Source organism: Camelus bactrianus, chromosome 1 (assembly GCF_048773025.1).
Source record: "Camelus bactrianus isolate YW-2024 breed Bactrian camel chromosome 1, ASM4877302v1, whole genome shotgun sequence".
Lineage (NCBI taxonomy): Eukaryota > Metazoa > Chordata > Mammalia > Artiodactyla > Camelidae > Camelus > Camelus bactrianus.
In genome coordinates, this window is record NC_133539.1 from 109,652,274 (window position 1) to 109,791,371 (window position 139,098).

The 139,098-nt window shown below is 39.9% G+C and overlaps 1 protein-coding gene across 2 annotated transcripts; it reads left to right on the top strand.

Moving 5' to 3' along the window:
• Window positions 1–21,321: 21,321 nt before the first annotated feature.
• On the top strand, window positions 21,322–116,777 carry RYK (receptor like tyrosine kinase). Of its 2 annotated transcripts, none has more exons than XM_074371054.1 (15): window positions 21,322–21,699; window positions 53,583–53,704; window positions 64,545–64,644; window positions 66,789–66,923; window positions 69,821–69,874; window positions 73,618–73,762; window positions 79,457–79,557; window positions 82,619–82,753; window positions 84,010–84,096; window positions 88,982–89,051; window positions 95,800–95,932; window positions 97,201–97,310; window positions 97,473–97,632; window positions 114,368–114,504; window positions 115,649–116,777. In XM_074371054.1, the coding sequence occupies exons 1-15, from the start codon at window positions 21,471–21,473 to the stop codon at window positions 115,758–115,760; spliced, it is 1,830 nt and encodes a 609-aa protein (XP_074227155.1). In that variant the 5' UTR covers window positions 21,322–21,470; the 3' UTR covers window positions 115,761–116,777. The 2 variants fall into 2 exon arrangements, with proteins under 2 accessions (XP_074227155.1, XP_074227161.1); XM_074371060.1 differs by having other exon boundaries at window positions 82,628–82,753.
• The last annotated feature ends 22,321 nt before the right edge of the window (window positions 116,778–139,098 follow it).

A 139,098-nucleotide genomic window follows, 5' to 3' on the forward strand; every position in this document is an offset into this window, starting at 1 on the left:
TTATTGTTAAAAAAAAAATTGAACCTAAATTTATCAGGTAGTTTCTGGTGACCAAGTTTCCATTGAGTAGGGAGATGGAAGCCAGACTGGAATGAATTAGCAAGGAAATGAAGGCAGTGAACTTGACAGTGCATCTGAAAAATTCTTCAGGGATGAAAAACAGAAACGGCTTAGAATAATACAGTTGGGGCATAATCCACAACCCACACCTTTACTATCTACCCACATGATTTTGTATGGAGTACAGCTCTGGTTCAGGAAGCTGTGGAGAGCTCATGAGTATGGATTACTTTGTGTCACGATTATAAAGAGGAAGGAAAACAAATGGAAATTGTTTTCACTGTGCATACATTAAAAATATATATACTATCTTTTAACCAGCTACGACAGTGGCAAAGGAAGACATTAGCTAAAAATGTTAAGTCTAATTCAGGGGTTAAGTTTTTTTTTGAAGCAAGACTCATCTCTCAAGGCAGGGGACGGAGAGAGTAGGTAAGTGAGAATGGGGGAAATGGGGCTGCATCCCTGGGCAGAGCGTCTGACAGGAGAGACCAGGAGGTCTTCTCAGCACCATCACATGTGAGGACCAACCCTTGGAGCAGACTGCCCCGAGACGGAGCAGCCTGGGGAAATTTTCCACCTCATAACTTTGTGAGCACTGCCCCACTGTCCCCTCACTTTCCCACAAGAGCAAAGCTAGAACTGATCCTGAGACTCCAGTTAATCATTGCAGGGCCTTCCCTCCTGAACAGAACAGGAAACCCGAGAAGCCACGGAGACAGCATCTCCTCTCTCCCGCCCCCGGCCCTGACCCGCTGCCCCTGTTCTCCATAACAGACAGGTAAGAAAAAAAGGAAGAGTGATCATCCATTTGAAAAGCCACCGACCTCATCTTTCTTCTCCACGTATTTTGAACTAGCCTTCGAGGAGGGGGCATTGCTGCTCTGAGAGGTAAGAAAACTTACTCTGGGTTTTGAATTCTAAACCTGCCGCACCAGGTATGCCATTCTCCTTGGCATTCGTCAGTTTGAAGGATTAGAGATAACTTTGCTCCTCGATTCAAGCAACTGACCTATAAACATGGCCACTTCAAGCCCTGCTTGTTCTGCCACTTTGGCTTTGTAAATTTCCTCCTCATACCTGGGCCAGGACTGCCAGACAGGCCTGTCTTTAGACAAGGAAATGAGACATCCATTTAATCAGCAGCTCTGGCTGCTCTGTGGCCACACTTCGCCCAGAGGTGCATCCACAACATACACAATCCACCTCCAAAAGTTTGCAGGGGAAGACTGACTGTTTTTCCGAAAAGGGGTAACACAGGGGAAATCATGCCACCCACCATGGCAGCCACTCCTGGCTCCTATTCTTGGAAAGAAGGGAAGTCGTCTGTCATAAAATGCCCTCTACCCATCCTCTGGCAGCTTGTTTCGCATCCCCTCCCCTCTTCCAGGCTTCTCGGCCAGAGCAGCCTGCTACGCTCAGCTTCTGCCCCTTCCCTCACCACCCCTCACCTCAGCAGTCCTGACTGGTCCTGACAAGGGTTTCCTGCTGTTGAATGTTATTAGTCAAAAGAGGTATAGGGGTGGGGGGCCCTGTCCCCAGTGACAAGACTCCTGTTTTATTTCATTTCTTATTTTTTTTATTGTTTAATTGAAGTATAGTCAGTTACAATATGTCAGTTTCTGGTGTGCAGCAATGTCTGGTGTGCACAATGTCCCAGTCATGCATATACATATATTTGTTTTCATGTTCTTCTCATTAAAGATTATTACAAGGTATTGAATATAGTTCCCCGTGCTATACAGAAGAAATTTGTTTTTTACCTATTTTTATGTATAGTAGTTAACCTTTGCAAATCTCAAACTCCCAAATTTATCCCTTCCCACACCCTTTCCCCCAGCAATCATTAAATTATTTGCTATGTCTGTGAGTCTGTTTCTGTTTTGTAGATGAGTTCATTAGTGTCCTCTTTTTTCTTTTCTTTTCTTTTTTTTTTTTTTTAGATTCTACATATGAGTGATATCATATGGTATTTTTACTTCTCTTTCTGGCTTATTTTTATTTATTATTTTTTAAAATAAATTTTATTTCATCAGGTCTTTTGGAGGGGATAATTAAGTTTATTTATTTGTTAGTGGAAGTACCAGGGATTGAACCCAGGACCTGTGCATGCTAAGCACCTACTCTACCACCAAGCTATACCCTCCCCCAAGGGACACCCATTTTAATCACTGAGGTCCTTTGGGTTTCCTACTGCTGCTGTAACAACTTGCTCCAGACTTAGTGGCTTTAAACAACATGGACTTACTGTCTTACAGTTCCATAGTTCAGAAGTTATAAATGGGTCTCAGTGGGCTGAAATCAAGGTGTCCACCAGGCTGTGTCCCTTCCTGGAGGCTCCCATGCCTTGATTCATGGCCCTTGTCACCTTCAAAGCCAGCAGTCGCATTACGCTGACCTCTGCTTTCATCGCCACATCTCCTTATCTGACTCTGCCTCCCTCTTCCACGTTTAAGGAACCTGTAGATTACACTGGGCCTGCCTGATAACCCAGGAGAGTCTCCTCATCTTAAAGTCAGCTGACTCGCAGCCTTGATGCCATCGGCAAGCTGAATCCCCCTTTGCCACATAACAGCATAGTCATAGCTTCTAGGGAGTAGGATATGGACGCCGTGCGGGGAGGGCATTATTCAGTTAAGACAGAGTTCAGAGGTCCATGTGGCTGATGGTGGGTTGTGGGGAATGGTCCCCTCCTCCTTTAGCCAAAGGCCTAAACTCGACTCAAACGGGTGGGTAAGGGGCTGAGCCCCTTAGGATAAGAAAAAACCTTCCTCCAAGTTTAACCTCACACAGCCCTTCCCAGTTTTAGCTCTGCTCCAGTCCTTGTCCTTAACCCCCATGTTAGTGGGCAAGGGTGGGTGATGAGTGACTTTCAGAAGAAACACAGATGAACAGACACTTTATCCCTGATTCCCCAGGGACATTTGCTCTCCATGATTTCTTCCATTTTCTCCTGGCAACCTCTCAGCTCACAGCACTGAGCCATCCAGATTTTGTGGGCGGCTTGGCATTTGAAAGTCTCTCCCATTTCCAGGTTAATGCCAGAATCACACGGACTCCTTCTCATTGACTCAGAGGGGAGGGGAAGCACCATCTCCCTGAGGCTCTGAACTGTAAATGAAGAAATGCAGGATGGTCACTTGTTTTGACTGGGGAGCGACCATCACTCGGATCCCATGCTTACAAGGTGTGAGATAGTCTCCAAAGATGGCTGTCATTAATTCCTGCTGCACCTGCTGCTCCTCACATCAAGATGTGGAGTCTAATTCCCCTGCCTGGTCTGGCTTGAGTGACTTGCTTGACCAAAATAATGTGGTGGAAGTGATACTCTGGGTCTTTTGAGGCTAAGTCACAAGGCTCTTGCACGATCCTCTTGGGTATTCGTTCTTGGAATCCAGCTATAATTATGAGAGAGCCCAAGTCACATGGAGAGGCCAAATGTAGGCTCTCTGCTTACCAGGACCTGCTGAGCTCCCAGCTGACAGTAGCATCAACTCCTAGTTACAGAAGTGAACCATCCTGAACAACACACACCAAGTCAAGCCTTCAGCTGACTTTAGCCCTGGTTGTTATCTGAATGCAACAGCATTCAAGGTCCTAAGTGAGAACCATCCAGCTGAGCCCAGCCAAACCCCAGAACTGTGAAAAATAAAAATAAATTGTTATTTTAATACACTAAGTTTTTAGGCAAATGTGTTACAAAAGCAATTGACCTGTAGGGTATACTGAGACCCTTAGGGAACCCAGAACAAGTCTAGGCAGTGTGCCAGGTGGTGGGGAGGCTACCAAAAAGGGCTAGATGCAGGTAGAGATAGACATAATTATTAAAGACCAAATGTCATAGGACTTTGGAGGACGGAGATATCGCTCCTGGGGAACAGGTCAAGAAAGTCTTCCTCGGAGAAAATGAGATTGAATGTGAGTCTTGAAACCTGGGTGGAGAATAGGGATGAGAGAGACTATATCTGAAAGAAGTAACCTGGACAAAAACAGCAAAGCAGAAGAACAAAGAGTAGATGAGACATGTGAGTCGACTTTTCTGAGAACACTCATCTTTCAGGAGGCAGTGCAAGGGCGCCCTCTACTGGGCAGCCTCCTTCTCTTTCCTCCATTTTCCTACTCTCTACCCGACCCGAACTGACGTTCACACCTTTTTCGTAGCACCAGGAATAGTTTGGGCTACTCTTAAAAAAAAAAAAAAAAAAAAAAAAAAAAAAAAAATTCTTGTTATGGTTAGAGTAAAGGTAAATGTCTATTTAAAAAAACCTCCCAAAATATGGTGGCTTAAATTATGTGGATGTTTATTTTTCTCTCCTATGTAACAGTTATAAGGTGAGACCTGTTCCTTATGATCATTCAAGGACCCAAGTCCTAAGTCATTGCTCTGCTATCCCCCCAGTCAATGTCATTAATTGTACGCTGGCAACTTGGTCACCACCAGACCCAGCCAGTCTGAAAGAGGGAAGAGAAGTGGAGGGGGCGAGCCTGATGCCCTGGACCTGGAAGAGGCACACATCACTTCCCTCATGTACCTTTGTCAAGAACTCGGTCATATGGCCTCACCTAAGCCCCAGGGAGGTGGGGAAATGTAGCCCAGCTGGACAGCCTAGTAGTTCTATTACTAGTGCGAAAGGGGGGCCTGGGAGCTCCTTGAGGACAGAGACCACATTTTTTTTTTCTGGAACAACTGATTATATAAGAAATATATTTATTATTTTATTTTATTTTTCTGTTTCCTTTTTTTTTTTTAAACAGAGGTACTGGAGATTGAACCCAGGACCTTGTGCATGCTAATCATGTTTTCTACCACTGAGCTATAGCCACCCTCCTATTTTATTTTTTTGATTTACAATGTTGTGTTAATTTCTCGTGTACAGCACAGTGATTCAGTTATACATATAAATACTTCTTTTCATATTCTTTTTCATTATGGGCTATTACAAGGTATTGAATGTAGTTCCCTGTGCTCTACAGTGGGACCTTGTTGTTTATCGATTCTGCACATAGTACTTTAGGAACCACATTTTCTCCATCTCTGGTCCCCAGCACTGAGCCTGCTGCCTGACCCGGGGCAATGTTCAGTCCACGCCTGCTGAATGGATGAAGCTATTGCGGGAGCGTGGGCTGGACGTGATGAAGGTGTAAGCCACTGCGGGGACCCGACCTGAGAAAGAGAGAGGAGAGATGTGGAAAAATTTAATAGGGAAATGCAGAGGGCTTGATGAATCTTGCCAGAACAGAGAGCTTTGAATGTTACGATCTTTTCGTGATCCAAGTTGACAGCTCTTTGGCTCAAGTTGAAAGAAAGTGAACTGAACACCTCACCTCACAGAAATGTACTGAGTGCATTCCAAAGTTAGGAAATTCCTCAATTATTTCAAAATCACTTTAGGCAAGAGCAGAACTCGAGCTTGAAGACTTTCAGGGTTCTTGTTCTGTACTTGCCTCTGCTACTATTAACAGGCTGGAGCACCAAACCTCACATCAGGGCTTCCACCTGGCGGCCCTTCCACACCACGGGCCATCATTCGTGCCCCATCAACACTTTTCCGGAGGGCTGGCAGACCCCCAGAAGTGGACGTGTCTGCTCCCTCACTGATGTCCAGACACAGGCTGCTCTCTAGAAACCAGGCTCTGTGGCTAAGCCCAGTTGGGACACGTCATTCTTCAGCATCAGCTCTAGCTTTGGAATCAGCACAGACAGAGCCTGAATTCGAGCTTTGCCATTTACCGCCGGCTTTGGTCAAGTTACACCACCTGTTTAAATCCCAGCTTCTCTCCCTGCAAAAAGGGGGGCTACATCACTTGGATCTATGAGGATTAAATGAGGTTTGGGGGTAAAGCACTTGGCCCTTAATATGCTCGTAATAAACAACAGCTCTTAAACTGTTAGGACAGCTAGGAGTTCGGGCCTCTGTGGCCTCTCGAGTCAAAGGATATTAACAGCATAATGAAAATAATAGCCAGTTATGGCCATTCACAAAACTCAGTTGTGTAAAATAGAACCTTATTAATTCCTTGAACTGTTCTTATTTTTTTTTCTTCATTTTTTAATTGAAATATAGTCAGTTTACAATGTGTCAATTTCTGGTGTTCAGCATAATGTTTCAATCATACATATACATACATATGTTCTTTTTCATATTCTTTTTCATTATAAGTTACTACAAGATATTAAATATAATTCCCTGTGCTATACAGAGAAAATTTGTTGTTTATTTATTTTATATATAGTAGCTGGTAATCGCAAATCTCGAATTCCCAATTTATCCCTTCCTATCCCCTTTCCCCCTGGTAACCATAAGTTTGTTTTCTATGTCTGTGAGTCTGTTCCTGTTTTGTAAATAAGTTCATTAAGTTCATTTTTTTTTTTTAGATTCCACATATGAGTGATATTATACGGTATTTTTCTTTCTCTTTCTGGCTTACTTCACTTACAATGACGATCTCCAGGTCCATCTATGTTGATGCAAATGGTGGTATTTTGTTCTTTTTTATGCAAACTGGCCTTATTTTGATGCTGTGACTCTGGCCTGGCCTCTGAGGGACAAGCTGATCCTGGTGGATGCGTCCTAGTCCAGGACTGCTCAGCCAAATTTGGGATGATTATCCAGTTGGAGCTCAGAGATTATTTTCTCTTCCTCTTCACTGCTGCCTGGTCCAGCATAATCTGAGACCTTCTCTCATCACTCACCATGCAGAGGGAGAAACATCCCTTTTTTGGTCTCCTATGTTTCCGGGACCCAGGCTGTTGTCAGCTACTAATGTCCTGTGGTCTCTGGTGTTCTCTCAGAAATGATGGTGTGACAGCTGTGGTCAGTGGCACATCCTGTCCCATCCCACGAAGCCCCACCTCACCCTTCCATCAGTGCTAAGGGTCAGGCCTGTCTCTCTACCTCCTGGGACCGGCCAAGCTCATCCCAGCCAGGCCAGCTTGTATCTCACTACGAGCTCACAGAAGCCTCCACGCCACTCTTGGGCCTGCAAAACACTGGGGTCCATTCACATCTAAATGTGCTGCCATTCCTCTGGCTTCCCTCAGTGCAAGAACCATCTGGGCAACTGCACCTTGGACACTGAGCCCACAAGCCTTTCCTTCTCTGTGGTCCCCAGGGCAATGCTTCTTCCCCCCTCCCACCCTCCCCACATCAGAATCCCGCTGTGAGGAAAACAGTTCCATCGCTTATCTCCCTTGCTCTTCCTCCATAGCTCTGTCTCCCGTCTCCTTCCTCCTCCAGCACAAAGCTCTTTTTATGGAGGTGGAAGAAATATGTACACACACACACACACACACACACACACACACACACACACACGGCGGGGAAAACCAGTTCTCCGAGTTTATACAAACTTTCCAGACTGTTTTGTCTCCATCCACTAGAGAATAGTACCTCTTTGAAATGATAAGCTAAGGCGTCTGCCATGCTCGTTGCTCGCAGGCTTGTTGTGGTGGTTACAGGGCGTGAACCTGCTATTTGATGTCTCAGCCGTTAGTCTGCCACAAATGAAGACTTCATGTTTTAGCCTGTCTCGTGAGCTACGTGGGTTTTTCCTGAGTTAACGTAGTTGGAATGAGGTCTACCAGGCTGCTCAGTCCACGGGGCGGGCAGAATCCTCTTCCTCATGTTCCAAATGATGGTATCCCCTTTCAATCTTTTAACTTAATTTTTTAAAATCAAAGTTATATATACATATTATTGTAAAAGTCAAATAATTCCCTACAACATTAGAAAAACAGTCTTCTGGTCCCCAGTCCTGCCCCTACTCCCATTCTCACTTGACTCCTTTAACATGTTTTAAAATATTTTCCTCCATAGTGCTAAGAATGCAATTTTATTGCTGCTTCTTGATTTTTAGGCATTATTTACTGATTGCCAAGTATGGGAGGTAAAAGATTTAGCTTTTTTAAAAGACTCTCACACATACTAACTCCCTCTCCTGCCATCAGTATTTAGGATTTATGCTATTTTGATAGTATAAATACTAGTCACAGGTGAGCCCCAAAGTATACTTTAATTGCCTTTGCTTTCTTGAACAACTTTTCATTTTCCTTGGATTTAATAATTGTCCTTTTCCTGCTGTGCTTGATTTTCTAGGTACTTATCTCTAAGTCCGTGTCCTCTTCTTGGAGACTGTTCCCAGGTCCTTCCGTCTCACACCCTCTAGCCCCCTTGGTTGACAGATGCGTCGGGCATCCCTCAGATCTTGGCTCCCCTGGCAGTGTTTCGCAGATGTGACACACAGCTTTTACTGGACTACACTCAGCTGCTTCTCCTCACTCTCTGCTCAGTCCTTTTCTGTAGCTTCTCTTCCCCTCTGGTCCCTTATGGTGATGCGCTCAGCATCATCTCACCTCTCTTTTCCCCTCGCTCTACACATGCTTCCCTGATTCATTCCAGACTAACCACCCTGGCCTCTCCTGGATGGATGGCCATATCTCTAGCTCAGTTTTTCAGCTGAGCTCAGACCGACATTTCCATCTGCTGGTGGGACATTTCTGCCAGGACGTTCCACAGGAACCTCTAACTCGGCGTGTCCCAAACCAAAATCACTATGTCACAACCTGAAATTGTTCCAAGTGCTTTTTGCTGTCTGTGAAACTTTGGGAAAGTTACTGCATTCTCATGGGATGCTACTGAATAATAAAATGGGATGATAATGGATTCCTTATAAGATTAAATGATCTCATGAATCACGATGTGTGTCAAGCACGCATCAGAGTGCCTTGCCATGCTGTCTGTGCTCAATAAATGGCCCTGATCATTAGTGGGAGCAGGAGGAAAGGATGGTAAGGGAGGTTAGCATTAATATTATCCTCTGTCCACAGTGGCATCACCATCACCTGTTCCCAAATGCAAACCCTTGGGATTCATCCTTGGCCTCTGCTTCCTCCCCACAACCTTACTCACTATCATCAAGCCTACAGATCTTATTCCATAAATATCTCTCGCATCAGGCCCCCTGGTCCCATCCTCACTGTCCTGCTCTGTTCAGGCCCAGCCCTCTCTCACTTAGTGTATGTGGAAGGCCTGCTGCCTGGTTCCCCAGCCTCTGATCTTACATTTCACTTCTAGCCCATCCTCTAAATTTTCACCAGAATGAACCACATGACATGCTTGTCTGACTGTCCTGTCTCTCTAGGCGTATTTCAGTAATAATGATAATTGTGGCACAGAGGGCAGAAAGCTAATATTTAAGATCATAACAGACTGCAGCTGCATCTCCCCCCCAGGGCGTGCATTCCTCCTGAGCACAAGGCTCTTTGTTTGACAAAACACCTGGGTGGATGCATAAGGTGAACAACTGAGAATCTAAAACAGAGAGACAGTTAAACTCCTCTACAAAGGAAATAAGCCAAAATCTGGGGAAGTTAGAGGACATCTCGAACGGGAAAGCCTTGGAGGGGGTACCATCTAGCCAGTGGGTGACTGGTGAGAATTGGGCCACGGTGGGAGAGAGACTCACATAAAGATCAGAGGTGTCTCAAGACTTGGACCATTCTGTGCTGGTCTAAAACCCCTCTCATTCTGCCCTCAACCCCACTGCCTTTTACCCCATATCTTTAATAAAGTTTATTACGTAAACACTGCCCTCCACGATCCTGCAAATGGAGGAAAGGGCTTGGTTCTGTCTAGATCTGCTCGGACAACTGAGAGCAGGGGTGGAGTGTGCCCCTGGTGACACTGGGGATTCTGAGTAGGACGAAATCAGAGCCTGCAGATCCTAGGAACACAAGGGCAATCTTTGTAGGGGTGTGTGAACCTGAGTAGAAGCAAAGGTGGGGTTCCAATCAATTATGTTTAAATCTCGAAGAGTGTCGCCAGCTTCCCTTCAGTGGGATCATCACTAGGACGATGATTTCACAGCCATGTTTCCTATGGACCAGGCAACCGGTTGGGTGCTTTGCATGCACAGCCTCGTGTGCTCCTCTCCTAATCCCTGCTGCAGAACAGGTGTTACTGCGAGGAAGGTATAGCTCAGCAGTAGAGCGCGTGCTTAGCCTACCTGAGGTGCTGGGTTCAATCCCCAGTATCTCCATTAATAAATAAATCTAATCACACACACCCCCAAGTAAATATATTAGAATTGGTGTTATTGACTCCATTTATAAAGGACCTATAACTTGCCTGGGGTCACAGAGCTGGAGAGGGTCAGGGAGTTGGGGTCAGAGCCCAGATCTATCTCATTGTTATTCAGTGTTTTCTCCTTACTGTTGGATAAACTCTCAGACCCTCCCATGGGTCCCAATCTTCTAACTGTGGTCAAATAAAAAGGCAGATTCAATTTCAGTTCTGAATAAAAAAATCAAGTCTGCGCATATCATTTTGCAAATTGCAAGAGGTTGCTCCAAGGAAGCACAGTGACCCCATCAAGGGGACCCAGTGGATTAGAACAAAGTTTCTTTCAATCTAAGCCCAGTGCGTCTTCCACTATACCAGTTTCCCAAACGTGGTCTACAGAATTGGTGATGCCACTAGGTGCACCGTGAGAAAGCATCATGCAGTTAATCAGTACGGAAGTTATTGAGTAAAGTTTACCAGGACTTCTCCGAGCAAAGCAATGTACCTTTGCTTCTCCAAAAGCAGGCATTGGCATGCCATGTTTCCTAAACTTATAAAGTTTGGTGGAGCAACTGTAAGCCTCTTATCAAGCCATTGTATCATAGAACAGAGTTTGGAACTCTGACTTTCCTCGGACAAGCACTTACCTGGAGGAAATGCAGACATTGCGTTAAGCACGGGTTTTAAGTAGTGCAAACTGACCACCGACAAAGATGATATTTTCTCCAGGGAGAATGAGGAACCCCAGTCCTGCAGGGTCTCATGTATTTCCCGATAGAATTGGGTGGTGACAGACACTGAAGAGAAGGGATCCTACTGAGTAAGGGAAGGAACTCCATGGGCTTTGGAGAAAGGACAGAATCTGTGTAGAATGAGACCAGGTCTAAAAAACTCACACCTATCAGGTAAGGACTACTCCGCAGGACTCAAACTGCAAGGATGACATACAGCTTTATTTTTCTCAGTCAAACCTTGCTCTGAGACCCACTCATAATGGTCAGCAAAAAGTCCTGTACCAGTCACTTTTGGTGACTCTTACCCCTTTCCTCAGGTCATACCAGAAGCCCAAGCTTGTCTAGTCCAGAACAATGGGGAAAGATGAGCTTCTGGTCATAGAAGACCCGTGGGAGGGTTTTCAGTGTTACTCCTGCCATGCAGATTTGGACCAGCACTGATGCTCCAGGGAGAACTCTGAAATGGCCCTCCCAGGGCCATCGTCACAGACAGGGCTCAGTTACGGGGACCCTGTGGCAACTAGAGCCACCAGGCAGTGTCCACAGACAACCAGCCTCCTCACAAAACCTGAGACTCTCCCCATTTCCAGCCACAGTGAGGTTTTCTCAGCAACTGGTTACATCCCTCATTCCCTGGAAGTCCTAACCCAGCCCCCACCTCCACTCCCAATTCATCCAATTTAGCTTCTGTAACCAAGCTCCTGATAACACAGGGCTGGTATCTCTTCTGGGGTTCAGATGAGCCAGGCTGACCTTAGGCATTAAAAATACCAGGAACTTAAAGATCCTCTCAAAAAGGGAGGGGAAAAAATGACTTTTCTTTCTTTGGCTGATGAATCCATAGCAGGTACACCTAACAGCATCATTCAAAGAAGGAGAGGGAGGAGGAGGTGGGAGGGGCGGGGAGAGGAGGAGGAGAGGCAGGAGAAGAAGAAATTTTTCAAGAATGCATTATTGGGAAGCATAGGGCTTAGTGGTAGAGTGCATGTTTAGCATGCACGGGGCCCTGGGTTAATTCCCCAGTACCTCCATTTAAATAAATAAACAAATAAACAAACCTAATAACCTACCCACCTCCAGAAAAAAAATGTTTAAAAAATCTTTTAAAAAAGGGGGAAGGGTGGAGCTCAGTGGGGAAGGTTTAGCTTAGTGGTAGAGTGCATGCTTAGCATGTGCAAAGTCCTAGGTTCAATCCCCAGTACCTCCATCACGTACATACATACATACATACATACACCTGCATCCTCAAGGACCAACACGGGTTCAGGAGCCCATGGAGGAGGAGGCAGTCAAGAGTCAGGAAGTATCTGAGGAAAACCAATACCTAAGAGAGAGCAGCAAACTTGACAAGAAAGACTGATGACTGAGGAAAGAATGAGAACAAAGACCAGAGTTTAAATGCACGTGAGCAGTTGCTTCAGAATGCACTTGGGCTCCTGATCAAACTACCTGAAATCGATTCCCAGCTCTACCACCTTCTAGATGTATGGATGGAATTGGGCCAAGAATGTGCCTCGATTTCCTAATCTATAAAGTGTGGATTTAAATAATCCCAATATGGTAGGATTATTGTGCAGATTAAATAAAATAATCCATGTATAAACACTTACCTTGATTAAGTAGCCAATAATAAGTGCTCAGTGAATGTTAGATACTTTATTATTATTATTAAAAAAAAAAAACAAGAACTGGCTGTGGTAGAAAAGTGACCATTTGAGAATTTGTAAATTAAAATCAAATCTATAGCATTTTTTTAAAATGAAAAGGATGAAATGAACAGTATGACAGACACAGATAAAAAGGGAATTAGGACTGACATCTGGCCAGTGTACCTCAGAGGGGCCCAGCCTTTAACTGGCCTTCCCTTCTTCCCCTCCAGGGAGGCAGAGCTCTGGCTGGCATGCCTGGGAGTGGGGAATCGGGGTGGAGATTGGTGAGTCTGGGGCTAACTTTTGGCAAGCAGGACCAAGAGTGTGCTTACCTGTGGAAGGACTGAACAGATAAGCAGATATACCGAGGGTGGTGGGAGCCAGGTTTCTGTCTGTCGGAGGAAGGAGTCACAAACAGGGAATGAGGAAGAAATGGTGTGAGAATGAAATCAGAGGTGTTGACGAAAAGTCATAGATTTCATAGATCCGCGTGGGGGGGGCACATATACACACAGGAATGTACATACATAAATATGTACATTTCCTTGCTCTGTCTCCTCAGAGGGCCTAGACCCAATTATACCCCAGTAGCAATAAGTATACTTGAGCTCCCAAATCTTGATCTCTGAATACCACTCTCTCCTAAAAGGAACTGGGGCTCCTAAGAGAAATGGGCTGATTTCAGAGCTGGGACAGAAAAGTACAAGAGGAGACAAGAATATTTTGTTGTCCCATAAAGTAAGAAAATGCTCAACCAATGCTAGAGACGTACCAAAAGACATAGGGACCAAGTGAAGGGGCTCCCACTGGCCAAATCTCAAATATCCCCAAATATATTTTGAGGCTGAAAATATATGATAGTATGAGATTATAATCATTGAATAAAATAAGAATTCATGAATCCATACAGATATAAATAAATTATAAAAATAAATAGGAGAAAAAGGAAAGGTCTCCCTTTTGGTTGAATGCCAACTGAATATGGAATGAATAATAAAGTTAGAAAATCATCAACGGGTGATCAAACTAGTGGATAAAAGTTTGATGAAGAACCGGAGATTTACATCATCTCAAAGTATCTCTACCCAAATTTCTTACTAATTGCAAGGGGAAAAACAGCAATTTTACAAAAAGAAATGCATCAGATAGCACAGTAATCAGGTGATCAAGATTAATAACATCAGTTTGGGCCAAACCAACATCATTTGCCTTCTGATATAATGCATTGAGAAAAATATATGGTTTCTGTGATGTTCTCGCCCAAAATGTGTAAACCTGAATCTAATCATGAGGAAACATCAGGCAACACCAGTTGGGTAACATTCTACAAAATACAAGAACAGACAAAAGAAAGGTTGAGGAACTTTTCAGATTAAGGAAACTAAAAGGACATGAGAGAAAAATGCAATGTGTGAATCTGGATTGGATCCCAGAGCAGGAAAAAACAGTTACAAAGACTTTGAGACACTTGATGAAATTTGAATATGGACCATGGATTAGAAAATAGTATTGTAATCAGAGTTAAATTCTGTATTTTGAAAATTGTACTATGTTTATGAAAGAGAATGTCCTTGTTAGGAAATGCACCACGAAGTGCTTAGGGGTAAAGGGGTATAATGTCTCCAACCTATTCTCAAAGGGTTCAGAAAAAAAAGATGGGTATTTATCTATCGAACTGTCTAGGGATGATAAGGGAAATGGAGCTGAGAATTTCCTGGAATTTTTAAAAGACACCAGATCCAGGAATCTCAATAAATTTCAAGCAAAGTAAATGCAAAGATAGCCACATTTACATACACCCTAGTGAAACTGTGGAACACCACTGGAAGAGATCTCTTTAAATAGCCATAAAGGAAAGACAGATAATGAGTCAAAGTGGCAGTTAAGAGTTACAACTGACTTTTCAAAAGCAACGATGGAAACCAGAAGACAAGTAACGAAGAGTATGTTCAGAATACAGGAGATCTCTTAGGATGTCCCTTAGTTTACTATGTTCTGTGATTAGGGTCAATGACAATGACTATGACAATCCAATCTGTTGTTGGAGAAGAGGTTTTTGCCTCGCTCAGGAAAGAATTCAAGAGCAAGGCATGGTAAAGGGAAAGCAAGACTATTTAGAGAGAAACACACTCCATAGACAGAGTGGAGTCTGTCTCACTCAGAAGGGAAAACAGCTTAGGAGATACATATTCCATAAACAGAATGTGGGCCGTCTCAAAAGGTGAGAGGGAGAGAAGCCGAGAGGTGTTGGGTGTTCGGTTAAAAGTAAAAGTAGTAGATTTAGGTTTTATGGGCTGGGTAATTTTTATATGCTAGTGAGTAGGAGGATTATTCCAACCACTTTGGGGAAGGGGCAGGGATTTACAGGAATCGGGCCCTGCCCACTTTTGGACCTTTATGGTCAGCCTAGGAATTATCATGGCTCTGTGGCTGTGCCATGAGGCTCATGGTCTACTGGAAGTTGAATCTTCCGCCCTCTTGGTTCTAATCAGTTTGTCCTGTCCTCAGTTGCTGTGTCACTCCTTCAGTGGTTGTGCTCAGCCCCCTTTCATCCTGTCTCAAATCCAGGCAAGATTAGTAATGGCCAGACCGTTTAGGAATGCAGGTTTGGGTCATCCTACCAGATGAAGAACCAAAAACCAGCTGAGGTGCTCACTGAAGGCAAATGGAATACAGAATGGGTAGGAGAAAAAGGTAGTTATAACTACCAGCTACAATCATGTAACCAGCTATAGCAATAAGGAGTGTAATTTTAATAAATTTTGTCATATTTATTTCTTCCATTTGGGAACTATTTGTCCCAAACACACTTTATTATGAATAAAAATTTATTTTGTTATGAATGTTTGAGTATACACATATATTAAGCAAATATCTTTGATTTCTTTCCATTCTTATTCCTTTGTCATGTAACATAAGATGTATTGACTTTATATCAGTTTATTAATTTCACATCAGAGTATGTAAGTTGCATGATATCAGGAGAAGAATAAACATCACTCAAGGATTTTCCCTCCTCTTCTGGGGAAGAAATTAGCGTGTTTTCAGGTGCACACAGGATAGTTGTATCATGCTGGCAGAGTTATGATCTTATTATTGTTTTACTTAGAGATTAAGTATAGTTTCAGGAGATGAGAATGGGTGCCAAGTTTACAAGAGGTGGACTTGTGATGGTCAATTTTATGTGTCCACTTGACTGGGATACAGGATGCTCAGATAGCTGGCAACATATTATTTCTGGATATATCTGTGAGGGTGTCTCTGGAAGAGATTAGCATTTGAATCAGTGGACTGAGTAGAGATCACCTTCACCAATGAGGGTGGGCCTCATCTGATCCAAGGACGACTTGAAAAGAACAAAAATGTAGAAGAGAACTCGAATTCCTTCTCTGCTTGAACTGAGACATCTATCTTCTGCCCTCTGAATTCAGCACTCCTGGTTGTCAGGCCTTTGGCTAGGATTTAAATTACACCATTGCCCCCAACCCCTTCTGCACCCTTTGGATTCAGACTGAATTACACTGCAGGCTTTTCTGGTTCTCCAGCTTGCAGACAGCAAATCCTGGGACTTCTTGACCTCCATAATCATGTGAGCCAAGTCCCATAGTAAATCTCTTATCTCCCCTCTCTCCCTCTTTATATATAGATAGATAGGTTATTATATATGTCTATATAATAATATAGTATGTTATTATATACCATATAATAATTCTATATAATAATATATTTTCTAAATAGTATAACATATAATACATATAATAAATAAGTAAAATATGTATATTTATTTACTTACTAAATATATATATTTACTTATTTATTTATGTTTATATCCTATTGACTGTTTCTCTGGAGAACCCTGACTAATACCTGAATAATACAATTGGTTACAACAACTAAGAGTGGAATAGTCAATAAATGCAATAAATAGTGTTTGAGAGAAATGGCTCCCCATATGAAAAAATAAAATAAAATAGTGTCCTATGCTATATAAACATAAATTCCAGACGAATTAGGGAGCTATTTTTTTAAGGTACAAAGGTATTAGGAAAACACAAAAACTATTAATTGTGGAGTTTTTCTTAAGCAAGACCCAAAACGCAGAAGCCATAAAGGAATCGACTGTCAGATTTATCTAAAGTAAAAATCCAAAATTTAAATTAAGTAAAGGACATCACAAGTAAGGTTAAATGACAAGCATTACAGCAAAAGAAAATAACTGCAAATCAAGAAAAAGGACAAACCACCCACTAGAAAAACAGGCAAAAGCTGTAAATTAAGTGGGCAGTTAATACCCACCAGAAGATGCTCAATCTCCCTCGTGTCGACTAAAATAAATGCGCAGCCTAAAAGTTGAGAGATATGTTTTATTTGGCGAAAGAACTTGAGCCGGGATGACAGCCTCTCAGATGGCTCTGAGGGACTGCTCCAAAGAGATAGGGGAGGAGCTAGGATATATAGGAGCTTTACAACAAAGACCAGGTAGTTGGAACAATAAAAGATTGCTTGTTATCTAAAGAAAATCAGGCATCTCAAGTTTAAGAATTTAGTGCTTTTCTATGTATGGGAGGCAGCAAACACTTGGGCTCACTGAATTCATTCCTTTGACAAGCACCTAGCTATCTAGGGCCAGTATCCTGTCCTTTTTTATTCTGAGTCCCCTCAGAGTGCACCACTGTGAGTGGCTGCAGAGGCCGGGCTGCAGGCTTGTCTTCACTGGGGGGTGGGCGTAGCGGCTGATGACTTGATAGTTTCAGCATTCTTTGTTTACTGATATGGTTTGCAGTATTTTTCGTTCACACTAGTAATCAGAGAAATGCAGATTAAACAAGTTATTTTTCTTTCCCCAGACTGTCAAAAGCAAAATGAAAACCAGTGATACATTACCTTGTCTTTCATACATACCACTGGTGGAAGCCTACATTGGTAAAAATCTTTCAGAGGGCAATTCAGTGGAATCTACCAACATTAAAGGATAACTCCCTTCGACTCTTCTGAGAATCTACCCTTCTCAATATCTACATATGTGCACAGAGATGCAGGGGCAAGGATGTATGGCCCATCACTAGAACCATGAAATGCAAGCATCCTCGAGACCTCAACTTATTTTGTTCAGGGAAAAAAGCAAGTCATGTCAACTATTACCTTTGGTACGATCCCATTTCTGAAAAACTGAAAGAAACCACATACACATATAGAGTTGCCTGTCTAAGTACATATATATGTAGGTAAATTTTCAGACAAAGGGCTCTAAAAACACACACCAAACTGGGAGGTGGTGGAGACAGATGACGGCTTATGTCAAGAGGGATATTCATGTTTTCCTCTGTGTACTTCCGAGCCACTGGACTCTTTCACAACACAATGGGTTAATATACTTATTACTTGTGGAGGGAGAAGGTTTAAAAAGTAAACTGCTCACAGAAGCGTTCCCAACTGCTGCTTGCAAAGGAAGGAGCTGTTTTCAGAACTTAGAGCCAGTCCCCTTGTTTTAGATCCCTGCCCCAGCTGAGTGAGCGCAGTCCAGGTGGGGGAGCTGTTCTCAGGGCTCCGTGTGTTGGCGTCTATCCTTGTGGACACGAGCTGGGACTCTAAGTGGACATCAGTCTACGCATGATCACCCCAGTCATTTCCGTTAACCCGGAGGCCCCACCGCTTCCCGCCCGACCCGGGCTGGCTCAGCGCTGCCACCCATCCACCCTGCTGCATCTCAAGCCTACGGCTGGCCTTTTTCAGGAGCAGTGAAACAAGTCTTGGGCAGATAGTATTTTCTGGGGCTTCTGAAACTTGTCTCCCAGAGGAGAATAAGGTTGACCACAGTGACAAGCAAAATCAAGAGCGGGGCAGTGGGTAGAGTAGGACCATATCTGTTGCCTTGGTTTCCTCCAGGCAAAGAAACCTCAGGAGGCTGGAGTCAGGGCTTCCCAGCATTTTCACACTGAGGCTTACTCTGAAATTTCAAAAATTACTACCCATACCCTGATAAGGGAGGGAGAGGGGACTCCTTCAGAGATGGGTTAGGGGTTGTAGGAAGACTTTTGTGTGAGACCAAGTACCCCACAGAGACAAGAGAGACTGGGAACTGGTTCCTCCTCTGGGGAGTTAAAGTGTTGGGAAGTCACAATTTTAATCTTATTCAGAAGTTAATGTTTGAGTATAGATTTGAAGAAGGGAAAGATGAAGCCATGTGGATGACATGAGGAAGAGCATTCCAGCACGAGGAAGAGTACAGGGAAAGGCCCTGAGGTAGGATTGTGTCTGATGTGCAAGGAAGCCATCGTGACTGGAGCTAAGTGAGTAGGGGGAGAGTAGAAGGAGGTAAGATCAGAAAGGTAGGGAGGAAGGCAGAGTGAGAACTGCCTTGACAACTTGCAAGGACTTGGCCTTTTGTTCTAGATGAATTAGGGAGCCATTGGCAGTCTAAGAGCCAGGGAGTGACATAATCTGGCTAAGGTTTATCAGGATGGCTCTGGCTCCTGTGTTGAGAACAAGCTAAAGGAATAAAGGGAAAGCAGAGAGGCAGTGGGGCGGCAACTAAAGTAGTCCAGAAGAGAGTGTTAAGAGCTGAGATTTTCTTGACAGAGTGGTCAGCATCACCTGGAGGGCCTGTGATACACTTTGGGGGACAGGGACTCCTTAGAACAAGTGATGAAATGTACATGTCACTACTCTGTGTGTTGCAGTCCACTTCGCAGAGTCTGGGGTGGAGCCTAGGAACTTGCATTTCCACACGTTCCCAGGTGATACTACTACTGGTCTGGGAACCACACTTTCACAGCCACTAACTTTTTCTTCATAGCACTGATGAAAATGTGCAATAAATATTTGTCGTACCTCCTCAAGGAAGCTCCTTATTCACCCCTGTGTCCCAGTGACAAGTGTGATGTCTGGCATTAATGTCTCGAGCTTGACTCTGGGCCAGGCATGATGCTAAACTGAATGAATTTCTTGAGGATCCCTGGTTTGAACGGTTTAGAAGTAACTGGCGAGGAAACTTTCCAGGAAGTGGTCATTAGAGGGAAGGGATTAACTATAATAATAATAACAATGGGTGTGACAGCCACCCACTCCAGTGTCTGCCTAGGTGTTTTACTCACATCTTCTCCAGTTAAATCCTGTAAAAGCCCTGTGGGTCTGGCATTATCACCCCTGTTTTATGAATGAGGAAACCAGAGGCTCAGAGAGTTTAAGTAATTTTCCCAAGGTCACACCACTAAAAAGTACCAGAACCCAGCCAGGCCTGACTGACAAACAGCTCTGAGCTGTTTATATCACAGACTACCTCAAGAAGTCACTGATAAGAGGAGATTGCCTTGAAGACAGGAGCTTCCTTACTTGGTGACTGTGAGTCATTTTCAAACATGCAGGGATATGCCATCCTTTAAACAAACAAACAAACAAACCACTTCCTGTCTGAATTGAGAGCCTGTTCACACAGCTTCCCAGCCCCAAGCCCTTCTTGACAGAATTCTGGTCCCCCAATAGGTAGCAGTGTTTGCCCCCAAAGAAGTATTTTTGCTGATCTTTGTGATTTTATCATTCTCTGGTGGAGCACTCTTCCTCAGCCCTCATCCTCTTCCCAGCTTCCTTTTGTAGAATCATGGGCACAGTATTCTGTGCTGGGGAGCTGAGGCTTTAAGTTTGAGGCCGGTTTATCTCTAAATGGAATCCATCCCTTGCTAAAGAAGGAGAGAAATCAAGTTCCAGGACTTCCCGTCTCATGAGCCCCTCTCTTTTCCACGACTCTCCCCACAGGATAAAAATAGCAGCCTCCCAGGGCCTCACTGCTGGTGCAGCAATTGTGCACTGAAGCTGGGCCTGGCCGGGGGCAGCTGCTCCCAGAGGCGCGGGCCTGATGCGAGGTATAGGGGCAGAGCAGGGTCCTGCCCACAGGGGCTAGGTGACCCGGGCCTGGCCGGACGCTTGGGAGCCTGCGCAGAGAGAAAGGGACCCTGGAGCAGGCTTAACCGCGGCAGTGGGTTGCTCACATAAATACATCACGAGGTGAACGGGCTCTCTGAGTTGCCTTTAAAACAGACGAGGTGTATTCGTGATTCTTAACCTCTTTGAGGGACAGGGACTCCTAGAACAAATAATAAGTACATACCACTTCTCTGTGTGTGCTCAAGCCTGCACACAGCACAGGCTGCGAGACACACACTTTTGTACACAGTTTCATACGGGGTAGGGGGAACTGTCAAAGCCTGCATGGACCACGGGGTAACAACTTCAAATACAGGTTGATTATACAGACGCCGAACGATTATTAAAAATAAAAATGTGTAACGTGTAAGAATAAGATTACTAAAGTTTGCTGAGTAAGATCTTCTTGGAAGATAAATGTATATAGTATGTATAAGTGCGAAAACAGACAGAGAAATGTTAATGTTGACCTCTGTTGGCAGGATAGAAGGTGATTTCTATTTTTCTCTATTTTCTCTCCAAACAAAAAGCATGTTTCTCTTTGCAATCAGAGCAGCCGTATCCAGGCATTTCCCTGGGTCTGCTCAGCTGTAGGAGGGGCGCGGTCGTGCATGGACCCTCCGTCCCGGGAGTGTGTGTATGTGTTACAGACAATAGACGAGCAAATATCAGGCTAGTGACAACGTGGGGTGGGGACACTATCCTTAAGAGGGTGACCTGAGACCCCCTCGCCCGCGGAGGAACTGGAAAATCAAAGCGCCGGAGCGGAGCGGGCGGTGCGTGCGCGCGCGCTCTCGGGGCGGCAGCGGCGCGCACGGGCGCGCCTCCGCGGCCCGCCCCCCGCAGCGGACGATGCCGCCGAGGAGGCGGCGGCGGCGGCGGCGCGCTCCGGTGGTGTGAAGCGGCGGCCGGCTGCCACGGGCCGGCGGCGCGATGAGCTGGGCGGCCGCCCCCGGCTCGGGGCTGTGAGGGGCTCGGGGCCGGGGGTGGGCGGCGGCGGCGCGGCGGGCGGCCCACGCTCCTCCTCCTCGGCGGCGGCGGTGGCCATGCGCGGGACGGCGCCGCCGGGGCCGCCGGGCCGGAGCCGCCTCCCGGGGGCCCGCGGCCTGAGGGCCCCGCCGCCGCCGCTGCTGCTGCTGCTTCTGCTCGCGCTGCTGCCCGCGCCCGGCGCCGCCGCCGCCGCCCCGGCCCCGCAGCCCCCGGCGCTGCCGCCCACGGCCGCGGGGCCCAGCGTGAGCCTCTACCTGAGCGAGGACGAGGTGCGCCGGCTCATCGGTGAGTGGGGCCCCTCCGCCTGGGCGGGCAGGTCGGGCCGGGCCCCGGTGCTTCCGGCCGCCGACGGCCCAGTCCTCGTGCGTTGGGCCGCGGGCGGGTCGGCTCCCGGTGCGCGGGGTCGCCTCCGGGCCCCGGCCTCTGCCTGCCTTGCTGGCCGGGAGGTGTGGTCCCTGCCCGGCCCCCACCCAGGCCAGCCTTCTGGCCTCCCCCCGCCCCCTCCTCCGCCCCGCGCCGCGAAAAGACCCGGGGACCCCTCGGCCGCGGTGGATCCAACCCCATTCCATCCTCCTTACAGCCTCTTCAGCCTTTCGCCTTATTCCCTCTTCCTTCCTGCCGCTCCGAGTTTCTTTGACCATTTCTGTGCGTGTCACTCTAGAGCCCTGGATTTTCGGTATCTCGAAATCCACGTTTTATTTTGGTTAAACCCGCAAACCCCGGGCTGTGGTTTTGATGCCCTAGTAGAGGCCACACTACTGTGCTCATACTTTCCAGTTATCATAGTTGTTTTTTTTTTTTTTTTAAACTGAGAGAGATTGGTTATAAGAGCACTACATTTTTCTGGCAGTCTCCAAATCTTGGGACCAATAAGCATATTTTACAATCGTAAATGAATCTCCAGGGAGCAGACCTTTTAGCTTCTTCAGTACCTTTTTGGTTTTTGTCTTGGATATGTTGGAGTTCGGACTGATCCTGTATTTCTGGGCCACTCTCCTACTTTGAATACCTTGTGGGGGAAGGAGAACTTGGCTTTGGGTCAGTTGGTGGTTCTGTAGTACCTAATTAGCTTTGTCATTTGGGTAATTAATTTGAAAAATAATAGTGTTCCCGTTTGGACTTTGGATTCTGAAAATGACTCCTAAGAGGAAGGTCTAATAGAAATGGCACCAAATGGAAGGCTTTGGTAGTTGCAGATAGCTAGACATTCAGTTTCTTTTGTGTTATTATGGGCCCAAAAAACCACATTTTTTTCATCTTTATTTCTCCTCCGATTTGTGATACATCTGAGTGTTTGAAGGAAAAAAATTATTCTTTTAAGCATCCATTATCTGTTACTTCATTTTATGTTTTTAACTTATAAGACTTTCTTGAGGTCTCTTGATGTCAACTCAGTGCTGAAATGTAATTGCTTTTAGCAGACTGTTCAGACATTGTTACATGGATTTGTAGTCTTTAACCAAAGAAGGATGCTGTGTTTTTGTTAATGTCCTGCCTTTCTAAATCCTCTTTTAGTCTAGCTGAATTAGCTGAATTAAGTTTTGCTGAATTAAAATTGCAAATTGGATTAGTACTTGTAAAAAGACTGAGTTTAGGAAAAATAATGAATGCTTATAGACATATCACATAAGTTAAAAAAAACTAATGTATTATGCGTGGTTTTGTAAATGTTTTTTGGTTAAAAGCCTGCATATAATTTGTGACTTTGTTTACATGTAAGAAACCAACTGGGTAGGGGTAGGGGACAGGGGACACCCAGAGGTTGACATTGATTGAATGCCTGCCATATACCTGCCCCTACATGTTTTATATACATCACTGCCTCTGATTTTCTTTTGTCCCAATGAAGTAGACATCATTATTCCTGTTTTAGAGACGAGAAAAGCAAGACTTTAAGTCACTTGCTCAAGGTCACAAAGTTTATAATCTTAAAAAAAAAAATCAAACATAGTGTTGACATAGGCCATAAAATTTTATTAAATGAAATGAAAATTGTTTATATAGAAGTTTGATTATGGCATGATGAAAAAGGAATCATAGTTAATTAGTACTTGAAATGATGTATTTATTTGTTTCCTGATTGATGAGCATCCAGTTTATGCCCAGAAATGAGCTATTGGGAAGAGAGGTGGGAGGGTTGCCTTGCTGCTCAACCTCTGTCTACCTCTGGGGCTGGAGGGACCAACAACAATTATTTTCTCTAATGCATGTAGAGTTGATCTGTTACAGTGGGTCTCTTGACTCTCCACCCTGCTAGATTCAAGTCTTTCCTTCCATCCTTTTCCATTTGCCTCAGGTGTTCTAACTTTGTAGTATTTATTCCTTAGCCACTCCTGACTGGGGAAGAGCAAGTGGGTAGAGCTGAGATGTATTCCAGGCATATTGAGTTCTTAGAATGCAGTTTCCCACAGAAACTCTTACGGTGTTTAAGACTACTTGAAATACTTTATACCATGTTTTTGTATCCTTATGAATTAAATGCCTTCTGAACTTGGGAAAATTTATAATATTTCTAAGACAATGAATTTGGAATTCCAAGTAAGCAACTTACAAATGAAGTTGTTGGTGACAACTTTATAAATCGAACTAATTGTTCTTGACTTGAGAATAAGTGGTTGTTTTAATCCAGTTGATACATGCATATAGGTTTTTAAAAAAAAAGTGCAAAAAGACTTAAAAAACAGCGGTCTCCTGTCTTTGGCCTTTTTATCCTCCAGGCCCTGCTTTCCAGTGGAAGCTACTATCTCAAACAGTTCCCCCCCGCCCCCGTCTGTTTTCATATTTGAAATCAATGTAGAATAAGCATTTGACTTCTTAGTATCATAACTGTGTACTTGCCCTCTTCTCACCTTCAGGCCCCTCAATACAGATACATAATTTTTGGTAAAACCAGCAGTCCATATTTACATTATTGTGTGTGTGTGTGTGTGTGTGTGTGTGTATTACATTTTATTACGTCTTACGTTTATATACATATACATGCACTTACATACATAAACTCACTTCTGAGTTAAATAGTGACCCATGGTAGTGTTTTCTTTTCGTATACGGTTTTGTTTTTCCTGGAGCAAATAATTGCCTTTTAAACTTTTTGATTACTTTTTATGTTTCTGTGGCTATGTTCTCTTGAATACTCCAAGAAATATGTTAAATGCCTTTTGATTTGTTTTTTCCAGGTAACACATCACATCATCTATCAGTTGACTTTATTTCCTCTTAGAGACTCCCTGCTTTGAAGCCTTCCATCCTCTTCCAATCTGGACAGTAGGATTGTTTTTCCTGCATCTCCTGTTCCCTTCTGTCCTGTTTTAGAGCCTCTGTTTCCTCCATCTCCTGTCTTCCTTTTTCTTGGTTTGCCTCGTACTGCTAAAGTGTATCCTCAGTAGCTTCCCTTAAAGGGTTGCGTGGAGGTCAGTTATTTGAGGCCTTGCATGTCTGAAGGTGTCTGTCCTGTCCTCATGCTTTATAGGTGACATGGCTGAAATTAGAATATTAGATTGAAAATAATTTTTTTTTGCAATTTTGATGGCATTTTTATATTCTTTTCTGGCATTTAGGATTTTTAATGAAAAATCCAAAGCCACTCTGATCCCTTTTTCTTTTCTTTTCTTTTTTTTAAAAGCTCAGAGTCTTTTTCTTAAAAAAAATTCTGTAATTTCGTAAGCTTTTGTGTGGGTCCTTCCTTCTGTCTGTGTGTCGTTCCTCTTTTGGTGAGCCCTATCAGTCTAGAGACTCATATCCTTCAGTTTTCAAAAATGTCTCTTACTTTTTTGATAATTTCCTACCCTTCATTTTTTGTTTTTTCTACCTGAGATGTCTATTGGTTTGGTTATTGAATCTCCTGAAATTGCTCTTCAGATATTCTTCACTTATGTTACCTCTTGTATCTCTGTATTTGGAGGTGGAAAGAGGGGGAGAATTCCTCAATTTTGCCTTCCAGGCTTTTACTTTTAAAATTTTAATGATGATGATTTAAAATTTTAGAACTCTTTTTGTTCTCTGTTTCCGTTTCCGTTTTCATTTCATTTCATTTTTTTCTTTCCATTTTATTTTAATTTTATGGATGTATTATCTTATCTTTGAGGCATGCATATGTTGTTTTTAACTTTTTCTATATGTTTACTATTTTTAAAACATTTCTGCTTCCTCCAGTGTGCCTTTTCATTTCAGGGTTCTTTTTATGTTTATTCATATTGCAAATATCTGTTGATCCTTGGCTGTCTGTAATTAAGAGCCAGGTACTGAAAAGTTGATTAGCAGAGAGGGAGCATGTGCATGTGTGTGCAGTCCAGTGACTTAACTTGGAGTGTGGGTGGATTTTTCATTGGGACCCCCGCCACGCACACACACACACACACATACACATCAGCACCTTCACATCTTCTTGGGGACTGGTCAGTGTCTGCAGAGAAGACACCTCCAGCCTGCTGCCTCTGATGTGCTTGGTGATACACCAGCTGTCTGGATTTGGGTTACGTGGTTGGGGAGGGATGGAGGGTGCTGCTGTTCAGGCTGTAGACTTTGACTTTTCCTGTTTACAGCTCTCCTGCCTCTGTGGTTCAGTTTCTTCAGAAAAAACTTTGGGTCCCCAGCTGGACCTGGTGGTCTGACAGCTTTGAATACCCCCATCAGAGGCTCCTCATTTGACAGGTCTGAGTCTCAGGCTGGCCTTTGGTGGCCCTTGGTGCACCCAGGGGTCCTGAGAAGTGGTGACCATTCCTTCAGCTGCTTCCCATCTTGTAAAAGTTTGTTGAAATGTATGAAGTATTGTTATCTTCTTTCCCTTTCTGTTTGTCTTTGTGGTTTAATGTTTTTGTGATTTCATTACTATCATTTTAGAGGCGTTTTGGGAGGAAATGAGGATAAAGGCTAGTGGTCATTCCACAAAGTGTAAATGGCAGTTAGGGTTGGGCTTTGACTATTGAGTGGGTGACGTGTAGCAATTTTTGGTGATTATATTAGAAAAAGTAGTGGCAGTTGCAGTAGTGGTTGACACTTTTTAGAGTGCTGCTGATAAGTGGCAATCTTCTGCCTGTGTCAGGCACAAGGGTATCCCTGTTTTAGGTGTGTATGTTCCATTTTGCAGATGCGGACACAGATTTGGAGGAGGTATATAACCAGCTTATTCCTTGGTAGTAGGGCAGGCAGTCCCAGTGGAAGTCCCTTGGTACAGAGAGTCCAAAAGCCTGAGGAGCTGTTAATCTGTAGGTGGCATCTCTGTGTCCCCAGGCCCGGCTTCATTGCTCTTGTTTACTCCTCTTGCCAGGCTGCAGTATAGGCATCCATTTGCTCATTTTGCTGATGAGGACTCTGATTTGGGGCCCTTTGGGCCGTGAGTAGAGGGCCAGGTCTTGACTCAATCTGGAATCCATATGCCTCTTTGTTAGCTCAAGAGGGGCTGGGAGTAACCAAAATGCTCAAGTCGAAGAATCTGCAGGTCTGCTGCTGCGTGTGCTCCTCTGTGGTCTTAACTATTATCTGCATCCTCTCCTGTCTCTATGATTGATAATTCTGGGAGTACTGGGTTTCTGGAAGTCCAGAGCTGGTGAAAGTGGTCTGTTGCTGCGTCAGTGTTAGGGGTTTGGGAGCAAAATGCTGATGGGTGGGAGGTATAGTACAAAGTGGTCATGGTGGCAGTGGTGGTGGTGATGCGGAATCCGTAGGGGTCAGAGGGACCTCTGAGAATAGACTCTGCCTCCCACCAATTAGAAATTCACCTTGGATAACTTGCTTCTTGTTTAAAATAAATGCCCTCTAGAAGAGTTAAGCATTGTTCACATCTTATTTGTAATCAGTTCATTACTAGTTGAGATCTTTGCTCCCCAAATCAGTCCAGTAAAAATTTTTGAAGCCCAACCAAGTACCATTGTGGTAGAAAATGGCAATTCAGAATTACTAAATTCCTTTTCTTGGGTAACTCAGAATTTCTTAGGGAAGACTAACAGTTGTATCTATAACTGTAACACTGAGGTAAGAGTTACATTGCTGGTTATTGTGAGAGTGATTACTTTTGACTTTAGAAGGGCGGAGAAGGGAGAGCCTTAGGGGGTTTAAAGAGGGTGTTCCAGGAAAGAATGTATAATGTACAAGTGTGTAAGATGTACGTTTGAGCCTCATCTTGAAGAATGAGCTTGAAAGGCAGAAAAGAGGAGCATTTCATGTCAGAGAAAATAGTGTGAACAAAGCCATAGATGTGTGGAAGCAAATGTGTGTGAAATTAAGCAGTAGGAAGTCTAATTTGGTTAAGATGAGAAAACCTGGCAAAGCCTCAAAGTGTCAGGGTGTAAAGCTGGGAAGTAGGTTGAAGCTGGATTAGGAATTTGAAATTTATGTTATAGGTAATGAGGAACTATTGAAGAATTTAGGGAAGGAGAGTGCACGGATAGGACTGGGTTATAGAAAAGATAATCTTGGCCCCAGTGAAAAGGGTGTCTTGGAGACTGAAAAGCTAGGTCTGGGAAATGGGACAGAGTCAGCCTTGTGCTAATAAGAGGGACCAACTATGGCAGTTGAAGAGGTGGGATGGGTTTGTGAGGAATTTGCATGGAGTTTGGGGAAGACTTAGTAGAGGAGACCTGAGGGCTAAAGAAAAGGGACGAGTCACAGAGGAATCTAGTTTCAGATTTGGGCAGCAGAACTGAATGACTCTCTAGGAAATGGTTGAGGGAAAGAAAAATGAGATGAGCCATGTGCTCCTCTCCTCCCAGCACCTCTGGTTCTTGTGAACCTCAGGCCCAGTGTTTGGCGGGGGAGGGCAGTGAGGGTGTCCTCTCTGCTGAGGTGTCTGGCTTATCCTGCCGCTGCCCAGACTCTGAGAAGGTGGGGCGCTGGTGGAGGACGGGTTAGGGCCCTGCACAAGCTCTTCACCCTGGGCCTTTGGGTGGGGTTGGCGGCACTGACGCAGCGTTAACTTGAATCCATGTGTTGTTCATCAGAAGAGCAAGGCTGAGACATTGTGCAATTGTGGGTTTTGAGTTTTTTCCTTCTTCGTGCTACACACGTGGGAGACCGCTATCAAATTATGTCTAAACCTGTCCCCTATGAGTCACATCCTGAATTGACTAGTCAGTTCTGAAGGTGCTGCCTAAAATACTGTTTGGATTTTGAGGATAACTTGAGAAACAAATGAAACATGGGTATTTTTTTGAATATCCTGAATTGACGAGTTCCACAGCTTTTCTCTTGGGGTTTTAATGCAGTCATGCCCATATTCTGAAAAAACTTACCAGCTGTACATACTAAAACAAAACAAAAACTTGACATGAGATAGAGCCGTTAGCTACTCTGAAATTGTATCATACTCAGAAGTATGCTTTTTTATGTTATTTTTGTTGATGTATGTCAAGTACAATCTTTTCTAATCAAAATGTTATTAAACAGCTTTTATCTGAAAATGTGATGTGCCGAAACAAGTGTGTATGTTTTGCTAAATTACACAGTAAACACTTATTGAAGGATTCTTTTCTTTCAATTGAAGTATAGTCATTTTACAATGTTGTGTCAATTTCTGCTGTACAGCATAATGTTTCAGTCATCCATATACATACATATATTCCTTTTCATATTTTCCATTATAGGTTACTACAAGATATTGAATATAGTTCCCTGTGCTATGCAGAAAAAACCTGTTGTTTATCTATTTTATATATAGTAGTTAGTATCTGCAAAGTTAAAACTCCCAATTTATCCCTTCCCACTCCCTTTACCCACTGGTAACCATTTGTTCTCTATGTCTGTGAGTCTGTTTCTGTTTTGTAAATAAGTTCATTTGTGTCTATTTTTTTTTTAAGACTCCACATGAGTGATACATGGTATTTTTCTTTCTCTTTCTGGCTTACTTCACTTAGAATGACGATCTCCAGGTCTATCCATGTTGCTGTAAGTGGCATTATTTATTGTTTTTTAGGGCTGAGTAGTATTCCATTGTATAAATATACCATATCTTATCCTGTCATCTGTTGATGGACATTTAGGTTGTTTCCATGTCTTGGCTCTTGTAAACAGTGCTGCTGTGAACATTGGGGTGCATGTGTCTTTGTGAATTATATTTTTCTCCAGATATAGGCCCAGGAGTGGGATTGCTGGATCACAGGGTAAGTTTATTTTTAGTTTTTTAAGGAACCTCCATACTGTCCTCCATAGTGGATGTACCGATTTACATTCCCACCAACAGTGTAGGAGGATTCCTTTTTCTCCACATACTCTCCAGCATTTATTATTTGTATAGTTCTTAATGATAGCCATTCTGACTGGTGTGAGGTGATACCTTATTGTAGTTGTGATTTACATTTCTCTAACAATTAGTGATGTTGGGCATGAATGATTCTTTTTAACTGTGCCCAGCAAGTGACAGTGCTGAATAGTAGAATATTTCTGAGAAGTAATTTCATAGGTCCAATTCTTGTTCATAAGACATAAAATGTTGTGTCTTGTTCATAAATAATGAACATGTTCTTATATGAATATGTGTCTTGTTATGCATCAAGTATTTTCCATGTTCTCTTTTGTTTTATCAACCATTAGAAGTAGACGGCATTGGCTTTTTTTTTTTTTTTTTTTTTTTAATAGATAAAGCTGAGGCTCTGGAAAATTACAGAACTCTCTGGAGGTCACAGAGATGTCTGGGGCTGTGCGACTCCACAAAGTGCATGTTTTCTTTACTGTGCTGCCCCTGGAAGTTAGCAGTTTACTTAGTCTTTTATCTAACCAGAATCATTTGAGGAGCTTAAACAGAATACAGATTCCCAGACCTACTCTGAGCAATTTGTGTAGGAGATCTGAGATGGGGCCCAGCTAATGAGCCTTTTTTTTTTTTTTAATCAAAATATAGTTGATGTACAATATTACTTGCTACAGGTATACAAAATGGTGATTCACAGTTTTTAAAGGTTATGCTCCATTTATAGTTATTATAAAACATTGGCTATATTGCCCATATTGTACAGTACATCTTTTTAAAAAATTAATTAATTAAAAAATTTTTTTTCGTGAGGGGAGGTAATTGGGTTTACTTACTTGTTTTATTTTTAGAGGAGGTGCTGGGGATTGAACCCAGGACCTTGTGTATGCTAAACATGCACTCTGCCACTTGAGCTATACCCTTCCCACCTTAATAATAAGCCTTTTGAATTCCATGTTTCATAGATTATCAGATGTACAGTTTTTCCACATTTGAACATCTCTGAAATTGGAACCATTGTACAATCAATGGTGAGTCATCAGTTAATTGACAGCTTTTTTTCTTTATTAGTAGCACAGAAAATAATGATGTACTTTAGACTGAACGATAGTACTGTAAAAAGGTGGTATTGTACAGGAGACTCTTAGACATAGTTTGCCACCTTTTTGCGGGGGGGGTACTTGTCACAACTTTCTGTCAGAGTTGTAAAGTTCACTGGTGGTATTTATTATTTATTTGTGGTAATGTCCTTGCAGGGAAGGCAAATGATGGCAGTGAGATATTACCCTTAGATGTAAGAGCAGTAGCGACTCACTTTTCACTTAGAAAGTTGCTGGCAAGAGAAATATCTCAACCTTGTTTTGTGAAAGCCTCAGGGCCTTTTCCTAGACAAGGGTGTGGATACCTATACAAATTAAGTTTTACATACTGTGTCAGGGATTAGACTTCGAGGGCCTTGCGGGGCCCCTGATGAAAGCTTACGGGTGCATCTGAATCCCACGAAAGCTGATTCTGGAAGGGGGCATCTGTTATATTCTGTATTTCATCCTAGGATTCCCTGACCTCCTAGATGATTTTTTCCTTACAGTTTTATTGAGATATAATTGACATACAGCACTGTATAAGTTTAAGGCGTACAGCATAATGATTTGACTTACATCCATCATGAAATGATGACCACAAATGGTTTACTGAACATCATCATCTCCTATTGATACAACATAAAAGAAGTAGAAAAACAGTTTTTCCTTGTGAGAACTCCTAGATTTACTCTCTTTAACAACTTTTGTATGTATCATACAGCATTGTTAATTATATTTATCATGTTGTACATGACATCTCTAGTACTTACTTAGCTTGTAACTGGAAGTTTGTACTTTTTGACTACCTTCATTTTGTTCCCCCTTCCCCTGAATTAAAAAAAAAAAAAGCATACATTAAGGTTTACTCAGTTGTAGTATATGGATTTTATAAATGCATCCACTATAGTATCATATAGAATAGTTTTACCACCTAAAGAATCCCCTGTGATGGAGGCATTTATATTTAATACCTCCCCTTATATTTTAAGTAAATTTGCTTTTAAAATACATTTATTATGGAAAATGTCAAACATTCAAAAGTAGACAGAATATTATAATGAAGCTCTATGTATCCATCATCCAGCTTCAACAACTGTCATCTCATGGCCTGTTTTGTTTGGTCTATACCACTCCACTCCCCAGTCTACTCCCTTGTCGTCACTCCCCTCCTCCTCTGCTTGGATTATTCTGAAGCAAAGTCAGACATAAAATTTTGTAAACAACTTTTTGGTATGTATCTAAAAGATAATCACTCTTTACAGTTTTGTAATAACCATTATCATACCTAAGAAATTAACAGTAATTCAGAAATATCAAATATCTAGGCTTAGATCTCCCTGATTTAGAAATGAATGTTATGTAGAGATTCTTGCCTGCCACCTGTTTCCTCTCTTGTCCCTGCCCCAAGACCACACCACTTGTAGTTCCTTTGATCCCAAGCTCTTCTCACCCCAGTGTCTGTATTTGATGGTTGCTCTGCCTTACATACTTTCCCCAGATCTTTACATGGCTGGAGCCTTCTAGATCTCAACTTAAAATTACTTCCTCAGACAGCCTTGCCTTTCTAGGATTGACTCCTAGTGTCACTCTGTTCTGTCACTGTGGTTTATTTTATGCACCTGACACTTTTGTTGTTTCCATCTCCCCCTGTAGGAAAAGTTAATTCTGTTTAAGTAGAGACCTTTTATATTGTTGTACTCTATATCCCCACACCTAAAACAGTACCTGGCATATAGTAGATGTTCAGTAAATGTTCACTGAATAAATAAATGAATGACTCATATTTTTTTTTATTGGATTCACTATCTGATGCCTTACGGGGGTCATCATTCTCTTGATCATTTCCTGTTGCCCGCTAAGCTGTTACGCATAAGGTGATTGGACCGAACTTGTACTTATGAGTGGAAGTTTAAATAAATCAGTTCTGATAACTTATTTCTTCTGAAGTTGCCTAATTTCCCCAAGTCTTTGTCCCTTGAACCCCCTGTCCCCCAGGGAAGGTGCCCTGCATCTTGGCTTCCATAGCTCTATACTTTGTACAAACACATCTGTATCACTGTACCCATCACATTCTGTCTTTTCCCTATTTTGCTAAGGCCACCTCATGGTTTGGCACATAGTAGTCTCTCAGCTGATTGGTGTTCCACACTACAGTTAAAAGATGTAAAGTATTCAAGAGAGATTCTGCAAAAGCCTCTTCAGTAATTAAAAGCTGGCTGGGAAGTAGAATTTCTCACTTTTTATTCTGAAATGCTAACATGCTGTTAATCTTAGCCAGTGTATTTTTTCATCTCATACATTGTAGCTTTCACCTCTGGAAATTTGATTTGCGTCTTTTTGTATCTTTTGTGTCTCTACTTAACTTTTTGACCATATGGGGTATAGTTATGATAGTTGTTTCGATGTCTGATAACTCTAACATTTGTGCTAGTTCTGGGTTGGTTTCAGTTGATCGATCTGTCTGTCTGTCTGTCTATCTATCTATCTGTCTATCTATCTTGCTTTCTTTGCATGCCTGATAGTTTTTAACTGGGTGGCAGGCATTATGAATTTTACCCTCCTGGGTGCTGGATATTTTTGTATTCCTATAAATATTCTTGGATTCTGTTCTGGGACTCAGTTAAGTTACCTGGAAACAGTTTGATCCTTTCAAGTCTTACTTTTAAGACTGATAGGACAGGAGCAGTGATCAGTGTAGGTCTCATTATTCCTGATTACTGAATCAGGACCCTTCTGTATACTTTCTCCAGTGACCTGTGACTCATGAGGTTTTTTCAGTCTGGCTGGTGTCAAAGATGATATTCCAAAACCTGTGTAAGTGCTAGGCACTGTTAACGTTTTATCTTTCTCTGTCATTGCGCAGCTTCCTTATACATGCGTTGATTAGTACTCAGCTGAAGACCAGAAGGGCAGCCCCCTGCAGATCTTGGACATTCTCTGTCTGTGCAGCTCTTTCCTCTCTGGCGCTTTGTCATGCTTACTCTACCTGTCTTTGTCTTTCTGAACTCTGACATAGTTTTTCTGTTTTTTAGTTATTTCAGATAAGAGGGTTAATCGGGTCTTGTTATTCTTTCTTGTCCAGAAGTGGGAATAGCCAAAGATTATCTTTTTGATTGTTTGCTTCTTTTCTAAGGTTGTTTAACACCTTAGTTTATTTGTTAAATGAGACAGTTTAGTCCCATTTCAAGAAAAAAGTTCTAAGGTTTGTATATGTGTGCATGCACATGTCCAGGTATGTTGGTTTATAGTAGAAAACATGGTGTGGGACAATACTGGATTTGAAATCTGTGTGAGTTTTAATTTCCATCTCTTCCATCTGCCGTAGATAGGCAGGTAATTCGTGTTTCTGAGTGTTGGTTCCCTCGTGTATGAGATGCTTTTCAATGTATAACAGGATGTCTGTTATCCCAGTTGCTATAATGTATGTGAAAATGTTACACAATCCTCAAAATAATTTTAGTTATTGGTCAGGGATTTGCATGTTTTTGGATGAAAACCAAAATCATAGAATGTTGGAAAGAGAAGTCATTTAGATGCCATCTAGTGGTTGATTGCCTTGATTAGCAACATTCATTACTCGCTGAAAAATTATTTGAGCATACACTAGGCCTTATTTTAGGGGCTTGACATATTTTGGTGAATAAAGCAGATAAAGATCCCAGCCTTCATGAAACTAGCTTCTAGCAGAGAGCTAAGTGACTTGCCTGAGAAAAGAATTGAGGTAGCTTTGGAATATGACTCCAAGTTGGCACTGGATTTGCTGGCAGGGAGGAGTGATGCTTATGAGTTCTCCATTGTGCTTTGAGCTCCTGGTCATGACAGCTAGCGCTGAGTTACTGAGGCCTCCACAGCTGACTGAGAGAACGTGCTCCTATTCAGAGTTGGCTATGAAAGAAGTTGAATGATGGTTATGTCAGACTGTGAATAAATTAGTCCATCTCTACTGTAGAGCTGTACCTGCAGTGCATGTATGAGCTGGTGAGATCATTTTCTTCCTGAAATAAAGCAGGAACCAATGATAAATTATTTTCCAGAGGACCATTTTACCAGATACTGGAAGATTCTGGCTCTATGGCAGGGCACGCTTCATGTTTTATGTTACGGTGCTGAAGATTATGGGCTATGTTTTTGTTACTTACTATTCTTGGATAGGAATTGGGAAGCATCTTTAACATCTCTGCAGTTGTGGTATATATCACACCTTTGGGGAAATTCTTTTATGGGTTTTTTTTTTTAATGACAAATATATTAATTGGATGTGAAAGCTTGTTTTCTGATCCTGTGTTTTAGTGTCCAACTCTCTTGGTAATTTCTTACCCATTTGCTATATTATTTTTGGATAGGGAAGATGACTGAATTATGAGTCATCCATTTGAAATCAAAAGTGGCAATACTCTTGAAGAGAAAAAAAAAGTGACCATACTCTCCCTTTGATTCCACGCAACTTCTCCCAAAGCTGATGTTGTCACAGGTTCTAGAGAGGTAGTCGTGAGCAAAGCATTTGTGATGCATAGCTTTGGGTTTCCATTTTCAGGGATCACAGAATTACAGTGGAAGCTGTGTACTGAAATGGAGGATGGGGAGGGGGGAATGCTGAGTAAGAGAACAGTCGCACCCTGTGGCCTGGTCTGTTAAGGCAGTGGCAACTAACAGCCACTCCAGTGGATTGTTTGTAAGTGAGCTGTTGATTTTGATCATATCATGTATTCTTCCTAAAGTGACAAAGTAAGGAAGGTGCTAAGTGATCGCAGGTGCCCAGCTTTTCCTTGAGGGGATCAGGAGACTCCTTTCCGTGCCTGGTGTTTCTTCGGGAGGATCAGGAGATTCCCTTCTTTGACCTTGACTCCCTAGCTACCTCTCAGGGACCAAAGAGTGGGTCCGCTTGCCTTTCCTTCGAAGAGGCCAATTTTAGGCTGGAGATGAGGAGGCAGCCTGTAAGAAGCGGGTGGAAGGAAGGGCATATTTACTTTGTCTGTTATTGATCATGCATGTCTTATTTCTCATAAACGCTCACTTTAATTCTTTTTATACTCTCTGTGTGTACATGTATACACTCTCGACTGGTTTTATCCAGACATGGTTGCAGGAGAAATATAGGAGGAAAATGCTGAAATGGGCAAAGATTGCATGAAAAATCTTAATCTACAAGATAATTGTTTAAACAGCTGTGGGGGATTCAAGATTTATGTGCTTTTTATTTTTTTAACTGTGAAGAAAGAATACCCCTTTCCTACAGTCTAACACTTGTAAATTCCCTGTCTTATGTAGTTAAATATTAGGTCTCACCAAATTTTCTACATATAATTTGACTATAGCTAGATTTATGAGATTCTGATGGGCAAATTGCTACTTTATTGTATCTATTTCAGCTTTTTAGTCTCCATTAACTAGGAAAATTTGAAATAAGAGCTCCATGTTTATTTCCTTTTAGCATTGGTTAAAATATTTAGTGGTTTCACTATAGACATGTGGAGGCTAAACAATATGCTACTGAACAACCAGAGGATCACTGAAGAAATCAAAGAGGAAATAAGAAAATGCTTAGAGACAAATGCAAATGTCCCCCAAATCTCTGGAACACAGCAAAAGCTGTTCGAAGAGGGAAGTTTATAGAGATACAAGCCTACCTCAGGAAATAAGAACAATCTCAAGCAAACAACCTAGCTTTACACCTAAAGCAACTAGAGAAAGAAGAACAAACAAAACCCAAGGTTAGTAGAAGGAAAGAAATCATAAACATTAAAGCAGAAATAAATGAAAGAGAGACTAAAAACCAGTAGGAAAGATCAATGAAACTAAAAGCTGGTTCTTTGAAAATATAAACAAAATTGATAAATATTTAAGCCAGACTCATCAAGAAAAAAAGGGAGAGGGCACAAATGAATAAAATCAGAAATGAAAAAGGAGAAGTCACAACTGACACCACTGAAATACAAAGGATCATAAGAGGCTACTATGAGCAACTGTGTACCAAAAAAAAGGAAAACCTAGAAGAAAAACCTTCTTAGAAAGGTACAGCTGCCAAGACTGAACCAGGAAGAAGTAGAAAATATGAAAAGACCAATTACCACTACTGAAAATGAATCGGTAATTTAAAAACTCCCAACAAACAAAAGTCCAGGACCAGATGGCTTCACAGGTGAATTCTACCAAACATTTAGAGAAGAGTTAACACCTATCCTGAAACTGTTCCCAAAAATTGCAGAGGAAGGAACACTTCTGACCTCATTCTATGAGGCCACCATCACCCTGATACCAAAACCAGACAAAGATATCACAAAAAAAGAAAATTATAGGTCAATATCACTTACGAATATAGCTGTAAAAATCCTCAATAAAATGCTAGCAAATTGACTCCAGCAATTCATGAAAAGGATCATGTACCATGATCAAGTGGGATTTTTCCCAGGGATGCAAGGATTTTTCAATAGCTGCAAATCAGTCAGTGTTCTACACCACATTAACAAATTGAAAAATAAAAACCATAAAACCATATGATCATCTTAATTAATGCAGAAAAAGCTTTTGGTAAAATCCAACATCCATTTATGACAGAAACACTATAGAAAGTGCATATAAAGGGAATATACCTCAACATAATAAAGGCCGTATATGACAAACCCATAGCTAATGTCATACTTAATGGTGAAAGGCTGAAAGCATTTCCTCTGAGATCAGGAACAAGGAAGGATGCCCACTCTAACCACTTTTTTTCAACATAGTTTTAGAAGTCCTAGCCACAGCAATCAGAGAAGGAAGAGAAATAAAAGGAATCCAAATTGGAAAAGAAGTAAAACTGTCACTGTTTGCAGATGACATGATACTATGCATAGAAAATCCTAAAGACGCTACCAGGAAACTACTGGAGATCATCAATGAATTTGGTAAAGTTTCAGGATACAAAATTAATATACAGAATCAGTCGCATTTCTATATACTAACAATGAAGTGGCAGAAAAAGAAATTAAGGAAACAATCCCATTTACCGTCACATCAAAAAATAAAATATTTAGGAATAAATCTACCTAAGGAGGCAAAAGACCTGTACTCCAAAAACTATAAGACATTGATGAAAGAAATTGAAGAGACACAAACAGATGGAAAGATGTATCATGTTCTTAGTCTGGAAGAATCAATACTGTTAAAATTGCCACACTACCCAAGGCAGTATGCAGATTCAGTGCAATCCCTATCAAATTACTGATGACATTTTTCACAGAACTGGAACAAAAAATGTTACAATTTCATGGAAACACAAAAGACCTCAAGTAGCCAAAAGAATCTTGAGAAAGAAGAATGGAGCTGTGGGAATCATGCTCCCTGACTTCAGACTATACTACAAAGTTACAGTAATCAAAACAGTATGGTACTGGCACAAAAACCACATAGATCAATGGAATAGAATAGGAAATCTTGAAATAAACCCATGTACTTATGGTCAATTAATCTATGAGAAAGGAGGAAAGAATATACAATGGAGAAAAGACAGTCTCTTTAATAAGTGGTGCTTGGGAAACTGGACAGCTACCTGTAAAAGAATGAAATGAGAACATTCTCTAACACTGTATACAAAAGTAAACTCAAAATGGATTAAAGACTTAAATATAAGACTGGATATTATAAAACTCCTAGGAAAACATAGGCAGAACACTGACATAAATTGCAGCAATATTTTTTTTTCAAACCAGCTCCTAGAGTAATGGAAATAAAAGCAAAAATAAACAAATTGGACCTAATTAAACTTAAAAGCTTTTGCACAGCTAAGGATACCGTCAAAAAAAAACAAAAAACCTACAGAATGGGAGAAGATATTTGCAAATGATGAGACCGACAAGGGACTAATTTCCAAAATATACAAACAACTCATACAGCTTAGTATAAAAAAAACAAGCAATCCTATCAAAAAATGGGCAGAAGAAGATATCCAGTTGCCCAACAAGCACATGAAAAGATGCTCCACTTGCTAATTGTTAGAGAAATGCAAATCAAAACTACAATGAGGTATCACCTCACACCAGTCAAAATGGCCATCATTAAAAAGTATATTACTATTAAAATAATAAAAGCCGGATAGGGTGTGAAGAAAAAAGAATCCTTCTACGCTGTTGGTGGGAGTGTAAATTGGTGCAGCCACTATGGAGGACAGTATGGAGGTTCCTTAAAAAACTAAAAATAAACTTACCCTATGATCCAGTAGTCCCACTCCCGAGCATATATCCTGAGAAAAATATAATTCACAAAGACACCTGCACCTCAGTGTTTACAGCAGCATTATTTACAGTAGACGAGACATGGGAACAACCTAACTGTCCATCGACAGATGACTGGATAAAGAAGATGTGGTCTTTAGAGGGTAAGGAGGCTTCTGAGGAGGAAGAGGAGGAAACCACAAGCCACAAGGAAAGAAGATGAAGTTTGAATAGTTTCTTCTATCCCTGTCTTTCTCTATTTGAAAGAAAGGACTCTTGGGTTTTTATTCTGTTACTTTATCAATGACAGAGCCTTCTGAGGACATTCCAAGAAAGTATACAGCCTTGTGATCTACTTGGAAATTTGTGTATATAACATTTCAAGAGAGAGAACCCTGTTGGTTTTGACTAGATATTCATATAAACTTTTTAAAGATATGAGTGCTACAGCTAACCCTTTAAAAAAAAAAAAGATATGGTACACACAGTGCGCGCACACACACACACACACACACACACACACCACAGACTAATGGACTATTACCCAGCCATAAAAAATGAATGGAATAATGCCATTTGCAGCAACATGGATGGACCTAGAGATTATCATATTAAATGAAGTAAGTCAGACAGAATCTTGTAATGTCACTTATATGTGGAATCTAAGAAAAAAAAGACACTAATTTTATTTACAAACCAGAAATAGACTTAAGAACATAGAGAACAAACTGGTTACCAGGGAGGAAGGGGTGGGGAGGAATAATTTAGGAATTTGGGATTAATAGATACACATTACTGTATGTAAAATAGATAAACAACAAGGACCTACTTACAGCACAGGGAACTATATTCAGTTTTTTGTAATGAGCTGTAATGGAAAAGAATCTGGAGAAAAGAAAAGAAATGGAAAAGAGTATGTATATAAGTATAACTGAATTTCTTTGCTGTACACATGAAACTAACATTGTAAATCAACTACATGTCAATAAAATAAGAATTAAAAAATATTAAGTGGTTTCATACATCGTAAGTGGTTTTGGCTTTTTTCCTCTGGCTCATGTACCACACTGTCCTCAGAACCTTGAAGATTATCTTGACTAAATAAATGTTTAAGTTTTGACTAGCATTTGGAAACTGTAGATGATGTCATAGAATAATAGAGTTTTGGCTGACATTTGGAAACCATGGATGATATCATAGAATAATAGAATTTTGTGGCTGAGGAGGGACTTTAATATCATCTGGTTTAACTCCCTTGTTTTGAGAAAATTGATGCCTGGAGAAGGTGGTTAAATAATTGATTGCCAAAGGTCACTCAGCTACTTATTAGGAAAACCTCTGCTTTAGTTCTATTTCCACGACATCACTTTTGTTTTTCTGCTTTAACTGATTCCTGATGTTTTTTAAAAAATATCATTTCCCTTAAAATCCATCTTTAATGTAGTTGATTTCTATCAACAGCAGCCATTAGTGCATCTAACATTTGAGTAGCTGCACATATACTAAACCCAGCCTTGTTGTGAGATGTGCAGGGTAGTCGGGGAGACGGACATGTGAACAGCTCCCTGAAATGTATTCTGTTAAGTGCTGTCAGGGTGACTCTTTTTTAATGGGAGGTGGTTTGGTCATTGGCACTAATTGACCTTTGGAAACTAATAGTTAACTTTTAAAAATTATTTGGAAAAAATTTTGAACTAATGAATTATTTGAACTTGAGCTACAGAGGCCAGGTCATGTAGAATACAGGCCAATATGAACTTAATATTGTCTAGCAGAAAATGAATTTTTCTTGATGGATATTGAGAGTTTTGTAGAAATAACTAATGGTTTTCAGTTTGGAATTTGGGTTGTTTAAAAATAAATTTATAACAAATTTCATATTTTCTAACAAGAGAGCAACATTCCCACTTTGCTGGGATTGGCAGTGAGAAAATTTAAGTCTGGTTACTGTAGTCGAACAACTGAAATGTTTTTCATCTTAGGTTGGAATAGAGAAATTCTATGCATTCTAATAACAAAATGCTGCTTTCCCCTTCAGTCCATGGCTGTGTGCTCTTGTTCCTGTGCGCCTTCCAGCATAGCCCCTTTCCACCCTCCATCCACTGTAGTTTGCCTGCTCTGTCCTCCTTTCTGCGGACACTTTCTCTTTTATCTTGTGGCGCTCCAGTGCTGCTTTGAGGTCTCCTCTGACTCTTTCTTTCATAGTGCTGCTTTATCTCTTCCCGTTAACTGAAACCTGATTTCCTCTTGTGGGTGAAAATTTCCTCATAACCCTTTCCATTCATTGGAAGCCAGTTTTAGTATACTCCCTCCCCATTTGTAGGGGAAGAGCCAGCTTTTTTCTTTCCTTTTTAAAAAATAATAATTTGTTGAGGTGAAATTCACATGACAAAATTAACCACTGTAAAGTGAGTAATTCAGTAACATTTAGTACATTTACTATGTTGTGCAGCCACCATTTCTGACTAGTTCTAAAACGTTTTCATTGCTCTAAAGTAAAATTCCTCACCTGTTAAGCAGTTTTTTCTCATCTCCTTCTCTCCCCAGCCCTTGACAACCACCAACCACCAACTTACATTCTATTTCTTTGGATTTTCTATCCTGAATATGTCATGTAAATGGACTCATATGATATGAGACCACTTGTATCTGGCTTCTTTTATTTAGCATAATGTTTTGGGGATTCATCCACATTGTAGCCTGTGTCAGTACTTCATTCCTTTCTAATGGCTGAATAATACTGCATTCTATGTATATAACACAGTTTATCCATTCATCTGTTGATGGACGTTTGGGCTGTTTGTATATCTTTTCTATTGTGAATAATGCTGCTATGAACATGTTTGTTAAGTACTTGATTGAGTACCTGTTTTCAATTTTGGATATATACCTAGTAGAATTGTGGGTCATATGGGAATTCTGCATTTAACTTTTTTGAGAAACCACCAAACTTTTTCACAGTGGCTGGACCATTTTGCAGTCCTGTCAGCAATGTACAGAAGTTCCAGTTTCTCCAAATCCTCACTAACACTTGCTGTTTTCTGTTTTGTTAATTAAAGCTATCCTAGTTGATGTGAAGTGATGCCTCATTGTGTGTTTGTTTTTCAATTGAAGCTATCCTAGTAGATGTGAAGTGATATTTCATTGTGGTTTTGATTTGCATTTCCCTACTGACTAATGATACGTGTTTGTTGACAATTTGTGTGTCTTTGGAGAAATGTCTATTCCAGTCCCTTGCTCTTTTTTTTTTTTTTTTTTTTAATGGAGGTACTAGGGATTGAACTCAGGACTTTGTGCACGCTAAGCATGTGCTCCAACACTGAGCTATCCCCACCCTCTGGCTCATTTTTAAATTGAGTTGTCTTATCAGATACATAATTTACAATATTTTCTCCATTCCCTAGTTTTTCTTCACCTTCATAATGTCTTTCAATGCACAGAAGTTTTTGTTTTTTATTAAGTCCAATTTATCTACTTTTTTTCTGTTGCTCTTGACTATAGTGTCATATCTAAAAACCCACTGATGAATCTGAGGTCATGAAGATTTACTCCTTTATTTTCTTCTAAGAGTTTTGTAGTTTTAGTCCTTATATTTAGGTTGTTGATCCATTTTGAATTAGTTTTTATATACGATGTGAGGTTGGGGTCTAATTTCAGTCTTCTGTGTGTGGATATCTAGTTGTCCCAGCACCGTTTGCTGAATGGTCTTGGCACTCTTGTCAAAAATCAATAGGCTGGAAATGTGTAGGTTTATTTCCAGACTCTCAATTCTATTCCATAGGTCTAGATGTCTATCATGCCAGTACCACACTGTTTTGTTTTGTGCCTTTGTGATGAGCTTTGAAATTGGAAAGTGTGAATCTTTCAACTGTGTTCTTCTTTTTCAAAATTGTTTTGGCTGTTGGGGGCCACTTTCAATTCCATATTAATTTGAGAATCTGCTTTCCATTTCTGCAAAAAAGGCAGTTAAAATTTTGATAGGGATTGCACTGACAGATCCCTTTGGATAGTATTGCCACCTTAACAGTAATAGTAGTAAGTCTTCTAATCCATGAAGATGAGATGTCTTTCCATTTATTTAGGTCTTCCTTAATTTCAGCAATGTTTCATAGTATATAAATTTTTCACCATCTTTAAATTTATTATTAGGTATTTTATTCTTCTGGATGCTATTATAAATGGAATTGTTTCTTAATTTCCTTTTTGGATTGTTCATTAAGGGACCAGCTTTTATCATACATTATATCCTTCCTTTCCTACTTTGATTGTTTTGTCCCAGGACAGTGACTCAGTATCGTCTTCTCTTTTGACATCAGTGATAGTTACTTAGATGACCTTTGACCCATTAGGGTTGTTGGAGTCACTCGGATGCAAGATGATCCTCAGTACTAATACCCTTGTTTTCATTATTTCCCTCTCTTAATTCCAAAGGATATTAAACCTTCTCAGTTGTTACTCCTTTGACCATGCTGGTGTCTCACTTCTCAGGTCTCTTTTCCAAATAAGGCACTCATTGAAATGGCCACTTCAGACTTGGTCCTCTTCTCAGTCCTTAGAACTTCCTTGTTCTGATCAGGGCACTTCAGCCTTTCTTCTCAGTCACTCACTGCTGCTGGAACCAGGCTCTGGGTCCTGATCTCCTAGAGTGTTACTTTCTGGCTTGCTGCAGAACTGGCTCAGTAAAGCATTACTGAATAAATTGTTTCCCTCACTGCCTCTCTAACCATTCCTCACTGCCCACTTCACTTCTGTGGAGCCTACCACACCACTCCCAGACAATGATAACCCCTGACATCTACTACCCCTGCTTTGAGACTTCATTTAATTATTATTTTTGTATTTGAAACACTAATAATTAGTAGCAGTTAGAAAGGTAGATTATTTAGATCCTATCTTCATTTGTCTTTTATGTTTCTCTTTCTTAAAAATTGTTTTTGAGCATATGATGGGGAAGGAAAGAAAAATATTACATACAGAAATAAAGTATGACATTCTCTACAGATTTCATCTTTTTCTAAAAGTCAATTTGTTTAAAATTCTTTTTATTTTAACTTTATTTCCTGATTATCAAAGTAAAAACATACTTATTATAGGCCATTTGAAAAGTGTACAAGACCATAAAGGGGAAGAAAAGTATACATTATTAACCATGCATTGGCAGTCTTTGGTAAATATCTTTCCAATATTTTTTCCATGTTCTCATTTGTCTATATATAGTTGAAATCTTAGAATACGGGTGACTCTTTGAGATAGATGGTACTTCAAAGTCTATAATACTAACATTTTCCCTTCCTTTCTGTCTCCTTACCAGTGGTCAGATTGTGGTCTGAACATCTTCTCCTTTATAAAACTGATTGTTGTTTTCCTTATAGCTGATCACTTTTTCTAAATCTTTTATGGATGCTTCAAGAGAATTGAATTTCCTTTAGAGTACTATCTTGGTGTGTCTATCTGTCCACTTAGCTATATTAATTATGGAGATATATATATGTATATACACACACATACATATATCCTCTGCATGTTAGTATCATAGACTGATAGTTTTGTACCATGATTATACTTACATGGGGTTCTTTTCATAGTTCTAATATTTTGGGCAGGTTGTACTTACATTGGGTTCTCTTTGCATTTCTAATATTGGGATTTTTTGGACTCTTTGCATTTTGATTTAGAGCCATAAAGATCCATGATTACACTCAAATTGTCATACAAGAAGTATACTTCTCAGTATAAAATGGTTATCTCCTGTTGAAAATAAAAGTGTTCTTCTCAGTGTGTTTTGGAGTAACTTTTTGGGAGAAAGAATACATAGTTAGTATATTTTCTGAGACCGTCTGAGAATCTGTTGTCTTTGCATATGTTGAGCATTTGAATGGGAATACAGTTCCTGGCCTAAATCTTGTTTGTTGCCTTCCCCGTCATCTTCAGGATTTCCCATGTTATCCTCATTCAGACAGTGAGCATGCGTAGTCCAAGGATTTTCTTCTCACTTCAGCCCCATCGTCAGTGGTGCATGTGGAAATTCTTTCCGAGATTTGATCTTTTCTTTTCAGTTCACAGTGCTTTGCCAAATTTCACCTTTTGGTTGAATATTTTAAAATGAAGTTGAAGGAAGTTAATATGTTTTTGAAAACCAGTTTTTATTTTTCCTAGTTTAACTTAACTTTCACAGAAAATTTAAGAGAAGAAAAAGAATAAAAACATGCAATAAGAATAATCCGTAATCCACCATTTATAATCAACAACTGTTCACACTTTTTGGTATTTCCTTTCTTATTTGAGAAGTGGAACATACACATTGTACATATACATTTAACTTTAATTTGCTAGACATTTGTTGAACACCTGTTTTATGTGCAAACTATTCTGGGTGCCAGACATTGTTAAAAATTTGCATTATGTAAGTTTGTACCTTTCCTTGTTCTTATTTGCTGTACCATTCTAAGCAAAGCTCAATTCATTAAAATTTATAACTGTCCAGTTATGGCTTCATAGTCTTTTTCAGTGTTTTTTAGTCATTAAAACTTGTCTTCAAAGGAGAAGCGCAGTATGTCACATTGATGAACAGGGAGAGATTTGACTGAAAGGGTGTAATGGCTTGGGGTTCCACCTCCTTCTCCAAAGAAAGAGAAACTGTTGAAAACTGTTGTTTTCCCTTTTATGGCTGTATTATAGTTTATTAATTGCTACTCTGTTGCTGACATTTATATTGTTTCTTCAATTTTAAATATTATTTTGATTAGTATTTTAATACATAGACATTTGTATCTATATTTGGTTTCCTTAGGATGGATTTTTAGAAGTGGACTTACTGAGTTGGAGTGTAAATATTTATAAAACATTGATGTATGTTCACAAATTGGTTGCTTGGCACACCCTGCCTCACATTCAGTATTGTATTGAAAGAATATAAGCATTTCTGTTACAACATCAAATACAGTCCTAAAAATTAAACAAACAAAAAAACCTTCAAAATCACCATGTCATTAAAAATAACAAGATTTATGGGAAAAATAAGGTTAAGGGCAGACCACTGAAGACCTCTGCAGTTTTCAAACCAAGTACTAACAAAATCATATTTGGTACCTTATGCGTTAACTTGGGCAGCCCAGTCAAACCACGTAGGTTGGCTGAGGCTGCTTCAGAGAGTTAAAGATGTTACAACGTAATAGGATGGAAATCACTGGCTTGCATGACCTTGAGATAGTGCAGATGAAAGTAGCTTTCTAAACCAGTGGGGCTGCCATAAAGGTTAGGCGTAAGAGGAAGTGCAGCTTGCTAGGTCCAGGAACCATGCAGAGACTGGCATTACTCCTCTGGGGAGGGGGCCCTGGGTGCTCATTTTTAGTTTTCTTAAAATAGGCCTGGCAGTACTTGAACTGAACAAGGGTCTTTTCGTTTTCCACTGAAAGTTGTAATTCTTTACCTGCTGTTCAGTTCCCCTTGCCTGGGGAAATTCAAATGTGAACTGACACAATTTCTGTATTACACTAGTATCATTATTTTATTTACTAACCACATGTAAGCTAATTGGTGTTACAGGAAACTGTCTTATGACAAAACAATGCATTTGCTAATTTGATAGGTGAAAATTTGTATTTCATTTTAATGGTTTCTTTGAAGAAATTCAGACCCTTTCAACCAAGGAATAACTACTGTAGTTAATAAAGAGTGGCTGTATTTCAAAACAAATGGTTTCAGAATCTAGTCAGGAAACAGCAACTCTGTTTAACGTCTGTGTTACAGTTTCAGTACCTCAGTCTAGGGTAGTGGATTTCAAATTTTCAGTTTATCTTGGTGGCCATTAAGTGTTTATAGATATGGATCATAGGGCTCCAAGGTGTCAGTAGCTTAAGAATATTAATTTATTTGTTGAGCACAGAAGTCAAGGTTTTGTAGTGACTGTCATCAATCGTTGTTCTGCAGTTAGTTGTGAGTTTGGAGTGCTTGTGAAGGAGGTGAGCTTAGGCTCCCTCTATTCTGCCATCTTGGCCACTCCTCAGATGTTGACTCTGTAGTGACATTTGTGGAAATAGCTTTATCCAGGATGTAGTACCAGAGAAAACAGGGAGTAGAGGAGCCAAGTCACTTCAAGATTGGGTGTTTAAAGGGTAGGGTATGCATATCTGACATAGGCTGTGGGGGAAAGTTGAGGGTGCTGGTGAGAAAGTCATTACAGTAGCTGGAGTTGAGGCCAATAAGAAGAAAATGAGGAAATGATTGTTACAATTGAATGGGAGAAACAAGAAGATTATGGACACTACATATTATGAGCCCAGAAAACAGCTGTTGTAACAATAAAGGGAAGGAGCTGAAGAGCTACTAACTATTGAGATACTACAGTTCAAGATTTTGAAGGTAGAACAATTTATATATTGCCACTGTCCATAGAAGTGGGTTGCTTTGGTATGGATTAAGGTTGTCGGAGTTGAGGAATAAAAGGAACATTGAAGGACAGGTTGAGAGTCGGTTGGTTTCAAGGATGTTGGGAGACTACCATAATAAGTCACAGGAGAAGATTGTACAGAAATTTTATGAACTGGTTCCAGAATGTCCAGTGAATGAGGCAGCCAAGATACTGAGAAGGAGCTTTATGGGGAGTTGAGTTTACAGAACCCCTGGGTGTTCTTGACAGTTTGAACTGTCTGGAAAACTTAAATATTTACACATTATTGTTATTATTACAAGTAATAACATTATAGCTGTTATTTATTAGTGGAAACAGAATTCTTTATTTCCCTGTGGAAGATGTTTGAAGTTTCAATTTTCTAAAACTTGTTATGTTGATGCTGGTAACAGTCTATGGTATTCAAGCTTTGTAAAAACTATTGTTGGCTCATTTTTCCCGTCTTTAAAAAAAATAAGTTTACCTATAATGAAATGTGCAGATTTTAAATGGACGGTTGGTTGAGTTTTGAAAAATGCATACACCTGTGTAACTACCACCCGTTAGATACAGAACATTTCCATCATCCTAGGAAGTTCCCTTTGCAATCAGTTCACCAGTCTCCCACCCAGTCTCCTTCCCAGGCAACCACAGTGATCTGATTCCTATCACCATAAGTTAATTCTGCCTACTCTAAAACTTTATGTAAATATAACTATGTAGGGTATCCTCTTTGTGTATGGCTCTTTCACACATATGGTGTGTGAGATTTGTCCCTTTTGTTACAGTCTCAACAGTTAGTTTATTTTCATTGCTGAAGAGTATTCCATTGTATGAATATATACCACATTTGGTTATTCATTCATCTGTTGATGGACTTTTTTGTTGTTTCCAGTTTTGGCTATTCTGAATAAAAATGCTATCAACATTCACATAGAAGTTTTTTTGTGAAATCACATGTTTTCATTTCTTTTGGATAATTAGCTAGGAGTGGAATTACTGAGTCATAGAATGGGCATATGCTTAACTTTATAAGAAACCTCCAGTTTTCCAAGGTAGTTGCATATTTTTATATTCCCAGGAATGTATGAGAGTTACACTTGTTCCTCATTCTTGCCAACATTTAGTCATTCATGTGGTGGGCGGAAATGGTATCTCATTGTTTTAATTTGTATTTTGCAGATGACTAATGATATTTAGCACCTTTTCTTATGCCTATTGTCCATTTACACATCTTTTCTTACGAAATATATGTTCATATCTTTTGCCTGTTTTATTTAATTAGGCTGTCTTTTACTTTTGACATAAGAGATCTTCATATCTTCTAGAAACAAGACATTTTAGATAGATCTGTTGTGAATCTTTTTTCCCAGTTTGTGACTTGAACTTCATTTTCTTAATGTCTTTTGTGAAACAAGTTCTAATTTTGATGATGACCAGTTTATCAGTTTTTTTCTCTTTGGGTCCATGGTTTGTGTGGCCAGTCCAAGAAATCTTTGCTTAACCCAAGTTATGAACATATTCACTTACATTTTCTTTTAGAAGCTTTATAGTGTTAGCTGTTCCATTTAGGTCTGTAAGCTATCTTGGGTCATTTTTGTGTGATATGTAAGATAGAGCTCAAGATTTTCCCCCTGTACCTTTATCCGTTTGGTTTAGCATCAGTTTAGTTGAATTGCCATTGTACCCTTGCTAAAATTCCATTTGTGGGCTTATTTTTAGATTCTCTTCTGTTCCATTGATACATCTACCCTTACACCAATACCACACTGTCTTGATTACTCTAGCTCTTCATCATGTTGTGAAATAGGTGATGTGAGTCTGCCAACATTGTCTTTTTTTTTCAAGATTGTTTTGACATTTAAATTTCATTTTAGAATTAATTTGTTTCTTCAAAACTGTTAAGATTTTGATTAGGATTACTTGAAGTCTGTAGATCAATTTGAGAAACTTCTTAATAGTGTTGAGGCTTGTCTGAGAGAGTGGTATCTCTCCACTTACGTAGGTCATCTCTCAATTTTTCTTAACTATGTCATATAGTTTTCAAGTGTAGAGGTTTCACTTTAATTAGAATTATTTCTAGATACTGACAATTTTTAATGTTATGGTATTAATTTTTTAATTTTATTTTCTAATTGTTAATATATAGAAATACAGTTGATTTCTTAATATTGGCCTTGAATTCTGAGACTTTGCTAAATTCATGAATTGGTTTTAGTAGTGCTTTAGATTTTATAGTGTTTTCTACATACATAATCCTATCATCTGAATAATGAGCTGTAGTTCATCCTCTCTAACTTCCATCGTTTTTGTCTTGTCTTACACACTGACTACGGCTTCCAGTGCAAGGTTGAATAGAACCTTGGAAGTGGACATCCTTGCCTTGTTTCTGATCTTAGAAATAAGAATTTAAATTCACCATTCAGTATGATGTTAGCTGTAGTGGGTTTTGTTTGTTTTAGTTGTAGCGTTTTTGTAGATGCTCTGTACCAGACTGAGAAGTTCTCTTCCTAGTTCGCTGACAGTGGTTTTTTTTGTTATTGTTTTGGTGGGGTTTTTTTGGGGGGGGGGGTCATTATTAGACTCTGGATTTTACCAAATGCTTTTTCTGCATCTATTGAGATGATCTGGATTTTTGTCTTTTTTCTGTTAATGTGTTTAATTATATTGATTTTTAAAAGTTTACCTTTCATAAACACTTGGTCATGATATATTATTCTTTTTTCTTCATTACTGGACTCAGTTTGTTAATGTTTTATGGAGAGCATTTGTGTCTACTTTCATGAAGGAGGTCAGTCTGTGATTTTCTTACAATGTCTTCATCAGGTTTTAATATCAGTGTAACTTAGGAGTTAGGAAATTCTTTCTTTGATTATTCTCTAAAAGAGTTTGTGCAAGGTTGGTTTTATATTGTTCTTAAATGTTTGATAGAATTCATGTGGACCTGGAGCTTTGGGGGAAGGTTTTAGTTATTTGGATTTTTAATTTCTTCTCGTCAGTTTTGGTAAATCCAAGGATTTTTCTATAAGTTATTGAATTTATTGTCATTAAGTTATTCATATTATTTTTTTTAACATCTGTAAGATTTGTAGTAATGTTCCCTCTTCATTCCTAATATTGGTAATTGTGTTTCCTTTCTTTTTTTCTTTAGTCTTGCAAAAGAGTTTAACTGTTTCATTAATCTTTTCAAATAATCATCACCTTATACTTTATTTCTTTATTGTGGTTATTTGTTCAGAGAAAGTGTTGCAGGAAAATGGGACGTGAGAGAATGGGTGTGTCCCGGGTCTCCGGTGAGTCCCTGGGATGCACCCTGCTAAGTGAGGATCCTTGATTTTGTGCAGAAAAAAATTCAAGAGCTAGCCATAGTAGAGTGAAAGTAGATTAATTCAAGGAGATACACACTTTATAGAGTGCAGGCCATGTCAGAAAGCAAGAGGCAGCTCTGGGAGATGGGGTCATCTAGGAAGGTGAAAGAGGCTTAGAAGATACACATTCCATAGGCAGAATGCAGGCCATCCCAAAGGCCAGAGGCTGCAGGATGTGAGGGTGTTTAGTTTAAAGGAGATACACACTCCATTGACAGTATGGGCTGTCTCAGAAGACGGTGAGAGAAAGGCAGCAGGATGCAGTGTTGTTAGTTTTAATGGGCTCAGTAATTTCATATGCTAACAAGTGGTAGGATTAGTCCAGCTGTTTTGTGGGGAAGGGGTTGAGATCTGCAGGAATTTGACCACCACCCACTTTTTGTCCTTTTATAGTCAGCCTCAGAAGGTCATGGTGCCTGTGGGCGTGTTATGTAGCATGCTAATGTATTATAATGAGCATATAATGAGGTTCAAGGTCCTCTAGAAGTCTGATGCTCCACCATCTTGGGCTGAGTTGGTTCTAACCAGTTATGGTCATATCCTCAATTGCTGTGTCATTCTTTTAATGGTTATACCATGCCCCCTTCCCTCCTGTCTCAGAGGTAGCCTGCATTATTTCAAGTTAGAATTCATTTTTTAAAATGTGAATGGTCTAATTCTTGATGATCTCTCGTTTCATGTCCCATAAATATATTGTTCAAATTCTATGTCTGTAATAAAATTTATCTGTTTTGACCTTTTGTTTTCTGAAGGATGTTAGTTCCCAGCTATGATTGTAGATGTTTGTTTCTTCTTGATTTTTAACTTCTGATGTACAACATGATGTTTCAGTCATATATATACATACATATATTCATTTTCATATTTTTTCATTGTTGATTACTACAAGATATTGAATATAGTTCCCTGTACTTTACAGAAGAAACTTGTTGTTTATCTATTTTATATGTGGTAGTTAGTATTTGCAAATCTCGAACTCCCAATTCCCTGTCCGTTTTTGCTTTCTATATTTGAAACTCTTTCGTCAGTTGCACTACTGTATTTTCTTATGTTTTTTATGAGTATGAACTTTTTCTTATTAAATTTCGTATTAATTAATGAATTTATTAATATAAAATCTTTTTACCTTGAGTTCTAATTTGTCTGATGTCAGTACTGCCGTACATACTTCTTTGTTTTTTCTTCCATTTCTTTTTTAACCTGGCCTATATTTTAAAAATTTGTTCTAGGTATATCTCTTGTGAACAGCATCAATCTAGGCTAGAGTAAGACTCAGACTTTTTTAAGAACAAGCAAAATTTAAGCTATTTACAGTTACTGTGTAAATTATGTAAATTGCCAATGCTTGCTTTGTACCCAGCTTTCTTGCACTTCCCTCCTACCCTTCTCCACCCTTCCTGCCTCCCCTGCCCCTTCCTCCAACACCACCAGTCCTTGCTCCCTAAATATTTGCTAGCGTTTTCTGTCCTGCCAGCAGGGAGAGCCTGTTACACACCTCTAACTTTCTCTCATTGCATCTGGTATCCTCTATAGGATAAATAAAGCAGCGTTACTTTCCCCTTTGTAAGCCTCAAATCCATTTCTGAATTAATGATTGATTGTATTTGATTCATTTCAAAAGTGAGAAAACGAATTTTACAAGAGAAATGCCTGTAGCAGTTATTTGTTTCTATATCACAGGAGGTATGGGATCCCCACCTTGACCTCATTGCATACCGCAGGGTGTTTCAGATTCATGGTATAAGGCTCAGTAAATATGAAATTTACATTCCAATTGGCCTCCCCTGTACCTTTTTCTCTCCAAAGTGTGAAATATGTCCCATGCATTACTAGAGGGACACCTGGACACAACTTTAAATAACAGTAAATCAACTGATAGACAGTTACTCTCTGCTTTTATTCTTTCAGTTCTTTTGTACTATCATGGAGAAAACCTCTGATCCTTCACCCCTCTGCTTGCTGTTATCCACCTACTCCCTTTTGTAATCAATGAGCTGGGCTCTGGCTCACTCTGCCTTGATGTAGGCAGCAGTGTTAAGCTAGCATTTAGTAACGTTGTTTTGTTTTCCTTTTAATTGAGGTTTTTTTGGTTACCTTGTATTTTTTCACAATAATTACTGGTTTCCACTCAAGAAAGTGATTAAATTTTGCCTTTAAAATTTTTATTTTAAAAGTTGAATTAATTTTAAAGAAAATGTTTAATATAGGTAGGATGAAAGGGTATCAAATAACTGAGAAACATGGTATATGTTAGAGATTGGATGTGACCTTGGCCAAGAAAGTGGTATGGGAATGAGTTGAAATTTGAAGTCTCCAGCGTTTTTCTGGCATCTCTGTTACTTCTATCTGCAGGGAATATGAGAATTACGGAGTTTTCCACCTTGTAGTCTAGGTGGGAAAGAGGATGTGCTTGTGCAGTAACTGGTATGTGTGTACCTTGGTAAAATGCTGTTGGAGCAGCTGGCATGCGGTGGTGATGCAAACAGAGGGCAGCTATGGTGGGGTCTTAGGGCCTTGGCTCATACTGATGTTTTCACTCAAGTTCCTTTCTCCCTTCCATTTCCAGTCTTTCCTCCTAAATCCTCATCAGTTTTGCAGGGTAATGGGGCTTTTGTTTCTAGGTGTTTCTCTGAGAAGGACTATGTCCAAAAGGAAGAGTGTCCCACTGGTTCTCGGAAGATCCGGTGGCTACGAGTTCTGGTTCTAGCACATGTGTTTTTAGCCAGAAAACCACTTCATTGTTTTGAGAGTCAGCTTCTTCATCTTTGTTGGTGATGATGAAACCCAGTGCCCTTCCTGCTTCGTAAGGCAGCACATTCTGAGATATGTTTGTGATGTACATTTGTAAATCAATGTTATTTTTGCCCTATTATTATTATCAGTATTTGAAATACTGATGGTTAATGCTTTTGAGAGTATTTTAGGTATTTTAATTCTTTTTTTCTCTATTTTTTCCCCTAGGTCTTGATGCAGAACTTTATTATGTGAGAAATGATCTTATTAGTCACTACGCTCTGTCCTTTAACCTGTTAGTACCCAGCGAAACAAATTTCCTGCACTTCACTTGGCATGCAAAGTCCAAGGTAAGAGAATGGTCAACCAAAGATGCCAAGACAGGACCTCCCAGGCCCAGAGGCTGAGGCAAGGGCTTTGTCTGAGGGGTGGACTGCCAGCTGCACAAGAGGGTTGTGTGGGTGGAGGGCTATAGCAGTACTGGGTCTTTTCACATTTAAATCTTGAACCTATTCCTCTAGACTTTCTCAAATCCTTGAAAATCAAGGTAGCCATTATTTATGTGACAAGCTTATGACAGAATACTTAAATCTTTTTAGGCTTTTCAATCCAGTATGTTGCCCTAGCTGGAAGAGGGGACAGTAGGACCTGCTAATGACTATGTTGTTACGATGAAGCGACGTGAGTCAGGGATGGGGGAATTGGTAAGATAGGTGTTTTGAACATGTTTGAGGTAATGGATATAGTTCTCTCATTTACGGGGAGACGGTGAAAGTAAGGGACAGCAGACACAGGCTCCCATGTGTGCTGTGGCTCAGCTTCTGTAACAGGAAGGAGCCTCTTGCCTGGTTTACTTGTTACTGAATTCTTCACCTTTCCTCTGACTGTCTGGGCCCCTCTAACATGTCTTTTAGGTCGAAGAGTGAGAGGCTGAGTGTAGCACCCACCTCCCCCAGGCAGCTTCAGTTTTTTTTATCAGTGTTGTGTATAGGCTTCTGTGTAGGATTTTATTTGGGAAATAAAAATAGTTTTTGTTACTAAAAACAAAAAAGAATACCTAATGTAGAGTTTATTTTTTAAGTTATTATAAAATGGCGTCTGTCCTGCTCTTTTTTGCAAATCATTTAAATTTGATCACTTTTTTTATCTACTTAGAAAACAATAATAATTATTGGGAAAATTCAAATATTATAGAACTATTAAGATTTTGTAGATCTGTACTGAGAAGTAACCATTGTTTATAATTTGGTATACTTCAAGGCTCATTTCTTTTTCCTTTTTAAACAAAAAAGGGATTTTATGACACATGTGTTATACAGTATTTTTCCCCTTACCTAATACTCTATCTTGGCATCTTTCTAATTTTCTACTTACAGATTTAACTCAGTCTCTTTAATGGCTTTCAGATATAGTATTGCATGAATGTATGATGTATGGTTATTTGTTAAGTGCTTCATTGACACATGGATTTTTAATAGCATTTTGCTATTTTGAACGTTTCCTTTCACTATTACAAATAGTTCCTTCATTCTGTTTGTCAGGCAAGATCCATGGTAAAGGGATGGTGAAAACAATGGGTAGCTCGTCTTTTGTATCTGTCTCTACCTTAGTTATTGATGAATGTAGATACAGAAAAAATACGTGTGTGTGAATGTGTATGTATGTTTATGTTTGTAGCTGTATATATGTGTGTATACATATAGGTATATGTGTGTGTGTATAAACATACATAAAGAACATCTTCAAGAAATTTTTGGGCATTATTGCTGGATGGTACTTTTTCACCAGGAAGTGAAATGGCTGGATTAAAGAGTGTGCATGTTTAAAATTTTGATCGATATTACCAAACTGCCTCTCCCTTCCCTTTCCCAGGATGGTACCAAAGAACCAACATTGCTTACGTAGTGAATAAGGGTGCCTATTTCTTCAATTTCTTCAATACTAAATATTTTAAGTATATTTGTTTGCCAATCAGATAAGTAAAAGTGATTAGATAAATATGCATATATCCACTTTATATATACTCACATATACATTAGAGAAGCATTGTACACACGTACACATACATGCATTAGAACATAGCTGCAGGAATGTTGTGATTTTAAAGTTGAATTAACTTGGATCCTGGGTAAAGCATATGTACCTTGCTGTCTGGAGCACCTCAGCTGTCCAATATTATTGCCTTGGGGTATTCAAATATGGGGGTGTTCTTTTAGGAGTGGGTAGATCTCTTTAGGGTGTGATCTGCAAAAATAGAAGTTGAAAATGCATGTGAAACAACTAAGAACATTTAGTAAACCGTAACTTGGGTATGCTGAAGTGCCAACATAAATGGTATAGATAATTCAGAAGAGGTTCATCTGAGACATTTTAATCTGAGATCTTGTTAATTTGAATGAGTAAGCACTTGAACTCTTCAAGCAAACTGGGCTAACACATTTTTCAGTATTCTTATATAACATTGTGCGATTTTACTATTATTTGAGGGGGGTGGTGTGACTTTTAAGTTGATACATAATTTCAATATAAAGAAAAATTACAAGAACAGTACTAAGAATTCTCATGTATCTCTTACCTAGATTCATTCATTGTTGCTGGTTTGCTCTGTTTACTTACTTTATCATTGTTATTAATTCTCTCTCCTCACCCTTGTGTGTACACACTTTTTCCCCTTGAACTGTGTGCAGGTGCTAGCATCGTGTCCCTTTACTCCCAAATACATCAGTGTATATATTCTAAGAACAGGGGCATTCTTTACCTAACCAAAGTACAGTGATCAAAATCGGGAGACTTAACATTGATGCACTACTGTTATCTGATCTACAGAACTCGATTTCATCTGTTACCCCAGTCATCTCCTTTATAGCTTTTTTTTTTCCCCATAGCTTTTTTTGTGTGTTTCTTGACCTTGACATTTTTTTGAAACATACAAGCCAGTAGGCTGTCCTTCATGTTGAGTTGTGTGAGGCTTCCTCATGATGAGATTCAGGAGTGTCTGCTTGGTGGTAACACTGCAGGAGGGCTGTCCTCCACGGCGCATGTGATGCCAGCTTGTTCCCTTGGTGTTGATGTTAACTGTGATCACTCAAGTCACCAAGTTTCTCCATTGTAAAGTTTTCTCCTTTACAATGAACAAGTAATTGTGGGGAAGTAATTTGAAATTATGCGTAAAAATCCCATTCCTCATCACCCTTGCAACCACTAGTTTTTGCATCTGTGTTTAGAGCTGGGCTTCCCTTTTAGCCAGTGTGATTGTTCCCTCTCACTGGAAGAGGTCAGATCTGCCCTGGGTAACCATTTGGTGGGAGTGTTATGGAAAGAATTTAAACATTTGTGGAGTGGCGGTCTTGAATTTTAAGTTCCCTTGCAACTCTGAGATCCAGTGTTTCTGTGAACATTTTTCAGGCAGAGAAGCTTCTTGTATTTTCCAAAAAGCCAATAATTAGTCCTTTGTTACTTTTCCTACCTTTAATGTTGGTGAGTTTAAAAACAAATAATATGGGTATTTTAAAATAGTGAAAACTCTAACAAGATAGTAGAGGTTCTGTTGTGGGTACACTGCTGAGCAGGAACAAGGTGTGACTGTTTCTGGGCCCACTTGGGAAAAAAGAATGCTGGTGTCTCACGAGCATGTTTCCTGGGCAAGTGTGTGGGCACTGACTTGTGAATAAAAAGGCAGTGTGGAAGGTGGCTGTTAGAATTGAACAGAATTAGACCTCCTCGTACTCATTTGTTTTAAAAATACACGTTCCCTGGATTTTTTTTTTTTTTTTTTAATTTGGAGTCAGTGTCACGGATCTGACTGCTGATAGTGGGTGCCAGAGGAGTTTTAGGAGCCTGCCACAAGGAAGACACTGGAGTGGAGGAGAGTAGTTAGAAGAAGGGGCTCAGATGGGTATATATGTCTGAACGGGAAGCAGTACTGACCTGGGGTACGTGCTGGGTCAGGAGGAGCCTTGGTATAGCTCTCTTGTACTTGTGTATTCATCTCATTATCTTGTAGAGCATGATCTCCAAACCACTTCTGTGGCAGGTTTTAAATACCATCATCAGTGTGCATTGGGCTGCCCTTGCTGATGTGGTAGTCCTTGTAAAGCAGGAGTTCCTGGACTTGTTGGAGAGCATCACCATTCACTTACACGCCAGAAGCCCAGACTCCTTCTCCTGTACTGTCTTGATTCTGTCTCATAATTAATTACACCTTAAATTCTTCTCCTACATCTCTCAAGACCTAGTGCCTCATCTGTAATTTGGACTTTCATTGTTTCTTAACTAGAAATGGAAATAGTCTTCTAACTGGTCTCCTTGCCTCTGGGCTGACCTCTTGCTGTGTCCCCCAACAAAGGCTCATGGTTGTCATCAGAATAAAGTTCCAGTTTCTTAGGGAGCCTTAGTGATTTCATTCCTGCCTTTCTTTTCTACCTGCCCTACAGCTAATTGTTTAGTACTTTATTTTTTTTTTCTTTCTCAGTCTGGCAGTCTTGAATATCCTTTGCTCTGGACATTGCTGCTGTGTGCTCTGCTAAAAATGCCCTGTTCCCAGTCTTTACCTCATTAACTCCTGTTTATCTCGTGAAACTCGGGCCTGCTATCACGTCTCTTTTTTTGGCTATGTCAAGTGCCCTTTTCTGTACCCACAGTGACCTTCTCTTTCCTTCATCATACTCTAAGAATGTTTTAGTAGCTGATTTTCTTTTGTCTCCCTCCAAGATGTTGAGCACTCTAAGGGTAGGAACCTCCGTTCGTCTTTCTCTGTGTCCCCTGTGCCTGGTATGGCGCCTGGTGCTGAGTTACAGGAGCTCCCTGACTACGGAGGAGAAGCCACAGGCCATAGTTCAACAAATGGGGAGCTTTTCAGAGTTAGAATGTGCTGCTTTAGGAGCGGTAGATTTCCTCTTTCTTAAAGTGTGAAGACATAGTTTGGGTGCACTTGACAAACTAGTTGACAACTAGTTGCATACGTGGGATTTTTCAGATTTTTTGCTCTGAATAAAGTTGTAAGTTTGGAAGAATGAATGGAATTCATAGTTTGAACATGCAGCTAAACTGATTTCACAGTTCATCTGTAGCAGGTGTAAGAATTTATAGGAAAGTGCTAATAATGTTATATCTTAAAACATTTTATGATAAAAAAACTAAGGAAATGTGTATGTTAATTTAATTCCAGGTTCAGCCTCTATAGCAGCTCCTAATTCCAGTTTTAGGTCATAATCTCTGGTGATTTTAGCACAGATAATTAACTGAAGTTTGTTTATTTTAAAAGTTAATCTTTTGAGTATTCCATATATGTACATGGTAAAAAACTCAAAAGGCGTAAAGAGTACACAGTAGAAAATAAATTCCTTACATCTTCCTTGACCATCCCCAAGCAGTCCTGCCACCTAGCTCACCTTCCATGGGCATCCACTGTTACCTGATTTTGGTCTCCCCTTCTAAAGATAGTCTGTGCACAGGTAAGATGTGCGTGTGTGTGTATGTATGTGTATATATGTATTTTTGAAATGGGAAAGTCATGCAAAGGGGTAGGAGAGACACAGCAGTGAGTTCTTCACCTGATCGTGTTGGCTTTGGGATGCAGTCAGGGACTTTCAGGAGCAGGCGGTGGTTCCCAGGCTGTAGCACTTCACAGTTCTTGCTTTTTAAGAATTGCCAGAAGATGAAATATTTGCTTCCAAAGATTTCTAGGCTCCTTGATATGTCACTTCACATTGTAGATATATTAGTTCTAATACATCATCAAAGTTTTTGTAGTACTTGTTCTCCAGTGTTCATGTGACTCTTCTGTCTTGCCAAACTGATTATGGTCTTCTCAGGCTGGAGCTGTGTCTTATTCTTGGCATGTGTGTCCCACTGCTTTAGTGAGTGGTGGGTGATACAGTGGGTTAATTGGATTTCCAGATGGGATGAGAACTCTGGTATTGCTTCTCTTTCACAAGACCACACACTCCCCAGAAATACCAAAAGACTGCTGGTGGTTTTAACAGATAATTGGTTTCTTCTGTATTTCTTAGCGTTCTCCAGAATCCAGAAAAAACCATGCAACTGCATCTGTTAAGTGTCAGTCGGTATTTTAGATAGCTGAAAGGCAAAAATACACCAAAATGTAGCAGAATGCTCCCTACGTGCTCCCGTCCCCTAGCTGTTCTCTGGTCTCAGGAATTCTTCATCATTGTCTGGAGAGTTTGCAGGGAACTTGTCCAGAGTTCCTACAGCAGCCCCTGGGGCCAGCCTGCCGTATTCCCTGCAGAGTGGGTTTTCTATGAGAAAGGCAGCACTTTTGGTAATTTCAGAGAAATTAGAAGGCTATTTGGCTGTAGGCAAGTGTATTCACTTTAAACTTGTACTGTGTTCCAAAAGGAAGTGGCTTTACTCATCAGCTGCCTATTTGCAATTGCCTTTTACTTCTAAGTAAGGGAAGATTACCAAAAATGTTTATTTCTTAGCTTATTCAAATATTTATATTTTCTCTGGTTTCTCTTCTCAAGTCTTTTGGCTCATTCTTTTTTTCTGATAAACAACTGCTGCTCAGATTTCCTTTGTTCCAGTAGATTATAAATGCTAGCTTTAGAGCAGATCTGTTTCTTCAAAGAATCATTGGCAGGTGAGATTCCATATAGATTGATACATGCCAAAGGAGAGAAAATTGGACTTTAATAATTGACATTTTCTTCTCTAATACCAGGAACTGCAATTTAAAATTTTATATTCTAAAGATTCTGGAGGAAGAAGACAACTGCCTTGGGAATGCCTTACATGTTGAGACAATCCCTTAAAAAGGGCGGGAGCAAGGGACAGGCATCATGCTTCCACACTTCTTAGTTTTCCAAGTTGCTGTTGGCCAAAGTGTTGGACTTCCCCAGAAATCTCACCCAGCCCCTTTGCCACCTCTCCCCATTCTCCTAACTCTACCCAGCTCCACTCACAGGCTCATTTCTCTCCCTCCTGCCCTTCCCTCCTCTTGCCACACTGAGACTCTCGGGTGCTATTCTTGTCCCCCACCCTCAGCACTGCAACTGGGGGCCTTTGACCCTGTTTGCCGCTCACTGTCTGTCTGCTGCCCCAGGAGTTCTGGTCCCTGGCTAGCTGTGCCTCTGCTTGCAGTAGCTGAGAAAAGTCTTTATTCCAGGGGAAGCGTAAGTTTGGTTTTGAATCTGTTACATTTCAGAATTGTAAGATTATTAGGTAGCTATGTCTGGTAGGTGATTGGGCATACGAGAGGAGAGAATGAAGATGCAGGAGAGTGAGAGAGATCAGTTGATAATGCAAGACCCCTTTGGTGGTGAAGTGGGCGTGAACCTAGTGTTCTGGGAGAGAAGGGCTTATCATTTGGAGAGGAGGGTAAATCTCTCCTTAGGACTGGAGTGCAGAGGTTGAGTGCTCTCACAGATGTGCCTGGTGCTGGAAAAAAGGCAAAAGAGGGGTTCCTGTGTGCCAGCCAAAGAGGACAAGGGCATTGTCTGAAAGTAGGGAAATGGGGAGGACAGCAGGAGTGAAGCGGTGGATCCTGTGAGATTTGGAGTGAGGAGACGAGGGACAGAGGCGTCGGTGAGGAAAGGTTGCTGAGCAAGATTAAGGACCTGCCCTGAGCCTGGGGGTCATCCTTGTCTAAGACCCCTTTCTCTTTCTGGGATGTGATTTCCTCCAGCAGTGCTGGGCAGCAGGAGTAGAGTGGGAGGTGGTCAGGGTCCTGATGACAATGTAACTGTGTCAGTAACATAATCTTCTTTGGGGCACAGGCTGTGGGAAAGTGAAACCAGGTCCAACCAGAAGAGGATGGAAATAGCTTTATTGATTGTTGCATCCCATCTGTGAGCACAGCACTGGGCTTATAAATGTTGGTTGAATCAGAGTGTTGGAGACAAAGAACTGTTTTTGTAGGGATCAGAGGTACTGATGGGATCTTTGGTAGAGTGGGGTTTTTGCATTTGTTTTGGTTATGGAACAATTCTTGAGTACATAGGAATACCGAATAGTTAATATTGAAGCCACCAGGCAGATGGCAGGAGACAAAACGGGCCAAGGACCAAGGCCTCTGCAAGTCCCGTGTGTCAGTGATGTTGATGGCATGAGAAGTAGTCATTATGAGTAGAAGCTGTGAGCTTCAGAGTATAGGGGAGTTTGCATGAGGAAGGGATGTGTAGAAAGGACCTAATGTAATGATCCTAAAAGAATGCTGACCCTACTGCCTAGGCACTGAGAGGCGGAGGCTGTAGGAACTGAATGACTGGAAAGCCAGGAGATGATGGGTAAGACACTTGTGAAGAGGCTGAGAGTGTGGGAGGCTGTTTAGAATATTGGGGTTCCCAAGAAGGGGGTAAAACAGAAGGGCTGCAGCATTGTTCTTAGCAGAACACAGGAAGGCTGGTGTCAGAATTCTGGGGTCAGGAGTAGGGTGGTGCTTATGGGGAAGTGCAGTGGGGCATAGGCTTCTCTGGAATGACTGCTGATGCCACTGGGGTCTGTGTTTATCAGGGGACCTGTGCCAGACTGACAGCTGTGTTGTATTAATTATCCTACTTGATCCTCATAACTTGTAGTAGCCTCATTCTATAAAAACTGAAACTTGGAGAAGTTAATAATTTACCTTATGGTCCCTCGGTCTCACGGTTCCAGTCCAGTTTTTGCTGACTGTACTTAATTTTTTTCATGCACTTGCCCTTCTTGTCCTGTTAAAAGAGATAGCAGGGATATAGGGATGTAGTCAGTGTATTCTCAATGTTAGTGAGTGCTGCAGGGAAGCCTGCTCGTTCTTGGCCCAAAGTTGCTGGGCCGTAGCTCTCTTGCACCCCCTGGTGGCAGTGACAGTATCGCGGCATACTAAGGTGATAGTGAACACTTGTAGCTAAGGTACCACTAAGTCAGTCACTGATGTGCAGCAGCAAGAGCATTTCCTTTGCTGTGAACATGGCACTTACCCAATACAGCCTTTAACAATTGTTTGTATACCTGTCTTAACTGTCAGGCAGAAGTTTAGTATTTCCATACCCTTCCAGTGTTCAGGGGCTTTAAAGTAGAGTTTGCAAGAAAATCCAGAGGGGAAGTTAATGTTCTGTGTACTGAACCCTTCTTCTTATCCATGGGTTAAACATCTTCTGACCTAGCTGATGCCTGAGTGTCCATCCTTTCTCTTATAGCCTGGGAGGTTACTCTATTCCTGTTTCCTTTCATCTTTGTTATATCCCATTTTGTTGGTTTTATTCATTAGCATATAAACACATTTGAGTATCTCCTAGTGAAAAAAAAAAGGAAAGGCTTTGAAATCTGCACCCTGCCCCTGCCCCCGCCCCCTGGTTCCATTCTTCCTAGTTAAGTTTCATAAAGAATGGTTTCTTAAATCTCTTTCATGCTGCTCTTTTCCTAACCCAACCCACAACCCTTTGGCTTCTGCCAATCCCAGCCTCCACCAAAGCTGCCCTTGTGACCTCTGAATGGGAGATGGGTACCATTCTTACTGAGACTCCCAAGGGCAGGACAGAGAGTAGCATGTCCTGAGAGTAACAACGTAAGGTCTTGTTGAAGGTGTTGAAGGTGGCAGCTGTTCTGAATTTCACCTGTTGCTTTGTAGTTTGAGCTGTTTCTTTCATGAACATTTCTAGCAGCAGAGCTGTATTTATTTATTGGTGCTGATTGGTTCTACTGAGTTACCTCTGTAGGCCAGGTGTTCCAGGATTGCCTTCCTAGTCACCTCTCTTCCTTTTCTGGATTCTGAATCAATTGAGATATAGATACAGAGGTTAGATGGGCATCCAAACATAAGCTTTCTTAATGTTGAAAGCTGAACTAGAGAATGTGGCTTGGATAGATATTCTATGAGAAACTTGTGCCTTGGACTCTGCTTGTGGGGTGAGTGGGTCTGTAGAACAGACCTTCATCCACCAGTCAGAGCTTGGCTTTTATCAGCTGCAGAAGACATTGGTGGCTAGTCATGGTCTGTAAATTATACACCTTAACTCCTTGGCTCTTCATACCTATCTGCCTCTCCAGGGCTTTTCCGTCGATGGCTTATAGTTCTCAGCAGGATTTCTGAATCCTAGATGGTAGATTTTATAGGAGAGTGGTGGTACTGCTCTGGACATGAAATAGAGGGTGGCTTACTAGATTGAATTTTTATCCAATTAAAAATTCTGAGGAACATATGAACAAACACAACAGAATAGAAACAGTCATAAATACAGAGAACAAACGTTAACAGAGGCTAGTGGGGTGAGGGGGAGGAAGAAATAGGTGGGAGAGATTAAGAGGCACAAACTTACAGTTGCAAAAAAGCAGTCAAGGGTATGAGATTTACAGTGTGGGGAGTATAGGCAATAACTAAATAATATCTTTGTGGTGACATATTGTAACTAGACTTACTGTGATCATTTTGAAATGTGTAGAAGAAAATCACTGTGTTGTGTGTAACAGGAACTAACAAAGTGTTGTTGGTCAGTTATACTTTAAAAACAAAAAATATGCAAACAAACTCATAGAAAAAGAGACCAGATTTGTGGTTACCAGAGACGGGGTGGGGATGGGGGACATTGGATGAAGGCAGTCAGAAGGCACTGCAGAGTTCCAGTTAGAAGATAAGTAAGTGCCAGTGATATAATGTACGACATGATAAACATAATTAACACTGCTGTATGTTACATATGAAGGTTGTTAAGAGTAAATCCTAAGAGTTCTCATCACAAAAAATGTTTTCTATTTCTTTAATTTTGTATCCATATGAGATAATGGATGCTTACTAAATTTACTGTGATAAGCATTTCATCATGTATGTAAGTCACATCATTTTGCTATAACCTTAAACTTAACACAGGGATGTATGCCAATTATATCTCCATAAAACCGGAAGGAAAAAAACCAAACAAACACACCCCCAAAACAGTCATCCAATGGATCATATGAGAGGCAGCACAGTCTGGGGGGGAAGTCTTAGAATCAGACTCAGCAGAGCTGGATTCCCACTCTGGCTACTTTGTGTATATTGAATTTGCCTGGATTGGTTCCTTCAGCTGTTGGGGCAAAAAAAAAAGAACATTCCTAGGACTGTTTCTGACAATTTTGACTTTTTAAAAAAATAGCTAGATTATTTGTACATGTGAAAGCTTCACGCAGTCATTAGGTAATGACTTAATCAGCGAAATCAAGCTGTTAGTGCCCTTTCTGTTACCATGGATCCAATTTGTTTATTTCTCCATGTTATAGGTTGAATATAAGCTGGGGTTCCAAGTAGACAATTTTGTGGCTATGGACATGCCCCAGGTCAACATTTCTGCTCAGGGGGAAGTTCCACGCACTTTATCAGGTGAGTCTCAATGACAGAATTTAACATACTGTTTTTATCTATGTCCCCCATACCCTCAAAGAAGAGTTTAACTACTGATACGTAGTGTATCTACACACACACATAGGTATCCGATGTGTAAGTATTTTGAAAAGTAGTTTTTATAAATAGTCATTACTTGTACTGTTTAAACCAGCCCCTCTTTTTCATCCCCTCCAGAACTATCCGCCCTCAGCTCTTTATCTCCTTTTATGCATTGCTGGCCCCTTCCTAGGTCCCCATGGCTGGTCTTACTTGTCTTCCATTAATTTCCCCACTGCAGCCCCCATGATCATTGAACACTCACTTCTGACCCCATGACATAAAGCTCATCCGTACCTCACCCCCATCAACCCATCAACATTCCAGACTCGCCAGCCCCTGTGCTGTGCTCACCCCTGCCTGCCTGTCTAGCCTAGTCGCTGCACTTGCCGCAGTGTCCGGCGGTGACATGCTACGTGCAGTTCTGAGAGCCGTGCCTTTGCACATGCTCATCTCTGTATTTGGAGCCATCTTCTCATCTTTTCTGCTTGTGAGTTTCTGTTCATACTAAATATTCTGCAAACCTCAAAATCTGCACTCTCCTTTCTCTGTCTCCTCTCCCTCCGGTTGTTAACTCTTCTGTTTTTCCTGCCCCATAGGAGTTGTATTTCACTGTTTAGAGCTATCACATTATCTTGTAATTCTTTGTCTTTGTCTCTCCCTACTAGCCTGTGGCCACTCTGAGGGCAGGAGCTGCCTTTTTCTGTTATCTACCCTCGGTGCCTAACATAGCATCTGGAGTGGGATAGACACTCAGGACAGGTCTGAGTCAATGATTTAACTGTCATATTTGCACCAATTTAACTACTTTTGAGCCAACCTTTTGAGAAAAGTTCCAGAGGTGTGAGATTTTAAACAAATGAAAATTTAAAAAACTTGAAGGTATAAGCCCCAGTGTTATGGAACTTTTTCTGGCAGTCTTATTCACTGTTATTAGGGACATACATTAATCTAAGTTTTAGGCAAGCATGGGAAGGCTGGTTAATTTTTATTATTACATGGGCCAGTAAAGAAGTTCAGAAATGCACATCGCTCATACACTGATACAGATGGTAGAATGATACATTCTAAATTTGTAGAAAAAGAATCTTAAACAGAGATACTTTTTTAAGTGCACCAAAGCAATGTTATCCCATTGCTACAATAACTGATTAAATCCAGTTTCTGTTTAGAGAAGTTTTTTTAAACACATAGTTGAAAATTTATCAGTTTTGTTTACAGATTTCTATTTAATCTCTTCATTAAGAGCAATAAATACATGATTGCATTTTGATGGTGAATTGTCTTTCCTTGTTATCCGGTAATGTTTGTTGTTATTATTGTTGATGTGACTAGTGAGGTGGCAGGGCCTGCCTTAGGATTCTGTAGCTTTACTGTATTACAATAAGGGGACTTGGGAGACAAAGGGATACGTTAAAAATCACGAGGGAGCCGAGCCCAGCTGATCGGCATGAGCGTCGCTCTTCCTGCTTGTCCTCCTCTAGTGCTGCGTGGCCGGCAGCGGTCCCGGGAAGGAAGCAGGAGTGGAAGAGGTGCTTTCTCCACCCCTGGGTTCCAGGACTTAGCCTGGGGCAGGACGGAGGGTGTGAGGGGCCTTCATACTTCGCTTCATCCCTTCTGCCCATCACAACATACAAAGCAATGACACCTGGAGTTTTCCAAACAACCTTTATTTCCTCAGAGTCTTCCTTAACCCTGTGGAACAAGGAGCTGCCACTGAGTAGGGCCTGGTAGAGGGGGTGCTTTCTTTCCTACTCCCTCCCCCAATTTAAAATATAGATTTATAAAGAAAGGAAGGAAGGAAGGAAGAAAGAAAAAAAGAATCATGAGCAGAAGTTGAAAACAACTCTCTTCCTTTGTCTTGGTTTGTTCTTTAATGCTAACTTCTGTATCTATAATGCACTTAATGTCCAAAGCTGTGTAGTCTGTAGATAAGTTCTCTGCAAGTTTCTCCTTCGTATTTTATGTAAATGTATTATTTTTAGTTTCATTGCAACAAAAATAAATTCTAAATTATTTAACAGGCATTAATGTTGATTTTTAGAAAATTAAAATATTTTTCTCTTTTCTGTTTTTTTAAACAGTGTTTCGGGTCGAGCTTTCCTGTACCGGCAAAGTAGATTCTGAGGTTATGATACTAATGCAGCTCAACTTGACAGTAAATTCTTCAAAAAACTTTACAGTCCTAAATTTCAAACGAAGGAAAATGTGCTACAAAAGTAAGGAATTTATTTACCAAAGTATGTGTTTTATATAGATGTGAGAAGGTCAAAAATAGATTTTGTCATCTTTACAGATTTGTGATCAAAGCTTGATTGTGGTTGCAAATGAGAAAAGAGAGAGCACGAACAGATGAAATTGCAAGATAATCACCAGATAGCTTGTTGCCAGGAATCTCACTCAGGTCCCACTCAGTCCCTGCTTTCTCAGAATCTTTGATCAGAATTGCTAAGGACATTTTCCATTAAGAATGTGAAGTAGCACTAAAGTGGCTGAAGAGGTAAAGAAATCAGGTAATTTTGTTAGGGTCCCTGAGTAATAGAGTGTTAACTGTGTTTCCTTTATAAATTACTGTAATGCAGAAGCATTGCCCTGGGGCCAGAAAGACCTGCATTAGAATTACAGCTCTGCTGTTGACAGAATATTGGAACAAGTGTTTTAACCTAAATCTCAGTGTTTTCATCTGTAAAATGGCACAATAACCTGTTTAAAGAGGTCAGTTGGTTGATTTTAGATTAATTGAATCTAGCCAGCCTAAAGCTTAGAATACCGTATATGGGTACTTATAAATGTTAGTAGTTTTTGTTTTGACTAATCTGTTACTCAGAAAATTACAGTGGATATGAAAGAGTTCCAGATCATAGATCAAAGAATTTTAAAGTTCTTCTTAAAAGTTATCTAGTCCAACCCACTGACTTTAAGTTCCAGAGAGGTAAAAGTGACCTGAATTTACAAGGTCACATAGGTAGAGTTGGTTAGTAGCTAAGGTAGGCCAAAAAATGCTAAAGAAAACCCCTCTAAAATTCTGAGTGACTGCTGTGTTCCAGGTGCTTTGCACACATTAAACCCATTTAGTCCTTACAACTCTAAGCAGTAGATTCTCTCATTAGCTCCATTTTCTGAGGAGGAAGCTGAGGCTCAGAGAATCCAACCAGCTTGCCAAGGCCAGACAGCTGAGTGGTACAGCTGAGATGCAGACCCATGCTCTTGCTTCATTGTCAGACCGTCTCTTAACACATTTCCTAGTTGAGTTTAGTTCTGTGTGTTATCAAAAACCCTGAGGCCAGCACATGTGTCTTAATGGCTAATGTCCAGATACATGTCAGTAAAAAAGTTGTACTGCAGTAGAATGGGCATTTTTTAAGCTTCAACTTAATCTTTTAATTAGAACAAATATAAACAATTATTCTCTTTATTTATTTTTCCCAGTTTTTTTGAGATATAATTGACATGCATCACTGTGTAAGTTTAAGGTGTGCAGCACAGTGGTTTTGATTTACGTACATTGTGAAATGATGACCACAGTAAGATTACTTAGCGGCCATCATTTCATATGGATACAACAGAAAGAGAAAACAAAAGAGAGGGAAAAAAATACTTTCTTTGTGATGAGAACTCTTAGGATTTACTCTTTTAACAACTTTCACATGCATCATACAATTAACATATAGTGTTAGTTGTAGTCACCATGCTGTACATTATATGTTATTTATCTTGTAACTGGAAGTTTATACATTTGACAACCTTCCTCCAGTTTTTCCTCCCTCCCCACCCCCTGCCTCTGTTAACAAAAAATCTGATCTCTTTTTCTATGAGTTTTTAAAAAATTCTTAATTTCTTAGATTTCGCATACATATAGGTGAGATCATAGAGTTATCTCATAGTCTTTCTCTTTCGGACTTACTTCACTTGACATAATGCCCTCAGGATCCATCTGTGTTGTTGCAAATGGCAGGATTTCCTTATTTTTTTATGGCTGAATAATGTTCCGTTATATATTTTACATATATATACACACACATCACAACTTCTTTATCCAGAGTGGACATTTTTAAAATGAAAAGTTAACCCCTTTTAGCATTGGTGTTTTGGTACATTTGTTAGTTCTTGTGTATCCAGTTGTGTACCTACTTTCATGGAATTTTAAAGCCAAAGTGAACTTTAGAGACTCTAGTTCAAAGTCATTATATAATTGATATGAAGAGCCTGGGCCCACGAGTGACCACCTAAGCTTGCACAGCCAGTCAGCGAGGAGCGTCGAACACCCGATTCCTGGTCCCTAGGGAAGTGAACGGTGACTGCACCACTGCTCATCTGTTGGTGCTAAAGGCAGAAAGAGGGCTGGGCGCAGTGGGGTCTGTGGAGCCCGCCAGCGCTAGTATCCACTAGGGCCATGGTCAGCTGATACTCAGAATGATCCCCCTCCCTTCTCTATTTGTTTAATATGTGCGTGAAAATTAATAGCTGATGTAATTTTCTATTCTCTTTTAGACTTCAGTTTAATATAGTACCACCCTTTTTATTTAGTGGTCATACTTTCCACCCTAGTCATCTAGTTGATGTTCGTGACTCTTACTTTTGTAAGTGAATCCTAATATATTTATCTGGTTTCGCAACTTACTACATTTTGAAAACTGCCTGCAACAGCAAACATACCTGTACTTTACTGAATGTTAATGGATGTTACTGGCAAGAAAAGTTTCCTTTATCATATGAGGATGGAAATTACTGGATCAGGCAAGTTTCCTTACTCTTAAAACTCCTTAGAGCCTTTACCTTCTGCTAATGTGCACTGTGAACCACCATAGAGGTTATAGTATGTAACTTTCCCTAGACTTCTTGACCATAGAAACCCTTTTTCATTGAGCATCTGTCAGTAACATCCATTGGCTCATACAGGCATAGACCATTGATTGATGAGTGTAGTGATGATTATCAGAATAGTAATGTAGCATTTATTATCTTGCAACAAATAACTTTGTTAATTAGTTCAGGCAGTGTTCTGTTAGAACACAAAACTGTTAGAGAAAGTTCAGAAAATATAATTATAGTATTTAAGGATTTTCATGGAAAAGAAAGAATTTCTAAAGCATCTCTTATCTCCTTTTTAATTCAGAACTTGAAGAAGTAAAAACTTCAGCCTTGGACAAAAACACTAGCAGAACTATTTGTAAGTGCTACTGTATTGTCTTTTTCCATCATTAAGGATGAAAAGTGGTTGATTGCAAAGGAACATGATTTCATGAAGCTTGGAGGCTTTATGGTTTCCAGTTCGTCAAAAGATTAAATGATGCCTTGCTATTTATTTCACTGATGTTTGGGAGATTGATATATTCAGATGACACTATTGAAATATTGAAAATTTTGTGAAGAAAAAATTCATACATTGTTTGTAAATGATATAAAAACTTTCAAAAGCAAGAATTTATACCATTTTGAGTGGTCATAATTAAAGTATGAGCAGGATATATGTGTAAGATCTTCATCTGTTTAGTAGAAGGTTAGAAAATGTAATTTGTGGCCTGGATGTAACCCTCAGCTAATTTCATCCAGGTGAAAATGCAAGCTTAAATAGTCCATGTTGTTTAAACCTACAGATGTTTAAAAAATCAAAGTAGATTTTTATTTTTTGGTAATGGTTGTATAAGGTAGTATAACTCAGACTTCTTTTTTCCTTTTCTGACATGGACACATCATTAAGTCTTACTCTTCCTGAGATAGTTGTTCTCTTGGAGGAGCAGAGGCAACTAGGTTTGTTTGTTTATTTTAGTGGACATACTAGGGATTGAACCCAGGACCTTGTGTATGCTAAGCACGCACTGTACCACTGAGCTATACCCTTCCCCCAAGATAGTTTTGATAATAGTATCTTAAAAGGTCACTTGATTCTCATTGTGGAAATAAACTAAAAAAAAAAAAAAAAATGGGAGTGGTTCAGGTACGCAGAAGTCAAGAGAATGCCCTGATGAACTCCCACATGGCCATCACCCTGCTTCAGTAATGGTCACCATCAGCCAATCCTGTACCATTATTTCCCTCGTCCTTTTTCAGATGGATGGGTGGGTGTGGAGAAATAGAGTATTTTAAAGCGCACCATAGGCATCACATCATTTCACCATTAAATATGTCAATGTGAACCTATTTTTAAAAGGCCATTAAAAAAAATTCACAGTCACCTAACATCTATTCACTTGGATTTGATTTATCACATGTAACAGAATGAACAATGAACAGTAACTCCGTGACCTCTTCTGATAGCTAGTCCCTGTTCAAATGAACCTTACAGTCTCAAAACTTAGTATAGTTTCTTCTCTAAATCAGGATCCAGATGAAGCCTACACAAGCTGTGTTTATTTGGCTGACATATATTTTATATTAATCAGAAACCACTTCCTTCCTTTTAATATCACTTATTTGTTGAAGAAATTCATTTATGTCATAGAATTTCCCACATCTGCATCCTGTGGTGTCATTTAACATGTTTTTCTCTCTCCTAAACTGGTGGGTAGATTTCAAACTTGATTAGATTTAAGACCAACTCTTTTGGCAAGAATACTTCATAGATGGTAGTATGTGCTTTCTATTTTATTTCACCTCAGGAGGCACAAAACATCTGGATATCTCAAAGTAGACCACTTTTTAAGATAAAATAATGTGAGATTTATCTGCTTTTTGGGAGTATTTCATTTGGATTTATCTTTGAGAAGAAAATAAATATTACTGCTCCCCAGTTTACTTTTAAAACTGGTGATTTTACTCATTTTTTTAAATGCTAGTAGGATATTATTCCTCACCAGGAGAACAGAGTGTTGCATATCTTTGATCTCTGTCTCTTCCTTGCTCCCTCTCTCCTCCCCTCCGTTTCTGTGTATCTATCCATTCAACTTTTACTGAGAGGCTGTGATGTGCCAGGTGGTGTGACTAAGGCAGAGGATGAAACTGTGAACAAAGCAGACTCTGTAAGGCCCCAGGAGCTTCTACTGTAGCAGGGGAGATGGACAAGGCAGGAGGCAGTGCTAACAGCACTGAGTGGCAGGCCGTGATAAGGCAGGCACAAGGTACCTTGGGAACCCTGAGGTGTGGGGCATGTATCTCCCTCTGAGGGAGTGAGGGACAGCGCCCTGAAGAAAGCGGCATCTCACCTGAGACCTGAAGGGTGAAATGTCAAAGTGAGGATTGGGAACAGTGCATCCACTAGCCTGGAATTTGGTGGTAATCAGGCAGGGTGCATTTGAGGGATCTGTCTGGCAGAGCACTGTCCTGTCCGCTGCCCTGCAGTGTGCTTAGATAGGTGCTGCCCACACCGGCCTTGGGGACCTTCCCTCCAGGATGGAACAGCCCATGGCATTCTTAGGAAGGTCATGCCTTCATTCAGTCTGCAGTAAGTCCGGCTGCCCTAGAAGCCATTTGGTCTCTCTGCATCGATCTGTTCTGATTTATTATTGATGCAAAGTTTAAATTTTAGAAAGCAGTCTTATTTCTAAGTTCTTGAAAGCTTTAACTTTGATCTTTTTTCCTGTCCTATCCCCAGAACTCCAAACTTGTGTTTCTGTCAACTTGACAACTCCATTTAGAGGTGTACTGGGGACTCCTGGACAAAACAGAACTCTTGATTCTCTCTTTCCCCAGCCTGCCTATTTTTTTTTTTTTTGTAAATGTACATTATCCACTTAATTCTTTAAGCCAAAGCTTTGATTCCTCTTTTTCTTTCTACTCCGAGGGTAATCCATTAGCAGACTGTTGACTCTGCTTCCCGATCCATGAACTTCTCACCTTCACCAAAACACTTTTGTCCAAGCCACTGCTGTCTTTCTCGGACGCTGTAGTAGCGCAGTTTGTTCCTTGCTTCTGCTCTTGCTCCTCCCCAGTGTCCTTCACACAACTTGCAGAGTCATCTTTGTTTTTCTTTTTTTAAGAATGACAGTGTGTGTCATTCCTTTGTTTGAAACCTTGCAATGACTTCCTGTCTCATTTAGGATGAAATCCAAATTCCTCAGTAGGATTGTGATGTGAGTGCGCATCAAAACTTACTTGAACCTCCAGTTACGCCACTTCTGTTTGTTTCTCTGTCTTCCACTTTGCCTGCTCATTTCATATGGATCTTTGTCTCTGTGTCTCTTTCTCAGTTGCCCCATGTGTATGTACACGTGTCTCTGAATTATTTTCACTATTTCTGAGGCTTTCTTTCTGTTTGGCTCTCTTTTTTGAAAAATATAAAGCTGAATATTATTCTGCTTCATGAATCTTATTTTTCTGCTTTTATCTTTAAAAACAGATACGCAAAATAATTTCTGTTACTCTCAAAAGAGAAAAAGATGAAAACTGTGTTTGTTGTAACTTGTGGGTCACTCTGTTGCACGTTCCTTCCCCTGTGAGTCAGGGGTCATTGGCAACAAAGCTGTCTAATCCCTCCACCCCAGGCGTCAATGCTGAGGAAATATAAAGGGTCTGATCTGTAGATCTCGCTGTCCAGCATGGTAACTGCTAGCCATGTGTGGCTGTTTAAATTAATTACAATGACATAAAATTAAAACTTGGGTTTCTCAGTTGTACCAGCTACTTTCAAGTGCTTAAGAGGCACAGCCGGCCAGTGGCTACTGTGTTGGACGGCACACCGTAGAACGTTTCCCTAAGCTGGACGGCACTGCTGTACATGGTTTATTATACACATACCACTTGTGGATTTTACTTGTTAATCAATAGTTCTATTTAAAACTTACCTTTTTTTAAACTACAACAAAAACATTTTTAAAATTGTGTGAATTTACTACTGGTAACTGATCTTATCAAAGAATGGACATGAAATGAATACCTTATTTACAAAGAACAGAATTCTCATTGTGTATATTGGATCACAAAGCAATTGGTGATATTCGTTTAAAAAGCTTACTGTGCTGTTCATTTTTATTTCAGATGATCCTGTACATGCAGCTCCAACCACTTCTACACGTGTGTTTTATATCAGCGTAGGGGTGTGCTGTGCAGTAATATTTCTTGTAGCAATAATATTAGCTGTTTTGCACCTTCATAGTATGAAAAGGATTGAACTGGATGACAGGTATCGTACATATTTTGGGGAAGGAAAAAAATAAAAGTAGTTATTTGCATTTACATGGGAGCCCACACACATCCATGCACACTGGTGCACCGTGGTGCAGGGGGAGAGGGAGGATGGTTAAACCCTAGCCAAAGGAAGAATTACTGTCTTTGTGTTTCTCTCATTTTATTTTTTTAAATTTGTGAAGTCAGAAATTATAGTATATTAGTTAGCGGGGAGGAAGTAGAGATCAGTTTTTTCCATCCCCTTTGATATCACTCTGTTCTAGACTCTTAGTATCTTTTTAAAATAGCCTTGTTTCTTCCTCCTGGTTTGTCCCTCCATCATTATGCATGCATGCATCCATCCAGTTGATTAAAATTTATTGAGAAAGTGCTATGATTTAAACCATTGGTTCTTAATCAGGTTGCACATTAGAGTCTTGGGTAAGCTTTTAAAATATATCAGTGTTTGGGTTCCATCTTCCAGAGGTTCTGAGTAATTGGTCTTGGGTGGCATTTGGATATCAGTATTGTTCTTAAAGCTTCCTGGATGATTCTAACGTGTAGCCTTCGAGATATACTGGGTTAGATATTATGCTAAGTGCTGGGAATAAAAAAAAATGATATACTTCATGACTTCAAGTGTTTACTCTTTGGCATTAACCCATAATTATGAAAGTTTGTAAATTTGATGATTGTGACATGTGCATTGTAGTGAGGGAATAGAAAACGTGCTTGTCCCAGCCTGGGTGAGTCTCAGTGACACAGAGGACATTATAGCCAGGATAGTGTGAGAGGTAAACATGGAGTGATAAGACAGGTTCATTTTCCCAGTACGTGATTCTCATTTCCCTCCTCAGTGATTCCCAGTTGCTGACGAGAGGACATTTCCAGCTTCACAACTTGACTTTCAAAGCTCCCTCCTTTGTGAAGAGATGGGCCTTCTGTGCTCTTTGAACTTGCCTCTTTTTCTTACCATATCCCTACTTCATGCTACAGTCAAGTGATTACTTGTTCCTAACTTTTGCCGTACGCTTTGCCTTCTAGGACTTTTATTCATGCTCTCCTTTGCCCACAGGGCTCCCTGCATTTCCACTAGTCCAAACCCTGTTCATTCTTCAAATTTCCACTTCTTGCCATCTCTTTCATGAAATCTTTGCTAAGTCTCCCAACCATCAATTTCTCCCTCCTGTCTTTGTCTCTCTCTCCCGCCCTCTCTGTTTCTCTGTCTCTCTTTTTGGTAGTAGTTATTGTACTTTTCCCTTCTAAAATCATTTTTTTGTGTGTGTGTACTTATCTCTCCTGCTCGAATGTAAGCTTTTTCCGGTTAGGGAGCATATGTCTTCCTGCAGACTCCCCAGTCCTACATGTGTCAGACATGCAGTGGGTAAGCAGACGCTTGACATAAACAAAAACACAAGGGGACAGGGCACCCCTAAATGCTATCTGTCCCCACTGTTACACTTTCTTTATCTGAGTGGGGAAAGAGGAGAAGGGAGGTCAGAGCAAGAAGAGAAATACACAGGTGGCATGTTTCCGAGTATGTTTTGTATATATGGTGGTGTTGAAGTTAGATCCAGGTTTGATAGAGAAAGAGCTGAAGGGGAAGTGAGGTAACAGGAACATTTTGATGGGACTCAGAGGGAGGATACAGCAGAGTTAGAGGTCACTGAATAGCATGGCATTTAGGAGTCAGTCTAGATAACTGTGTTCTCCTCAAATGCCTGCGTATGTGCAGGGGGAGGGACTGTGAACCCACAGAGGCCAGAGCTGTACAAGAAGTTCAGACTCCCTGGGGCATATACTTCGCTGCTGAAATAATCCGTTACCACCCATGAATTGATGTTCCCGTTCTCTCTAGTTTTCAGGCAAAGGTCTCCAGACATTGCCTGAATAAAAGCTTTCAGCATCACTTGTTTTCAGAGTACAGCCTAGTGGTTATGAGCATGGACTTGAACCAGAGCATCTCTGAATTCTGGCTGTGCTACTTAACTAGTTTTGTGGCCCCAATGGAGTAAGTTTTGTGGCCTCTTAATGTCTCAGTTTTCCTCATCTCTAGAAAAGAGATGACCATGGCACATACTTGGTAGGCATGTTGTGAAGTTTTAGTGAAATAATACTGTGAGCTTTTAGAACAAGCTGTGCATATAGTAAGTGCCATTGTTATGATTTCAGAGAGGTGCAGTGATGGACCAGGTTCTTCTTCAGCTCTTTCCTCTTTTACTAGCTGTTATTTATTACATGCCAGGCAAGCCAACAGTGGTGACTAGAAAGTTCCCATCCAGTAATCTAGTGGCATTTAACAGACACTTGCGTCTTCTCTCTGCATTGGGGCCACGGAGATAACAAGGGCTGCCATTTTATTGCACGCTGTTTACCAGTACTGTACCAAGCACTTTAAGTGTACTGTCTTATTTGACACTCACAGCCCCCCATGGGTAAGGTACTGTCTTTGTTTTAAAGGTGAAGAAACAGGCTTAAAGAGGTTAAATAACTTTTTCAGGGTTGCGTTGCTAGGACCAGGGCAGAGTGACAGGAGGGACTCATTACTGTAATAACAGTATTATAATAACTCAGAATTGCCATTGTATAAAGCACTTGCTGTATGCCCGATGCTTTACATCCATTAAGTCCCTTAATCCTCACAACAGCCCTGTGAGGCTTAATGGAACCCATGGCTCTGTGGAGTTCCTTGCACGGGGGTGATGGAGAGTTCTTCCGTTCCCGACACTCAGGGGCCTGTTACACACAGAGCTTAGTCAGAGGCAGACAGTGAAACTGCCTGCCCATGTGTGTGGCTTTCCCTCCTGACGCTATAGGAGCTGATCTTCCTGGTCTCTGTGTTGTGCCAGGTGGGTCTGTTCTGGAGATGCGGAGCTTCTCTCCATGTCCAAGTCCTTCCACAGAGGGCTGGTCTGCACCCTGTCTGCTCTGTAGTCTTTCCCATTAGCTCTTGGCTGTAGGAGAGTTCAGCTCTTTTTTGTGAGATACTTGAACTTGTTCTTTGGCAGTATCTTCATTTTCCACTATCTCCTTTACCCCATCACCCTTGCCATTACTGGTGACAGGGTCCCCTTTGCTTCTCTTTATTGGTTTCTGTATCCAGTGTCTTAACAGGTATCGGTTGAATGAATGCTGCACGAAGAATTCGTTGAATGAAGAATGAGTAGAGAGGCAGGAGACCATTTTATTACAGCAATAATTCTTTGCCTCTTTCAATAGATATCAGTAGTTCATGTCAGAAGCAACCATTCTGTCTGGTTTATAGCTTTTTATTCCAAGGAAGTGTGTTTTTTTGTTTGTTGATTGATTGATTCACTAAGTTAATTGCATTCTCACTAAGGCTCAGTTGGGTCCACTTGAGGCCTCCTGTGGCAGGCATTGGCTTAAGTGCTGGGAAGGGAGGAGTGAGCAAACAGGTACTTTTCCTGCCCTCGTGCCGTTTATAGTATGCTTGGGCAAGACAGACATTAAATTAACTAAGATATCCCTGGTAGGAATAGGCTGCATGAGGGAAGTGATCTTTGTTATGTTCACTGCTGTGTCCCCAGCACCCAGTGCAGTATCTGGAATGTAGTAGACAGTAAATATTTGTTGAATGAATAAATAAATAAATGAATTACATAGAAAAATACAAATTATAATAAGTGCCCTTAAGGAAAATGATGACCTTTGCCCTAGGTTAATATCTTCATAACTAATCTTACTTGCTTATGAAAGCCAAATGAGATGATTTATCTATACTAGTTTTAAACTCTTAAGTGCTAGCAAATGTACATTTTTGTCTCACCTTTTACCTCATGTGACGTAGCCGTGTAGATACGGACTTTAATAGATATCAGAGTGGATCCCCAACTGCTTGCTCCCTGCTTTTCTCATAACAGTAAGCCTGGGGTTTCAAAGGACCTTTGTTCTGACCATTTAACAATGCTGTGCTAGGTGTAGGGACCACTGAGTACGGACGAGCTCGTAACATCTTTGTGTGCCCAGGCTTTTCAGGAATTCTGAGGTGGTACAAGAGTGCCACCTGCTGTTGAGTTACTGGAGAGAGACACAATAACTAGTAAATAATCTGGAGTCTGTGCGTATTTATTCAACCATCAGTGTATGTTGGTTGTAGGTAATATTTAAGTAGTACATTCATGTATATTATACAACTTGAGGCTCACAAAGATCCTGGGAGGTAGGTTTTCTTAATCCCATTTTACGGGTAAGTAAATTGCGTTCCATTGTTTCCCCCCTCTTTGGGGATGGTAGTGCTTCTGTTCCCTCATTATTGAGTCAGGGACTTTTAACAACGTTGATTCCCAGCGTAATCTTTGAGTAGTACTCAGAACTTCGAAAACAGGTGCCCCATGGTTCTAAGGATTGGGGGTGCATAGTATTGGTGGTAATAAAAATAATTACTACTAATAATATGTAAATATATGTTTGAGGGCAAGACACTGCCCTTCAATGCTTTACTTTTGTATTTTTTATGTAATTCTTTTAGCAACCTTGTCGGGAGGGAGTATTATGCTCATTCTATCCACAAGGAATTTGAGGCTCCAGAAGCATTAGTTTGCCCAAGGTCATACAGCTGGCAAATAAATTTTGGTCCTGGCAGTTTTGATTTCAAGATTATGCTTTCTGTCTCTTCACTGTACTGTCCCACATCCACTGCATGGGCTGACTTACATAGATCAATTCTTGGATAGCAGCTTTTTGTCACTATGTATTTTTTTCAATCTTCAGGTTTTGAAAATACAGAACTATTGTGTGGGGTATGGTCAGTTAAAAGATTTTATGTATTTAGGAAAGTTGGGATCCTCTGCTGATCCTGTAGCTAAGGGAGCATGGAAGGTCTATCCTGGCAGGGATGATTTTACTCTTTGATTTCACTCTTCCTGCTGAATTTCTGCGTTTCTCTCTCCACTTCTGCAGAATTATAAGGGCTGAAGCAGTGAAATTGGGATGTGCCCAAGGGTGATCTGGGATAAGGTTGCTGTCCACTAACAAAATAAAAGGACATTAATTTGTAGTAATCTTGAGTATAGGGTTTGCAGTCATTTGAGCCTGCCGCGTTCTGGGTCTCCTGATTATTTAAAGAATATGGTATAATGGAATGCTTCAAGTGCTAGAGATTTCTAATAAGTTCCATAAATTCTAGAAAGGTGGGATTGGGGAGTAGAAGAAGCAAAATTTATGTGATTAAACAGACTTGAACCAGATAGGAAACCCCTTCCCAAGCTTTGAGCCTGTTGGCACATTTGATTTGCTTTGATACCCCCTCATCTGAAGGCCATTTGATTTTGGACTATCATTAAGAGAGGCCTATCTTTCTACTTTTTTTTTTTTAAAGAGCAATCTAATTGAATGGCTTGGGCTCTTTTCCTGAGAGGTGACCCTTAGTTCCCTAACACATCATTGTGTAAGGCAGAACTGCTGTCTGTGGTGTCTGAGGACTAATACCACATTTGTGAGTGACTTTGATATGAAAAACTGGCCTGATGATTATAGAACTAAAAAGGAAAGAAAAAATAGAGCTCTACATTATGAGGTAGATTAAAATTTCAATATGGAACTTTTGTGATGGAGATCCGTGCATTATTGTGATCTCCATTAGGATTTTAAGCTGGTTAAAATGGCTCCATGCATTTTGTATATATGGAAAGAGGAAATTTCTCATTGACGCTAACTCACCATGTATTTCTCTGTTAAAACTTGTTTGCAGCATCAGTGCCAGCAGTAGTTCCCAAGGGCTGTCTCAGCCATCTACCCAGACGACTCAGTATCTGAGAGCCGACACACCCAACAATGCCACTCCTATCACCAGTAAGAGTTAATTTAATTCTAAAGATAATTTACTAAACTTGTCGATGGTCTCTCTGTCCGTGGTCCTGTGTGGTTAGTTACTTGTGGGACGCGCACCATGCTATGTACGTAGTATCCAACAGGTGCAGCACTAGCCTTTCTAGGGCATTGAATAAAACATTCTAAAAAATTGGAGTGTTAAAATTTTAAGTTTAATTGCTAGCATTAGTTTTGGGGAGAATTCTATAGATTATATTTAAAAACCTACTGAATCACTTCTATACAGATTTAGAAGGAAGACTTTCAGTTAGTGAGAGTAAACCACTGAGCTGCATGAAGCCAGAGACTTGGGTGTTAATGCATCGTTTAATGATCTCATGGGCTTTGGTGTGGACTTTACATTGTCTTCTGATCATGACAGGAATTAGCAGCCATTAGAGTTGAGAGCATGGGAGCTGATTTCCCCCTTTTTTTGAATAGGATTTTGATGAAAGTTTTTATACTGTAACATGTAGATTTGGGGGAAAAATAATCATTCATAGAGTATAATTTGGACATAATGAAGACTTAGTCACTTACAAATAAGAAATACAGTTGTCAGGATAGACAGTGGGCTGCAAGTCAGGGCTCCACCCAGTGGTGCCATTGATTAGTTAGGTTCTTGTAGGCAGTTAACTGTTACCTTCTTTGGGCTGGCATTTACTTTTTTTTTTTTTAAGATTTTTTTTTTTTTTTTTTGCAGGGGGAAGGTAATTAGTTTTATTTATTTAGTTTTTCGATGGAGGTACTGGGATTGAACCCAGGACCTCGTGCATGCTAAGCATGCGCTCTACCACTTTAGCTATACCCTCCCCCACTGGCATTTACTCTTTAGTAAACTAAAAATTATCTCTTCTTCACTCAGTGCCCTCTTGTGGCCTTTCAAAACTGTTTCCCATTAAAAATAGGATTCTTTGGAGAAACAGATGCTTCCAGGACTGGGTCAGGAATGTGTAAGATAAACCTGGGACATTTGCTGAGTCAAACATTAAGGAAGCTGCTAAAGACAGGAACTCCCCAAAATGGCACCACTGAGCAGCAAAAAGAATAATGACTACAGTGGATTGGAAGTGTATAAATGTGAAATGTAAAAATGTGTAAAAATCTACAACTTTGTAATGATACTTTTTTTAAAAAGAATTGATCATTGTGTGAGTTAACTAAGGCACCAGTAATCTTTACTCTGACAACTGGCTACGTGAACTGTATTTTGCAGTAACCAGTAGTGCTGGTTGATGATGGAAATGTTTCTTTACAGAAGAATCTCAGCTAATAAATGTGGAAGGAATGATGGAATTAGAAAATCATATTTGTATCCCCTAATAGATTCATGAAAAGATCATCACTGTTTTAAACCCTATGAACAAAGGGAAGTTGGGAACTTTACCTTTTTGGGGATCAGATTGTCACCTCCTGAACCCATTACTGAAACTTAGCATCATTAAGAATAGATATTTTGTACTCCCAGATGGATTATTCTTGTCTCTCCTCTCTCCTCCAAGAGTTAACCTGCATGTAATTAAGGCTGTAAAACTGACTTACAGTTTGTAAGAAATACAGAGATAGGAATACAAGTTAGATGGCACTAGAAGGGGCAGCTGCTGGACATTCTCCAGGGTGATTGACCCAAATTCTTTAATAAGACAGTGGCAAGAAAAAGGAAAGACGAGGAGGGGACACTAGCTTAAAAGAAACCTAGGAAAAATCATAATAGTAGTTAACATCTCCACCAAGGAAAGAAAGACAGATGCTCTTCAGGAAATATGGTGATAGATGTGAGTAGTTCAAACTACTCACAGGAAACACATTGTTGTTTTTAAGAGCAAAGCTTTTTAGAGTCAATTCTTGACTGTGGATATAACCTTAAAGAGATAGATAATTAAATTATTATATATGCTAAAAGTAAAATACTTTTTTTTTAAACCAGTGAAATACATTTTTTGTCAAAAAATTTTCTGAGTTACCACCAATAAGAAATTTACTTGTTTTTATATACATTACCTTAAGGAGATAGATAATTCACTTCTTACGTGTGATAAAAACAGTGCTTAAAAAAAAAAAAACCAGTGGAAATACATTTCTTTATAAAGAAATAAAAGAAAAAGAAGCAGAAAAAGTATTTGAAGACAAAATGGCCAAGAATTTTCCAAAATAACCAAATACAACAGACCACAGATGCAAGAAACTCAGAGAACTCCAGGCAGGATTAAACATACATAAATACTCACGTATGCACACACACCTAGACATATCGTGGTCAAACTGCTGATCAGTAGAGTCAGATTTTGTCAGGCTAATCCGTCCATCGTAAAGTTTTCCAAAGCCTTTCCTGTAATTCTTCTAGCAGCCATTGATGATCATTGTCTAAGCCCACTCATTTTTTAGGGATTTTTCTTCCCCCAGATAACATTCCAATGGAGATACCATTCCAATTTCTACTTGGTAACACTGGGTCTTCCTTTTATTCTAACCTCCTTTCTTATAATGAAAATTTTAATTTATGGCCAGAAATTTTGGTATCATCATATTGAGTGGGGAATTAAGGGAACTGAAAGACAAACATGAATCTCACAGTGGTATGACTGGGCTGTATGGATGCCAGAATGATTAAACTAATTATACATTTTGTTAGAAAAGATATTTTTACAAGCACCTCTTTATTTGAAAAATTCTTTTGTTAGAAGACTGTATTAGAAAATCGTTGGGGAGGAAAACAGTCCATACGAGGGATTAAATTAAATTGCCTGAGTCAAACTTGTTTCATTTGGCTGAAAGGCAATTGAAGTGGTAGTAATGTAATATTACTTATAGTGTTTCTTATTTTAATTCTGCATTTTAAGATTTTGGGGTAGGTGGAAAAGTGTTTCTTTAAAATTTAGTATGGCCTTCATGAGTAATTCTACCTGTTCGTGTGTGTGCCTTGTTCCTCTTATGATCAGTAACATTCATCCATTCCTGTGGCTTGAGTCCTGAGGTTCTAACTGAGCTACTTAACCCTGGTGCCATAATAAGGGTATTTATATTTCTTGGTTTGGCCTTGTTGGCTCCTCAGGTTACCCTACCTTGCGAATAGAGAAGAACGACCTGAGAAGCGTCACTCTTTCGGAGGCCAAAGCTAAGGTGAAGGACATAGCCATATCCAGGGAGAGGATAACTCTAAAAGATGTACTCCAAGAAGGTATTTATTATCTCAAAATCAGGTTTTCAAGAAAGATTTAATATTAGTACTCTAAAATTTTTTGTCAAATTTTAGGAATTTCATCTCATTTTGTGTCTAAGGATAAGAAGCAGTGCACAATTTATTCCCTCTATAAAACTGATTTTTATTTCCCCTTTCTTTAGGTCTTTAATTTGCCTTAATACAGCTTTTGTGCAGTTCTTGATGTACTAGTGTTTGTCATCTTTAAAGTATATTTTCTGTTTAGTTCTTGTCTAAAGATGTTTACCTCCTAGCAGGCCTCTTGGAAATATTCGAGGTAATTATCTCTGTGATGGAAAGTGGGGAGGGTTCTAGCAGAAGAAACGTGCATGGGTTTTGGAGTTATGCCCAAGTTCCAACTCTGGTCCCATAATGTATTACTTGTGTGACTTTGGAGAGATCACTTAACTGTCTTCCATGTCCAGTGTCCTCTTCTGTAAATTAGGACTGTGTTTTCTACTCTTAGGCTGGTTGTGAAGATTAGATGAAATGATGCACCTTAAATGAGCTAACACGTGATAGGTGTTTGGTAGATATTAGTACCTTTCCCTTCTTCACTTGCTGTTCCTTGGTTTCTTTTTTGAGTTTTAGGTTATTGATTGGGGAGAATGCTGAAAGAAGAGGACAGAAATTAATAATAAAATACTTAATTGAACTCTTCAAGTTATTAAATAGAGAATTACTTTTTCTCCCCTTCCATAATTCAATTTGGAATGTTTTGGATGCATATGAGTCAGTATGAATTCATCTGTTGGTTGGGATGTTTGTAGGTCAGTGACAGCTGAGGGAGGGGCTTGAACTGTCCTCAGTGGCAAATAGTAATTAACGGAAACAGAGTTTTTGATGTGTATTTGAATGTATGAGGAGAGTCCATTTTTCTCCTTTGTCATTGCTCTGAGGCTAAGCCTAAAAACTGAGAAGTGCCTCTATAGATACCCATTACTGAGCTCCAGTGCCCCTGGCTGTATCATTAGTTTGTTTAGGATATTTCAGAAAGAATTGTCATATACTTAATTTAAATATAGTATTTCTAAAGACAAGTCAAGATATTTTATAGTCACAAAGAACTTCTTACATTAAAAAACAAAGATTTGAGTTCCTTTTACTCTAAGGCTGGAGTAATGTTATTAATCACATATGCCCTTTTTATGTTTAATTTATGTTGTGCCAGAAAGTTACTTATTATTTTATGAAAGTTATCATATGATCTCAATAATTATTATTTTCCCTTTTAGGTACTTTTGGGCGTATCTTCCATGGGATTTTAGTAGATGAAAAGGATCCAAACAAAGAAAAACAAACATTTGTAAAAACAGTTAAAGGTAGGATTTTATTTCCCGTGCTACTCCCATAATACTTTTCTGTCTGAGGTGGCTATGCCAGTGAAATTCTGTCTCGAATTCCCAGTGTGTGCAAGACCTTTAAATCAGTCCATGTTGAGTTAGCTCATATAGTCTAACTTTTTAGGAGATTTGTGTGGTTCTCACTAAGGTATAGAAAATACAAGCTAATGAATTAAGGCATTAAACATTTGCTAGATACACCCAGTACTCAGGCTTCTAGTTAAACTGCATTCACGTGATTTCATTTTTGCTTTGTCTAATATGTTCTCCCCAAGATTAAAATTCTTTGGTTTTTCCTTCTTAAAAAATGTTGTTAGTAGTTTTTCCTTTGTTTCAGCTCACCCCCACCCCCAGTACTGAGGACTATAAAGGAAAAAATGCCCCCCAGACCCACCACACCATATATGAATAGCTGCTGTTTACCTTCCTCTCACTCCCTCTTCCCTCCTTTTTTTGTTGTTATATGTAATCTGCAGAAATTACCTGTGTGTGTGTGTATTTCTTGGTATAGTTTTGCAAGTATAGTCGTAGTTGGAATTGCTGCCCCAGGAGGTGTTTACACTTAAAATTTTGGTAGATGTTACTAGATTGTTTTCTAATGTTTATATTTTCATGAACAAAATACTTTTTACATACTATCCTTTTGGAGAAATGTGATGCTTAATTTTTCACTTACGGATTTACATAAATTTTTCAGTTAGAGATTCTCAATATACTAGAATATTTTTTATATGTGGCTTATTGCCTAATACTGGTAAATTAGCAAGACCTTTTAAAATATTAGATGTTAGAATTTTAATGATTTATAATTGATATTTGTAAAATCTTAATTCTTTGCTAAGTCTCTTTGTTCACTTTAAGAGGAAAGAAAGGTTGGTAATTTAAATAGTGCTTAATGTCTGACAGTGTCTGATATAAGTTGAGATAACCGGATATTAATTTTGGAAAAACAAATTTAGCATTTAAGGTGTAGAAATTGAGGGCAAAATTAGATTTAGTATTATGAGTAGCAAGGTGACCATTTATGAAGTTTACAAAGTTACTTTATAAGAACTTACGTTTCTAAATTTACTTCAAGGAATTCTTGGAAAGTATGAAGAATTTAAGTTTAGTGCTTCTAAAAAGTTGGGTTATACTAATCTAAAAAAAATCCTTGGAATTTTGTTTCTTTTAATTTAGCAGAACTTCTTGCTTAAGAATACTGCAAACACAAACACACATTCATACTTTTTATTTTTCCAAACAAATGGTTTAACTTACAATATTGTTCAGTATTTATTTTATTCACTCACTTCTCCTAACCTCAAAACACTTATTTTAAAGATTGATATTTAAGTTTGGTCAAACTAAGTTTTCTGACTAGTTTTGAAGGATATTTTCCATATTATTCTTTGTAAATGTAAAATTTGAACCTTAAGTTTAATAACTGCTGCCTCTTGTTATATTTTCTTTTTTTTTTTTTTTTTAAGGAAACATTTCCCTTTCATTCTAGTATTTCTTCTGGGGTTGATAAATATTCTATGGATAACTTAGAACTAGGCTATTGTTAATTTGTTCTCTGAATGAATCTTGAATTAACAGAAGAGGTTTCTGTTCAGAATTGGGTTGATTTAGGATTGGAAGAGGAGGAAAAAAGGAAATAATAGTGATAAGAAAACACAATGTGGATACTGGAACTGTTTCACAAGATAAGATTTCTCTTTCCGTATACATTTGAATTGTAGCCACTTGCTTGTTTCTGTGTCTTACCACCGTAATTATAATGTTCTTTCAGAGCCAGACGGAAACAAGAGAAAGCACAGTGAGTCCTTAGCCGGGACATGGTCATGGTTTGCATAGGAAACACAGAGGAAGTGTGCTGACCACATTCTTTGCCTCAAAATTGTTAAATAACTCCACATGATTGAGTATATGAGATCTGTTCTTTGGGAATGTTATTTTTATTTTTAAATTGAAGCTATGTAGAGCTGATGAAGTTCGTTGACAAATGTATAGCTTTGTTACAAGCTATACAGTTAGAAGCATAGCTTAAAATGCAAAAAAAAAAATAGTTTTTAAAAGAATGACCTTTGCCTTTGGACATAAGCTGGAAATTGACATTTGGCTTCTTAAAAAATTTGTATTTTTTCACAGAGATTTAATGAATATTCCAATATAAATTTCCAGAGATTGAAGTTAGGAATCTGATTTTCACAGAATGAATATTGTGAAATTGAATTCCATAAAATGAATCAATTTGAGATTTTGATATTACATTATTATTTTCTTTAATAGCTTCTAATTTTTTACAGCTTAGAAATAAGTGGGTTTTTTAAATCACTTTGCTCTTTCTTATAACTTTTAGAATGTTAATTATTATATAGTATTCTTCTCAAATGTATATATATTAACGGTAGACCTTTCAGTATTTAAAATTAAAAGATTAGGACCAGACTGGGTAAGGAATCCAGGAAAATGATTTTTCTTACTTAATATATAAAATTATTTTTTCTCCAAAGTTTTCTTAGCCTGTCTTCCAGCTCAAGTGCCCCTTGTTTAATAGAACATGTTTATCAAAGTTAAGAACTTGAAAAATTATTCCAAAAATGACACATCCTGAAGTTACCTTTTATTCTACTTGGATCTCTGTACAAGTTTACAGGAAAGTAAACCCTTACCAGCTGGGTACAGACCTCCAACTATTACTAGTTTTTATTTCTAAAAACATCCTTCCAGCCCCTAAGGAGTCATAGCCATAATTTTATTAAAAATCAGATTACAGAAAGAGTAAAAAGGTGCATTCTACCATTTACTAAATGATCCTAAATTTTAAACAGTTTTTAAATAACTAGAGTTTATTCCAGCATACACTGGGATGAAGTTCTTTTTCTAAAGCAGTAGCAAGTGTTTCAAGTTCTTTGCTTTTGTCTACTCACTTTGCATTCCTACAGAAGTTTTAACCAAGTGGAGCTGTCTGGAAAGTGGACAGTAGGAGCAAGTAGTAGGAGAGGGAGTGATTCCATGGGTTAGTTAGACTTGGAAGTAAGTGAAATTTATGATTTCTTAGCTTTGACAGCTCCACTTTTAAGGAGAGAATGTGTGATCATGGTGCCTGAGTTTAGTGGTCTGGATTTTACTGTTGGTTCAGCATTTTACTAGATAGAGCTGGGATGTGGGTCTTGGCTTTGCCAGTCTTATCTTTTTCTCTCCTACTGCATTGATCAGAAGATTTATAAATTATTACTATCTTTTTACTGTTGACATACAAATTTATTATTAGTTTCTTTGAAAGTATTAACAATATACTCTTAATTTTGTTTTTGAAATCTAAAAACCATTTTTAAAAAATTAAAACTCATTTTCAGTTTTATAATGAAAATATATTATTCACTTAATGGAAATGTTCTTTTCAAACAGTGAAGAAAATCCTCTGTACCATTAAGCTAGTGATCCCTGTAAGATAAGAAATCCTTGTAGATTTGTGCAGATATTTGATGGCTTCAAATTCTTTGGAAGGTGCAGACTAAAGACATTGGTAAATTGCATTTATCATGTTTTATTTCAAAACATTGAACTAAAAGCCAATTTTAGTTCTGTTTTGTTACTTTGGACCAAAAAGCATGAGTTAAGAAGCTGAAAATAAAATGGAATAATCATACTAATTTTGGGTATTATCTGAAAATTAAATCTTCTTCTGCTAATGTAATATTAATTCTTTTTGTTTGTTTGTTTTTAACCACAGAGAGGTAAGAAGAAGAAGACAATAAAATGCACCACAATCTCCAGTCAGAACTCCTGTGGTCATTTTTTATAGTTGTATATTAAGTTAGAAAGTGTAAACAGGACAGAAAGGTACAAAATGTAAATTCTCCCACCTCTAAAAGTAACCACCATAAACAATTTCTTATGACTCTCCATGAGTAAGAAAAAAAAAAGCACCAAATATATCTAATTTTCCAAATAAATCTGTTTTTGAAATACGACTGATCACACACACACAGTTTTGCACCTTACTTTTTAAATTTAATGTATCTCGCAGATCTTCCTCTGTCAGTACATACAGACAAAACTTCTTAAAAACATAGCTGCATAGTATTCTTGTGTGCTAATTTAACTAGTTCTATGTTGCTGGGCACTTTGGTTGTTAGGGTTTCTTGCTGTTACAGTTGAACAGTTGTACAGCTGTACAATTGGTGAGCTTCTGTGAGTAGACTCTTAGCAGTGGGACTGATGATGGTGAAGGGTATGTGCACTTAAAAATTTTGTTAGATGCTGCTTCCCCCACCTACCCAACATGCTGTTGATGAGCCTGTTCCCTCACACTCTTGCTTAAACTGGCAGGTAGCGGGCTTTTTTGTCTGTTCCAGTCTTACGAGGAGAATGGCTTCTCCCGATGTAACTTGCATTTCTTTACTTAGGAGTGAGACCGAAAGTCATTTTGAAATTTTGTTGGTCATTTGTGTGGTTTGTTTTTTTCAAGTTAACTATTATGTTTATATTCTTTGCCTCTTTTTCACATTCTTTCCTTATTGATTGTATGGGTTCTTTAAAGAAGAGGGGAAAATGAAATTAGCCTTTTACATACATTATGTTGTAGCTGTTTCCCCAGTCTGTTATTACTTTCACTACTTTGTTTCTGGAACCTTTTAATTTCTAATTTTTACATAGTCAAATCTATCTTTAATGGCTTCTGTTGAAGTTGACCTTGTCAGTGAGACTCTACCTCCTCCAATAGAATTTCAGCCTAGACCTATTTAGATATGCCTGTAACTTTTATGAAAATTTACTGTATAGTCTGATGTAATTACTTACTAGTACCAGAAAATATTGATGTTATATATAATATTATCATACTATATATGACGATGTCTTTTTCTTTACACAGATCAAGCTTCTGAAATTCAGGTGACAATGATGCTCACTGAAAGTTGTAAGCTACGAGGTCTTCATCACAGGTAAGAGGAGAAACCACCCAGCATTTAAATGTTAAGCATAGTAAACACTGTATGCTACATTTTTAAGAATGTTCTGATGTGTTCTGAATTGCAAATGTTTTTAGAATAGCTTAATTTTTTTCCTGAATATAAAAGTGAAATACATACTCATTGCACAAAAAATAAAAAACATAGTAAAGTGTAAAGAAGGGTATAAGCCCACATCTGGATGATTATAGCTGAGCTTTCAAGAAAGAGTTTATACATATTTATGTGCATATTTCCCTTCAAAAATAGTATAATGATATACATATGCTAAAAATGTTTGTTAAGAAATTTTGAGCATATAGAGTACCAAAGACAAGAATAATAAACACCAATAAGCCCATCTCCTAAATTCATTAATAATTAACATTTTGGCTGTTTTTGCTGTGCATGTGTATATATGTATCTGTCATCTATTTGGGTAGATATAAGTAGATAGATAGATAGATATTTTATTTGTGAGTAAATTGGACATTTCAGCACTTTCGATGCATTTCTAGCATGCATTTTCCAAGAAATTGAGGATATTTTCCTATATAATCACAATGCCATTATCCTTAACAAGCTTAACATGCTTCTTGATACAGCAAAACAATGTATCTATCTCTTCATGTAAGTAAATTCATGTCCACATTTAAAAAGACTACATAGCAGTACATTGAACAGATGGACCATGTTTTAGTTAGCCAATCTCTCCTCATTAGTTCGTAGTATGAGTTTTAAAAAAATACTTATAGTTCTATATGAAGAACTTTTTTAAAAAAGGTTAATAACAACCTCTTCACAGAACTATAACAAAAAAAATTCTATCTTCTAAGCCAAAAAGGGCTTAAATATAGTATCACAATGTGCAGCAGGGTCAGTGTTGGGGCAAGATTTGTTTGAGTTTTTTTAAACTATTGTATAGAGTCAACTTAATTTGTATGCCTACTGAAACTTTGGTCACATATGTTTTAAATATGGAATGGTGTCCATTCTCATTGGAGGATATTAATGGACTTCTGGAAAAAAAAAGAAAGTGATGTGTGCAAAAGGCATCATGCATTGTAGTTTCCGTGTACTTTGAGCAGTTACTTGAGTTCTACCAAAAGATAAGATGACTACACTGTTTTATCTTTGAATTTTATTTACGCTTTGGTTCATGTTCAAAAGAATCTGTGAACCTAAAAAGAAGGCAGCTATAGTAAGATCAATAAAATGGTAATGAAAATGAAAACAATTTTCTGGCATTGTGATGGTAGAAAAGGAAACAAGCCAGCAGTAAGGAGTTATTCTTACTGTGGTTGAGCATAAAACAACTCTTAATTTCTGGGCAAGCAAAGCTGAAGGAAACATTAAAATTTGATAAATCTCATTATTAGAAGGGAAAGAAACTTACATGTTTCTTGGGGGAGAAAAAAGTTTTTCTGGTTTCAAATTCTGAAGCTGATGTCTGCGTAGGTTTACCATATACTTGGGACATTGATTAAAGTAATGAACAGATATACTTTTTTTATTGAAGTATAGTCAGTTTATAGTATTGTGTCAATTTCTAGTATACAGCATAGTGTTTCAGTCATACATATACATACATATATTCATTTTCATATTCTTTTTCACTATAGGTTACTATAAGATATTGGATATAGTTCCCTGAGTTGTACAGTATAAACTTGTTTATCTATTTTATATATAGTAATTAGTATCTGCAAATCTCAAACTCCTAATTTATGTTTTCCCACCCTCTTCCCTCCCTCCACACCCCAGTAACCATAAGTTTGTTTTCTATGTCTGTGAGTCTGTTTCTGTTTTATAAATAAGTTCATTTGTCTTTTTTTTAGATTCCACATATAAGTGATATCATATGGTATTTTCTCTTTCTGGCTTACTTTACTTAGAATGACCATCTCCATATCCATCCATGTTGCTGCAAATGGCATTATTTCATTATTTTTTATGGCTGAGTAGTATTCCATTGTGTATATATACCACAACTTCTTTATCCAGTCATCTGTCAGTGGACATTTAGGTTGTTTCCATGTCTTGGCTATTGTAAACAGTGCTGATATGAACATTGGGGTGCATGTATCATTTCAAATTGAAGTTCCCTCTGGATACATGCCCAGAAAGGGGATTGCTGGATCATATGGTAAGTCTATTTTTAGTTTTTTGAGAACTCTCCATACTGCTTTCCATAATAGCTGCACCAAATTACATTCCTACTAGCAGTGTAGGAGGGTTCCCTTTCCTCCACACCCTCTCCAGCATTTATCATTTGTGGACTTTTGAATGATGGTCATTCCAATGGTCATTCTGTGAGGTGATACTTCATTGTAGTTTTGATTTGCATTTCTCTTGTAATTAGTGATATTGAACATTTTTTCATGTCCCTATTGGCCATTTGTATGTCTTCATTGGAGAATTGCTTATTTAGGTCTTCTGCCCATTGTTGGATTGAGTTTTTATTATGATGATGATGATGTTGTTGTTGTTGTTGTTGTTGTTGTATGCAGATAATCTTTTTAGTTGCACTGAAAATAAAAAAGCCAGAGGCCTTTAAAAAAGTTGAACACACAGTATTGAGGGGTTGAAGATGTCCTTTTGAAGGGTTAAAATTGTGTGGTTTAATATTGTTATTTTCCACTCAATATTGTTAAAATGGCCATACTACCCAAGGCAATGCATAGATTCAGTACAATACCTATTAAATTGTCAATGACATTTTTCACATAACTGGAACAGAAAATTTTTAAATTTGTGTGGAAACACAAAAGACCCCAAATAGCCAAACCAATCTTGAGAAAGAAGAAAGGAGCTGTAGGAATCACATTCGTTTACTTCAGACTATACTACAGAGCTACAGTAATCAAAACAATATGTTCTGGCACAAAAACAGACACATAGATCAGTGGAACAGGATAGAAAGTCCAGAAATAAACTCACCCACTTGTGGTCAATTAATCTATAACAAAGGAAGCAAGAGTATAAATGGAGAAAAGACAGTCTCTTCAATAAGTGGTGTTGGGAAACTGGACAGCTACCTGTAAAAGAATGAAATGAGAACATTCTCTAACACCACATACAAAAATAAACTCAAAATGGATTAAAGACCTAAATGTAAGACCTGATACTATGAAACTCCTGGAGGAAAACATAGGCAGAACAGTCTTTGACGTAAATTTCAGCAATAGTTTTTTCAAAGCAGCTCCTAGAGTAATGGAAATAAAAGCAAAAATAAATAAATGGGACCTAGTTAAACTTAAAAGCTTTTTGCACAGCAAGGGATGCCATCGACAAAACAAAAAGACAACCTACAGAATGGCAGAAAATATTTGCAAATGAGACCAATGAGGGACTAATTTCCAAAATATGCAAACAGCTGATATAGCTTAATATGAAAAAAAAAAAAAGAATGCAGTCAAAAAATGGGCAGAAGACCTAGTCATCTCTTCAAAGAAGACATCCAGATGGCCAACAGGCACATGAAAAGATGCTCGACATTGCTGATTAATTAGAGAAATGCAAATCAAAACTGCGAGGAGGTATCATCTCACACCAGTCAGAATGATCATCATTAAAAAGTCCATAAATGATAAGTGCTGGTGAGGGTTTGGAGAAAAGGGAACCCTCTTACACTGTTGGTGGAAATGTAAAATGGTGCAGCAACTATGGAGGACAGTATTGAGGTTCCTTAAAAAACTAAAAATAGATTTACCATATAATCCAGCAATCCCCCTCCTGGGCATATATCCAGAGAAAACTAATTCAAAAAGACACAATGTCCCAATGTTCACAGTAGCACTAATTACAATATCCAAGACATGGAAACAACCTAAATGTCCATTGACAGATGAATGGATAAAGAAGTTGTGGTATATATACACAATGGAATATCACTCAGCCATAAAAAAGAATGAAATACCATTTGCAACAACATGGGTAGACCTGGAGATCGTCATTCTAAGTGAAGTAAGTCAGAAAGGGAAAGAAAAATACCATATGATATCACTTGTATGTGGAATCTAAGAAAAAAAAGATACAAATTATATTTACAAGCCAAAAACAGACTCACAGACAACTATGGTTATCAAAGGGGGAAAGAAGAAAAGAAGAAAAAAAAAATTCTCCTTGGGATGAGAATTCTTGGGATTTACTGTCTAAACAATGTTCCTACATACCATGCAGCAGTGCCTGATGGCAGGCACTTTGCTGAATGCCTTGCGGCTCCACTCTGCAGAGGCGCTCGGCCAGACCGAGGACTGGACGCATTCTTGCCTCAGCTCCCCACAGAGCCTGCCTTTTCCTCTGCCTTGTTCTCTGCAGCACCTGCCTCTGCCCTTGCTCGTCCACTCTTACAGATCTCAGGCCTTCCTCTTTACCTTCCTTTCCTTAGCAAAATGGGCAGAATGAAGAGCAGCCATGCACACTTTGAAATGTTTTCATGCAGCTTGTCACCTCTCCCGAGGGCTTTTAATCCTCTGATGAAAGAATAAAGGATTTGATCTTTTCCAGCAAAATGACTGGGCTTGGAGCAAATGTCTTTAAAAAGCTCTGCTCAGTAAATTTCAGTCATGAGGAAAGGAACAGAGAAATAATTTTGATGGGTGGCTCTTCTTATTACCCCAAAACCATGGCATGCTCAGCTAAACCTGAGTGCAAACCTGCTGTAGTCTTTTTTTTTTTTTCAGTTTTATTGAGAGAATTGACGTACATCACTGTATACGTTTAAAGCGTACACCATGATGATTTGATTTACACATATTGTGAAATAATTACCACAGGAGGTTCAGTTAACATCCATCTTCTGATATAGATACAATACAAAGGAAAGAAAGAAGAAAAGAAAAAAAAAATTCTCCTTGTGATGAGAGCTCTTGGGATTTACTCTCTTAGCAGTGTTCCTGCATCTCGGACAGCAGTGTTAGGTATAGTCATCCCTAGGAGTTATTTATCTTATGTAACTGGAAGTTTGTACCTTTTTGACCAACTTCCTCCAGTTCCGCCTCCCGCCCCCTCCTGCTGTCGTCACCGTAGTATGCATGGGTCCTGGTGTGAGAAGAGGCTCTGTCCTCTCCCCTGTACTCCGCCTTGCTCCGCTGGGAGGGACTGTGCAGTGATCCAGGGGAAAACACAGGGATTGGAATCAGATGAAGATTTGAATTTTTTTCTCCGTGTGCTTGCTGTTTGTCCTTGGCAGATTACCTTACCCCTCTCTCCCTGCATGGGTTTCATCACCTGTAAAGAGAGACTAAGCATCACTGCCGCTCTCAGGCTGTAATGTAAGCAGAGGCCCTACAGAGAGGCCTCATGCAGGTTCACTGGTCTCTGAGTCTTCATTTTCCTGGGTCCTCAGGGTCAGTGCTTTCTTTCCCTGTTAGTAATTCCTGCACAGCATGAGGGGGGGCCCACGGCGTTCACTTGTGCATTGTTAGGCCAGAATTGTGAGACTGTGGTTTTAAAAGAGATACATAGTTAATTGAGACAATTTAGGAAATACAGAAAAGGAAGGTAGACATGATCTAAAGTCCCACAACTCAAAGACAAACAACTCTTGGCATATTTCTGTGCAGAGTTTTGTTCCTTTTTCTCCGTATTTGTAAATGTCCTGCAAACATAACTGAATTTTGTGTCTTGCTTTCCTGTAAAAATAAGCTTTCACTCGTATTCTCTTAACACCTCTTTGTGACTGTTCAGTTGTTTTATGCTATCCTATTATTTCAGTATACTTCCTTATATTTGGACATTCAACTTGTTTGCAACTTTTTACTAGTAATACTGCATTAACTATCCTTGTCCATGTAACTTTCTTATGTTTAATAATATTTCCTTATTAATATGCTTAGAGGCAGAATTTACTAAGTTAAGAAGTAGGAATGTTGTTAAGGCTGTTATTTGGTGTTATTTATCAAATATTTATTAAATGCTTATTTCTGTGGCACAGAATACAAAGCACTGGGTGTAAAAAAGAAAAAAAAAGAGTTCACTTTAGTTTTTTCCATCTAGGAATTTTCAGCCTAGTCGGGGAAATGAGGTAATTATGTAAAAAGTTACGTAATCTTGGGGAAAAGGAATAGTTATTTCCAGGTACCAGTGGAAGAGGTGTCATTAGACAATAGGATGAAAGTATTTATGTGTGCCATGGAAATTTTAAAACAAGATCTTTTCCTACGTGCGTGGCTTTATTTGTATATCATAGCAACATTGTGTGGTTGGTGGCATCCTCGTGTTAGAGCTATGGAAACTAAGGCCAAGAGAGGTGTTCACACAGACAATGAGTGGTAAATTTAGGATTTAGAAATCAGATTCTAAATCTCATGTGATGTGCTGAAGACTTCTTGGCTTCTTGTGGCAGTTTCAGACTCTTGGTTATCGTACTGCTCTGCAGACTGTGTGGGGCTTTTTTCTTAAGCCTGATGATGAACCAAATGTTACCATAATATGCTCATGCTCAAGTCATTTTTTAGGGGGATTACCCTTTAAAGATTTAGTGTGGCTAGAGTGTGTTTTAAGAGACTCTAATCCACAGGAAACATCTTTTGAGTTTATAATTTTTCCCTATCAAGAAAGTGCATTTGTAGGAAACATTACAGTCATTTAAAATTTTACATTTTTAATGATAATCATGTTTTTAAGTATGTTTGAGATTTTCTTGTTGTTTTAGGTTATTTTTATTTTGTTACTTATAATTAAAAATAAACCCCTGACGTTTCACTTGTCTTTCTCCTGATTTCTTATTATTTTACAGAAATCTTCTTCCCATTACCCATGTGTGTATAGAAGAAGGAGAAAAACCCATGGTGATACTGCCTTACATGAATTGGGGGAATCTTAAATTGTTTTTACGGCAGTGCAAATTAGTGGAGGCCAATAATCCGCAGGTGAGAAAACTTTGCCTGAGCACCAGTTATTTACTGGTAGCTTCTAATATTTTTAAAAGTAGATGTTAACATTTTTGTATATAAACTGTCTGAAGGCCTGCAAAACAAAACTCAGAATGAACCAGAAGATATGTATAACCTGTTGACTTAGAAGAAGATGGTTTGTGATTCCTGTCTTGAGGCTTACACTCCGCTGATGCTGAAGTTTTTCCCTGTATAACCGTTGTGTGTTTATTCATAATCACCTCAAACCTTCTGTAACACCGTCTCAGTCATTTTTCTGATAACTCTTTGCGGGCTCTGGTGCTGAATCTCCCTTCTAGGAATGGAAATCGACTTTACAGAGCCACTTGGTCCATACTGTACACATCCCCGCCCACACCCCCCTACCCCCCTAAAAAGCTGGTGATGACTGGAAGTATAGGTTGTGGGGGATAATTGGGGATATTTTTAATATGCTTGCTTGCAAGATATCAGTCATCTAAGAGTTTCTTTCTCTTTACTACTCATGCACATAGCTGTGAGGCATTTGTTGGATTCCAGACACATTATGAAGGTAGTGGTAGTGAAGTCTGGTGGGTGTTTCGCTCCCTTCTGTACCTTGTAGCCTCATTAATTTGGTTTTAGGATTTGTAATAATGTTCTTATTAGAGTAGCCAGGAGAAAGTAGATTCAAAAGCTGCATTGAATATTTGGCTTTATAGCTATGAGATGCTCGGTAAATTGACAGATTAAAGCTAGGCTTTCCAGCAAGTGGTTGGAGGCTGTGACCTGTCAGCACCACCTGGAGAGGGATTTCATTGCTCAGCCTACAGTACAGGCACCCTGGCTCTGGAGGAGGCCGTCACTAGAGAGAGCTGTAGACCTGCATTAGTTTGAAAGTTGTCCCCAGGGGATTGCCTCCTACTAAAAACCTATTGTAAAATAATAATAAGCATTATTAAATATGACCTTGACAATTCATTCACTGAACAGATAACTTATTGAGCAGCTACTGTCTGTGCTGGTTGCTGGGGAGACAGACCTAACAGATGAGAGAGACAGTGAAGTAAATGGTAAATTACATATTGCAGGATGATAAAGACTACGGCAGACATAAATACAGGGAGCTATGGGAACATATTCTTGGTCAAGAAGTAGCTTTTTAAAACTCAGTGTGTAGGTGTAAAGAAGTGTTTTGGGATGGAGTAGGATTGTGGAATAAAACAAGCAACTGCCCTCATCATTTTTGTGCTGCCTGCAAACATTGTCGTTTTCTGTTACCACAGGCAATTTCTCAGCAAGACCTGGTACACATGGCTATTCAGATTGCCTGTGGGATGAGCTACCTGGCCAGAAGGGAAGTCATCCACAAAGACCTGGCTGCTAGGAACTGTGTGTAGGTGCTATGAGCTCGTCACTGTTGTTTGGTGTTTATTGCCCCCTGGATTTGGGGTTCTCTCCTGGAGTCACAGTGGGAATTGTGTTGTATTTGAGTGACTGTGGTCCATATTTTTAAGTACTCTGATTGCATTTGATGTTCACTGTCTTTACTTTTCAGCATTGATGACACACTTCAAGTTAAGATCACAGACAATGCCCTCTCCAGAGACTTGTTCCCCATGGACTATCATTGTCTGGGGGACAATGAAAACAGACCAGTTCGGTGGATGGCTCTCGAAAGTCTGGTTAATAATGAATTCTCCAGTGCTAGTGATGTGGTAAGTGCTGAGACCCCCAGAAATGAACAGAATGAAAATGAAGAAGAGGCTCCAATGTTTTAAAAATGCTTTTCTATTCTTTAAAAAAATCGAATAACTGTTCCCTAGAGTAAGGAATTCAGAAAGCAAGTAGAGTTAGTTCCCAGTCAGCCAGTTTGTGGAGATAAACTATGATCTAAACCATGGGCCATCACTGTGTGTAATCTCATTTCGTCCTCACAATAATCTGTGAGAGGGCTGTTAACACTATGAGATAGGTAGACACTATTCCATTTTTAGGTGATAATATTGAAGTTAGACAGGTTACAGTATTTGATTATTTTTTTAAGTCCCAGAATGACCAAGTTGTTGCTTTCTTTTTTCCAAAAGACCTCTTCCAAATATTATGGCCTGAGCAATTTATAATTCCCCACGTCACTCTCTTCCCTTATGTCAGTTTTGCCCATTCAAGCAGATCATATAGTGGGATCCTTTATACTTAGTGATGTATAGTTTCAGAAGCCACTTTTATTTGTGGGTTTTTTGCAGGCATTTATAATTGTTTTTAATTTCTGTCACTTTTTAGTCTGATTTGGAAGATTAATTCATTTTCCTGTCTCTTGCTTACTGCACTTTAGTATTGTACCTGAATATTTAGAGATTAGGTAAAACTTCTGCTTATAAAGTCGCCTTATCTCACTCAAATGATATCTATTAGTGTTACATGTAAAATCTTATAGAGAAATTTGCTTTAAAGTTTCATTTGTAAAAATGGGCTTACTATATCATTGTATGTTGTGTCTCATTGATGTATTCTATTTATAATATAGGGTTACCCTTTTACTTCTAAGTTTGTATGGTTTAAGGATTACTCTTTTAATACACACTTTCCCTCAGTGTACTAGTGTCCTGTGGCTGCTGTAACAAATTGCTACAACCTTACTGGTAAAACAACAGGTATTTATTCTCTCACAGTTGAATTCTGGAGGCCCAGTTTGAAATCAGGGTACAGGCAGGGCCTTGCTCCTTCCAGAGGCCCTAAGGGGGAAACCTTTCTGGCATCTTCCAGCTTCTGGTGGCTGTTGGCACTCCGTGGCTTCTGGCTGCATCTCTTGGCTCCATGTTCATGTCAGCTTATCCACCGTGTGTCTGTTTCTCAAAACTCCCCCCCCACCCCCCCACAGTGATACGTATGATTACACTTAGGACTCACCTCATTATCCAGGATACACTTCTACTCTTGAGGGCCTTAACTTAATCACATCTTTTGTCATATAAGGTGATATTTACAGGTTTTGAGGATTAGAATGTGGACATATCTTTGGGGCCACCATTCAATCCACTACACTCAATAATTGAAATTAGCTAAAATTTCCTTACTGAAAAACTAATATTCCAACTTAAAATCCTTGAAATGAGAGTGATTTGTTAAGGGAGGAGCCATTTCTTGTTATTATGATCTTCTAATTTTTTTTTTCTTTTTCAGAAGCTAGGTTAGCTGTTATATTGTGCCTTTCTACACATCAAATGTCTTGATAAAACATGATGTGAATGACCAATTTACATATATAGGTTTTAAAATTTTTTCCCTATAAATTAAGGTCTTTTATTATGCATCTCTTCATAATACTTTGCTTTAACTTAATTTAAAATCAACTACTCTCTGAAAAAAAAAAAAAAACTTAACCTGACACTTGACAGATGGGCAGAGTAAATATGAGTGATGGTGAGAAAGATGTTGTCTGCTTCACGGAGCTGCTGGAGAGGTTAATAGTGGATGGAAACTGGCCTCATGTTGTCAGGCTCTTTCCCAGCCAGAGGCGTGGGGCACGTTGGAGAATGGGTGGAGGTGGGAGAAATGCATCCTGACTCTTAGATTCAGAACCCCAAGGGTCCAGCTTATATAACAGTGGGGAACTTGGCCTAGTCTGTTCTTTCAGAGCTGTGATAGCAAAATAAAACTTCTCTTTCTAACATTAATGTGAAGACGTTAAAATTCCAAGTAAAGCAATATAAACATGCAAAGCAGCTCACACAGTTCTCATAGTTGTCTAAAGAGAACATGGACTTCTTTGGGGGAAAGGAGGGGTTGCTTTTCTGGTTTTGATATTTGTTTTTCCCAAATGATGTAAAAAAGGGAAGCGGATTTGATTTAGGCCAGCACACAGCTGCTGCCCTGAATGGCAGCAAGGACGGTTGTGCTCTCTGATAAGGTGCTTGTTCTTAGGGTTGCCAGGTCTTTATTCAGAGGTTCTGAATTATAGCTGGAATCCCTTGCCAGTTTCTACCTTAAAGCAAAGTTCTTTTCATGGGGAAAAAATGAGTTTAACTTTGTTTTAGAACTGTGTTGAATTACAGCTGTATGGTTTTCTAATCCATCCCTTTAGAAAAGCCTACATCTGAACATTTTTTAATGCAGGAAAGTAAGAGAGACTTTTCTCACTTTTTTTTTTGAAAAATCTCATTCCATAATTGATTTGAAAGATTAATTCATTCAACTCTTTGAGATGTTAATATCCTTTTCAATGGTTGATTAAAAATTTTTATGTTTTCATTACTCATTGAAATACAGCATAGTTGCCTTAGAAATGAAGTGGCAATTGTGGTGAACCCAAAACTCATCTAACAGGCAGGAAATAGAATCTGTAAGCATGTCATGTAACTTCAGGAGATTGGAGACTGCTTAGAAAAGGGAACATTGATAGCTAATATTTCAGAGGCGTATGCAAGGTAGCCAGTAGTGCTGTTTGCTTGCACAGTGGAAACCCCCAAAATATGCATTGCTTAATTTAATGTATTTATCTGTGTAAGTATTCCATTGCATTTTTAAAGTAGTAATAGGAGTTACTCTTTATAACATTTATGATTAGCATATTTCACAGGAACTCCAGAGTAAAAATTAGATGATACATTTCAGCCAATGGGACCTTAGTTAATAACACATCTCTAAGCAGTGTGATCTGCATCTCTTCAGCTGGGTGCACTGCCCTGTATTAGCTGGTAAAGTCCATATAAAGGATACGTGGCTTAGTTAAGCAAATATTTCAAAGTTGTACTTAGAATTAGTTATTTTTATGGTTATGGTAGTTTACAAATTTTCTGAGAGTTCACATATTTTATGTAAGAATCTGCTGCCCATCAGGCTACAGTCACACCAGATACGTTATTGCTATTTGATACTTGACAGCTTTATGTTTAAAAATCACCACAAACTTAATGGTAAGCAACTTAACAGAAGAAATACTTTAAAATTATAATTAGTTTTAGCATGTCTTGGCATAAACTTAGTTGAAATGTCTGTGTGACCCAAGTTCTTCTGAGCTGTACTTAGAACGTGTTGGTGAGAATACCCATTGATTTACATTTAGCATGGTCAACTCCTAAATGTTCATATTTCTCTCCTTTAGATTCTTATAAATTCATTTCCTTAAAAAAATATATTTTCTCCTAGATATCTTTTGCCTTGGATAATTGAGATTGAAAGGAATGGGAACACTGTTCCTATGACTGTGACTATTAGTGTAAAAATCCTGCCTTTCAGTTTTGTGGGATTGAATGTTTTTCGAATTCTTATATTAAAGCATACGTGTTAAAGTTGCTTTTAAACATCTGTATCGAAAATATGTACACATAATCATGCTCTGTACCAATGTTTCCTATATAGATAAAATTGGGGGTTTAAAAAGCTACATTTAATAATCTACTTTTGGACTATAAAACTTTATTCAGAGTCAAATGCAAAATAAGTAATGTAATCCCACTCCCACCAGAATATCTACACATGTAAAATTTGTATTTTAGCTGTTAATGTAGCAACATTAACTGCCTTGGAAGGGACATTTTCTCTGTCTTTAAAAGTCCTTTTGGCATTTCTTTATAGTTAAAAATTCTACTTGATTTGTTTAGAAATATATTAATGTTTTCCATGTTAAAAAAAATACTTGCTTCTCTGGGTTGTGTTTTCAGTTCTTACTGGAAGGATTCAATATTTCACTATGTCAAGATTCTTAATGTTAATATCAGCTTTTAACTGTTGAACTTAGGAAATACGCACAACTAGATTTGACTAGTTATAAATCTCTAATATTATTCTAAGAGATGACGTCATTATGGGCATTCTTAAGACTATCTGGATATTGTTCTTACTCTGTTTTCATCAGATGTGGTACTGCCATAGATTTTTTTGGTGACTTTTCTTTTATTTGGAAATAGATTTCTTGATTTATATCTTCTTTGAATTATTTAGTTGATTATAGTAGCTAACATAATTCTGCTCTTGAGAGACTTATCTTCTCTTAAGAGACTAAATGCAATCAGGAATGTACAATTAAGAGTTTCTTTCTTGGTGGTTTTCTTGCCTTTATAGTATTACATTGTGTTTAAAAAGCATTTTCTTGGGAAAAACAAGCCAAGCAAATAATTTCCATGCTAATCTTATCAGTGTGGTTTGTGGCAATGAAGAGATCCTTTAAGGTATTTGGACAGTTTTTAGGGTGCAGAGAATATGAAAATGTGTTCCTTGACATTTCTTTTGTGAACATTAGAGTTTATCTCTAGAAAGAGGAGGGAACTCTGTAAAGTTATACAGATACTCTGTTTGCAGTAGAATTTGTTAATATTCGTGTTTGCCCAGTGCCATGGAAAGTCACTGCCACAACTCTGAACATACTTGAGCAGAAGAAGCTCACACTTATCATATGCCCGTGAAGAGTAGTCTTCTGAGCTACTGTGGCATCAAAGAGCAATAGTTTTCAGAGAAAGCTTATTTTCATTATTATTGTTTGTTTGTCTTGGGGGGATATTAGGTTTATCTATCTATCTATCTATCTTTCTATTTATTTATTTATTTTAAAGGAGGTACTGGGGATTGAACCCAGAACCTCGTGCATGCTAAGCGTGTACTCTACCACTGAGCTGTACCCTCCCCCGTGAGAATGCTTATTATTTTTAAAGGGACAGAAAACTTTCTATTTTATGCCATTTCTTCATTATTAATTTTAGAATAATACTTAGATTCCCAGTATTTATTTTGTTTCCATTGTGGTTGCAGATATTACACATCAATAATCTTAGGTTTATTTAAATATTAAACTGACATTAAGAAGAATTGATAAAAAGACATTAGGAAAAAGCTGGGGAAGTGAAAAGATCATTCAGACGTTAGTTTAGGAAATAAAGATTTAAAGTTTAATATTAACATTAAGAACATATTGTTTAGTTTTATGAAATAGTATTATTTTAGTAGACCTAATCTTTCCTGGGGATGAGGAATAAATGGATTTACTCTAGGAAAAGTTAGTATCTTTTCAGAGAGACCAATTGCTGTCTTGTGACAGTGTAGTGACCCTCGATGTATTTTCTTTATTTGGCTCTCCTTAAGAACAGATATTTTCCTCAAGAAATCATGTGAACATCTCTTTTCTTCCCTTTCCTACCTTATCCTTATCGTTCTATTTAATATTCCCTTCAAATAGCCCCAGTGTTCTGATGGACCAATGTCTGAGCATCTGGTACAGTGGACAGAAGTACCATAAATAGCAGACATGTGTGATGGCCTGGTAGGTAGGGCTCCAATACTGGCTCTTCTGTCTTTTTAAATCATGGATCCTAGGACAGATACATAGCAGAAGAGGTCTCTTTTCAGTCATGTATGACACTCTGTATCTAAAGATGGCTGATTTTGGAAGTTGAGTTGGCAACATGAACTAAATTTGATACCTGAGGCAATCAGTGCGTTTTATATATAGTCATTATGCACCTGGGTACATTTGTTTAGCTGGAATAAAAAAATATTTGCCACAGTGATAAATATGGAGGATTATTAAGATTTTAGGGTTAATAGTTTACATTGAAGAATTGTTCAGAGGACCCCTTTAAAGGTCACTTGTATGAACTTACTAATTGGATCTTAAATTTTAAATAGTAAAGCTTTTTTAAAGTATCATAATTCTATAGAACATATTTCAGCTGTGGCTATTGGAAAGGCCTAGAAGATATGTGACTGAAAAATTAAAATTCATAGAACATTAAAACTTCAAAAACTGGGCATTTAGAAAGGGATATATACTAATAAAGCCTGTACCATGTTTGCAGCATAGTGTCAGTTTTGGACACTTATGAAAATTTGTTAGTTAATGTTAGTGAAAATTGAGTGAACGCAGGCTTCTACTCCTAAGAATATTCCTGCATGCTGTTTTGATCTTCAAAGTGAACTTTTAATTAAAGGAATTGGTAGGGAAAGATCCAGAATCCTTCCCGTTGGTCTTCAGTTTTCCGGTCCTTAACCTTCCCTCCCCTTTATAGCTTCATATTTTCTACTGTACATTTCTTTATATACATTTCAGCCAATCTGGAATTCCTGCTGGATCCAAACATGCCAGCTACTTTTATGACATTTGATTTGATCTTCTTTGGATCCCCAGAGAACCTTGTATCTACTTAGTGGCACCTATCAAGAATTTTGTGTCTACCTAATGATACCGGTCACTTGCTGCCTTGTATCTTCATGCACAAGTCATCTTTCCCAGAATGGACAGTGGGGAACTCTGCCTTAATTATTTTCCTTTAGCAGGTGTCCCATATTTTACGTATTTACAAAATTGAAGTTGATGTGTGTGGTGTGTCTTTTGGGTCATTTATTGTAAGGCCATTCACAGCCAGCGTTATTAATCTTATCCTTGGAGAGCTATGTACTTGACTGTGTAAAAGCATCCCGAATGGCCTCACCCTGTCCTCTTCTCCTCTCTGTTTCCATACTGAGTCCTCACATTTCTCCTTGTCTCACTCTCACAGACTTCACTTCAGAGATCCCATTTGTTCTCTTGACTTCAGTTGTTATTTATAAGTAAATGATTTATTAATTGACTTTTGTGGCCCAGGGTCTCCCTCTTAACTGTAAGATACGTTGCATAGATGTCTACTTTGCTTTTCTACTCAGGACCCATGATTCTGAAAACTTCAGCTCCAACTTTGATCTGTACTTCTCTTTAGTTCTCCTGTTGCAGTAAGTTCTAAGTCACTACGAAGATACAGCACAATAGAGGACAATAGGCAGAATATCTGGTTTTGGTGGGAAACGTGATTGATGTGGGTGGGGCACGTTGAGTTCAAGATGCTGATGTGTGGAACGTAGGTCTAGAACTCTGGAAAGACACAGAAGCAAGATATTAGAAACTGGGCATCAAGTTCATAAAACTTGTGATTGTATGAACAAGGGAGTGATCTCAGAGGTAGTAAATACAAAGGGAGAAGAAAGCCAAGGGAAGAATATAGGGAATTTTTATTTTTAGTTAGGGAGAAAGGAAAGATAAACAATGAAATAAAACAGAAAGGTAAGAAGAGAATCTGGAGAATGCTGTGTCTTAGAAACCAAGGAAGGAAATAGTTTCAAGGAGATTCTAGTCTATAAAACATATCTGCAGTGGTCAGAAAGGATGAGGAAATCATTGGGCGCTTTTGAACAAGCAGGTTTAGTAAATCATTAGAGATAGATAAAGCACTTGTCAAGGGCTCTGGGAAGTGAGAAAGTGGGGGCGATAAGTAGATTACACTTTGAAGAAGTTCAGCTGTGAAGAGGAGGGTAAGGGTCATAGCTTGATGGAATGGCAGGCTCAAGAGAGGTTTTATTGTGTTGTTTTGTGTTTTATTTTATTGGGTTTGTTTAGTTTGGTTTTTAGGCCAGGGAACAATGGGGAGAAAGAGATTGGACATGTGGTTTTTGGAGGTCCAAGACATGATGGGCGAATGGGCTCAGAAGCCCAGGGAAAGGTATAGTTTGGCACAGGAAGAGGTATACCTCTTGTCTGATACAGGAGTAAAGCAAGAGATAGAAGAGAGAAGACATGAAAGCTCTTGCAGAAGGCTCACTCATTGACCTGTGGGACAACTTCAGGTTGCTGAATTCATGTGTAATTGGGGTTTCTAAAGGGACAAAGTGAAGGTAGGGGGCAGCAATGTAAGAAGACAGTAAACCAATATCTTTAAAGTAGTGTAAGAAAAAACTTGCATAGAATTTTATACTCAGTGAAAGTAGCTTTCAAAATAGAAGGAGAAGTAAAGGAAGTAAAGACTTTTCCAGAAATACAAAAGCTGAAAGAATTCATCACCAGCAGACACACACTATAAGGAAGGTTAAGGTGAGTGGGGAAGGTATAGCTCAAGGGTAAAGGGCATGCTTAGCATGCATGAGGTCGTGGGTTCAGTCCCCAGTACCTTCATTAAAGCAAGCAAGCAAACCTAATTATCCTCCTCCCCTCAACAACAACAACAAAAAGAAATGTTAAAGTCCTTTAGTAATGAGTAATACTAGATGGAAATATGGATCTGTACAAAGCAGCAAGTACCAGAAATGGTAACTGCCTGGTTAAATATACATGGGGTTTTTCTTATTACTTAAATTCTTCTAAAAGATAATTGAACATATTTCAATGCCTCTTTCTCAGTAATTGATAAAATAGAAAATCAGTAAGGATATAGATTTGAATATCAGTACCAACCAACCTTGATCTAATTAACAATTATAGAGCACTCACTGAACAACAGCAGAATGCATATTTTCAGGTGCACATGGAATATTTACTAATGTAGACCATATTCTGGGCAATGAAGTCAATAAATGTAAACATTTTGTTTATACAAAGTAGGGTTTTGTGAACACAGTGGAATTAACTTAGAAATCAAAAATAGGAATCTGGAAAATCCTCAAATATTTAAATAATACACTTCCAAATAACCCATGTATTGACAAAGAAATCAAAGGGAAGTTGCAAAGTATTTAGAATTGAATGAAAACGACACATTTCAAAATTTGGAAGATGCTGCTGAAGAGGGACATATATACTATCAAACATCAATATTAGAAAAGAAGAAAAGTCTCAAATTAGTGATCTTAGTTTTCACCTTAAGAAACTAGAAAAAGAGCAAATTAGACCCCAAGTAAGTAGATGGAAGGAAATAATAAAGATTAGATGGAAGTCAGTGAAATATGAAACCAAAAATAAGAGAAAATCAGTGAAACCAATGCTTAACTCTGAGAGTATCTAATGATAAGTCTTTTGCCAGACTAATCAGGAAAAAAGAAAGAAGTTGCAAATTAACAGTATAATGATTGAGAGAGATTGTATCATAACAGATTCTCACAGCAGTAAGAGAATATTTTGATCAACTTTCTCCAAATAAATTTAGACACGTGGGTGACATAGACAAATTTTTTGGAAAACAAGAATTTTCAAAGCTGACTCAAGAAGTAGATTCTCCAGGGGCAGGATATAGCTCAGCAGTAGAGTGCACACTTAGCATGCAGGAGGTCCTAGGTTCAATTCCCAGTACCACCATTAAAAAAAATAATAATAAAAAATCAATCAATCAATCAATCTAATTACCTCCTGCCCCTTCAAAAATAAATAAAATTTTAAAATAAAATAAATGAATCTATTTTTAAAAGTAGATAATCTATATCTATTTAATAGCTCTATATCTATTTTTAAATGTTAATGAATTTTTAGTTGAAAACCTGCCCAAAAAGAAAATGCTGGGTCCAGAGTGAACTCTAGAGCACTGGTGAATATACCTCCAAACATTTAAGGAAGAAATAATCCAAATTATATACAACTCAGAAACTGGAGGATAGAATACTTTCTCTTATTCTACGAGGTCAGCATTACCTTGAAATACCACTGGACAGAGACTACAGATCATATCCCTCATGATCACGGACACAAGAAGTCTAAAGAAAAGTTTAGAATCCATAGATATATTTAAAAATAATATTATGACCACATTGGCTTTATCCCAAGAATACAAGCTTATTTTATCATTTGAAAATCCAAGCAGTGCAGTTTACTCTTTTAACATACTAAAAAAGAAAAACCAAGTGATCATCTCAGTGGATGCAGAAATAGTATTAAAAACAATCCATTTTAATCCATTAAAAACAATTCATTTCTAATTCCCAAAAATTCCCAGCAGACTAGGAATAGATAAGAACTTCCTCAGTCTGATAAAGGGCATCTAACAACAACAACAACAAAGCCTTATAACAAATAACATACTTAATGCTGAAAGGCTGAATTGTTGTTACCTAGTACCAGTTACAAGACAAGGACACCCACTCTCATCAGTATTGTTCTTAAGGTTCTAGCCAGTGCACTAAGGCAAGAAGAGGAAATAAAAGGCACGAAAATATTGGCTAGGAAAAAGTAACTATTTGTAGACGACATGATTATCTATGAAGAAAATCCAATGTAATATACAAAATAGCTACTAGAACTAACTAGTGAGGTTAGATGGTTAGAAAGATTACAGGATACAAGATCAATTTACAAAATCAGTTGTATTTCTATATATACTAATATAATTCAGAAATTGAAGTTTAAAAAAAACATAAAGCATCATAAAATAAGAAATTCTTAGGAATAAATATGACAAAAATGTGAAAGACCTGTATGATGACTGCTTTAAAACATTGTTGAGAGAAATTAAAGACCTACCTAATGGAGTGGTATTCCTTGTCTGTTGATTAGAAAACTCAGTATTAAGATGCTGGTCCTCTCCAAGTTGATCCATATAGATTCAATATATTCCCAAATAAAATCTTTACAGACTTTTAATTTTTTGGTAGAAGTTCACAGATTGATACAATTGATACAGAAATGCAAAGGCATAGAATAGCCAAAACAGCTTTGAAAAAAGAAACTTGGAGGTCTGATTTCAAATTACAGTAATCAAGACAGTGTAGTGTTGGCATTATGGATAGATTAGTGGAATAGAATAGAGCATCTAAAACTTGACCCACATGTGTATGGACCACTAATTTGCAACAAAAGTGCAAAGGCAAGTCAGTGGTGAAAGGATTACCCTTTAGACAAACGGTCCTCGAGCAATTGGATATCCAGCTACAAAAAATGAACTTTGATTCATACCTTGCTCCATATACAAAAATTAACTCAAATCACAGATCTAAATGCACAACCTAAAACTGTGAAACTTAACAGAAGAGAACAGTAGAAGAAAATCCTTGGAGCTTTGCATTAAGCAAAGATGTCTTAGGTAAGACATCAAATCAAGATCTGAAAAAGAACGAGTTAGATGTTATCAAAATTTAAAACTTGTACTCTTTGAAATAGTATGAAGAGAATGAGAAGACAAGTCACACTCAGAGTATATATTTGCAAATCATGTATCTGATCAAGGACATGACCTGCAGAATATTTAGAGAACTCTCAAAAGTCAGTACAGTTATTTCCCACTTTTCAGAAGTTCACTTTATGCCACTTTGCTTTTGTGAAAGACCTCTGTTAGTAACTGTTTTCACTAACCAGAAGAAATCCAATGAGGATTTTTGGTTTTACAAAAAAAAAAAGTGAAAAGTGAAAAACATTCAAGTGTTTGTTTTGCAGTAGCCATTTATAGGGGTATCTCACACCTTGAGCAGAGAGAATGACTCTACCAAATTCCTTTCCTGGACACTCACTACACTCAGCATCTCAGAATCAAGCTGTCGGAGCTTTGAACTGTATCTGTAAGCATCTGTGGTTTATCTTGATTTTGTGCACATGTTAGCAAGACTGCTGCTTTGCTTTATGCCATTTCAGTCTCCAAAATGTTTCATAAGAATACTTTCAGATAGCAGTGGAAACCTGTGATTAAAAAGCAACCCAATATCAAAATGGGCAGAGTACTTCACCAGTGAAGGCATATAGATGGCAAATAAGGACATGAAAATATGAGCAACATAATTAGTCATTAAGAAAATGGCAAGCTAAAACCACAATGAAATACCATTGCACACCTGTTACTATGGCTAAAATTGAAGGCTGGAGTGTTTGCAAGGTTTTGGAGGAACTAGCTCTCTTACACTGTTGATGGGAATGCAGTACGGTACATTCACTTCAGAAAACAGTTTGGCAGTTTCTTAAAAGTTAAATTGTATATTCTGCATCCAGTCATTTTGCTCCTAGGTAAATGAAAGCATATGTACATAAATGTTCATAGCAGCCTTACTTTTAGTAGTTAAACCTGGAAATAATCCAAATGTCCGTCAACAGGTAAATGGATGAACTGCTGCAGTCATACAATTCAACAGTGAGAAGGGGTGAACTGTTGATACACGCTTACGTCATGGATGAATCGCAGAAGCATTATCCTGTGTGAAAGAAGCTAGGCAAAAAAGTGTAGTTTGAATCTTTCCATTTATGTAAAATTCTAGAAAATGCAGGCTAATGTTAGTGACAGAAAGCAGATTAATGGTTATTTGGGGATAGTAGGGGTGGTGGTGGGGAGGACTGGGAGGAAAGGATTAGAGCTGTTAAAAATCTGTTGCAAGTGATGGATGTGTTCATTATCTTGATTGTGGCAATGGTTTCAGAGGTGTACACATGTCAGAACTTAACCAAATTGAAACAGTTTTTTGTATGTAGGCCATACTACAATAAAAATAAATAAATACTGTGTTTGCTGCCTGACCACCACGGCTAACACATCTAAGACTGGTTCCTAAATTTGCTGGATCTTAAGACCCAGCTGGGACTCTTGTTTAAATAATGGAGTTCTGGGCCTCAGAATTATTTGGGACTCAGGAGTTTATACTTTTAACAAACTCCGCAGATGATTCTTATTGTTACTCAAGTTTGGAAAACACTTGCCCAGATTAAATTAATTGCACTTTGGTCATCTGAACCCATTTCCATATGCGAGAAAGGGCTGTTAGGTTTCTAGGATGAACAGAAAGGCCTAGCCGTGGAACACTTGATGCTTTTACTGTGGTCAAATGAGATCATTTAGAATTGGGCAGAATTTTTTTTCTCATCATATATAATATATTGAGGTCAGCTTTGCATTATAAATTCCCGAAGTAACAGAATGGAAATCTCTGAATACCCCCAACATTATTGACTGTTACATTTAAGAGTGAAAACTCGGGGGTGGTGAAACATCCTGACCTTCTTATTGCCCTCTTTCAAACAACGTCAAATGAGAGGAAATTATAGGTCTGTCTGAATTTTAAATGGTTCAGTTATCAGAAGACTTTGGAGGACAAGTTTTCCACAAATCATCCTTGTGTTGTTTGGTTTTGATTTTTTTTTTATAAGGGTTGGTGAGCCAACATGTAATTAATCACTTTTTTTGTTTGCTTCTAAGGAAGTGAAACTGCAGTATTCCCTTAGGCGTATTCTTTTTTTGGTGTATTACTGCTGCAGTATTTAATACGAGAACCTGAGGTGGGTGCCTAGTGATAATGTGGACAGAACAATGTGAAAGAAGTAATTTTTTAAAGTCAGCTTATGTATGTTATACTGGTATGGTACCTGTATACACTCCGGGTCTCAGTTACCACCAGCATTGCTGTGAAAGTCCCTGACAGTAGAGGTTGTTAGAACGTCCCTTGTCAGTAGATGGGGTTGTTGATCAAGTGGCAGTATCCTCCTGTTACCGGTTCTCATTGTTTCTTCCTCCGGAATCTGGTTTGGATTGATTATGCCTCCCCCCTGCTGCTGACACTATCAGTGAGTAAGAACAGACCTATCTCATCTTGTGAAGGAAGGGTGGGAACACCCTTCCACCCAGTTCACTTCTTTGGGCTCTCTTCCATCTGTGTAGTGAACTACCTTCCCTATGGAATTGGACAATATTTTAAAAACTAAACATTGCATTTACTAATCACTGTCATCATTAAAAGTTCATATAAATTAAAGCTTAAAGGTAGACAAATTACCTGGATGTAAGCATGGACCTTCCTTTACCTCTTATTAATTTGAAATCATTTTTCCATTTTTAAGCAGAATAGAACATTTCCCTTAAACCTATTGGTTTATTCCAATAGGCTCTGTTTCTATGGGGACTTAAAAACTATACATCTGTCTCTGTCTGATTTTTGTCTCTTCCTCCCAAAGCACAGACCTCAAGGGTGGGCATTGCTCTATCAAATGATCACTATTAATGAAAAAGATACTAAGTTCCTAAAGGCTAAACTCTTTGGTCTTAGTATTAAGGATAATGCTGGCTTCAAAATGAATTGAGAAGTGTTCCCTCCTCTGTTTTTTCTGGAGTTTGTGTAGGATTGTACTGTGGTTTGAATTTTGTTCCCCCCAAAGATAGGTTGAAACCCAGAGCCCCATACCTCAAAATGTGACTTTATTTGGAAACAGGGTCATGGCAGGTATAATGTTAAGATGAAGTCATAATCAATTAAGGTAGACCTTAATCCAGTATGACTAATACCATTATAAAAAGAGACACTGGCATGCAAGGGGAGGATGTTGTGTGCACACAGGTGGAGATTGAAGTGCTGCAGCTGCAAATCAAGGAACAGCAAGGATTGCTGGCATTCAGACCACCCAAAGCTATCGAGGGGCAAGGAAGGATTCTCCCCTGCAGGTTTCAGAGGGAGCATAGCCCCGCTGACACCTTGATTTGGGGGTTCTAGCCTCCAGAGCTGTGAGGCAGATACCACTGTTTAAGTCACCCAGTTTGTGGTACTTCGTTCTGGCAGCTCTAGGAAGCTCATCCAGATTTGTATTATTTTTTTCCTTTCAAGTTTGATAGAATTCACCCATTGTAACTGTTTGGATGCTGAGTTTTCTTTGTGGAAAGATTTTTGATTATGAACTCAGTTTGTTTAGGGATAACTTGGTTTGTTTGTTTGTTTGTTTGTTTGTTTGTTTGTTTGTTTGTTTTATTGGAGGTACTGGGAATTGAACCCAGGACCTCACGCATGCTGGGCAGGCGCTCTGTCACTGAGCTATACCCTCCTCCCGAACTCAGTTTCTTTAAAAGATTGTGGGCTGTATAGATTTTCTGTTCCTTTGTGTATTTTGGTAATATGTGTATTTCAAGAAATTTGGTCGTTTCATCAAAGATATTGAATTTATTGGCATAAAGTTGAGTTCAAAATATTTTTTGATGTCTAGAGGATCTGTAAAAATGTTTCCTCTTTTATTCCTCATACTGGTTATTTGTGTCTTTTTATTTTCTTTAATCCATCTAGCTTAGTGTTTCTCAACTGGGGGCAATTTTGCCTGCCCCCACCCCCCACCCTGGGGTGACATTTGACAATATCTGGGGGCATTTTCAGTTATCACAACTGGGGGCATCTAGCAAATAGAGGCCAGGGATCCTGCCATGCACAAGACAGCCTCTCGCAACAGAGTTATCCAGCCCACAATGTCAGTAGTGCTGAAGTTGGGAAACCTGTTCTAGGGTTTACAATGTAGACCTTCTACTTTTAAATAATATATCACCTCGTGTTTCATACAAGCAGCTTCCAGTGCTGTATTTCCATTCACCCCCTTCCTTTATGCTGTTTATGGGCATATATTTTACTTCCATATATATTATAAACCCCACAATACATTGTTACTGGTTTTGCTTTAAATAATCTATTAAGAAAATGAGGAAAAAATATGTAGTTGTTATTCATATGTTTTCAGCACTCTTCATTCTTTGTGCAGATCCAAATTCCCAGTGACATCCTCTCAGCTTTTGTTTCTCTGAAAAACTATATTTTGCCTTAATTTTTCAAGTGTATTTTAGCTTAGTATAGAATTCTTCATTGATAGTTTTAAAGATGTTGTAAAAGATACTCATTCCATTGTTTTCTTATTTGCATAGATTATAATAAATAAAGCTGTTGTTCACTGATATAAGGCTTTAAAAATCTGTATACTTTAGATAGTATTTCTGGATTTCGTTATTATTAAAAATAATAACTTAAAATTTAATGCATTGTGCTTAGATTTTATAAACAGACTTTGTTCTTGTGTATTTTTCCTCTTTTTTCCCTTAAAATTTTTTTTTATTTTTCCCCCCTTCATCTTTTATAATAAAAAGTGGTTTTTTGGGCAAGTTACTTTTCTGAGCCTCAGTTTCCTCACCTGTAAAATTGAGCTGCCAATGATTCTCGTAGGTTTTTTTGTGAAAGTTAAATGAGACATCCGTATGATGTCTAGAACTTAAAAGGATTCATAAACACGATAGCATGTACACAGGTATCTTCCTCCTTATCCACCTTCAGCTCCTCTGACCTCAGGGTTCACGCTTGTCAGCAGAGCAGCGGAAGTCCCCAGTCTGAGTCCTTCCTGGCCACATGGCAGCAGCTCTTTGTAGACGCATTGCCTGCTGTCCACACACTCCCCAGAAGCCGCAGCCAAAAGGAGGAGCCCTGGTTGGACCATGAAGGAGCACTGTTGACACTGCTTATGATTTCTGCCCCTACTAGTAGTTTTACATGTTGATTTTAATAAATCTGATCTTTTACTCAAGCGAGGTTGGAAGATACTCTTTCAGGACACTCTCATCTGTTAATTTAAATTATTTGAATATAGTAAAAATCTATGTTGTCTTTTACATAATTTGCATATTTCACTTATTCAAGATGCTCTTCCCTTTAACTAGGCTAAAGTTATATTCATTTTTCACTTCTCAAAATGCAGACTAGCTACACTATTTAAAGCAACACATTTTCATATTATGAAAATTGTAGACGTAATTAACAGTTTTGGTTAGTGGGGCTTGTAATCAGCAGTAAAACAATTCTTTCCAATGGCTCTAATTACCTGAGAACATACAATAAAGACATTTACATTAAAGGACGCATTCATTAAAATGTTCTTTTCTGTCCAAGCAAGAGACTAACTAGGTATGGTAGACTTCTTTTTGTAAATGATATTTTGCTTTCTTTAAGAGTTGGTTGATCTGCTATTTTGGGTGCATGACGACTGTTTTAATTGTCCCCTCATGGTGACACTGCTCTTCTTCTCAGTGGGCCTTTGGAGTGACACTGTGGGAGCTCATGACTCTAGGCCAAACGCCCTACGTGGACATCGACCCATTTGAGATGGCCGCATACCTGAAAGATGGTTACCGAATAGCCCAGCCGATAAACTGTCCTGATGAACTGTAAGTTTTTCTGAGCTTGAAGACATGGGTTTCATTCCACTTGCAGTGTTGGGATAAAAGAAGGGATGTCCACACTCATGCAGAGACTTTCCTTTTGAGAATAATGCCTCTTTGGACTTGAGTTAGACCCTAGTAGAGAACCGCAAAGGCGTCCAGACTCATTCGCCCTTAACGCACTTGACACTAGGACTTTTTGCGTCTCGTATTTATAGGGATTAATCTAATCCAAGAAACTAACGTACACGGTGAGGAAACACTGAATGCTCTGTCGGTTATTCTTTTTAGAGTGAGGACTTGACTTTTACTTAAACAGCCTTCAGAACATCCTTAGTTACAAAGAGCCTTTCTTGTTGCCATCTTACCTTGCCAGCTGTTGTCAGTTGATAGACGTTTAAGGAAGATGTTCTGGCTGGTGAGTGAGGTAGTTCTGTTCCCTGCTTCTATCACATAGCTGGTCTTCCCATATAATGGTATTGGAGTGGGTAGGAGGCTGTTTAAGGGTGATTGAGTGCACAGATGAATGTGGCCTCAGTTCCAGAATCCCCTGAAATTTTTTATACCATAGTGAGGTGGCAGCTTTTACACTGATTTCACTGTAGATCCAAGGTTCTTACAGCTTAAACTTCCTCTTCCTCCAAATTCTTTCTCTCAGAACTTAAATACTTTGACCCTTGAACAATGAGAGTTTGAACTGTGTGGGTCCACTTATATGTTGATTTCTTCCAGTGGTAAATACTATAGTACTAACACAGCCCACAGCTGGTTGAAACTGCAGATGTGTAGGAACTGGGGGTACAGAGGGCTGACTGTAAGTTATAGGGAGATCTTGGGCACCCTGACCCCCGTGTCAACTGTGCAGGATAACACAGGTTATTATTTTGACTGTGTTTTAGGTAGTTACATAAAATCTCTATTTGCTGATATATTTTGACATGTTCTCATGAAGAATTGAAGTTTACACATAAAATCCAGATAACTCATTTTAAGCTTCTTTTCATTTTAGAGCTGCCAGTAGATGGTAATACTTAGTATGTCATCCTCTCCACACCCACATTTAGACAGAAAACATAACTAGTGTCAAATTGATCAAAAGTAAGAAGTGCTGTATCAGTACTAGCCAAATGTTCCGTTTTTGTCACTGCAGATTTGCTGTGATGGCTTGTTGCTGGGCCTTAGATCCGGAGGAGAGGCCCAAGTTCCAGCAGCTGGTGCAGTGTCTCACAGAGTTCCACGCGGCCCTGGGGGCCTATGTCTGACTGTCTCTCGCAGTCCCACAGCATCAGGAGAAAGGTGCCTGTCGGGGCTCACTTGGAGCCAGTCACGGATGCTTCGTACATCACACAGCGCCAGCAGAAGCACATTTGTCTTCCAGAACACCGTGCCTTAGGAATGCTTTAGAATCTGAACTTTTTAATATAGACTTAATAATGTGGAATATTTTCTAGGTATCACTTTTATTAGGTTGAACTGAAAAGGGTTTTGTAAATTTTTTGGCCAAAAATGTTTTTTAAGCATACTTAACTTTGGACTAGGGGTACATTCTTACAAAATAAATAAACAGTTTTTAAAATTGTTTAAATACAGATATCTGGAATAGCTATCTTAGTGCCAACTGCTTTTTATTTTTTGACTTCATCAAGGTAATGTAGGTGATTCACCTTTAAAGTTTTGTTGTGGTTTTTTTTTTTTTAATATTTATCACTAGTCTTGGGAATGGTTTGTCTTCAAGATGCAGCTTTTTCTTAGGAAAAGAAAAACAGAAAAAGAGGTTGGTTTGTCTTGTACAGGAAAAGGCAATATTAGAGGAAGAAAACTTAAAGAAAATCTAGAGGAAAAAATACTTATTAGAAACAGAAACTGCCCTTTTATGGGAAATTGTTTCTTTTTTATTTTTTTTAATGAAAAGGAGTTCTGCTTTTTTATTTTGGGAGAAGTAGGAGCTGAGTTCACTGAAACATCTTAAATTTGGCAGAAATTAGCGGTTCTGTGAGCCAGAAGTGGATTTGAGGCAGATCAGTAGTAAACAGTGGTGATTTTATTTATTTTTACTCTCTGGAAAAGGAGATAACACAATTGCAGAAACTGAAATCACGTTTCTAAGGTGAAGAATCCCATTTATTGCACCTAGAACAGTGCTATGCACAGAATGGGTGCTTGAGTTGTTGTGGGGAAAAAATGTAAACTGGTACATTTCGTGCTTATCTTCAAGGCTGGCTTAAGTATAAATTTGTTTTTTTTAAACACTTGAAAATTAAAGAATTTGTTTTATATTATGACAGTATTGAAAATATTGTTCATAATGAATGATTGGTTGTGTCTGGTAAGTCTTTGAACATGCAACAGCTAGATGTCCCTGTTCCATTTCATGGGTGTCTCGCTCAGGCTCCCAATCCCTAACACGAATAATATAGCTGACTCTGCTCAGTCTCCAGGTTCTAATAAAAAGTTGAGATTATTATTACCAGAAAGTATTACAACACTGAAACTTTCTCCAGAGCTGTTAAATTCAGGGAATGTATGTATCTATGCTTGTTCTAGTTGACCTAAGGCAGAGTTGAGTGGGCCTCTTAAATAGCTAGGCCTGATGGTGCTTGCCTCTGCTCCCATCCTCACAGGGACGTAGGACAGAATACACAGCAGTAGAAGGCTCTTGCTGTTCTTAAAAGAGCTTTATGAATCAGCAGCCCATCTGGGAAAATAGCCCACACAGTATGTGCTCTGCCCCAAGCAGACCAAGAACATGATTTTTTTGTGTGCCGTTTGTTAACACTGGTTCTTTGGTTTTATGAAATACTCAGCTCTGTGAAGGGCCAGCTTTTTTTAAAGTTCTTTGAACTATCTGTAAGTTAGATGTTTTTGTTCACAACCTGCAATCTTCGAAGGCATTTAATCAACAAGTATTGATTTAGCATCTATTATGTACTAGGCACATGGAGTGAGCGGTTCAACTCTAGCATCCCTTCCAACGTTCATTGCATTTTTTAATGGTGTGTAGGTTTGTGCATTGTTTAGAAATAATAGTTCTGTACACAAGATCAGTTCAGAGAAAACAGCACTGTCATCGACTTTTGTCCCAAATTAGCAGGTAGTGAGAGGTGCTCTCAGTTTGCCTGGATGTGTGGTGCCTTCAACCATATCTCTTTGTTAGTAAGGCATTTTATTTTATGGTTTAAGACTCTACACAGATTTTTCTCGTTGAACTACTTGGAGTCATTGACTTCGATGAAAAGAGCATGATTTCCATGGTTATAAGATTTCCATGGCAGGTCTTATTCCAGTGGTTTGTGAATATCACTGGACAGATTTTGTAGAAGATGTAATTTTTATAGGAAAGAAGCAAATTGACAAAGCACTGATGTGTTATAAGTTGGCTCTAGTAACCAGGAACTGTATTATAGTTTGTCCTTTCCTGTAACACCCCCACTGTAGGAAAATTGTATTTATAGAAGCATGGAGGATTGGGTTATTCTTTCAGTATATATTTATTGATTGTCTACTGTATGTCTGCCTCTCAAGATACGAGGGAACAAGACAGATGATGTTCCTCCCTTTCTAGGCCTTACATTCTAGTTAAAAGAGGCAGATAAAGAATGTAAGTAAGATTTTGGTAAGTGCTATTTTAAACAAATATAGATGGTATCACAGAAAATAACTTTGGATGTAATATTTAGTCAGGCTTCTTTGAGCAGGTGGCATTTGAGCTGAGATCTGAATGACACAAAGCCAGCTAAGAGAAGATCCAGGCAAGAGAGACATGATTGCAGAAGCTGTAAAGCAGGAACAAGCTGGCCTCCCTTCCTGTCCATCCTCCAGCCGCTGCTGCTGGAACAAGGGAACAGAAGCCATTGTGGCTGGAATGTAGTCAGAGAAGAGTCTGAGAGACACAGAAACAGACGGGGGCATTGTAGGCCATGGGGCACATTTACATTTATTCTAGACACAATGGAATTTCATTCGAGGATTTGGATTTTTTAAATAAGGGGGTAACATGATCTAATTTGTCATTTTAAAGAGATCAGATTGTAGGGAGGCGAGAGTGGAAGTAATGAGACTATAAGAAACTATTGCATAGTTTAAGGAAGGAAAAATAGTGGTTTTGGACCAATTCAGGTAGTACAAGAGATTGGAAGGGGCAGATTGGATCTGGATCCATTGGATGTGGGGTTGGGGGTGGGTGGAGAAGGAAAGAGAGTGATCAGGAGTGACTAGTTGATTTGGAGCTTGAACATCTGGCTGTGTAGCCACACTGTATACAGAGATGGAAAATCTCTAGGAGGAACAGAAGTTTGCTTTGGCAGCGGAAATCAGTAATTTGTTGTAAGCCATGTTTGAGACGCCAATTGGTCAGCCTCTAAGTGGGGATTTTGAGTAGATAGATGAGAATCTGCAGCTCAGGGAAGTGGTCTCATTGAACATGTGAGTGTTGGAGTATAACATATAAACCATATTTAAAGCCACAGTATTGGGTGAACTTGCTTCAGGAGAGAGTATAGATGGAAAAGAGGTCCTGGGCTTGAGTCCTGAGCACTCCAGCTTTTAATGGTCTAGTGAAGGAAGAAGAAATAACAACAACAGCAGAAGACTGAGAGGAAGACACAGTGTTTGGAAAAAGCAACAACAAAAAAGGAAAATGAGGTGTCATGGAAGCCCAGGGAAGAAAGTATTTCAAAGTGGAGGAAGAATCCTGTGTGGGACTTGGCTAATTAAGAAGCCGCAGGGACTGGAGCACGTTGCAGTGCAGATACTGGGTGGGGAAGTGGAGACCCTGCTGCAGTCAGGGCTGTTGAACGTTTTGCTGTGAAGGGAAACGGAGCAGTAACTCGGGGAGGGGAAAGAAGTATTGGGGGAGGGGGAACAGGCGGCACAGGGCATGTGTGTTTTCCTGGTGGAAATACGGTACCAGGAAGTGTTTCACTGGTGATAGGAATGATTGAGCAGAGGGAGAAAAATCCCCTTTGGGTGTGGAACAATCTTAGTTCTTGTCATTTGGTCTACAAGCATGGAAGCTGCTCTGCAGTCTCTCTTGTTGTGGTAAACGTTATTTCTTTTATATTGGAAGAAAATGTGAGGGTAAAGGGAGGTGATGCATGGAACTTTACACATTCCCATTATATGAAAACCTGCCTCTGTTGAGTTCACTTCCTGAGGACTTCAGACCCGCCACGGCCTCGCTCATCATCATCTTTTGCCCCATTGCCCTGCAGTTTCCTTGGTCCTTACCCCACCTACCCAGCCTCTGTAATACTTCCTAAAACTGAGTTGCCCAGGAGGCTCCCCCAGCACCTCACCCTGCTCCTCCAGTCTCCATAGTTGCTTTTCAGCCTCGTTCCCTGGGTTTGCACTCTTGACAACTGCTGAGATGGTGGCTTATTTTTACCACTTGGCTGTGTGCATCCCTTGAGGATAGGAACTTGTGTTTCGCTCAGATCTAAATCTTATTTGCTGAATTAGTGCTGACACATGATAGGGTTGAATATTTAATGAATTGGTAAGTAAAAATACATAAATTTGCACATGAGAGCAATTAGGCTTTTTAAAAAATGCCAATTCCATAAAGCATTATCTCCTATTTAAAATACTGAGATATTTATGTTCAAATTTGAAGAGTTGAAGTTTTATGCAATGTGTTACCAATAAGCATGAAATAAAAAGACAGATTGGTAGATAAGACCATATTCCACCCCATCCCACTGGCTTAAGCACCCCCCATCCACACCTTCCCAGCCACCATTTTAACTCTTTGATCGTAGGAACAATTAGCCCAATTGCAAATTCTGTTTCATATTTCTGTAAAGTCAACTTCAGAGTTATCCATGAAAATAATTACCCCATGTTCATTGACTTGTGTGGCAGACTTTTCCAGGTCCCCCATGCCCTTCACCCCCATACCATACAGTTAAAGGAAGTGATATAATTTATGGGGCTAGAAAAGAAAAATGTAAACAGTTGCTTGTTAAGTTAAAATTTCTGTTTCCACATTTATTTTTGTCCTTAATATTTCAGAATATTACTGAACTTCATTCTCTGGGATACATGAACATCCTGCATAAAAGTACGTACATTTTCTGTATGAATAGACTGGAAGTGGGCCTTTGTCAGGGTTAAGGTTAATCAGGCCTAGAGGGCTTAACCCTAAAGGAATAATTGTTAAAAACTCATTAAAAAAAAAAAAAAGAAGAAATAGGAATTGATGATACTTGAAATTATTCCTCTTTGAGCAAATAATATCATGCCATTTGCTCATAATTGATATGTCAGTATTTTAAACTAAAGCATTTTTTAGTGATTTGTTTTTAGAGAGGTGTAAGAGCTCCCTTGGGAATATACAAAAATTGGGGAAAACATACATAGTTTGACAATAAAGTAATTACTTACCCTTTAAAAAAGAAATTAAGGCTGACTCCGTGGTGTCTTATACTACGTTTGTAATCAACTTTTTTGCATCTTTCTGAGTCTTTTTCCGTTTGCCTTCTTGGCTCCAAGAATGAGCACAGGCTGATATTAGATAGGCGTGTGCCATTAGGCATTGCATTTGGCTGCAAGTTACAGAAATACAGCTATAATCACTTAACGAGACACAGTTTTATTTTTCTCCCATAACAAATCCAGAGAGAGACAAATCAGGGCTGGTGCAGTGATCCCAGGACACCATCCGTTACCCATGACCTCCATTTTTGCTGCTCTCTCGTCTCTAACATACTTTTGTTCTGAGACCCCACCAAGGCCTAGATTTTTACAAGATAGGAAGATGAGAGAAGGATGAAAGGCAAAAGGCATGAGTTTGCTGGCTTTTTGTTTGTTTTTTTAATGAGGAAACAACTTTTCCACAGTATACTTCCACCAGCATCTGACTGGCCAGAAATACAGCACGTGGGTACCTCTGCAGTCAGGCATCTTGGGAGATGAGGTTTGTTGGATTTCTTTCAACAGCTTTGTTCACACATCACCCATTCAAACTTTACAGCTCAGTGATTTTCAAATTCATCGGGTTGTTCAGCCATCACCACAACTGAATTCATTTTTACTATCATCACAAAAAGAAGCCTTGTACCCATTAGGAGCCATTCCTAATCCCATTGCCACCCCTGCTCTAGGCAGCCACAAGCCTACTTTCTGTTTCTCTAGATTTGCCTATCCTGGGACTTTCATACAAGTGGAATCATACAGTGCGTGGCCTTCAGCTTCTTTCCCCTAGCGTCACATTGTTGAGGTTCATCTGTGTTGTAGCATGTATCAGTACTTTATTCCTTTTAATTGCCCAGTTTTCCACTGTAATGGATACATACTGTTCATTCACCAGTGTATACACATTCGAGGAAACTTTTTAGTTGAGCACATTCTTACCTTGGATAAAATTGGGCTTCCATTGGTAAGAAAGTAGGGATGGCCATTGGTGGGCAACTAGCAATGTCTGCCCCATGCAGAAATGGGGTAAGGGAGTGGCATCTGGCCTCCTTTCATAGTGTATTTAATGCTCCAGAGTTTTGTCAGTTATGAGAGGAAGCACAGCGATTGTGACATCTTAGCAAATACAGGGAGTGCCGTCAGCTTGCTGCTAGGTGGGTGAGTGCTGCCGTTCCTGGAGGAGAAGGCCTGGCAGGGGTTACTACCTAACACGTTAGCCTCTTAGTCTATGTCCGGAAATCCTTACTATTCCATCGGGATTGCTGTTCCTTTGGCCTCTGGCCTTACTATTTTCCGCTGGTCCATAATTCTGCCACCACTTTATAGATCTGGCCTTGCAAGGGTATTTATGTTCTCAGTGTTTGCCCTTGGTATCTGCCGTCAGATGCCTTTCCTCTGGCTTCATGGTCTGACTACCTAGGACCTCTGGAAGTAAGCTGGAGATTGGCTGGCTGTCTCCATAAAAATTCTTACTTAAAGAGCTTAAACATTTATTTATTCCTTTAATGAAATATCACATGAATTTATTGGGTTATATTTTTTGTGCCTTTATTAAGACTATTTGTATTCATATAAGGCTTGTTAATTTTGGGATTGAAACTGTTTGGTCACAGTACTACTTAATGTACATCTAAAAAAACACCTTCCAGGCTGTCTGTACAACCCAGAGAACAGGACGTTCTGGAGACCCTGGTGGTCTTGAGGAGGACTTGGTCACAGCCCCAGAAAAGCACCAGAGTTCATACTGTGAATGAAGTTCTTCTAACTCGTACCCTGCTCAGGCCAGAATGGGCTTGACACGGCCGTAATCTCTCTGTCAGGAAGCGCAGTGTCTTGATAAACCTGTGTTTAAGTTCTGTGTTGGAGTCTCTAGGCAGCAGCCCTCTGGCCTATGTTCTCTGTTTCCCCCTAGGAAGACCCACAGATGACCTAGCTGAGAGGAGGGCAGCTGTATTTGACCTAACAGGCGTTCTTGGTCAGCCAAGCAGACTCTTGTCTCGTGGTAAGTACTCTCTAGAGTCCATCCTGACTCTTCTGGGAAGGCAGGAAGAGGAAGAGACAGGAGGCTGCAGCCAGGTTGCTGGGCTTTGTGGAAACCTGGGGCTGGCTCTGCCCTCAGGGCCTTCCCCTGCCGCCACCGTCCTTGCTGGCCACTTTGGACGTCTTCTGGCTCTTTCGCGTCCCTTTGTTGCCAGCCTCACCGACTGGCTTATGTATCATATGTCCCTCTTAAAGGAGCCTCCTTCCCCTTCCATGGGATACAATATTTCCAGTGCACTTAAATAATAGAATAAGATTTAAAAGTAGATATAAAGATTGCTTCCCCCCCCCCCCATAACTTCCTTAGCATAGCGTCATATTTTAGAGCAGAAAGAAGGGTAACCTAACTTTTATTTTAGGAAACTAAATTCAGTATCACTTCCCAGACACAAGATACAAAATAGGCTCTTTCTCATGTTGGTGCCTTTTAGAGAGGTGGGTGTTTTTTTCCAGGAAGAGGAATTAATTTATTGGAGTAATCACTAATACTCCAAAATTAGGCATTTTAATATACATTTGTCAAGTTAGTGAATGTGTATTTTACTCTTTTTAGATCTGTGGGCAGTTTGGTATTATTGGAACATAGTGTTTAAGGCAGAGAGTGGCATGAGAGAAAATTCTGGGGGTAAATGGTAAATGTGTTGTGAAGGGCCCAGCATACTGAGAGGTTTAGACTTTGGTAGGTGCTGGAGATTCAGTGAGGGCCTCCGTCAGGTAGCGATGTGGCCGCATTTGTGTTAGTAGTGTTAGTAGCAAGTGGCCATTGCTCACTGTATACCAGGCATTGAGCTAGTCGCTTTACATGCGTTATCTTATGAACCCTCATGGTCCTGTTAAGCAGTATTGTCATCCCCATTTTGCAGATGAGGAAAGGAAGACTGAGATGGGTTGCACAGGTAGTACATAGTGGAGCTGTGAATTTACTCCAGGGAGTCCAATCAGAGCACAGAGACAAGGACCCCAGTGCCATTGGGGTAAGAGGAGAGGCTTGCTCGGGTGTGTGGGACATGGTGGGAGACCCTCCTTGGTGGCCTCAACATTTGTAGTGCCCTAAGAGACAGGATTGTGGTTTGAGAGTTAGACATTGGACAGGGTCCTGATAAACATGAGAGTTTGCGCTTTTTCGAGAGGAAATTTGCAAGTGAGCTGATCAGGACCAAGTGAAGGTGGAACTCAGCTGAGGCGGAGACGAGGAATGCATGGTGGGACTGTTCTCATCGGTTACGGCATTTTTCTCCACAGATTTGACTGCAGTAAAATCTGCTGTAACAAGGAGTGGATTAAATCATATGAATATTTCTCTCACATTATAGTCCAAAGGGAAGAGGGTGGCACTGGCCGGTAGAGTGGCTCCTTTTCCAGAACCTCTCAGGGTCCTCGGTCCCTTCTGTCCTGTTCCACCGTTCTGTAGGCTGTGCTGGTGGGGTTGCGTGGCCACAGCTGGGCCTCTGCCACATCAGTGTTCCAGCTCCTGGAAGCGGTGAGAGCAGAAGTGGAAAGCAAGTAATTTCCTTTTAGGTCAAGGAGAAAGGAGTTGTACACATCACTTCTGCTCACATTCCGTTGGTGGGAACTTGGCATCTGGCTGCACAGAAGTCTGGGAAATGGGTCTAGCTGGCAGCCATGTCCCCAGCTAAAACTCTGTATTAATAGAAGAAGAAAACAGTTTAGGGGAGCCAGCCAGGAGTCCGCCACAGAAGGGAAGACTGAATGTGGGGCTGATGGAGTCTGGATAGGTGTGAGGGTAGCAGTGCAAGAAGGTTTAGGGTACTGATGAGATGGAGTTCCAGTGATCAGCTGTGAGCTCCAGCTGGGCAGGGCAGTCAGGGCAGGATGTTGAGGGTCTAGGAGGTTGCAGGGTAGATGTAGGCTAAGGGAGTCAGTGGTTGGAATAGGACTTAGTGGTTTGTGGGGGGAGTGGGATCAGCACTGGGTTTAGAAGTGGCTTAGTCTGGGAGATGACAAGACCTACGCTGAAGCCATGGGTTTGAGAGGGCGACGTGGTGAGATGGAGGTCCCCGGGGCAGATCTGATTCCCCTGCACAGTGGCCAGACTTCCCATCTTAGCACACCATACCTCCACCACCTGGCCCCTGCTCTCTCCCTCACACACACCTTCTCCCCTCCCTGGCTCTCTACTCACCAGACTAAACCAGTTGTCTTACACACGTCCCTTTTGTGCCTCCACTTGTACTCTCTGCCCTTCCTGCCCCACTTCCCGGCAGTCTAGGTGGCCCCTCACCTGCAAAACTACCGCACGTGTCGTCTCTTCCAAGAGACGGTCCTTTTAAACATCTAATTTAACTTTTGAAATCTTTTTTCAGCTTTTTTGAAGTGTAGTTGACAAAAATTATATATATTTAAGGTGTACATGATGGTTTTGTGTGTGTACACACACACACACACACACACACACATTGTGAAATGATCACCACAGTCAAGCTAAGTAGCATTCATTAACTCACATAGTTAACCATTTTTTTCATCCCTCCCCATCCTCCTCCCCTCTGGCAACTACCTGTTTGTTCTCTGTATCCATAGGCTCTTTCTGTTTTATTTTGTTTTGTTCTTTAGATTCCATATATAAGTGAAGTCATATGGTATTTATCTTTCTCTGACTTATTTCACTTAGTATAATCCATGTTGTTGCCAATAGCAAGATTTCATTCTTTTTTATGGCTGAGTGGTATTCCTCTGTGAGTGTGTGTGTAAACACCACATCTTTATTCATCTGTGGATGGACGTTTCTGTTGCTTCCGTACCCTCGCTCTTGTTAATAATGCTGCAGTGAACATCGGGATGCATACGTGTTTCCAAATTGGTGTTTCCGTTTTCTTCAGGGAAATGCTCAGAAGTGGAATAGCTGGATCATATGCTAGTTCTAGCTTTAATTTTTTGAGGAACCTTCATACTCTTTTCCATGGTGGCTGCACCAATTTACATTCCCACCAACAGTGCATGTGGGTTCCCTTTTCTCCACATCCTCGTCCACACTTGTTCTGAAAATAGCCATTCTGACAGGTGTGAGGTGATGTCACACTGTGGTTCTGAATTGCATTTCCCTGGTCATTAGTGATGTTGAGCATCTTTTCATGTCTTTGCTGGCCACCTGTACGTCTTTGGAAAAATATCTGTTCAGGTCCTCTGCCCGTTTTGTAATTGGGCTGTTTGTCTTCTTTCAGTTGAGTTGTATGAGCTCTTTATGTGTTTTAGATACTGGCCCCTTATCAGATAAATGGTTTGCAAATATCCACTCCCATTCATAGACTGCCTTTTCGTTTCCTTTGCTGTGCAAAAGCTTCTTAGTTTGGTGTAGTCCCACCTGTTTATTTTTGCATTTATCTGCTTAAGAGGCTTGCTGAAGAGGCTGTCCTCGATCTGCAGCCTTTTAAAGTGTCCTCTTGGCTTCTGTCTGGGTACCAGCCGGCTTCTGACTCTGCTTGTTTATAGTTTGTAACTAAAACTAACATGTGGCCTTTCTAACCTCCCGTGTACTTACTACATTAACTACTACTAACAGGCAGTTTCTTTGCTTATTTTCAAATCAGATTTCCGAGCCAGACCATCTGATCGGCCCAGCTCATCTCATCTTTTCACAGCAGAGCGTGGCTCACCTGTAGATCATGTTCAGGAGAACAGAACGAGCGGATCTCGATGCCAGCCCGGCTGCCTCCCGTGCTGGGCCTTGTGGGCACAAGGCGTGGGGAGGAATACATCTCCATCCTTGCCTTTTCTCCCTGCCAGGCCGTGGGTATAGGAGGGGTTTTTAGGGATACAAGTTGGCTGTTTATCCTCACCACTCAGGAACAGTAAGTTTATACTGTACCAAAGGAATTTGATCAGCTGGTTGAGGATTTGGTCATTTTTCTGTTTATTCAACTAAAACACTGTTAAGCTCTGCCAGGCAGGCCCTGGGAATAGAGAAGGCTAGAAGTCCATCCTGTTCTCACAGTCTGGGGGGCGGGGGTAGGACAGTAGAGGGGGTTAGATCGTATAACCAGCCAGTTACAGTGCAGTGTGTGGGGGAGGAAAGGCTCTGAAGCTGTAGACACCCCCAGGGTTCCAGCCCCAGAGAGCCTTCCTCGAGGGCCTAGTAAAACCTGCGAAGCCTGAACCCTTGGGGAAGGCATCTCCAGCATCTCCAGAGATGTGGGGTAGTCCCTGGAGGGGCAGTGGCCCTGTTCTAATGGGGAACTGCTCAGGCCACTGCCTGTGGGATAGGAATGCCCTAGGGTCTGTGTGGGACCACCCGGACATGCATGACCCTTGTTCATCTGAGTGGCCGTCACTTCTGTCCTTGACTTTGGTTTTCTAATTGGTCCCAATAGTGTGATGATAGCCTCCATCTGTGAGCTTCTGCCCACCCCACCGCCCCAACTCCCATCCCTCTAAACCCAGTGGCTCAGACCACTTTGGTCCCAGGGTATGACTGCAGCTTTGCACACATCCTGGGGTTGAGAAAACCACTTACGGCATCAGCTGAAATCTGTCTGGCTGCCTTCCTTTCACCCCCACCATCCCCCACTTTCATTAAAATTTTTATTTGCAAATCTAGTTCTTTCTATCCAAGAATCTGTTTCTTGGAAAACAAATACTCCATTTCCCAGGGGTAAAAACCAAAAATGCCATTTGTGGAAAGCTGCATCACATCAGGTCACGGGGGATTTCTCTTCTCAGGATGCTGAGAGGAGTCTGGCCTGGCCTCCAGGCCCCCACTGCCACGGTTGTACCCCGGGCAGGAGCTGGGAGAAGCTGGGGGGTCAGGCCTGAGGTGGTCCCACAAGGCTGGACTGGACCTCTCACATCCTCCCCAGAGCTGGCTCAGGGACTTTGACCCTGACTCTTTCAGGGAAGTCCCTGCAGAGGCTGGGCAGGAGAACTGGCCCCTCTTAAGCTCCCGTCCAGTCATCCGAAGGCCCTGCCTACCCTTGCCCCTTCTTGGGAAAACAGACATCTGCTGTCTTCACTGAGGTTTCCCAGGCTCGGAGAAAACACTCCAGACTGTCAGGCTCACCTAGTACATGTCGCACTAAGAAGTCTGCTGTTCAGATGACAACACTGAGTGCCACTTGGTACGCGGGACCAGGCGTAGTTCCTCTCTTTCTCTCACCCCCTTACTCAGTCCACTACTTCTAAAGTGTGTCCCTGCAACCTCCCCCCGACCCCCTTCTCTTCACTGCATCTCCACTGCTCTGGTCCAGGCCTCCATCATTCCTGCCTGGACAACTACAACTCCTTCCCAGTGATGCTGCCCTCCAGCCTCCCCCACTGCAGTCCATTCTGCTCTTAGCTGTCTGAGCCATCCTGTGATGGGGGTCCTCCTGACCAGAGGCCTGGCTGGATCGTCATGGTGGGCAACTGTGGCGCAGCTTGATTCTCCAGAACAGCTGCGGACCCCCAGGAACCTGGGCGGGAATGCCAGAAGGGGATTCACAGGAAGCATCCCTTCCATCTCCTGGAAGCGGTGGGTAAAGCGAGGAAAGCTCAGGAAACAAAGCAAGGCCAAGGCGGCCATACTAGACAAAGGACTTCTTGGGCTGGGGAGTGTTCAGCCCTCCGAGAGGTCCCTGGGGCTCAGGAGAAAGGAAGGCCGACCCAGCATAACCTCAAGCTCATTCTCTAAGCAGCAGGCCAGGCCAGGGGCCCTCTCGGAAACTCAGCTGTTCTTTGCTTGACCCGCGTCACTTTGCGCTGAGGTCTGTCCAGTTGGTTGCCCATGGACTGTCTGCACTGTCCTCTCCTTCATGCCGGCCCCGCCTGGCCCCATCATCCCCATCTTAACCCTCTCCCTCCTGTTCTGACTCCTCCCTCCCCTTTCGCCCTCCCCTAATTCAGCCCCAGGCATCGGCTCCCCTTTCTTTCCTGAGAAAGTCCACGTCCTGTTCCTGGGACACCCATCCCCTCTTTCAGAAGAGCTTTCTCACCTCTCCCTCTTGTCATCACTACTGTCCCCTCCCGCCCTGGGTCCCCTAGGCAGTTTCCTGCTGGCGGTCTTCATTCCCTATGATTTTCCTGTCTTGGTGGCCTCCTCCCCTGTCATGGCCTCCCTCCACCCCCCATTCAGTGTCTCCCCTGCCTGGTACCATCACACTGCCTGGAAGAGGAGGGCTCAACCACCCCTGGGCCATCTCTTGGCTCACTCAGGTGTCGGCACCCCTGCCCGGGGACCAGAGTGTCCTTACTCTCTGGGACACCTCCCTCTGCAGGTCCTAAGGCTCCCAAGGCTGCCAGATTCAGTGGCCTTTTCTCAATCCTCCTCCTCCTGACCCTCCCAGCCACATCACCCTGCATGAAACCCTCTCTTCCCTCACTGCTTCTCTCCTGGACCTTTTCTTCCTCTTACCTTCTACATAAGCTTCTGTCTCCCATTCCCCAAACTGGGGGGGAATCCTGCGGTTCTTATCCCAGTCTTCTCTCTCCATCTTGTCCCTCAGTGATTCCGTCCCTGCTCGGATAACTGCTCTGTGCCCAGCACCCCCACACCTGGTCTCTGGTCCAGGCCTTTTTTAATATCTCCCCCTGGCATCCCCACCTGGATGTCACACAGCTACCTCAAACCCAACACAGACAACACAAAACTCATCCTCTCCTTTTTCAGTCCTCCATCAGGGTCTCCCAGGGAGCTACCTTCACTCCTTCTGTTGTAGTTCTTACTGAGTCATCCAGGGGCAGAATTTGGGGTCTCTCTGATATGCCCTCTCCAGCACCCCCATCCTCCTGAGAGTGTCTTATCTGTAGGTCGACGGGGCAACCTCTCCTGTCCCCTCTGCTCCCTCCCCTAGTCTTTGGCAAAAACATCTTGTTTGGGCCTTTTGCCCCTGTTTTCTTCCCAGTGCCACCCTGGCTGCCAAAGTTACCTTCTTTTTCCTTTAAAAAAAAAAAATCACTCAAGCATTTATTTCAAGCATTCTGAAAAATTGGTATGATAAATGTTTTCCTGCAAACAAGTGTGGATGCCTAGCATCATGTGAATGTCAGAGAGGTGTATTTTGGGGTCTGTTACATTGTAAGCTCCCTAAGCAATGAAGGCCCACTCCACCCTCTCCTCTGCAACTTTTTCTAGCACTCAGGGTTTATTAAATATAATGATTTCTTACAGCGACGAGTAATTTTAATGACCAAATAAAAGTAATCCTCCCACTTCCCACTGAGAAATGCACACATATGGAATTCATTATTCTAAGAAAAAAATCTATTCAGTGTATTCAAAAGCCTTGGAGAAAGGTATGCCAGAGACAAAGTTGGTTTCCAAGACACACACTCCTGAAAGAAACAGAGAGAAAGCTATTGACTTGCAGGGTGAGATGGCCACGTGCAGGGAGTTTTTACATGAGACTTTCCCTCATCTGTGTCCACATGACATTGCATAGCGCTGGCTTCTATGTTCCTGCATTCACTCAGCCTATATTTAAGCAAGTACATGATCCAGCTAGCGTCCCTGGAGTTGCTTTTCTAGTAGTGGTAACAACTTCGGCCCAGTGGCCCCAACCTCTGGACCCAGACCTGAGACCACAAGGCGCCTTCTGGGCTTGGGCCGCGGCCTGTGGCTGTGAGCCACTAAGGAAATGACCCATGACCCAGACATCATCGGCTCCCTGCTCTAATTCACTAGCATAAACATCACTTTGAATGTCATTCTAAAGAGTTGACACTGTTGGCTGACCGACCATGGAAGGGAGGCACCAGCAACTGCCATGGTGATTTTGTGACAAATGGCCCTTCCTTCACTCCTTGCTCCAGGAATTAGGTTCCTTGATTTATTTTTTTATTTTAAAAAATGTTATGCAGTGAAATTAGAAAGTGCACAGTACCTTTGTTACAAATATACTTTCTCATGTAGGCACAGGATACCAGGAAGCGGCCTTGAAATTGTTTTTGAGTATCTAAGGAAAGTACATTTTTGTGCAAGTGTACTCACTACAGTAAGCATTTGATTATCTTCCTGTTGTCTGGGAGAAAATGCCAAATGGTGGCTCAAAGACCAGAGTATATTGTTGGATTAATTAATCCCTAACAATAAGAGAGAAAAAATATTTTTGAAGGCAAATGTTGCCTTTTTCTATTCTATCTTCCACATCTCTTAACCTCTGTTTAATATTTTTCCTCATTTTAACTTTCTGTACTGCATTCTGGGTAACTTTTTGTAACCTACCTTCTGATTCACCAATTCTGTTTTTTAGTTGTGGTTCCTCTGCTGTTGAATGGATTTGGGTTTTAGAGTTCAGTGTCTGTATTTTTCATTTCTAAAAGCTCTCTCTTCTCATTTATATATATAACAACCTAAGTAGCTGCTTATGTGTTTCATTACATCTTTCCTTTCTTTAATCATTGTACACATTCCTTTTTAATAATCTGGGTCTATTGATTCCATTTCTCAAAGTTCTCAGAAGTTTCAAGCTGTTCATGCCTTTGCTGACTTTGATTCGTGGTGGCTTCTTTGCTCATGTGGTCCATACATTTGGATTGCGACCTCATTTCTGCGTGGCCTACTTTCTCAAAATCTCATGAAACAGTAAGACATGAATAAGAAATAATTTGGGGGAGGTGTTCCGGGATGATGACAAAACTGTTATTTTTTTTCCAGATGATTTCATGGTCGAGCTAGCAAATGCAGGCAACTCAGCTGACAAATAGAAATAATAAAACTATTAGACAAACTATTAAAACTAATAAAAAAGCAAAACCAACCAAAAAACAAAAGAGACCGAGTAGAGAATAACTTACTAAAACCACTAGCATTCCAAGAAGCCAATAATAACCAATCAAACCAACCAAAAAAGGACTTTATAAAAATAGTTTTAAAAACAACCATATAGTATATTTGGGAATAAACTTGTCAAAAAATGTGCAAGAAATATGAAAACCTATCAAGCATTATTGAAGTTATTGAATTTACTAAAAAGCAACCCTGAATAAATGGAGATGTCAAACATGTTCCTGGATACAGGGATGCAAAATGTTTATAAGTCAGTTCTTTTCAAATTAATAGGTTCAATACATTTATAAATATATATTATATATATATGTGTGTGTGTGTGTGTGTGTATATGTATATATATGTGTGTGTGTGTGTGTGTGTATATATATATATATATATATGTATATAAAATAGGTTCAACATGGTTTGTTTTTTTAACGTGGTTATAAATAGTTCACTTTTAAAACAAACTTGGTGGGGACTTCCAGTTTCCGGCTCTGCATGTAAGAAGCTTAGAAGTTGCCACTCCATAGCAACCAGGAACAGACTGACAAATCAGCATCTTTCCTTGGATCCCTGAGAGGTGAGAGCATGGGGCAAACCACTGCCCCCAAGGCTGGGGAGACACACTGGCACACCTGGGGAGCCTCATGAGCAGGAGTCAGCGCTGGGGTAGGGAAACACGAACTCTGATTCACAAGCTTCACTGTGGACAAGTGTGACAGGTGAAAAGTCTGGGGGACCCGGTCATGGGACTACCCCACACTTTTGTGTGTTTTACCTCCAGGAGCATGGCCAGGTTCTCACAGTAAATATCAGAGGAAAATCCCTTCGTGCCTCCAGCAGGGAGAGGGAGAAAAGAAACCATTCTGAAATACATCAGAGTACTCTGTTTTTATCAAGGCCCTCCTACTGGTGTTAGTAGTTAACTGGAGCCGAACCTACTGGGGTATTTTCAGAGCCTAATTGACCTGGGGAAAAGGAAATGCCCACCTCCAGGCGGCTCCAGCCTTCCACGTGGGAGAAGGAGAATCCCCGATCTGCCCCCCTTCCTTCTAGCTACTCTGTCCCACCTAGTAGGGGAGAAAAAAATACCCAAGAAACACTTGTGAAATTCACAATGCAGAGCTACAGGCTCGATAAAAGACTGAGACTTACTTATAGAAACCCTTCCCCTCCCCCCCACCTCATTACCACATTACTAAATGCCTATTTACCAGTACGTCATATCCAGCCATCAAGGGAAAATTTACAAGTATACTAAAGGGCAAAAACAATTTGAAAAGACAGCAAACATCAGAACCAGATGTGGGAGGGATATTGCAATTATCAGACCACAAATTAAAACAGCTGCAATTAATATGCTCAGGGCACTAATGGATAGAGTAGTCAGTGTGTGAGAACGCATGAACAGTGCAAGCAGAGGGAGAAATGCTAGAGATCAGGAACACTGATGGAAATGAAGAATTCCTCTGATGGGCTTACTAGTGGGCTGGACACAATGGAAGAAGAAGCTCTGAGCTAGAGGATCTCTCTATAGAAACTTCCAAAGCTGAAAAGCAAAGAGAACAAAGATTGAAAAACAAAACAATCAAAAAAGAACAGAATAGTTAAGGTCTATGAGACAAAACAAAAGGTGTTGTTTATGTGTAATGGGAGGACCAGAGGAGAAGAAAGAGAGAAAGGAACAGAAGAAATACTTGGAGCAATAATTACTGAAAATTTCCCCAAGTTAGTGTCAGATACCAAACCACAGACCTAGGAAGGAGCCCAGAGAACATCAAGCCAGATAAATGCCAAAAAAGAAAGGAAGAAGGGAGGGAGGCAGGCAGGCAGGCGGGCAGGCGGGCGGGTGGGTGGGGCAGATCTAGGCATATCATTTTCAAACTGCAGAGAATCAAAGATAAAAGAATTCCGAAGGAAGCCAGAGGGGAAAAAATAAGGAGGAACAAAGATAAGAATTAGCATCCGACTTCACCTCAGAGAAAACATGCAGACAAGAAGATAGTGGAGTGAAATTACAGTGTTAAGAGAAAAAAAATCTCACCAACCAAGAATTCCTTACCTTGCAAAATTTTCCTTCAAGCATGATAAAGAAATAAAGACCTTCTCTGACCAACAAAAATTCAGGGAATTTGTTGCTGGTAGACATTCCTTGCAAGAAATGTTCAAGAAAATTCTTTAGAGAAGGAAAATAATAGAAGTCAGGAACTCAGATCTACACAAAGCAAGAACATTGAAAAAGGAATGAATGGATGTCAAATAAAATGAACTTGGTAGGCTTACTCTAAAATTTATCTGGAAGAAAAAAAATGTGCAGGAATAGCCAAGAATATTTTGAAAAAAAGAAAAAAAAATGACAAGGATGGCAGTAGCAGTAGTGATGACTTACTAAGAATTCAAACAATATATCACTGGAACAGAATAGAGAGGCCAGAAATAGGCACATTTACATGTGAAAATGGGCGAATGATTAAATGAGATTTTATTAAGGTGACAAAACTATTTAAATATCGGTGTTGAAAAATATATCTATTTGGGGAAAAAATTAGAAAGCTTTATCTTACAACCTTCTCAAAAATTAGTATTAAACATCCTTTTGCTAAAATTTAAATATGTGTTACATGTGTAATAGACAAAAATTAATTTTCAGACTATATAAAACACTGCAGACCAATAAGTAAAGGACAAACAACTTGATACGAAAATAACTAGACAAGGCATATGAGCAAAATTTGCAGAAGAGAACATGCAAATGTGCAACAAACACAAGAAAGAGGTCACCCTGTCTGAAGCCAGGGAGATGCAGTGAAATGCAGCAAGGGGGTCTTTTCTTTTTAACAACATTTATCAAGAATTAATCTCACTTTAATGTCAAGTGTTGATGAGGGAAACTGTTACCCTCACAAATGGTTGGTAAGCCTGAAACTTAGTACAGCATTACTTATAACTGTAACAAAAATAGATGCCAGCTTATCAGTAAGAAGCAGGTAAAGTGTGGATACTGTGTAGTAATAAAGTGAATATGGAGAAACTGACCAGGGAGAACTTCCTGTTTGCTAAACACAAAAAACTCAGTTGCAAAGCACTATGTACAATATGATGAACTCTATGAAAAAAATACATAAACTACAAGCAAGACTCTTTGTAATAGCTGTAGAGAAAGGCTTGGAGGGTCTTGGGTGCCAAGCACCCAAGCAGCGAGGAGGGTAGCAACAGTTACTGGGTGTTGCTTTGTGCTATGAGATGTGACAGATTCTTTGCATGTACTGGCTCTAATTTTCCCAGCAATGATGAGGGGATAAAACTCTCGAGGCTCTGACATCTAAAGATTAGTATCTTCCTTCAGTTCAAGGACATTTTCTGAAACGTACTTATATTTGGATCACTGTAGTTATGTATTTGATTGTGTGCTCCTCCTAAGTCTCTGTCTCCCTTTTCTGTAACTTTTCCCCCATTGATTCTCTATGTCTTTTAATTTTTTTTCTCACTTCTCAGCTCTTTGTCTTTTTGTTCTCTGTTTTAGGTCTCAGTGGTCCTCAAACTTGAGGTGCCTCCTAATCTCCTGGAGGGCTTCCAAAAACATAGATTGCTGGGCTCCACCCCCAGTTTCTAATTTAGTAAGTCTAGACTGGAACACAGAAAATCTCGTGTTAAAAGCTTTCCCAGCGATGTTGTTGTTGCTGGTGGGGTATCACATTTTCAGAACTTTTGTTCTCGGGTATTTCTTTCAATTCTTGGCATTTTTTTCAGTTTGACAATTACATTTCTAATTTTCAAGAACATGTTATTGTTTTCTATTTTCTTTTTTTCAATGACTTTTTTCCCCTCTGTCTATGGAAGAAAAACCTCCTAGGATCTCACTGAGGACACTAAGTAGATTTTTTTTAAGTAATTTACCATTTCCCACACTATCTCTGTTTCTCCTGGATTCATAGTTCTGTTTGTTTGCATATTTTGGTTCTTCTTTGTGGGCTGTTGGTGTTACTCAACGACCTGGAGACCCTTAGCTATCCATTTATATCTGTGGATGAGAGGTTTGTGTTTTAATATAGGTGCTTCGTATTGGTCTTCTCTACCATCATGTGGATCTATTTCTTCAACAGAGCTCTTCTCCCAGTGGGAGCCTTGGGCATGTAGACTGGCAGGATTCCATTTAGGGGCCATGGCCAGGACCACCCCCCCAGGCCCCCCAACTATAGGGACATCTTTTCTTGGAATGGCAACATTGACTCAGGAGCCCCAGTATCCCCCAGAGATCCTGTCTCGTTTCTTTTACAGAGCACCCTCTGGTGCGGCCTGGGGTGGATACCATCTTGGCTTCTTGTTCTGCCTACTCAAGACAAGGCAAGTATAGGGTGGATGTGCTCTTAGACACAACTCTTTACAGGTAGATCTAGGACTCGCCCTGATTTCTCCTCCCTGTTGTCTCCTCTGTGCCTGTACCTTCTGACCACAGAGTCTTCCCAGGCCCCCCATGAGCACCTCCTAGGCATCTACCTCTGTGGCTGCCTCCTCTGTTCTGATGTGCCCATCAGATGGTTCCATCCAATTGTCTTCAAACTCTGCTGGTGGCCCCCTCTCCCATTCTTAGTGCTATAATGTTTATTTCCTTTTGCCGTTGTGTTTACTAGTGTAATCAATGTTTATGGGACGCTTCCTGTCCTATTCAGTTTGAGTGAATCACCGATGGGATAGATGATCAGATTCCACCAAGTCTGAGATGGACCACCACATGCAGAATTTACAAAGAAAATGTCCAAGGGATGTTCCATTTCAAGAATATGAGTGAAGAGCAAGGAAGAAGAAATTGGGAGAATTTCTTCGGAGACAGCCTTATTTTAAATCCCCATCTGCCTGCCTACAGGCCATTCCTAGAAGGACTGGGACACAGTCATCAAGAGGGAGAGTGAGGAGCAGGGAGAGAAAGAGGCTGCCCCGCCTCCTAGCCCTGCCCCGCCTCCTAGCCCTGCCCCCTCCTCTTTCCTCCTGTTGCTCGGGTAGGAGACTAGGAAGAGCCGACCCCACCCCGTTTGCCCTCTGCACTCCAGATGGAAGCCTGTGGGTCTGGGTAGCTGCTTTGTCTCGGGTCCTCCCTCCCTGCCTCTTCCCTCTTCCCGCTTTCATTCCTCACCTCTCCCCTCTCTCATTTATTGCTAATAATACCAACCTCACATTATTAACTTTTCATCAACATTTATCAGAGACTGTTACCCTCCTCCCTTCCTCTTTGTTTATTCAACAAACACCACTGCAGAATGTGGTGGTGGATCTCAGAGGGTGGTAAGTACACACAAGCACAAACAGTAGGATCAAACTCCAAGAGCGGAGAGCGGGAGGGAGGGGCCCCAGGTTCAGCAAGGGGTGTCAGGAAGGCTTCCCAGAAGCTAAGTTTTGAGGAAGAGTAGAGTTGGCCAGGAGAAGGGGATGTGGGAGGAGTCTTCCTGGCCAGAGAGAGCACTGGAGTCCCCTTACTTTACATCTCAACCCTAGGCGGCAAGCAGCGCAGTGTAAAATACCTCTATTTTACAGGTCAGGAAACCAGGGCTCAGAAAATCCATTCCACAAGCACTGCCAGCCCACCACTGTTTGCCAGGCACTGCGGAAGAAGCTGACAGTGGAGAGAGGATTTGATTATTATACTGGATTATTATATTATTATTATATCATATTAATTATAGGATTCTTTAGACTAGAAGTTTTAAAAAGTTTTTTTTTCTTAATTTAAATCTAGTTGATTTACAATGTTGTGTTAATTTCTGGTATACAGCTTAGTGATTCAGTTATACATAAATATATTCCTTTGCATATTCTTTTTCATTATAGGCTATTATAAGGTATTGAATATAGTTCCCTGTGCTCTACAGTAGGACCTTGCTGTTTATCTATTTTATATATAGTAGTGTATATCTGCAAATCCCAAACTCCCAATTTATCCCTCCACTACCCACCCCTACCTTACCCCACTGGTAACCACAAGTTTGTTTTCTATGTTTGTGAGTCTGTTTCTGTTCTGTAAATAAGTTCATTTGTCTCAGTTTTTTAGATTCCACATGTAATAGACTAAAAGTTTTTATTATTTAGAAGTGATCAGAAAGCCATGGGACCTGTGGGAGATTTTACTAGGGGCAGGAATAAAGCTTTCTGCTTATTCTCTCTGCAGTCCCACTTGTTCAAAGTAAGGGGTAAATTCATTACAGCAGTTAATAAATATCACTGAAGAGTATGCAATGCTCTGAGGACAGAAAACTGAAGCGACCCCACCCATGTCAGTGCCCGAATGTCTGGGGGTCAGTCTTCCTGGGGAGGCATAGCTAGGCCTCAAGGGAGGCTGCTGATCTCCATCTGTGCCCACCTTCCTGGGACCCCCAGCCCTCCCCAGAGCTGGCGCGGGCTCGCTGTCCTGGGCCTGCCGAGCAACCTGGCAAGCTCAGTTCCTGGCGATGACAATGCGTCACATCTGCCAGCCACCAAGCCCTGGGAGTGAACCCCTGCTGCTGGCCCTGTGTGGCCCAGCTAGGTTCGTGGGATCCGTGGGAGGAGGCTGGTTTCAGTTAGCATGAAGGCATGCTTGTGCAGAGGGCTGAGGGCTTTGTAGGGCAGGGCCCAGGCAGAGCCTAAACTCTGCAGGCTTCTGCCCAGACCCTCCCAGACCTGGGAGATCTGTGACTTATGGGGGGCACAGAGAAGAGACACCAAGTGTTCTTGTTTCTTCCCCATGTTGCCAAAAGATCAGCCCCTGTCCCTGATGAGCCAAATTGAAACTCAGAGGCAGGGTCTTGGAGCTTAGAAGAAAAGAGACAACTTATTACTTTGCTGGGCAAAGGGCGCTCACGGCAGGCTGGTGCCTTCAAAACTGTGAGCCCCCCTTGGGGATGAGGCAGGGTGATTACATAGCCATAGCTCAGACAAAAATATCATTGATAACAATCAACAGAATCATTTTCTTGTCAGAAGACTTAGAGTGGCGTCGTGATGTCTCCAGGAGACTAACTCTATAGAGGCCAGCGGTTGTCACTGTTTTGATCGCTTTATCTTGTAAGTGCCCAAGGCGTGGTCTTCTTGGTATTTAGCCTATTTTGTAAGGTTGCATTTCCATGACCTTATGCCTGGAGAAAAACTCAGAAATGATGCATAATTATTGCTTTTGATTACTGGAATAAAGCAGAAACAGTAAAAATTAATAGCTTTATTTTAACAACGGGCCTAGAGCTGGGAGTAGCAGTGGGTCAGTCAGATCAGCTGACCATTTTAAGGGCAAGCATAAGAATAAGCAAACTGTTAGCCTAAATGCAGCCATTTGGTTAATCCTCCTTCACCCAGGCAAGTGCGTTATGACCCCTGCTCGAGGAGTCCCTTTCCCTCTCCAGATCTTTCTGCGAGCTTCCAGGCCAAAAGAGTTGTGTTTCTGGCTGTGGAAAATTGCAGACTGGAAGGCCATGGACCAGGAA

Bases quoted from the DNA above. Each gene is read 5' to 3' on its own strand.
- RYK (XM_074371054.1), top strand. From the start codon at position 21,471: ATGCGCGGGACGGCGCCGCCGGGGCCGCCGGGCCGGAGCCGCCTCCCG. The intron at 21,700-53,582 runs GTGAGTGGGGCC...TTTTTCCCCTAG, and splicing joins CGAGGTGCGCCGGCTCATCG to GTCTTGATGCAGAACTTTAT. The intron at 97,311-97,472 runs GTAGGTGCTATG...TTTACTTTTCAG, and splicing joins CTGGCTGCTAGGAACTGTGT to CATTGATGACACACTTCAAG.